The sequence below is a fragment of the Tyto alba genome, unplaced genomic scaffold (assembly GCF_018691265.1).
Source record: "Tyto alba isolate M040663 unplaced genomic scaffold, T.alba_DEE_v4.0 Super-Scaffold_2, whole genome shotgun sequence".
NCBI lineage: Eukaryota > Metazoa > Chordata > Aves > Strigiformes > Tytonidae > Tyto > Tyto alba.
The window spans coordinates 24,544,231-24,688,409 of record NW_024881282.1 but is presented as its reverse complement, the minus strand read 5'-3'; the positions used below and the strand labels follow the sequence as shown (position 1 = coordinate 24,688,409).

The following is a 144,179-nucleotide window of genomic DNA, read 5'->3' as shown; positions in this document are numbered from 1 at the left end:
TGTGGAGAACCACGATTTCATGGATGAAATCAAACAAGCGTCTTCCAGACTGCACACTGTCTTTCAGTTACATCACCAAAATTGAAAAATACCTCATAATAAGGTAGCTTTTATTTGTACATCTTTCATCATTCCAAAGAGCTGTATTAGTTTTGCTCTGTAGGTCCTGTACCATAAGGTTTCTTTCCTTGATGTTGGATTGTTTTTATGGCATTTCCCCAATATTTCAATAATTTATGTCACTAAACATGAACATCAACACTGAGTAACATTGTTCTCACCAGTGTCTATACAATGGGAAGGTCACTTCCCTACTAAAATGAAGTTGCGTATTTCTGTGACATAAAACTGAAACTGATGTTTCAGTCACTGTGGGTAGAACAATCTGAAGAATAACATCATCTTTCCAAGATCTGGTTGGGCTGTTAATTTTCTGAAACCTAGTTGCTCGTGAGATTTTCTTGGGAAATACTGTGCTTAATAGGTTTTCTTTCTAGTATGAAAAGTGGCCCTCCAAAAATCATGTAATCTTTTCACTTTTTTCCCCTATGGTATTACAGTAAATAAAAGAAGGAGAAATAGAAAAGTCAGTAAACGGGAGGAAAAATTATGAAAAATTATTCTAATCTGAAGAGCAACTAGAAGCAATTTACAGTGACAGCCTTTGGGTTTTGACTTTTTTTTTTTTTTTTTAAATGTTAATTATGTGCTTGCATGTTATAATGCCAAATAGTGATGTGATATGTTGGGTAGCTGTACTTGATAACACACATATCTTTGCAATACACGATAAACTAATTTACCTGCAAATTCCCCTTCATGTGCGTGTGTGTGTATATACCTTCTGCTTCAAGGTTATATTTTTCAATCAGTTTTGACTGTTGTCCACTTTTTGATGAAAAAAAAAATGGAAACAAACATCACTTCACTCTTCCCCCCCTTGACATTTTTAAGGAAAGCAGAATAGCTCTCCAAACCAGAGCCATTAACTTTAATGTAATACACTAAATACTAGATGGTTCAGCAGCTTCAGATAACAAAAATAATATTAAAAAAAAAAAAAAAAGCATTGTGCAAAAATAACACATATTTGCATAAAAATATCCCGGTCTGAAAGCTGTGCAGCTCCTACTTCCAACCTTTTTCACCCAAGCCTGTACTGGGGAGTACGCAGACCTCAGCACACGTGAGGCGGTAACAGGCTCCGAGCGGGGAGAAGTCAGTGGAGGTTGTCGCCTCACCTATCTTCCAGCCACCGTGTCTCTCGGTTTGCAGGCTGATGTCCCTTTTGCCACGTGTTAACAGTACTGAAAATGCGATATTCCCGTGTTTAACCCGGCGGCGGGACGGTGCAGTAGGTCGAGCCCTGCGCTGCAGCTGCCTCCTCCCCACCGCAAAAGAACGGGGAGAAGCTCTGGGAGACGTTCTCCCCCTCGGGCCCCCACGCTGTAGCACCAGCAGACATCAAGATGCGTGCGATGCATCTGAGGGAGGGAAAGAAAAGTATGAGGAAAACATGAGAGTTTCCCCAAGTTTGGAGAAGTTTTGACCCCGGCACAGCGCGGTTGACGCCCTCCCGGCCCGCCCCGCCGGAAGCCGGTTCGCCGGCTGCAGAGTCTGGGCGACCGTTATTACCTCAGGGGCCGGGGCGCCCCGCGCCCCCTCCCCCCGCCCCGCTGCCGCCCGCTCCCGCCGCGGGCACGGCGGCGCCACCTGCCGCCCGCCGCCCGCCGCCGCAGCCCCGCCGCCCCCCGCCGCCCTGCGGGGCCGCCCGAGGGGCGCGGGACGGGGTCGTCGCCCCCCGCCCGTTCCCCCCCTTTACCCGCCCGCCCCCCGCCTTTTCCCGGCCCGTCCCCTCCGTCCCCCGCCCGCCCGCCGCTCCTCACGGCTGCCCCCGGCGCTGTGCCGCGGCGGCCGGGCAGTGCGCGGGAGGGCGGCCTCAGGCCGGCCCCCCGGACACGCGTGGCAAGGAACGACAGAAGCACACAGGCCTTCCGCCGTCCCCAGGCAACGTCGGCGTAGGCTTCTCAGAATCAGTGATGCTCCCTGCAGTCAGCAACCCGCTAAAACAACAGCCGACGGTACGGTGTTAGCCACAGAACGGTGAAATAAACCTTCATCCAGGGATTTGTACATTTACAGGCAGGTCGGTGATAAAGGGAGGACCGGGGGAAATGTGGGCCCTCCCTGGAAGGAAAAGAGAGACTTGGTCACCTGGGATTTGGAGAAGACTGAGGTACTCAATGACTTTTTTGCCTCAGTCTTCACCACAAAGTCCTCCAGCCACACTCCCCAAAACACAGAAGTCAAAGACAGGGACTGGGAGAATAAAGAACTGCCCATTGCAGGAGAAGATCAGGTTTGAGAACCTGAAGGTGCACAAGTCGATGAGACCTGGTGAGATGCATCCATTGGTCCTGAGGGAACTGGAAGATGAAGTGGCAAAGCCACTAACCGTCATATTTAAGAAGTTGTGACAGTTCAGTGAAGTTTCCACTGACTGGAAAAGGGCAAATTTAACCCTAATTTTTTAAAAGGGAAAAAAGGAAGACCCAGGGAACTGCAGGCTAGTCAATCTCCCCTCTGAGCCTGGCAAGATCATGGAGCACATCCTCCTGGAAAGTGTGCTAAGGCACATGGAACACAAGGAGGTGATTGGTGACAGCCAACATGGCTTCACTGAGGGCGAATCATGCCTGACAAATCTGGTGGCCTTTTACAATGGGGTTACGGCGCTGGTGGATAAAGGAAGAGCAACTGACTTCATCTACCTAGGCTTGTGCAAAGCTTTTGATGCTGCCCTGCATGACATCCTTGTCTCTAAATTGGGGAGACGTGGATTTGAGGGATGGACCACTTGGTGGATAAGGAATTGGCTGGATGGTCACACTCAAACAGTTGCGGTCAACGGCTCGATGTCCAAGTGGAGAACTGTGACGAGTGGCGTTCCTCAGGGGTCAGTGTTGGGACCAGCGCTGTTTAACAACTTTGTTGGCAACATGGGCAGTGGGATTGAGTGCATCCTCAGCAAGTTTGCCAATGACACCAAGCTGTGTGGTGTGTTCAACACACTGGAGAGAAGAGATGCCATTCAGAGGGACCTTGACAGGCTTGAGAGGTAGGTCCATGCAAACCTCATGAAATTCAACAAGGCCAAGTGCAAGGTCATGCACATGGGTCAGAGCAATCCCAAGCACAGATACAGGCTGGGTGGTGAGTGGGTTGAAAGCAACCCTGTGAAGAAGGACTTGCGGGTATTAGTAGACAGAAAGCTTACTGTGAGCCACCAACGTGCACTCGCATCCCAGAAAGCCAACCGTATCCTGGGCTGCATCAAGAGAAGTGTGGCCAGCAGGTTGAGGGGGGGTGTTTCTCCCCCTCTGATCTCGTGAAACCCTACCTGGAGTACTGTGTTCAGCTATGGGGCCTCTAATATGAGAAAGACATGGACCTACTCGAGCAAGTCCAGAGGAGGGGCATGGAGATGATCAGGAGGCCTCAAGCACCTCTCCTCTGAGGACAGGCTGAGAGAGTTGGGGTTGTTCAGCCTGGAGAGGAGAAGGCTCCAGGAAGACCTTCTAGTGGCCTTCCAGTACTGAAAGGGGGCCTACAGGAAAGATGGGAAGACACCCTTTATGGTGTAAGTGTAGTGATAAGATGAGGGGTAATGGCTTTAAACTGAAAGAGGGTAGATTTAGGTCAGCTATAATGAAGGAGTTCTTTAGTGTGAGGGTGTTGAGGCTCTGGAACAGGTTGCCCATATGTCATGGTTTGAGCCCAGAGGGCAACTGAGCACCATGCAGCCTCTTACTCCCTCCTTCTCCCTCAGGACTGGGAAGGAGGAAATAAACCAAAAGGCTCAAGAATCAAAATAAAGACGGGGACAGATGACTCACCCATTACAGTCATTGGCAAAAGACAGACTCATTAGGGGAAGAAAAAGAACATCAATTTAATTCAGACACTAAGAACAACACTTAACAGAGTAGGACAGTGGGAAGTATTACAACACCTTAAAAACACCTTCCCCCCACTCCTTTCTTCCCTGGCTCAGCTTTGCTCCTGATTTCTCTACCTCCTCCTCAGGGAGGGTAAGGGAGAATGTGGAACTCCTGACATTCTTCCCCTGTTCCACTGTGGTATTCCTCTCACGGGAGACAATCCTCCACAAACTTTCTCCGAGGTGAGTCCTTCCCATGAGCTGCAGCTGTTCCTGTGGGTGTGGGTCACTCCCAGTGCTGATCTACAACAGCAGGAGCTTCTTCCCTCAGAGTCCCAGCCTTCTTCAGGTGCAATCACCTGCTCTGGCGTGGGCTTCTCCGCAGGCTGCAGGTTGGCGTCTGCTCCAGCATTGACCTCCATGCGTGGCAGGGGGGCGGCCTACCATCTCACCGTGGGCTGCAAGGGGGCGTTTGCACCGGCAGACCTTCCCCCCATTTCCTCCTTCTTTCTTCCACTGGCCTGGGTGTTCACATAGGTGTCCTCCTTGCAATTCTTCCTCACAACTCCAACTCCTCCTCCCAGGTTCCCTTTCTTAAATATGTTATTGCAGAGGCTCAGGCTTGGCCAGAGCTGTGTCTGACTTGGAGCCAGGGGACCTTTGAGAAGCTTCTCACAGGGGGCCACTGCTGTAGCCCCCTCCCTCACTGCCAAAAACCCTGCCACAGGCACAAACCCAGCATACCAGAGAAGCTGTGGGTGCCCCCCCCCCGGAAGGGTTCAAGGCCAGGCTGGACGGGGCTTTGAGCAACTTGGTCTAGTGGCCCATGGCAGAGGGGTGGGAGCTAAATGATCTTGAAGGTCCCTTCCAACCCAAACCATTCTGTCAGTCTATGATTCACAGTTTTACTTCAACAAATGCACCTTTAACACGGTAAGTTGCTTGTCCATACCTTCAAGCTATGGCTCACTCTTCTCTCTGTGTTTTTTTTTTTCTGCTCAGGTCCCAACGGTGGTGTGACACCTTTTGTCCACTTTCACCTCATCCAGTCTCCCCTCACTTTGCCAAAAAAAATAGCTGCTGCTCTTCACGTATCCTCAGTAGCACTAAACCTGCTCTAGACTAGCATTACACTACAAGCTCATAAACATTTACCTTAAAAAAAAAAAAAGAAAATGTACGTTTCTAAGAGGTTTATTAGTGTTTCATTGAAATCTTTGTTAATTTGCATCCCTGTGTAGGTCCTTGAACACATTAAGCAGGCAGCTCATTAAAATCCCTTGATCATTTATAAACATCTAGGAAACCCAGATCCGAGAAACATTTCTCTAACTAGTGGTCTAGCTATTAGCTTTCCCCACATCCCTTTGCTCTCCTGTCACGTTAGATTACACCAGAAACTCTTGCAACAGCATTTGTCTGTTACTGTACATTTGCCAGTGCCCATCTTGGAGCACGGAAGTGTAAATAATAAATCCCCAGTGAAGGTCTTGCCCAAGAGAGTAATGGAGCCCAAATGACAAGTTACTTGTTAAAGAACAAAAATAGGGTGTTTTTTTTTTTAACAAAAAAAGAAAGCACACACATCGGTTCCGATACCTGGTGAGTTATAACCCAGGAGATCTGTATGAAGGGTGCGATCTCTTCAGGGCTAACCTTTCTCAGACAGCTCTGGCAGGCCATACCCCTCAGGAGAGGCTTTGGCCAGGCTGTGGTTTGGGATCTTCTCCCTTCTCTTATTCCACGAGTCCTGTGAGATCTCTGCTTATTGCTGACAGGAAAGGGCTGCCTGAAGCACCAAAATATATTTGCATATATTTGTTTTCATTCCCTGTCTGGAGCAGATGATAATTTCACTGGATATTTTTCTTCTATATATGTGAGGACTAGAACTGTTTTTGGGAACTGAAAACATTTTTTGACATTTGGAAAACCAGCCCAGTATAACAGGGAAATCACCAAAACAAGTAGCATATGTTTTGTGTTGTCTATGCCACCTGCAAGATTGGCTATGCTATTCATTCAAGGAGACATAAAAATACATCAGAAGATAAACCTAAAGAATACAGTTACAGCCCAATATTTCATTTTCCTCCCAGCACTCACAACCCTTATATACAACTGGAGGTCCTGCTGTCTCCATGAAGAGACAATAACACCTCCAAACCTGCAGTGAACGGGGACAGCTCGTTCCTTCTGCTTGCAGAGCCCAAATTCATAGATGTGCAAACATGGTTACACAAGTTGTAAAACATACACCACCCTTCTAAACAAAGGTGCTTACAAAGAACATACCTTGACTCGCTGCAGGTGTCCTGGGTTTGAGTGGTGGGGTTTTTTGGTGGCAGGGGAGGGGGCTATAGGGGCAGCCCCCTGTGAGAAGTTTCTCGAAGTTCCCCCTGGCTCCACGTCAGCTCCACCTCTGCACAAAAACTGAGCCCATCAGCTGCGCCTCTGCGATAACGTATTTAAGAAGGGACGTGGTGAGGAGCAGTGGGACTGGTGAGGAGGAGTTGCTGCAGCTGCTTGAACACCAAGGTCAGTGGAGGAACAGAGGAAGAAAGGAGGGGGGAGGTGTGCCAGAGCAGAGACCCCCCTGTATCCTGTGGGGAGACAGCAGGGCGGCCCCCCCTGCCACCCATGGAGATCTACGGTGGAGCAGACACTGATTTATGGCCTGAGTTTTTTGCCTGGTTGATCAAGGTGCTGTGCCCGTAGAAGGCCAGGGTCTTCTGAGAAAAGGCAGCCCCACTGCTGTAATTCAGCGCTGGGAGGATTGCAGCATGCGGGGGAGTCCCACGCCGGAGCAGCTCGGGAAGGGCTGCAGCCGTGGGAGGGAATCCAGTCGGAGGAAGTTAGTGACCCATGACGGAGCAGTGTAAGGAAATGTTGCGGCCTGTGGGAGGGACTCACATTGGAGAAAGTTTGTGGAGGACTGTCTCCTGTGAGAGGGGAACCACAATGGAGCAGGGAGAACAAGTTCCAGAGGCTCCCTCCACTGAAGATGGAAGAAACAGCAACACTGACTGCACCCCCCATTCCCTGCCCCTGCGCCACTGGGGGAGGAGGTAGAGATATCGGGAGCAGAGCTGAGCCCGGGAAGAAGGGAGGGGTGGGGGGAAGGTGTTCTCAAGATGTGGCAATGCTTCTCACTGGCCTACTCTGTTAAGTGCTGTTATAGTGTCTGTAATAAATGTATGTTCTTTTTTCCTTCCCCTAACATGTCTGACTTTTGCTCATGATCATAAAGAGGGATTTTTCCCCATCCCAGTCCTATCTTGAACCCCAAGCCTGGCTCTCTGTCCCTTCTTATTACCAGAAGAGAAGGGAGAGAGAGTAGCTGCGTGGTGGTTGGCTGCCAACCAGGCTCTAACCACAACAGCAAGCACTATCCTAAAAATGAAAACAATTTTACTTTGCCTACTAACTTTTCCAAGCCACTGTGGTATCAGCTATGCCCACTGCCATGGGTTTTACACAGAGGTCATAGCAAATTGTAATTTAGCATGGGATAAATTATGTCTACACTAGACTTATCCCAGTTATGAGCTGTTACCCTGGTCTCATTGGAACTGACAACTCAAACTACCTTGGCTCAGGAGGATTTGATTGCTGAGGCCTTTTCTAAAGCAGGAGAGGGACAAACACATGGTCCACTGTTTTGACTGTTCTCCTGCTGCTAAAAGAAGCAAATAAGTTTCTATCACAAGAGTATTTAATTCTACTTGTCACTAGTATCCCCAAAGACCGTCAGAAATACGTATCAGAAAAGAGAGAGATTCTGATTGAGTCAAAAAAGAACATAAAGTGTGGAGAGAGAAAAATAAAAAAAAAAATGAGGCAGGTCTTTATGCCAGTCTGTTTTCCCTTTTCTTGGAAAGAAGAAATAAAAGACATGGAGAGGAAAGAAAAGGGAACTTCCAGGTTTTATGTAGTTACACTCCTTTCTGACACTGCATTTCTATGCCAGGCAAAGAAGATGAAGAGCCACTAGGTTAATACTCTTGGCTAGTCTTTATGTTGGTTTGAAGGACTATTTGGTTGCACTAACAGTGATTTAGAGACAACTATGAAGAGAAGTTCAAAGGTATCCAGTTACAGTTGAATTTTGCTCTGCCTAAATTAAATATGGAAAAGAATTAGCCCAGCACCCCGCCAAACTCTGTGAAGGATGAGAATATACCCCTGGATCTACCTCAGCACAATGACAACAGACATTTATCATTAAAATACCTCCAGCAACGTGCACAGCAAATCGAGGTTGAATTTGCAGCCCTGTCCCAAAATGAAAAAAACAAACAAACAAACAAAACCCCAAAGGAAATAAAAAATAATTTTTTGTTTTTTCAATGCTTTGTCATGCACAAATAAGTTTTCTGGAGCTGCTTAGTTAATCAAGACTTCCACGAGCACATGAAAAGATCATTGTTAACTGCATTCACTGCATAAGAGGGAGACTGGGGGCTATGGCAGCACTGACTGCTACAGAGGACTGAAAACAGCTGGTTTGAACAGACTTGAGCTAGTTCAGAAACCAGCATCAGCCTGTAACACATGGGACAAACAGTGACACATTCAGCCCTTCAGAAGACGACCCACATGGCTATCATTTGTGGGCTGCAGCGGGTGCTTTGCCAGCAAGGAAAAAGAGACTTTGAACAGTTGGAGGGATGCTAAAAGGAAATGTCTGCACTTCTGAATAGCTGCACACTGGGAATATCACTTCTGTCACACTGGGAATATCACCTCTTTCATGCTGCCCTGCTTTTTCCCTGCTCCCTCTTGCTGTGGAAGACAGGATCCATGCTGTCAGGGTGACTAACAGGAAGAGAAAAGGCCATGGACAATGTCCACGGATAATGGACAGTTGTCATGGTTTAGCTGATGAAGGACCGCTTTTAAAAGCTACAGGAGGAGGCAGTGAGGCTGTGGGCTCATTTTGGAGTGTGGAGAGAAAAGCAAAAGCCCGGGAAAGGCAGGGAACCACAGTCATTGCTGTTTACTGAAGATGTGGATTATCTCTTTGGAGAGAGAAGACAGGCATGTCCTCAAGCAGCTATCTCGTCTGGGAAATGACACAGTTCTAGACAGATAATTTTCAAGTTTATTTAACTTATAAAGAGACTGTGAAAAAACACAGAGCATCAGAACAAATCTAAACCATCTGTTTGATCATCTTGCAAACTGTAAACATTGTCTTTGAGAAAATAATCTTTCTTCAGAATAACAATGTGCACAGATTTGACTAAAATCTGGGTAGAAAGGAACTTCCACTAAGTCAGATGAAAATTACCCAGAGCACACGTCAATATTTAAATTATTTTAAGTAGTATTTCTTCTTATATCAGCCTCTTCCAGGAGTACCCAGGAATGTATGCTCCCTCCAGCTCCTTGCCACACCTCCCTGAGCACTTCTCCTACCCAGCACCATTCAAATTAATCAACACACCGTTTACCTATTTAAAGCCCTTGTGCACATGCCCTATCTTGCCCTGTACTTCCCTCTTTCATACAGATTCTGTACTGTCCACATTTATTCTTTCCAGAAAGTACCAAAGTTTTAAATGACTGCACTGCAATCAAAATTATTATCAGATGATTGAATATTTTTGCCTTGTCTGCATATTGTGCTTTTAAACTATCTCTTAGGATCCATAATGCATAGCTAAGAGAGGGTGCCTGCCTATAAAGCGGAGGTACCAAACTTGCTCGCTCTTCTCCTAGCTCAAAGCCCCTTATCAGCAATTTTACTGGTTTAAAATAACAGAGAAGAAAGCAGTTCGTGTTAACGCCCACTAGCCACACTGATAATTCAGCCTTACGCCTTTTCAAACAGCTCATTTGTTGCTCACAGTGATAACATTAATTTCCTAGATTAAAAAAAAAAAAAAAAAGATTCAATACATATACAACATTGATCATTAATCTAAAGCAACACTTCAGAAACAGTGCCAAACCTAATACATGCTAACAATCTTGGATTTATAGATACGGACGTTCCAAACAGCAGCAGAAACTACTTCCAGAACGTGATCGGTTATACCTACACACCCCACATCAAACCCTGCTAATTAAAATTTCTATAAATCTTGCACAAGCAGATCAGTTTCAGCGCAGTTACAGCATGGATGGACTAGCTCGGCAGAGCCTAACAGGGGTCTGCAGGCCAGACTCAGCCTGCAGGAGGTCTCTGCCTGGCCCAGTGCCTCTTTCCCCCAGCAGAGATGGGGAACAGCTGCTCAGGCAACGTGTGCGGAGCTAACAGCCCAGCCTCACCGTCCGTGCCCGTCCAAACCCCGACCCAAAGGGCCGTGAGCTGCTGTTCAAGTGAGGAAGGGGCAAGGCACAAACGCATGTCCTCCTGCTCCTCTCTCTCGGTTTGGAGCGACCTCCTGCCACCATTTCAGGACAGCAGCCATGAGTGGGACACCCCAGACTGGGGCGCAGCTGCTCGGCTCCCCAGATCAGGCCACCATGAGTTGTTTCCCAAGATCTCTCTTGCCATAAGCCACATGATATCCCAAAGTGACGATACTGAAGGTATTATTCAACCTTAGAGAAACTACCAAAACTCTTTGAGCCATTACGACTCGGTCGTCCTCTCTGTCACTGGTTACAGCACGAAGCTCTCAAGTCTCTCCAAGTCTGGTGTGCACATCTGTACTAAAGTAACCAAGAAAAAAAGCAGCATGATGTCACCTTACCCAAAAGAATCACGGACACATTGAGGCATTGCTCACAGCAACATGAAATGCAGGAAAGGAGGTTTGGCCCCTTTTTCATTGCTGGTCACATTCAGCCATCTATGAAGCCATTCACACAATCAGGCCTCTTTCTGAAGAATGTTTAGAAATGTATATTTACTTAGGAAAAACTAAAATCAAGACTAAGATGCCCATCTTATTCATATTAAATGCTGACACAATGTGGAACAAACAGACACAGAAGTGTAAACAGACAACAGCACCACAGGCTAAGTGAAACCCAAGTTAAAGAATCAGATGCTGCAGGGTTGACCATAAATTTTAAAGTCAGATAGGAAGAAACCTGCTTGTTTTTAACTGAAGTACTGGGAGCTCTGCTAACAGAGTGGCACTACCAGTGAGGTCTTTCCTCTTCAGGTGTTACAAGCCTACACAGTTTTGCTTTTTATTATTTAGTAGCAGATTATAACAGTATTACAGTAATTCTATATGTGCTGCTATTAATTACCAGCTAATAAGTTCATTAAATACTATATTGTTCACACAAGTGAGCAATACACACCCTTTCCATAGGTACAAAACCCAGACCACTGTTTCAGTGAACTACAGATCGCTCTTGCTTCTGTTCCCAGTGAAAAGAAAAAACAGCACACTGATTTTGGTGTGTGCAGAGGTTGGTTTGCAAAGCTGGTCAATTAATCTTTTAATAGACGAGAGAACGGAAAGGAGTTACCTACAAAAATTCCATGTTGATGGTCAAATGTCAAATGCAGCTGTTGTGGCAGACACTTTTCAAGGCCTAAGTAAACTTTGACATGCAACATTTTATAAAAATTTGCATGTAAGCAAAGTAAAAGAGCTACTGAGGAATTTGGGGGTATTTAATGGGTTGAATGTATTTAACAAGAACACAGGGTGAAAGGGAAACAACCATTTGGGATGAAGCAATTCTTTCCTGGGTTTGGATGATGAAGTGGCAGCTCAGCTACTACTTCTGTTCCACTGTGGCCAGCGCAGACACCTCAGTCTCAGGTAGCAACTCGTGGTCCTAAGCAAGAGAACTCAGCTGTCCGAGGCAAAGAGCACTGAAAGGAAACAAAGGTGTGAGGAAGTACTGTATCTCCTCCTCACATTTTCTGCCATTTTAAGCTTTCCTAGGGTAAGGCAGAGGATTGCAGTCCCTGCTGGAGGAATTAAACTTCTCCCATAGCTAGGGAATTTTTCTTGATACACTCCAAATTGACTGTTGCCATTCACAAGCAAGACTTTGGCATTTTGGTAGATGCTTTCATTAAAACAGCAGCTCTGTGCTCAAAGAAGAAAACACAGTGGTAGGACTTACTAGAAGGAATAAAGAACCATCACTATGCCAAAACTGGGGACAGCTCCAGTCTCCTCATGTCAAAATGAAATAGCTGAACTAGAAAGGTTTGATTACCCTTGCTGTCTTCTTTGAAAGACACAGGATGGCTTCTTTATAGCCTTCAAAATAAAACCCAAAATATATATAACTGAAACAGTGCTGTAAAGGTCTGTGGCACAAGGAGGGTGGTCAAGGGCTGACCACTCAGCATGTCCTCTGCCACAAGAACTAGGGATAGTCAAATGAAGGTAGTAGGAACTGGATTCAGGAACACAGAATCAGAGGCAGTGCACACAGCAGCTGCTTGCCCAGGAGCACCCTGCATGTGTAGTTTTTGTGGGTTGAAAGGGAAACTGGACTTGGAAGAGAGATCCATTGCAAGTTACTAAACAGTTAAACCGCAACAAGCTCAGGAAATCCTCTGGACCGAAAATAGCTCACAGCAACAGGGATGTCTGGGGGAGTTACTATTTACTCTTATGCTGTTCTTATTCTCCCCTAGGCACCCGTTGTTGGCCACTGCTGGAGGCAGTCTGTCTCTCTTGTACAGTACAGTTTCCCAGTACAACCACTTTTCCATTCTTTGATCTCCGCCTCTCTCCTCAGCAAATGCCAGTCTGGTCATGAACTCCAGTGCTTGACCTGGTTTCTAGTATTCACATCACACAGACTGGCACCTCCCACATCCTAAAAGAAACCCTAAGCCATCCCTGTGGGAAGGAAAGTTAAAATCCTTGCTAATAACTATTACATACGTAATGCAGGAAAAGGCCTGTTGGGTTTGTTTTGGCTTGGGTTGGATTTTTTTCTTCAGCAGATAAGACCTACGATGGAGACAGGACACACAGACTTATCCCTAGGGAATCCTGTATTAGTGGAAACAGTCCTGCTTATAGTACTGTGTCTGCTTAATAAAACACCCCATTTACCCATGAACATAACTCTTGAGAGTCTCAAGTGCTATAGGAGAGGACAAACCATGAGTTCAAATAAAACCTTTCTGCAATGAGGTAGAGGCTGCTCCATCAGCCTTTTATCTCCAGTTCTTGCCAGCAGAGCAGCTCTGCTGTCAATCTCTTGATTTGACCAATTTGGAGGGATAAAAAGACCACTGGAGCAACGGCAATAGTGTTTCTGTTCAAGATGCAGGGGCTGCAATTTTGTCTTCCTGTGACAGAAAAGGAAAGGTCTAACCTGCTCTCTCTGCTATAAGCAGGCCCACACATTGCAGAGGCCAAAACAGTACCGTCCTCATTAAAGGGGAAGAATATGGCCAAGCTCCAGGTAGCCATCCTTCTTGGTTCTTGCACCATGAGATAAATCATCTAAGTGTCTTCAACTGCTGCAAACACTCACCTCCTTATGTAATTCTCTAGTGCCTCGCTCCCGTGACTGGGATCTTCGTTGTAGGTTTCCTAGAAGGCAATGTAATGCAGAATCACAGAATACTCGAGGCTGGAAGGAACCTCTGTTGGCTAAACTCCCCACAAGGACCAGGGCCTGGAAACATGAGGCTTCTTCCAGTTGTCTGAAGGAGGCCTCAGCTACTACTTCTTCCTAATCAGGCAGTCTGTAGCAGACAGCGTCACCCCTGTTGGCCTGCCTGCTAATTGTGACCCATACATCTGGCTCCTCATCCGTCCCACCCAGAGCTCCGTGCACCCCCACGGCACTTGCACACAGGGCAACTCCCCCTCCTCACTTTCCTGTCCTAACCTTCCTTAAGAGCGTGTATCCATCCATGGTGGCACTCCAGTCATGTGAGCCATCTCACCAGATTTCTGTGATCTGATTTGGCTCACAGCCCTGCAACTGCACGCAGACCTTTAATTTCTCCTGTTTGCCCATCATACCACGTGCATTAGTGTACCGACACTTCAGAAGGGCACGCAGTTGTTCCAATTTCCCAGAAGAGGCATGAGACCTTCCCCCATAAAGCTCTGCTGTGCGTACTTCCTTTTCTCATAACTGGCCCCTTTTATTTGTTGACTCCCTTTGCTTGCCAACCTGATCCATCACTTGACGGCGGGTCGCCATTTCCCTGCCCTGTCATTACTAGTCTCCCCAGGCACGTCGTTGGTGCCCACATGGAAAAGCAGGATCCAAGCCCCCAGCAAGCCTCCCTAGATATCAGGTTGGGTCAGCAGATAGAGCCTCCCACTGCTGCCATTCACTGCTTTCCCCCAGTGCTACCAGCTGAGGTACTGAGCTGCACTGGAGGGAGCTTCCAGGCCCTGGTCTGCTGCCAGACACCGAATCTCTTCCCTAGCAGCAGATCTGCAGGGGGAGCAGGAGCCACGCTGCTGGGGTTAGAAGCCACCAGCTCCCAGCTTTTGTTGTAGTGGGCGTCCTGCTTTCCCACCCAGCAGACTCAGCCTTTAGCTCCTTGAGTGCAGCTTCTGGGGGTTTCAGGCTCGTGCACCTGCAGGGTCCTGGAGAAGGCCTGGTTGATCTTTCTTGTTATCCCTGATGCTGTGCAGCCACTGCCCTTCCTCCCGCGGCTCTGCTACTTGGCGATGCAGACCCTCGCAGGCACCCACCTGCTGTGGGCAAGAGCCCATCTCCCCAGCGCTGCTGCGAGGTCCCCGGCGTCCCTCAGCCCCAGCCCTGCGGAGCCGCGCTTGGGCCGAGGCTGCTGACATCGCAGGGGGGGATGACCCAACACTGCTGGGGGCTGTGCGCTGTGGCACATCCTCACCGTGGCAGGGCACGTCTCTGCTGCTCACGGCGAGGACCCTGGCTCTGTCCTGCGCTAACCGCTGCTATGGGGAGCCGTGTTCTCCACCAGCCGGCGCTTGTACAGGGCTGCCCTGAACCTGCTGGAAAGGTGTGTGTCCTCTTTGGCCAGGAACCAGCTGAGCAGGAGCTCAGAGCCCCCTTTCTTCAGGAGCAGGCTGGACCTGTTCAAGGTTGCAGTATCCTCCCCTGCAGCAGCACACTGATGCTCCTCAGAAGGCTGAAGAAGCCCTCCACCAACCCCAGCATCTCGCAACAGCCAGATTTCAAAGCAGAGCCCAGAAACTTCTACACAAACTGCTGTGTCTGTTGGCTGCCTCTGACAGATGTGCAGTTCCTCACACGCGTATCTCCAGCAACTCGAGTCTGCCTTCAGTGTTGGCAATCATCCGCTGAGGAATATTCATCTTGCCCTATCAAATAATATCAACATTCTTTAAACAAACCTGACTATGCTAAAGTAGTTATTCGCTTATTCAGATCCAGAATCCACCATGGTATCTTGAGATTTGAATTTAGTACTCAGTAGATTAGAAGGACCATGAATTAAGCCAATGGCCATACAGGGCCCTGAATATACATGACCTGTAATAATATTACATACTGCACTAACACAACAGTGCGTACACTCCTGGGACTAACAGCTAGAAATCAGCTAGAAGTCTGATTTTAAACGGCCTGCATGTGTGCAGGGATGCAAATATATATAGGCATATATACATGCACAAACAGGATAACCTATTTTGAACCCACACTTAAATACAAGTCAGAAAAATTAAGATGAACCAATCAGTTTTGTATTTGTTATCTTCTAAACTATGTTAATGCTCATCTATGGTGATGCTAAATGGCAGGTGAACTAAAAATTAATAGTGACCTAAATTTGCTAAGCCAGGGAAATTTTCCTCATTTCAGGAATCCCACTTCATAGGCTATGCTGTTACAGGAATGGGATCATAGGATAATTCAGGCTGGAAGAGACCTCAGGAGGTCTCTAGTCCCAAAGCCACTTGAAAGTAGGGTCAACCATAAGGTCAGGCCGGGCTGTTCAGGGCTTTATGCAGCTGGTTCTTCAAGACCTCTGAGGGAGACTCTGTAATCTCCCAGGGCAACCCATTCCGCTGCTTGACTGATTCTATTCTGGTCAGTTTGTCCTTGCACCCAGCCTTACACCCAGGTTCAGCTTCTGACTTTGTCTCCCTCTCTCCCCTCGTACGCTGCTGTGAAAAGCCCGAGTCCACCTCGGTAACCCCCCCACAGGGATCTGCAGGCTGCTCCTAGGTCCCCCAAAGCCAGGCTGAAGGCCCAGCTCCCTCAGCCTGCCCTGACCATCCTGGCGGCCCCTCCACTGAACTCACAGGAATTTATTACTTTCATATTTTTGGGGGTACTCAAAACTGGGCACAAACTGGTCTAATAAGCACCGAGTAGAGTAGCACTGAATAGAGGGGATAATCACCACCTCCTAATCATCTGCTGGCTTTGTTCCTGTTAATACACCCCCCAATGCTGTCTACCAACTCCCCCAGGTGATTTTTACATCTGCTGCCCAAACTAGTCGGTCCCTGACCCAGTGTCAGGTCCAAGGGTTCTTCTGGTGCAGGGGCTGGACTTTACGCTTGTCCTTACTGAATTTCACAAGGCGGTCCCACTCCTCCGAGGATTCTAGGTGCCTCAGTAGGGCAGCATATTGGCAGCCCCCTCCCATTTTGTGTCATCTGGGAACTTCATGAGCAAGCACTCTGCCATCTCCTCCTTTAACTGATGAAGATGTTAAACATAACACATCCCAGGACAGATCCCCGTGGCACCCCAGGTGTCACCAGCCTTGAGGCAGAGGAGCCCTTCACCCAGCCCCTGTTTCTACCCCTCCGGGTGACTGACACCTCCTCAGCCTTGACCCTGACTATTTACAGTCCCAAGAGCAAATCTTCACGTTTCAGTATGAACAGCCAGAATACCCGTTCTCCATCTCACCTCATTCAAACGTGGCCTGGATTGAAACGCTCTACGGATTACTGCCTGGCCCATGCCCAGGAGGGAGTTTAGCTTGCAGCTTCTTCCCATCCCAGGCACCACATCTTTATCTCCCAGCCCCATCCACTATGGCGCATTGAAACCTCTGCCTGGCAAGCTAACCTTGATCCCTGCCTTTTCTGTTAACTCTGTAACCCCCTGCTTTGACCTTGCACCTAACCTTTCCTCCCAAGTGGCTGGAGCGTTCCCTTGGACACAAGCTGGACAAACCGAGGGGAATCTCAACCTGTTCCCACTCTCCTTTCAGCAATGTAAGTTTATACTGCTCCCCTTCAGGAGAGAAAGTGTGCAATTTGGTCAGCACCTGACTGTTCGTGCAGCGTTCAGCAAAGTTACTCCTCTTTGCAGTGAGCTGAAATACTTTGCATTTTTTATTCAGAGAGACATTTTCTCAGTAAATCACCTGACCACCACCATCATCTCCGATCAGTGCATTACTTAAAATGGCCATCTAGAAGAACCTGCAAGTTTGCAGTTTTTTTATGCTTTTCTTTTGGATCCCTTTTTTTCCTAGGATATACTCAGGGTTTGAAAAGTGTATTTATTCTCTTAATCCATTCCACCATTTTTCATTTGTTATCAGTTTTCCTCTTGCATAGCTCTGGCTCTCAGCCACAGCAGATCTGTATAAACAGCTCCATGTTCCAGGGATGGTGGGAGACGAACCTTCCTCCTCGAGGGCTGTTTTTAATCGCTGCTGCTCATCAGAGACTTGCAGGCTAGTGACTGTACAACAAAGAGGAGAATGCAGCTGTTGTTGACAAAATAGGCAGAGCTTTAAGAGTTTTAGACAGGCTTTTTCTTGAGATAAACGTGGTTTTCATCATTTGTATTTGTGCTATTAGACACAACTAACAAGAAGGAACAGTACAGAGCGGATGGAAACAGCAAAAAAACCTGAGACAATACAGAAGATACATTCTATCTATTTGGGTTTTTTGTACATGTTGATGTTAATTTTAGCACATCACACTTACATTCTGAGGAGTTTTCTATGGCTGCTACCAATCTTTTATTGAACTCTGATGCTGCCTGCTATGTAGAGCAACAACACACCCTATTCTCCCCTCCCATGAGAACCTGAACTTTCTCCCTAGTTCGGTAACTCTCCCCTTCATAGCCACTAAGTCATAGACTGCTGTGGACATGAAGTAAGAATGATGGTTCAAATAAGGAAAATAATACCCTATACTTAAGTCTTTCAACCTTGTTTTCAGGACCATTTCACCAGTGTCTGCTTCAGCACATTAAAAATGTAAATGTGTAAGAAGGAAAATAAGAGGCCCAACCTAACAGGCCCCGGAGTTCCTACCAGTGGAGATTTTCACATGTGTGGACAGAACCCAAGACCACAGGATACCTGGGTTTTTCAGCATAGACTCATGACCTGCCCTCTCTCATGAATGTACATGTGACAAAACTGTTCCATTGAAGTTCCTACTCTGTAGGAAATTAAACCATCGGGTGTTTCAGAAGACTAACAACAAAAATGACAGAAAGTAAGAAAACGCACACATCTGTTACTTTAATAGCCATGGTTCTCTTACACGGTTCTATTTCTCTCTGCTATGTGAGACAGGAGTTTCCCCTTGTCATAGGCACAGCTGTCATGTTCTAGATTCTCCCGCCTCATACTCAGCATTTCAGTTCCTCTCAGCTGCAGGAACGTATCCATAGTAGGTACCAAAGAACAGGAAAAACAACTAGGATGCTCATGTCTCTCAAAGATCACCCACTATGCGCACACACTAACTTTTTCTTCGAGTGAGTTGGCATGTGCTCCATAAAAATGTTGCACTGTTTTTAGTGCAGTTAGTAGCTGGCTACTATCAAGCACTGGAGAAGGTTCTGAAAAAAAAAAAAAAAAAAAAAAAAAAAACGAGCAACCCAACATCATGATGTGCGTAGCATCAGTGTGCCAGATGATCCCCATCAGCTCTGGTGGTGAAATTTGTGTGGTGAAATCTGATTTTGGATTTGTGAAAGCATGGATGAGGCTGCATGCAGATGCACAGGGGATAACCAGAATACACCAGATCTTCAAGAACTGCTTCAGGAGTCATCTGAGTCCTGGCAGAACCCACTCTGACCACTGACCTCCTAAAAGTATTTCACAGAAGGCTTGGACACAGACTACTATCCTGTTTTATAGTTACTGGTTAGAAAGGGCAGGACACCTGCAGGGGAAATGAACAGCTTAAAAGATGTCTGAAGGTCTGAACCTATGCAGTTAAAAAAAAAAAAAAAAAAATCAAAATGCCTTCTGATACCAAGACTGCAACAGACAAATTAGACACCTAAAAGCAAAAGACTCACAAGAAAAAGACTTGAAGCAATTTCCTGGCCAAGATGAAACTCCCACTGCTTTTGAAATGAACATGATAAGAGGACTGGAGAAATGTGGCTGAAAGACAACAGAAAGGGATGTGAGGGTATCTCCCTGTGTCTAGTAGAGGTAACGGCTATCGGGAATATCACATTTCATTACCAATAATACGGAATTCAGAGGTTCAAATAAGGGATTCACTTTGAGAAGCCCCCCGGCTGTCTTAGTCATTCAGCCCAGGAATTTAAACACCAGAACACTTTGAGTGGTTTTCGTCCCTTTAAAACAAACTGGGGTGACCCAGCTACTTAACTACTTAGAAGTCCTCATCAGTCTTGAATTTAAACAGGGTGGTGGGTCCTAAGCATGGATGGCTTCAGTACTAAGGACTGCTTTTTCTTGCCGAGAACAGGAACTGTAGTAATGGGACTGTTTCCTCAGGTACAGAAGCAAAGTCACCAGTGACCTCCAGACCACCCAGGTGGACCTTGTTTGGGAAGGCCAAAGCCACAGCAGGTCCAAAAAGATGGGGGGTTGTCATCTGCTGTGTCTCTACAGCCCCTTCTTGAGCTGAGCTATCTCAGGGCATATTGACATAGCACTGAAATGTGTGCAGATACAGTGAGGTATCTTCAGAAGAACGTTCCCTGGTTTTAGTACTAACAATAAAGTTGCTTCTTCTGAGGACTGTAATGCACCCAGGCCCACCTAGATATGCAAAGGGAGATGAAAAAGTGGTTCTTTTCTAGAGTGATTTTTGAAACGTGTCCTTTTATCTTTTAGTATGGAGGTAAAAAGACTGAACTGCATGCAAAAACTATTCCCCACTCAAACAAGAGCCCCTGTAGGGTCAGGACGACAGAAGACCTTCCTCAGTAAAGCCCACCAAGTCAGTCTTAAGAGTGAATTATTTGCTGACAAGACAACAGACCACACAGTAGAAAAATGGCACACAAAAAGCTATTTCATCAGGAAATTTAAAGAAACAAACTTGGCATTAGGCACACTGTCCATACAAACTTACACAGCGCGTGAGGGAGGAGGGAGTAATAGAGCTCCCTGGAGACTGCAAACACATTCCCCGACCTGAAGCAGTAAGTTCTTCCTGTAAATGTGCATATACGTAGTCAGTGGCAAAAGGTTTGCAATTCTATGTGTACTATATAGACAGTATTTCAAAGCTCCACCTTCATTTTGTGGCTTTATGCCAAATATTTGTGTATAGAAACAACATATGGATGGTGTAAGTGTCTGTGTGTCAAACAGAAGGAAGGCCCCGACTGTGGAAAGCCGTTTTACAACTCCACGGGCTCCAAGAGGAACTGGTTTACAGTGAAAACAAGTATTTGAGGCTAAACACCATGTAAGATCTGTCTGTGGTGAAGGCTCTGGTATGTAGCAGCAACACACTACATATTCCATACTATTAATACTTTCTTTTTTTAGGTAGATCATAATTGTCTCTTTTAGCCCAATTTGCACAAACAGAAAACAATACAAAAGAAAACAATGTTCCAAATTCAACATCAAATAGTAGCACAGAAACCAAGACGGTAGAGTCACAAGTTTTGAACAAATTAATGCATTAAGTACGGATTTAAAGTGTTCTCCTGATACATTATTTTATCTAAACTAAATATGACAGCACTAAGTGACACTATTTCTGTGTCACGGCCATCTCTCACTTCCCTGCTTTGGATAAATACAAAAAAACAGAAAGCAGGCAATGGATGCTGATCCAATATTAAATACCAAAATTATAAAAATAAATAAACAATACAAGCAGCAAAGCATCTTAGGAAGAAGAAAACAAAATTCATTTTTAGATCTCTGCAGAGATTAAAATACTATCTCATGCAGAATTAGTGCAATATCCCAAACCTTGCTGTCACACATCTGTCAGGATAGTACCCAAGTACATAATCATTAGCAGTTGCTGAAGCCATACATATTTTGAGTAACTTTTCCTGTTCCTTCTATGAATACAAGAAAATGGTTTGGCAAAACTTGATCCTCCCCACTGCAATAATCTTAATTTTCTTTCACGTTCCTAGCAAAGACTTCCTTCTTCCCCGATACAAGCAGCGAGAAGGGAACTGAATTTCTGCCCAAATCCCTACAAATTATTCCTCCCTTTGGTTTACACTTTGTTTTGTATTTGGGAGCACAGAGTTGGCTGCTTATGCTTCAGGGGGGTCCTTACTTGCCATTTCATTATGCAGTGTGTGCCAGTGTTGGAAAACAGCTCCACAGGTTTGGAGAAGTACTATAACCTTGGAAGGAGCTCGGTTCACTAGACGTTGGGAAACTGAGATATCGAAATGTAGCAGCAGTTCAACTACTAGTTCTGTAGTTCAGCTACAGCACATGCACGCACCTTTTCTGATACGCACTGCAGCGGGGTAGCAGACAGATGACCAACCCGATGGCTGGGAAACGAGCAGCACGATGGCTGCATTTAGAAGCACGGAATATCGCAAGCTGGGAGAGACCCATGAGGATCTCATAGTCCAACTCCCTGTTCCTCACAGAACTACCTAAACCTAAAGCATATGAGTAAGAGCGTCGTCCAGACGCTCCTTGGACACTGACTGGCTTGGTGCCGTGACCGCTGCCCTGGGGAGCCTGTTCAGGGACCGGCCACCCTCCTGGTGAAGAACTGACGTCGCAGATGAGAAAGATTCGGAAACCTGGCTGGTTGGAGCCCACTGAGGGGAATGAAAAGCAGCAGTGACTGGGCAGAAGACACACACTGTCCTGTAGGAGAGGGCATATATATCTGAGGGAAGGGGAGAATCATCCCGGGCTGCTAAGAAGATCTACTGAAAGTAGTAGGAAAGGACCGCGTCATCAGGGTTTCACGAAAAGCTGCTAAGAAAAGAGGTCACGTTGAGAGATTTAATGAGAGGCACCGTAGGAGACTTCATCACTGGTGGCTATATATTGCTGTCTGCAGTGTGCACCTGTGAATACTGTTCCTAATGGCAGCTCTGAGAGCTCTGGTTTCCAGGTGGCCTCTTTTGCCTCATTTTTAGTGTTGCGTTTAAATGGATGTTGCCTTCACCTTCTCTTCCTACCCGTGGAGGTTAAAATCCTCTCTTGCCTCACTATTCCAAATTCCTTACTCATGACGTTTGTACTGAGCAGCAGCCATCACCCTCTTTCCACAAACACACTCCGGGCACCAGTCTCAATTCTAGGTGGGCTTTTACATATATTTCAACCCTCCAACCTCTTCCTCCAAATCAAAGCAAGCAACGTATCCTCAGTTCTCCTCTCAAATATGTCAATGATATCATCATCATCATCATCACTAACTTCGCTTCCCTCATCTAGGCGTTCATCTTGAAGACTCCTATCACTGGTCACCTGGTATCAAGTAACTGCTTTCCCATCTCTTATCTGTTGGCTGCCTACTGTTTACTCATCTCTCCAGCACCTTTCAAATTAGTAACTCATTTCTAATATCCCACTTTTCACCCAACACACCTCCACACACCATCACCTAAACCACACAGAATATAACAGAAGGTAAATAAACCCATCATTTTTCTCTCCCTTCCTCCTCCAGCTCTTCTCTTCTGAAACACTTATGGAAGGACAACAGTAAATGCCTTATGGGGAAAACACAAAGGCAGTTTCTGCTGCCTTTCGGTGTGCTGCAGGTCAAAGGCTACAGAGAAACGGTGGTGAACATCAGGTTCACATAACAGGTTACTGCGTTTATAAATATGGCTACAAAAAAAAAAAAAAAAACATCACTGCTTAAAATGAACACCTTATTGTTTTATTAAATAGGGATTAAAAACTCTTATGTTCTTCAAAATATTTTTAGTTTACAAGAATTTAATTTTGCTGAATAGAAACATACTACAAGGAACACAGAAACCTGTAAGCTTAAAATATATCTACCAAAAATCCAGCTGTTCCAAACCAGACTACTTCAAGGTGCCGTGACTTTAGAAGAAAGCTCTTTTACATTATCAGCATGTCTTCTCAACATACTAAAAAAAAGCTTTTTAGGGCAAGAATGTTTCATTCTAACACATTCTTTCATATTATAATACCAGTAGAAGTTACTACTACTTAGATTTCTACTACGTTCACGTGTTCTCTTACACTGCACGTCAGAATTTGAGTAACTGTCTTCTATCTCTAGAAAATTAATAAAATGCAATACTGGCAGAGACTTACAGAACCTAATTACCTAAAACCTGCAGCTCTCCGGATCCGTTCAGAACCACGTAACGAGTTTGTGAACTGCATTTTTTTTTTTTTAGTAATAAAATTACTCCCAAGCAAGCAGGCAGTGTATTCAATACTACTGCTTTGGTTTTCAAACGACTGCATTCCTTTGTATCTCCACAGATGAGGTAGAATATAAACCCCAGAAGCCCAGCTAGCCAGATAAAACACCTTATAAGATGTTATTCATCCTCCAAAGAAACTATGCGTTAAAACTAACTCAAGTTTACCGCATGATTACTGGAATGCTCATTTGCAGGGGTGGAAATCCGTATTTGAGATACTTTTCTCCTTCTCACATTGAGATGATATGAGGCTATCGCAAAGAATATACACCTTCATTATAGAAATTAAAGTACTACCCAAACCACATCATGTCTGTAGTGAGGCACTGAAAAAGTGCAAGTGTAAAACCTTTTCATTACCGCATATGCACACCGTGTGATAATATGTTTATTCTGCCCATACAAATATAATGGCACTTGGTGAACTCTGTGCAGAGGTCAGATCTTTTAGACAGCAGAATCTGAAGAACTTTAAAGCAAACTGGGTGGGTTTTCTTTTTCTGTATTTCTATCCCAGTTGCCAACATTCAGCTTCTTTCTTTTCCACTAGCAACAAAACACCAGAGGCTGTGATGGAGCAGGTGTCCCAAGAACACTGGGCGAACCCACTGGCACAGCAGGAAGTCTGCTTGTGTCTGTGGAGTGGCAGTCACTTCTGTCAGCGCTAGGAAACTGCACCTAAATCAGGAAATACCTTTTGTAAACGACGAAGGTGCAACGAATGGAATGGCAATCTGTGAGCACAACCAGAAACAAGGTGGTTCTACTCCTTCTGATGGATGACTCGACAGAGGGTCTTGGTCAGGTGAATTTTTATCATTTTGGTCATCACAGAGCTCTCAGACTAGAGGGATGACCACCCAGGACCCATCTTAATCCTGTGTTTGCAGGCACACCGCCTCGGGCAAACATGGTGGTACACCTGAATGTGTTCCTTTAAAAAGGTCTTTGTAAAATATGTACCGCACCTACCTTGATGAGGTAGAGATGTAGCAACCTCTACAATGCATTTCAATTTAAACACAGACAAGCTTTTAAAATATTTCCATCCACAAACTCAGAATTTTCTACGTCTGGGGCATACAGTTTTAAGACACGTATATGCTCCTTTCATCACATGCCCTGCGTGCACAAGTGTTAGAATATTCAAACCTATCAAAGTACTTGGGTTTGTACTTGTATTTGAGCAGGACGAATGCATTTAATAACTAACCCCACAGAACCACAGGGATGCAGACTTGCAGGGTTCAAAACCTATTGTGTGCGTTCACAATAGCAGACTTTGACAATCTGTCAAAACCTGCACGTGCAAAAAAAATAGCAAGAAAACTGCACACGCACCTCTATGTGAAGCTTGGTGGTGTTAGAGTATCACATAACAGATGCTATGCCAGAATGAAGTATTTAATCTTCAAGCCCAAGTTTTTTTACAAGTTATTCACAAATCGAGCCTATTCATTTTCAGTGGAAATGTCTTTAATATGAATGTTTTCCTGTAAAGTCTAATGGTTTTGTTCACACAGATTGAAATGTCAAAACAGGAAATGTCATAATGTTTGAAGAAGGGTTCAGTTTTGCCAGAAAATAAAGTCAACTGGCAGAGTCAAGTAGAGTTAATACAGGATTCTAGATTATCCCAGGTGGAACAGATGTACTCACACTACAACTTCCAAGCAATTTCATGTTTCCTTCCTATTAGTGGATTAGCTAGCCCTAAATATTGATTATCTCGGTTGATGACAAGTAAAAAATCCCATGCTTCTGGAATCAGAGCGTATTATTCTTAAACATTAGTATCAAGATCACAGTCACTCTTTGCATTTTGCATATGAACTACGGATCACTGGAAGTTTCCTGTTGCACTGCAGCAAGAGAAGGAAATGTAACAGAAATAAGCTTAACCTGCTGCAAAGTACAGCAAGATACTTCGGTAATCTCACAAAAATTTCATACTGGAACTTGTTACAGTGAGTTCAATTTGATCTTTTAATGTAATACAGTACATTTTTATAAACTTAACATCATCGAAGAAGAGCATGCTAACTGAATGTTAGCAATTTATCTTTTATACATAATTATACTCTACTGTAGCTACTGTATGCAGATCTCAAAATGTTAGTACATAAAATATTCATTTTCTTTATATGAGATGAGAATGAAATTAGAAGAGGTTTGAATATAAGAATGAAATATTTGCTGTGCCTATTTCTCAAGAAATAATGAGTTACACATTATAACCCAAGAAATCAACATTTAAATTGCAAAACTATAGTTTAAATTTACATTAAACATTATGATCAGTAATGTGCATCAATATTTGATGAAGTTTAACCTAACCATGTTTATGCACATAAAGCCTCAAGAGTCTGCAGCACTTTCAGCATCAATTTTTCATACTTTTGTATAAAATGGACTTAATGGTACATCTGCCATAAATGTTTTCAGTGCAATTCTGCCAGAGAGGAAAATATAAAGCTAGCTTTCAATCATTATCTACCATAAAAAACCCCCAACAACTTGCATTTGCACTGCTGAAGCATAAGTAAGCCGGTTCTGTTGTGCCAACTGTTTCAAAGTCAATTCAAATCAATGATAATTGGCTTTTTAGGCAGCATTTCCCCCACACGATAGGTATAAACGTTGAAAAGTTGAATACTGTGAATGGGGGGGGAGAGGGGGGGAGCGCGGGGGAGAAATAAAGCTGAGGCAGGATATTCTAATTGTTTATAATACCTTTTTCCATCGGTAACAAAAAAATAAAAAGCATAATGAAAAAATTCTGAAGGTTTCTTTACTAGTGATCTTATAGTTTGGAAATCAGTAAATCAGTATTTTAGTATTATCCTTTCCTCTAATCTGTACAGGCCACCTTGCAACTATAACTTATTTATTGATGAATTAGATGAAAATGCTCCATTATTCAATGAATACAATTTTCTTAAGTTAGAAACTGATTTTTTCACCTCTTGTCAACTGTAGGGAACCAGAAAGAGTACAGCACCTGAAATTATAGCATGTGCTTGGCTAAGCATAGTGTAGTAACCTATACATTTTGGTTCAAAGACACAGTCTGTAAACTGTAAAACTGCATACAGGATACCACTTTAAGTATTTTGTTTCTATTTTTTTGCAGATTATACCTAAAAAACCCCCCCGCCCAAAACAACCTCTCTATGGTAGCACAAAATAAAAATGGAGCTTCATTCAAATTTTGAATACCTTGACTGCAGTAATCAACAGCTGGTTATTCAACAAAAACTTAACTCGACATACCAAAAAAATTTGGCTCAAAAACAAAAACGAAACAAAAAGGTACAATAAACTCTCAATAAAAGGTTCTCTCATGAGGCAACCTACCATATACTACTGCTAGATACGAGTTTCCAAAAAAACATTACATCCCATTTTCAGCACATTTTTCATAAACATGCAACTTCACTATAAAATACAAAACACTTGGCTCTCAAGAACAGCTTTATAAAGACACACTGCATCAATAAAATTTTTCTTTGTGATTAACTTTACATTGTAATAAGAACTGTATTTTCACTAATGTTTATATATCAGATTTCATATTATAATGTAGTAATAATTTGCTCTTTGTGAACTTCACGTTCAGAAGGAAATATCTATACACATTAACATACTAGACTATTAAAAACTCAGTTACAGAATTTTATTGATACAGTAGATTAATAAAAACTGAGAGGGGAAGATAAAATGGGTAGGGTATTCAGTACATTATTTAATAACACACTTTTAAAATTAAAATATTTTAAATCCTTTTTGAATTTTCAATGCCACTAGAAGTCCAGAAGAGTCTGGCATCAATACTGAGGTGTAAAGCAAGTCAAACAACTTCTTTCACAATTTGCATCTCTTGTATTATTCTATCCAACATTGTTCAACTGTAAAAGAAAGTAATTTAGCACCTCTGATGATAGGTAGGTGCCTAAAGGTAAACACTAGGTTAGATTCATGGAGGAAACAAAGACCATTTTTTTTTGTATTTCTTTGTCTTCTCAACAAATAGTGGCAAAAGAAAGTGGCACTATTTGTTCAACTGATTTTTTTTTTTTTTTTCACAGTTAAATGTCAACAAGAGTACAAATACGAACACTGACAGATATTGCTTGAGATCAATTTTCAACAGCCTCTGTTCTTTTTTAAATCAACAGATCCAATAAACTGTGGGGTACTGTCAGTTTAAAGCCGCAGATAAAAGCTATACAAGCACTTTAGAAGTCAGAAACATTAAAAAAAGAACTATTTACAGTTTTCTTCTTTAGTTCATATGTCTACAAAGCCAGCGCACATTACACTTCACAAAAACCACAGTTAATGATATCAACATGTGTGTGGCTAAAGCTTGTGACCTAGGGACTGCAAATGCAGGGGCAGTAAAAGTAAAATAGGTTTTGTCTTTCTTTTCAGCAACCCCATTTGTGCACTAACAGCTTCATTCAGTCTCAAGCTTTATACTAAAAGCGTTCTTCAAAGCTTTCACCTGGAAGGCTGGTAACTACATGCTCACTCATCGCCTTTCCCTTTTGGAAGTTCTGCGACGGACCTGTTTGGAGAAAAAGTATTTTAAATGTTTTCACAGAAAAATTCAAGAATAAATGTATTTTACAATGGAAAAAAAAAAAGAAAAATCTTAGTCTCACGATAATGTTTGAGGAACCGTGTACAGTGTCATTCACTAGTCATTTTATCCCAGGTACAGATGTCAGGCAGTGACCAGGACATAACTGTGTTTCGTGTTACTGAGCCTGTGTCCTTCAAGTACTCAAAAATAATCTACCTTCCTTCTTCAGAGTGTTCACACACTCAGATGCTCCAATCAGACGTGTCCAAAAGTGTGAAGGCATTCACACTTACATTTGTAGTATTACTACTAACGTTACTAACATACTTGTATGACATACATGTAAACATAAACTTCTTTTAATGTCACTGCATATACTGGTAAGGGGAAGAAATTGGTTTAGGATTCTGCTCCAAGATTGCATACTTATTTTCCAGTACAATTCATTTTGTGTTCCTGTTTTGTATAAAGCAGCATTATTCACTATTATAGCCTAGCTGCAAAGAATGGGCATGAGTTACCTGAAAAATAACTCCCATGAGGTACTACACAAGCCAGGCAGACAAGATAGCAAAAGCTATACAGAACAGAAAATTTAAGATGCTTGACAAAACCTGACATCTTCTAAGAAATGCAGCTTCTCTGGGCAACTACAGCGCAGTGCCACTACACGCCAGTGGCAGCTGACAACCACCTCATTCATTTTAAAGGAGAAAGATTAAAGGTCTAAGAACAGGCAAAGTCATTCTCCAACCATCAATACACAGAGGACACCACAAAGACTCACAATCTCAGACATTTCCCTTACATTGATTGTGGAAACTTCCTCCTCTTCCATTACTTCTTCCTGGGGAACATCATCACTGACAGGTGAGCTACTCTGAAATACATCCATCTCTTCACTAGATTCATTCTCTTTACTGGCTGCTTGTTTGGAACGTCCTGCACGGCTACAATCAGAAGAAAAGTAAAGATCAGTTTCACAGTATAAAGGTCTGCACGTGCACGAGCTGTATGAGAGCAAACATTCTACTTCACAAGAACAGCAGCCTTAAACTTCCATGGTGTATGCAACACCTCTGCCTTACATACCCATCTAGTTCATCCACACACGAACAGAAGAAGTGGAACTGGGAGGCTGGACAACAGCATTTGAAAACAAAATTCTTCCAGAATAGAGGGCTAATCATACAAAGTTGAGCAATTTTTTCCTCTATAGAGAAAACACATTTTTCTCTCCAGTGCCAGAATATAGGCCAAAGAAGGTTGACAGAACAGCAACCACTGAACGGGAAGAGACAAGCAGCCAGAGACTGACTACTTGGGATTTTTTTTTCCCTTCCTATTCAGTTCCGTGAATAGATGTACTCTACTTCTGTAGGAGTTTATACACAACAAAGTTTGAATAACTGCATCTATGTTTTTACAGACCTAGAAGAACCCATGTTGCTATTTATGAAATTAATACTATAATGAACCTAAATGCAAATCTTCCAAGCTAGCTCTTGCTAAGAGCCAGGGATAATCAGGATAACAATACCTTAATCGGGATAATCAAGAACAATCAGTCAACAATATCTGAAATTGTCTGTGTTAATCATGGGAACTGAACCACAAGCAAAAATCACCCATTTGCTTAAAATGAGAGCTAGTCTAACCCATGCCTTAAAACAAAAGTCAACTAGATATGCATCTAAAATTACACAACTGCACCCACATGACCGTTTTGGTTTGGGTCATTAGCACAGTTCAGAATCAAGTCACTGAATCATCCCACTGAGTGCGGATGCAGTCTTGGTGTACTCAAACCAGGTGACTTTTTGGATTAAATTAAACCAGAAACTCTGTTCTAGGCAGACACCAAACGCCCCAGTAGGGGCATACAGATCCAAAACAACTGTCCTCTGACGGCAAACCACACACGTGGTGGGAGTTTTCAGTCCTGAGAACCACACCAAAACCCATACAAAATAAAATCTCTGAATTGCATACAGTAATTATAGTGTAGTGGGGGTTTCAGCACCAGCCAACCAACATGACATCCTTTGAGAAACAGTACAAATTAGTCCAATTTGTACTCAAGCCTTTCAAGATTGATACAAGCAAGAGAATTGAAAAGAAAGCAGAATAATTATTCACAGAGTAGGCTTATCTTTTCACATACTACAAAAATAAGCCAGTTCACATGTGTTAATTGGTAGCCCAATTAGCTACCACCAATAGGTTATACACTATCATCTCATGGGTAAAATCCCAAATTCTTACGCCAAATCCACCATCAAGAAGCCCAGAAAGGTTTAAGCATTTGGATTAAATACAGTCTATCTTGTAAACACTGCACTGCTCAGACTATCAGCCCCCTCCAGTTCCAACTGCTGTAGGTACGTATGGAGAACAGGGAGAAAGGTCTGACTACAACGCACTTTGAAGACTGTGGATTTACTGTGGTCTCATCTTTTTCTTGCAGATTTGGAAAAAGGACAGCAAAAATTTGGGTGATCTGATCACAAAAAAAGAAAAACCACAAAACAACTTTTTTTTTTTAATGAATTCTAGAATATATCCAACAACTCTGAAACCTGAAACAACCTACTTGGGCTCCTCATGCCAGGAATGATGTATATACACATGTTACTGATCACGTGTACTCCTACAGCTTGCTTTCTGTTTAAAATGGGGTAAGGAAACACACTAAGTTCACTGATTTCACTGAGAAGTGAATCAGAAGCTATTTACTAACGGACATCTTTGCCAAATGCCACGTAGCACATCACCCAACAATAACTTGTTGGCACGTCTTCTCTGCGTGGCAGTAGCAGTTTCCAAATCTTGTTCCACTGCACGTGTAGCAGTGACTTCTGTGGTAACCAAGACTGTGCCGGGACCTGTGTTTCTGATTCCCGAGTGAAAGAGCAGGAGAGGTCTGACCTGAGGCAGGGAGACAGAACACTGGACAGGCCGGGATATGGTACCTGTGAACCACCAGAACATGCGATCTGGTGCAAAAGTAGAGTTTGAATTGAGGGTACGAGCCTGTTCAGGCAAAGATCTCCAGTATGGAAGATCTCCAGAGACAAGCAAATTGGCGCATTAAACTGCCAGAGGAAGATCAACATGCTGCTAACTAAGCTCAGAAGCTAGAAAACCAACCAACAGAATGCTACAAAATGCCAGACTGAAGATTTCCCTAAATAGTGCCTTAAGGAATTTATCACCAGGTTCTGGAAAAGTATCCAACAAATCTGAGCTGCAGTTTGGTATCAGCGGGCAACTAATTCCTGTCCACTTGTACACTTCTGCTTTACACACATTGCATATACAAGTACAGAAAAGGTAGATACACCTGTAGCTTCCTAGAGTAGGCAGAAGAAACTTAAGCTAGCCACAGAGTTTACCTTTATTTTGGAGCCTGATACGCCTCAGAATTTTCAAGAGCTACTATCCTTCATAGATTGTAGCACATTCGATTCATTTGGAAATGATTCAAGTGGATAATAAGAAGGCCACAAAATAGAAAGTAAGCGAACATTAATTTAAGGAGAATCAGAATAAACTTAGTTCTCCACAATACTGTTTCACCACAGTAGCAATTTGATTCTTCCTCCCTATCCAAACCAAATGGGAGCACTTTTCGCTCCTTGAAGTCCTAATAAGGCCCTATCTTCAAGGCCCTCATGCGCTTTATTGACTTTTCTCCTAGAAGAGCAAAGCTATGTATATGCTACCTGAGCACATTAAACTTAATCATAGCCTCTTGCTCTGGTTTGAGATGTTCTAGGAGAAGCAGTTAGGGAAAATATTTTAGAAATAACAATGGCAATTTATTTTCTTAACTGTCAATTAAAGCATTGTGAAATGTTTTCAGTAAATGATTGTTTGGGGGCAGAGAGGCATATTTTTAATTTTCACTAAACACAAATTTAGAAAATATTCACCACTTACACTTTTTTTTGCTGTGATGGTGGTGTTTTTGATGGCCTTCCTCGTCTTTTCTGTGGCGTAGATTGTGCTGATTCAACTGTACTAGTTTCAGATGGTTCTGCTCTGTTTTGAGGAAGACCCAAATTGCAAAGTATCAAATTATAACTAATGTCCAAGGACAAAAAAGATGCAGCTTACAAGAGGATGAACTTACCTCTGCTGTGTTCTTTTCGGTGTCCTATTTTGCCTGCCTTTTGGTTTTTGTTCAATGTTTTCAGTTTGCCTTTCTTCCTCCTCCTCCTCCTCTTCTGCTGCAGCTGCTGGTGGCTGTTTTTTTTTGCTCCTTTTTGATGACTTTGCTACTGGTTCTTCCTTTGGTGTTCCCCCATTATTTGCTTTGGGAGGGCGTCCTCTTCTCCCTTTCTTTGGTGGACTATTCTGTTCATCTTCACTTTCTATTACATCTTCTTTTAGCCTTTTTTCCTCTTGCCATTGTGTTTCATCAGATTCTGAAACAACTGCAGGTCTCTTCCTTCCCCGTTGGCTACCTCTAAGTTTCTGCTCCTGACCCAGTTTATTCAGATCATCAATGCTTAGTTTCTCTTCTGAATCTGTGATTGCTGTTTTCTTCCTTCCTCTAGGCTTCTCCATCTCTGACTGAAAAGGTAACATTATATCTTTAAATTAAAAAATTAAATTGCCATATTAAATTGTCACATACGCAAAAGCTACAGAAATTTCTCCCAACAAGACAAAGAGTCCTCAGGTTACACAAATTGTCTACTAAGACTGCCTACCATACCCATTTCAAAAACCTTTGCAAAAGTATAAACACATACATACATTTTAAATGCCAGATAAAGAGAGAAAGACTATTTCAAAGGTGAGCAGTTAAAACACCCAAGTGCGTAAGCTCTTCCTCATCAGCGATGTAGAACACAATTAGCTAGAATGGCCATAACTGTGTTTTTATCAATGGAAAATATGAAGACAGAAAGGATGGAATTGTCAACCTATGGCTTCGGGTCTGTTGTGAGCTTCAGGGTACTTATGCCTGGTTCCCATGCTGGCAGTGACAAAGCACTAATAAAGATGATGGTGGACAACCTGAATTTATAATTGCAGAAGGAAGCACGGGAATTAGCGGTAGCTGCCAAAGCACTGCTGTCAGAGCTGCACTAAGAGTCAACATTTGCTCTACACAGAAAAACAAAGCAAACCAAACATCCAAACCTTAAAAGAATCATAGAATAGTTTGGGTCAGAAGGGACCTTTAATGATCATTTCATTCCGAACCCCTGCTGTAGCCAGGGACATCATCTATTACATCAGGTTGCTCAAAGCCCCAGCCAACCTGACCTTGAACACCCTCGATGGAGCATCTACAATGTCTCTAGGCGACTCATTCCCGTATCCTACCACACATTGAAAAAAATGTCTTCCTTATGTCCAGTCTAAACCCCACCTCTTCCTTTTTAAAACCAGTGCCCCTTGTCCTGTCACTACAGGCACTGCTAAAAAGTCTTTCTCCATCTTTCTTATAAGCCCCCTTTATATACTGAAAGGCCTCAATAAGGTCTCCCTGAAGCCTTCTCTTTTCCAGGCTGAACCCACCCAACTCTCTCAGCCTTTCTTCATAGCAGAGCTGTTCTAACCCTCTGACCACTTTTTGTGGCCCTCCTCTGGACCCGCTCCAACAGGTCCATATATTTCTTGTACTGGGGGCCCCACAGCTGGACACAGCACTCCAGGTGGGGTTTCAAAAGAGCAGAGCAGAGGGGCAGAATCACCTCCCTTGACCTGCTCTCCACGCTTCTTTTGATGCGGCCCAGGATACGGCTGGTTTTCCGGGCAGCAAGTGCACACTGTTGGCTCCTGTCCCATTTTTCATCCACCAGTGTCCCATAGTCATTCTCTGCAGAGCTGTTCTCAATCCATTCATCCCCCAGCCTGTATTGATGCCGAGGATTGCCCCGGGGCCAGATGCAGGACCTTGCACTTGGTCTTGCTGAACCTCATAAGGTTCACATGGGCCCACTCCTCAAGCCTGTCAAGATCCCTCTGGATAGCTCTTCCCTCTAGCATATCAAAAAAGGCATAAGCCTTTCTGAATAATAAGCTTTCAGAACAGAAACTATTCCTCCACCTCTTCATGCTCTAGTTCTCTAAAGTGCACAGTAAAGAACCATCAACAGTGCAAAAATTGCAATAAGCAGCTATTGGCGTCAGAAGGATCGCTCCACCCAACACCAACCCGGGGGGCGGAATTCAAAAAAAATATACCCACCTACCATTTCATGGGGACCATGACTATTTCACTTTGGACCATGAAATGGCCTGAAAGTCCAAATATTTGCAGTATTTCACAGTTTCATACCAATGCTTATTTCAAACTAACATTGCTGTATTTCAACACATAGAAACACTCATTTATAAGTATTTGCCACACTGCAATTGAACCTACATAATGTTTGTTATGCCACTTAAAACCAGATTGAATTTTCTTTTTCCTTCACATCTCCCTTGTGACATCAGATAGATGTCAGCTTACAAATATATGCCTCCACTTTATCCATCAGCCCTGGTCAAGAAAAGCATGAAGAGACTCTTGAAAGCATGTGAAAAAAAAGTAAAAGGAAATGAAGTACAAAATACTATACTAGAAGAAAATAAGAAAAATGTTTGAGCAATGATGGCATCTGCTGCCAGTTCACAACTTCAGTGACAAAACTGTTCATCTAGATCAGTGACATCCTCATTATTGCCTGTTCAATTTGCCTTTACAGTGATTGTGCACATCTGTCATTGCAGCTGCTTTGACCAGGTAAGTCGTCGTAGCCAAGTTTCAAAGTGAAGTTTCTGCCTCGAGTTAAGCAGTGTCCCACAACCTTAGAATTAACGTGTTACTCTATGATGTAATCCTGACAAATATCCGGAATATCGACATCTTTAAAACAGGGACTTTCTGCTCCCTGATTAAGTCTGATTCTCAGTTAATGATTACTATAATCTGCTTTCCAGCTCCAAAAAAAAAACCAAAAATGAATTCTGAATCACTGACCTTAAGCAGCTTGCTTACATATTCAAAGTGAAATACAAATGCCCTTACCAGTACTCAAAATACTGAACTGCTTTACCACTTAGCTTTGTCAGTTACCAATTCAACCTAATGCTTCTAACCATGAATTGCATGCCAGCAACAGTTTGGACTCAGACTTTTCAAGGTTAACAGCTGAAGCGACATATCACTTCATATTTACACTTCAAGACAAGCAAAAATTCAGAACATTTTTTCTAGTCACTAGCTTATCTCCGAATCAACCTAGAAAAATGCAACAGACTGAGATAATGGGGGAATAGAGAAATATCAGAGTCAAAAAAATAAAGCAGCAGTGACATCTGACATAGGACATCCTTAATGCATTCTAGAAAATCCAATTGTAATATCTGATCTTGATTGTATTATTACTTTTTTCATGCATATCCCAAATACTGCAAAGTTTACAGACTGCCAACTGTTATTAAGGCACAAAGAACTGAAATTTGCTAGTGGTATGTGAAATTCTTATTTGAACTGCTCTTAGAATTACAATGCAATTAGAATTTTCTTTGGTAGTTTATTTTTCTGCATTCTGATACAGATGTAAATACTGCTTCAGACAATATTTAGCTCGTTTATAATCTCATTAACATATTAAAGCACTACATCTGAGTGAAAGTCCAAATCGTTTTTTGTATCCTCGTTAGGAAGCCTTAGCACTACTGGTCTACAGAAATACATAAATCCATCAGTAAGAATTAGCAATGACAAGGCTACCACTTTCAAAGGCCTGCCACTCCCGAGGGCCTTGGTTAGTGGTCAGTCGCTAAATCCTCTCTCTAAGACAGCCACACACCTAATTTCTCCGGAACGATCCTGAGGCTGTAAGAGAGCATAGCAGTGACACCGTTCTGCTACCCCTTGGGGCTCGCTGTTCTCCCAGAACAGTTTATCTAACAGCCCAGGCAATGTGCTGCTTCCTCATTAAGACTGTTCTGCACCACACTGGACTGCGTTTGTCTAAGCATCCGTTAGCTAGCTCACTAACAGCCTGCTGAAGAGTGTATTACTCACAGACAGCTACAACTTCTACTTGTGATACCTGCCATTCAGAACCAAGCGTTTGCCTGCCTTCACTGCAGTACAAGCTGCATACAAGAAAAAAGAATCCATACGGCTATTCAGATAACTCTTCCTTGAACTTCTTAATCCAATGTTAAATCATGATGCCCTCTTGGTAGTCTAGATAACCAGAGAACAAACAGTTCTTTCTGACAGCTGTGAGGAATAGCAACACACATCTGGCTGGAAAGGAAAACATGCCTTAGCACCAGTGATGGGACAGTACAAAAAAGGGTGAGAACTGTAATGCCTCGACACTGTAATTTCTAGCTACAAGCAAAAAACCATGTATGATACCAACTTTTACAAGCTCAGAAGGCAATCTGAAATTTCACAGATTAAACCACTCCCCTAGAACTCTATTATAGTTGATCATTCTCAAACGAATCCAACTAATTCTTCCAAAGCTGTATTTCAAGTAAACATTAAGAACACACACACACACAAAAAAAATCTCTATTGTATATTGGGGAACAGAAGTCCAAGGAAGCTATCAACTTAAACGATGTCCCAAATGCTTCATCAACAAATCCTGAGAATGAGACAAACTGTGGAGTAGTTCTCAGCCACCTAGCTCTAGCAGAATCTACCCCTGTCAATATTATCAATATCCTGCAAATCATAACTGGTAACCTTAAAAGCTTACAGGAATTGTCACTACAATGCAAAGGTAATGTAATGTACACATGAAAACCAGACAAATTGAACCTTTTTTTCATGTCCAACTCTAAACACATTTTCCAGTAGTTTATAACATCAACTCAGTTTTATGTTTCATCATATTTTCTTGAATGATATCAAGTACCACTGCATTAGTTTTTGTTTTAAAGTTCTGGTGATTTAAAATGAAACATCTGCAATGCAACCAAACAGCTCACCCTTACAATATCAGAGTCGTCCCTTTTGTCGGTTTTCTTCCCTGGTAAGGGCGAAGTCAACGCAAATTCTTCATTTTCACTGTGGTCCATTTCAGTACTGTCCAGCCTAGAATGAATAAATATTTATTCTCCTCATTATTATAATACAGAAGTCAATCATTAAAAAAAAAATACTAAGAACAACAATCTTCAGAAGAAATCTATTTCTAAACCATGAACAACCTAGCAGAAACAACCTTTTACCCACCACACACATCACAAACCAGAACATCTAAGTCTCAGGACAAAGGTGTCTATCATAAGCCAAACTGAATTTTCTTTTTTCACTGGGAAAGATAAGCAGCTTATTGAAACAGAATAGCCTTATTGAGTTTCAAGAGATCTGTGTGTTTGCATACATTTACATACACTTTCACATACCAATCAAAGAGTTCCACAGACAGACTAGCCAAAGCACACACATTTTCCTACGGTGAGGTTTAGAGATCAGTTCATCCCTCACCTTTTTGCTGTTATTTAGGGCAGCCATTCCATTTTTATTTCAGTTTCTACATATGTAAATGTGGACAATACCACCTGCATATGTAAAACACTGAAACACACAGACAAAAATTTACAAAAGCCAGTACACAAAGTCATTTTGTTTCATCTGCCCTGGGGTAGGTAAAAGCAATGTTTTAAAATAACAATATATGTTTTTTTAATGAAAAGAAATATGCTATGTGCTGAAATGAAAAGTGGTACTCAAATGCACAAACTCTTAACACCCTGGCCTGGGCACTGCCTAGACTGAGAAGGACATTCTCACTCCGACAAGTATAAAATCTGTAATAACTGTGACATAAGCAGAAGCTCAGCTTTTATACATTGTCTTAACAGATGCAAGCTTGCATGTATATATTCAGTCATACTGATTTAGAAATACCATGCATACTGAATCATTACCATCACTTCTAGAGGACTTTTCTTCTTTGGTATCTCTACTCAAAACACTAATCAGTTTAATTTAGGCAAACCGGGGAGATCATAAAGACGACAGAACACCTTAGGCTGTGAGCACAGCATATTTTAAAATGAACTGGATGTAGAACAGTACTGGTCTCAGATTCATTTCACTGGATACAGAGAAGAATCTGGATTCCAACCTGTCTTTAGCCAAAAAATGTATTTTGGCATGTGAACCAGCATCATTTGTACGAAATAAGCCTTTCTGTGGACTTTCCATCAAGCTGAGACGTACTTCTTGTAAAACACTACACTACATTTATAATTATTATTATATATTAAATAGTCACAGAAGTACCAAATGAGAAGTCTTATTTCTAACCATAACACTTCCTCAGAATCTTGAAGTAATGTGAGAAAATATTAATAGTGTGGGCTATTCAATCTCTAAATGTCTCTGAAAAAAAAATTATAATGAGACTTTCAGTTAAAAAAAAAATAAGACAATACAGTAACTGATGAATAACCTAAAAAATTGACATAAAGTAAGCTATAATTTTTAAAGACACATAACTAGAAGATGACTTAAGTTGCATTACAGTACCTTCCCCTCTCTACCACAGAAGGAATCTAAAAACCCAAAAATGTTTATCTGTAAAGTCCAGCAAAGTGCAGGACAAATTTAGAGGAAGAAGTCATGTGAGATCACAACAATGGCCTACGAGTCCTCACTGCCTATGATGTCCTGTTAACACTACAGCAGGCCACAAGGTTCCTAGGAACTGCAGATGTATACATGCATGCATATATATACACACACGTGTGTATATACATACATACATCTGGGGGGGGTTATATGTATTAAAAAATGAAACAAACATACGAGGTTCTCCTTCCCTCCTACAGCCAACTCTGGATGGGATGTGATTCTGGTTTTTATTTTTTTTTAAAAGCAAATTTATTTCTGGGGTTAGAAAGCCAAATTCATGGTTTCAGTTATACCGATGTGGTACTATAACTTTACTTCAAAATAAAATAATAAAATTCTGATTCTCACTTAGAAAACATTACAGAAATATTCAAAGTTTCCATTACAAATACTTGAAATATCAAAGCTCCTTTGTTGTCTACCAACCTCCCTTTGATCCTTCCTGGAGAGCTTGGATTTGAACTGCTGCTGGCATTGCTTACAGTTTCCATTCGTGAAGATTTGGATTGAGACTGCTTGCCTGCTGACGAAAGAGGCTTATTAACTGCTCCAAGAACATTGGCTGCTTTGGGCTGAAACCAAAAATATATTTCCTTTATTTTAAGCTACAGGTTTAGATATTGTTAACATGTACTATGCTTAAAATATTAACAGATTTCACTTTCTGCTATCAATATCTTAATTTTAACACAAAGCAATAAACATTTTCATACCAAAGTTACACTAGACACCAGAAGGAAGCTGACAAAGCTGTAATCAAATAGCTAGCTGCCACCAAAAACTGTATTCTCCTCTGTACCCTTATGTTCTGTCCTCTTCTCACTGGTAGTACTGGGTGTTCACCTGACCTTGCAGTAAACCACTTCAGCAGTTTTTGTGCAGTTTCCTTCTGCTGACCTATCTGCCTGAAGCAGCTCACCGTTTGGATCAGATAAGCATTTGCACCGGCAAATCAGAAAGAGCAGCAGGACAGCCCTTGCAGCAGAGAAGCCATTAAACTGGCCTGGCTGTAATGGCAAACCACGCTAGTTTCAACTGGGAATGAATGAGAACCTCAAAAATCAAATACTGTGGAGGAGATACAGACTTTGTGCACAGATTTTAAAATGTTAGGCTTTTAATAGGTGTCAAAATTTCCAGACACGGGTGGGCTTCAGGTTATTCATTTAAGTGGATTATCTTTCAGACATGCCAAATACCTCCAGCTCATACTAACTTTTGAGAGAGTTGAAATTCAGTTATTCCTAAAGAGAATATACCTTTATGCCAGACGCCCACATACAAAAAAGTTCAATCAAAGACCATTCTCTATATTTCTCATTATCTAGGATGATCTATCTTATATTTCAATACTTGATTCTAGCTATGTCTAAAGTTAGTGGCAGCTAAAAAAAGAATTCAACATGCATATCATAGCAGCTTTGATTGTTCCTTTTTCAGAGATATGCACCATGGATGTGCTGGTTATACATTTATAGCCAGAGGTAATTTTACACTTACACCAAATATTCACTCTGCATATCCTTTCCAAAAATAGACCTTGGAGAACAAAATCCAGTTTCAGAATTTACATCTATTAGTTCAGAACTTAACATGAATCGATAAACGAACACAGAAAGAGCTCAGAGGCAAAGAGATGTGCCAATCCACACTGAACTGGACTTCCTGCTAAGGGGGGACCAACACTAACAGGGCCTGCACTAACAGCTCCTCCCTTACCACAGAACCTACACTCACAGCCTCGCTGCCCTCAGATACTGTTCTCTGCTTACATCCACTCCACTAACATCTGCTAAAGCTAGTCATCCATTCCCCAAAATAACACTCCCTAGAGACCAATTCTCATTTCATGTTGCTCTTGTGATGGTGAAGCAACCGAAAATATATGGTGGCCAAATACACCTCTGCTGTTTGTTAAAGAACTTCAGAACAACCGTAAAGGAGCTAGAGTATCTGGTGCCACAAATTTAAAATAATATAAAAGCCACCTTAGGATTCAAAAGAATTTAAATTAGGATATATGAAACACACGGGGCTACTGGAGAGAGACCAGCATAGGGCCTCTAAGATGAAGGAGGGACTGGAGCATTTCCCATACGAGGAAAGCCTGAGAGAGCAGGGCCTTTAGGCTGGATGACCTCCAGAGGTCCCTTCCAACCTCAAACATTCTGTGATATTGTGATTTTTTTGTGATAGCATAAGCTATATTTCTTGTTTAATACTGTCACAGTGCACTTAATATACTAAAAGTTTGGGACAAACCAGCAAGAGTATTTTCTGAATCGGAAATTGGAAGACACACAACTTCCTTTTAAAAAAAATGTTCTGTCTTCAGTAAGAAGTGAATCTCTCGTCCATAGAGTTCAAATACTCAGTTGTGCAATACAGTGATGATATATTCCAATCAGTAAATGTTGGCTTTCAACTTCTTAATCAAAAAGATGCTCCTGTACATTTGCTTTTTTTCCTAACTAGCATTCTTCCTCTGTTAGTAAGTTACTAGCTTGCAGCTAATGCTTCATTAGCAACATTAAGGGTAACGATGATGCTGTGCTTTTATTTCTTTTGCAAGGTAGCAAATCAGTGTTCTCCTGTAATCTAGGATAGGACGCATTAATCCAGATGAAACCCACAATTTGTCTTTTCCTTTACTAGGTTTTAATTCTATTCTAAAGAGTACCTGGGTTTAGTTTTAGTGAAGAAAAAACATTGCCATTCCATGCAATGCATATTTCATAGAATCACAGAATGGTACAGGTTGGAAGGGACCTTAAAGACCATCTCATGCCCCGGGCAGGGCCCCCTTCCCCCAGCCCAGGGTGCTCCCAGCCCCGTCCAACCTGGCCTTGAACCCTTCCAGGGAGGGGGCACCCACAGCTGCTCTGGGCACCCTGGGCCAGTGACTCAACACCCTCATAGTAAAGAATTTATTCCTAACATGTAAACTAAATCTGTCCTCTTCCAGTTTAAAGCCATCACCCTTTGTCCTATCACTCACTACACGCCCTTGTAAAAAGTCCCTCCCCATCTTTCCTGTAGCCCCTTTAGGTCCTGAAGGCCGCTATAAAGTCTCCCCCGAGCCTTCTCATCCCCACGCAGAACAACCTCAACTCTCTCAGCCTGTCCTCATAAGGAAGGTGTTCCATCCCTTGCTCTTGGTCTTGTTGAACTTCATGAGGTTTGCACGGGCCCACCTCAAGCCCGTCAAGGTCCCTCTGGATGGCATCTTTTCTCTCCAGCATAACCCTGCACCACACAGCTTGGTGTCATCGTCAAACTTGCTGAGGGTGCGCTCAATCCCACTGTCTGTGTCACCAACAAAGATGTTAAATAGCGCCGGTCCCAGCACCGACCCCAGAGGAACGCCACTCGTCACTGCTCTCCACTTGGACATTGAGCCGTTGACCACAACTCTTTGAGTGTGACCATCCAGCCAAATCCACGTCTCCCCAATTTAGAGACAAGGATGTCATGCAGGGCAGCATCAAAAGCTTTGCACAAGCCCAGGTAGATGAAGTCAGTTGCTCTTCCTTTATCCACCAGCGCCGTAACCCCATTGTAAAAGGCCACCAGATTTGTCAGGCATGATTCGCCCTCAGTGAAGCCATGTTGGCTGTCACCAATCACCTCCTTGTGTTCCATGTGCCTTAGCACACTTTCCAGGAGGATGTGCTCCATGATCTTGCCAGGCACAGAGGGGAGACTGACTGGCCTGCAGTTCCCTGGGTCTTCCTTTGTTCCTTTTTTAAAAATGGGGGTTGTATTTGCTCTTTTCCAGTCAGTGGGAACTTCACCAAACTGTCATGACTTCTTAAATATGATGGATAGTGGCCACTTCATCTGCCAGTTCCCTCAGGACTCATGGATGCATCTTATCAGGTCCCATGGACTTGTGCACCTTCAGGTTCTTTAGATGGTCTCAAACTTATCTCCTGCAATGGGCAGTTCTTCATTCTCCCAGTCCCTGTCTTTGACTTCTGTGTTTTGGGGAGTGTGGCTGGAGCACTTTGTGGTGAAGACTGAGGCAAAAAAGTCATTGAGTACCTCAGTCTTCTCCAAATCCCAGGTGACCAGGGCTCTCGTCTCCTTCCAGAGAGGGCCCACATTTTCCATAATCTTCCTTTTATCACCGATGTACCTGTAGAAACTTTTCTTATTGCCCTTGATGTCCCTGGTCAGATTTAATTCTTTAAGGGCTTTAGCTTTTCTGACCTGACCCCTGGCTGCTCAGACAGTACCTCTGTATTCCTCCCAGGCTACCTGTCCTTGCTTCCCCCCTCTGTAGGCTTCCTTTTTGTGTGTGAGTTTGTCCAGGAACAGGTTGTATATCCATGCAGGCCTCCTGGTGTTTCTGCCTGACTTCCCCTTTGTTGAGATGCATCACTCCAGAGCTTGGCAGAGGTGATCCTTGAATATTAACCAGCTTTCTTGGGCCTCTCTTCCCTCCAGGGCTTTATCCCATGCTATTCTGCCAAGCACATCTCCGAAGAGGCCAAAATCTGCTCTCTTGAAGTCCAGGGTAGTGAGCTTGCTGTGTGCTCTCTTTGTTGCCCTAAGGATCTTGAACGCCATTATTTCATGGTCACTGGAGCCAAGGCTGCCCTTGCACTTCACACTCCCACCAGCCCCTCCTTGTCGGTGAGAAGAAAGTCCAGCATAGCACCTCTCCTCGTTGGCTCTTCTATCATTTGGAGAAGGAAGTTATCATCAACGCATTCCTGGAACCTCCTGGATTGCTTATGCCCTGACACGTTGTCATTCCAGCAGATATCGGGGTGGTTGAAGTCCTCCATGAGGACAAGGGCTCGTGAACGTGAGGCTGCTCCTACCTGCTCGGTCTTCCTGGTCAGGTGGCCTGTAGAAGACCCCCACTACGATGTCACCTGTCCCTGCCTTCCCTTTATTTCTGATCCATAAGCTCTCAGTCAGCTCCTCACCCATCCCCAGACAGGGCTCTGTGCACTCCAGCCGGTCACTGACATAGAGGGTGACACCCCCACCTCAGCTCCCCTGCCTGTCCTTCCTAAAGAGCCTGTACCCTTCCATTTCAACACTCCAGTCATGGGAGTCATCCCACCACATCTGTGATGTCAACAAGATCACAGCCCTGCAGGCATGTGCACGTCTCCAGCTCCTCTTGTTTATTCCCCATGCTATGTACATTTGCATGGAGGCATCTAAGTTGGGACCCCGATGAAGCAGACTTACTGACTGGAATTCCTCTGTGCTGCTCTTCATGTGCTCTCCTGCTGACCCGTGACCCCTCTCCAGGCTCTGGGCATCTATTGCTGGCACTGGCATTGAGCTGGTAGGAGTGGGATGGATTGAAGTTCCCCCCCCCCGGCAACTTTAGTTTAAAGCTCTCTTCACCAGCTTGGTGAGCCTGTGATCAAAGACTCTCTTCTCCTTCTCTGACAGATGGACCCCATCAGTTCCCAGTAGACCAGGTTTCTCAAACCAAGTCACAGCCTAAGTAGCAAAATCCTTGGCTGTGGCACCAGTCCCGTAACCAACTGCTGATTTACCAGATTCTACCGGCTCTTTCAAACCCCCTCCCTTTGACTGGGAGGATTGATGAAAAAACTACCTGCACTCCAGAGTCCCTTCCCACCACTCCCAGGGCTCTATAATCCTACTTGATACTCCTCCGACTGCTGCCGGCTGTATCCCTGGTGCCCACATGAAACAACAGCAGTGGAATATCATCAGTGGATTGTATGAGGCTTGGCAGTCTCTCAGTGACATCCCTGGTACAAGCCCCCTGTAAGCAGCACACCTCCCTAGAGAATGTGCCAGGTCAGCAGATGAGTGCCTCCCTACCTCTCAGGAGAGACTTGCCTACTATTACCCATTGACTTTTCTTTGTTGCTCGTTATACAGGGAGCAGACTGGGCTGCCTCACTCGGCCCCAGCGACCCTCCTGATGTGCCAGGTCTTTCTTCTTCAGTCTGCAGAGCAGGGAAACGGTTCTGCAGGGGCACCTCAGGCTTCAGGGGAAGTCTCCTCCTCCTGTAGGTCCTTGTCATTGCAGGCTTCCATTCTTCTCCATTATTGTCCCCCCTCCCTTACGTGTGTGCCGGTGGGAGAGTTTTTTTACAGTCTGGCCACGGGCTGTGGGTCCACTGCAGAGTGTGCTCGGAAGCAGTTCTCCAACGTAGCCCACTCACCGCCTCCTGCAGCTCAGCCACCTGCTGCAGCAGGTCCTCCCCGGGGGGCACACCTTCTGCAGGCAGGTCTTTCCCAGGAGAAAGGGCTGGGCACTCCCTGCAGTCTGAGATCTGCACCGTGGCCTCTCCCTTCAGCAGCTCCGCCTGGGTGGAGGCAGCGGCCAGCGCTGGGGTGGGTGGCGCAGACCCCCCCCCAGCCAAACCTGCAGCCTTTGCTCTCAGAGGAGAGCCCCTCCATCCTGCCCCGAGAGGCGGGTTGGTCACAGATGGTCACAGAATGGGGCCTGGTTGCTGGGTTATGACGACTTCAAGTTTCTCCACTCAGCCAGCGGAACGTCCCTCCTTCGCCGGGGTGCCCCCCCACGCCCGGTCTGCCCAGCGCTCCCCAGGGCTGCCGGCTGTGGGAGCAGGGGAGCTGCCACTGCTCCCAGCCCTGCCCACACCTCGTCAGCCCCTCTGCCAGAGCTGCTGGCTCCTGACATGTCTCCACGCTCCCCTGGGGTTCCCCCCAGCTCAGGAAAGCCCCATGTAAGCCACCATCCCTCGCTCTGCGGTTGGAACACACCTGCACCACAGCCGATCGCCTCGGCAAGTGATTTAGAAAGAAAAATTAATATAACTATAGAACAGTCATTTATCTTGTAAGATACTATAAAACACTATTCAGCTTTGCCAAAGAGTTATTTGTTGTGATTTTAAAACTCAGTTATATTAGCGTTTTCTATGGCTGGCACTTCATATGCAATATTGTAGTCTTCTGCAGAAAAAAGGGTTAACTATTTTGCAAACTTGTCAGATATTACAGGGTGGGTTTTTCTGGACAATCTCTCTTTTTAAAGACAGCAGGCTTCGCCTACTACTACCACAGCCCAGCACAGGCAGCAGGTTTCCCTTCTACAAATCTCTTTCTCTCCACCTGTTTACTAACCATTGGTATGGAAACCCTGTGGGCAGAAACAATCTATTTTCTTAAGCTTTAAGTGTTTTATTAACTATGTTTGTTTGGGTTTTATTGTTTGTTTGTTTGTTTTGGGTTTTTTTTTGCCTTTTTTTTGTTTTGTTTTTTGTTTGTTTCTTTCTTTGTTTTGTTTTTTTACAAATACTACCAACCATAGAGAAAAAAAAAAAACAAAAACAAAAAAAAACAAAAACAACAAAACCACAAGCACAGCACCAAAACAAAACCCCCAGACCATACATACCTTTCCAGGAGTAAAGAAAGACTTCATTTCTGGAGGAAGATAATTTTTGGTGTTACTGAAATTCTGTAAAGAAAGTGGTGGGGGGGGAATAAAATCACTGCAATAATCAATGAACAATATATACACATTTTAGAGGTAGTACTGAAAGATTTTCTTTACATCATCTATGTTTTTGAAATTTTAAACCTAAACAACAATATCTTGGGGGCTGAGCGGGGGTGGGGGCCTGGAACAGGAGAGAAATTGGTGTGTACACACATATATAAATACTTATGGAAACATATACATACATATATATATACACATTTACAAATACATTATAACAGAGGGAAGTCTGAAGTTACAAGAAGTATTGAAAAAAAAAACAACCCCTGAATTACAACTAATAAATTAAACAGACTTATCTCAAGAAAAATGAAATGCCAAGGTATACCTTGTCAGGTTGAGTAAAATATCTGGCTGGAAGTACAGGGTCTTTAGGGGATTCCAAACTGTATGTTGTACTTTTTGACATAATGATATTCATTGCTACATCACAGACTGTGTATAGTTTCTGTAAATAACAACATTTACAAAAAAAAAAAGTAATACTTTAGAGGTTTGTCTGAAATCTTGACAAAAGACAGTGTATTTTGAGCAGAGAACTACAAGAACTCAGTTTAAAAGCAATAATCTTAAACATTTATCACTAGCCTGCATCTTAAACAGTGTATCGCAGGGTAGCAAAATATAGGAGCAAAAGACAAAAGCACTGTAGACCTAGCAGCTGAAGAGAGATAACTTTCATGATCCTTCTACCTTTAAGGATGGTGTATATCATGGTTTCAAAGACAAAGCTAAAAAAAAAAATTCTCATCTCTTTGGGAAAAGCATAAAAGTGACAAATCTGTACATTGCGTGGTGCAAAAACCCCCAAAACAAGATCAGCATTTCATACATTCACTACACAATACACACTAGAGACATCTAATGCATGTATTTTTCTTCCTATACTAAGCTTACTCTTGCACTTTTAAAATGAAATATTACAAAGCACATTAGTGGATGATTTAAACAGTAAAAATTACAGTTTACATACACTTAGTGTTCAGTAATCTTACTGAGACAGAAAGACTGCAAACTATTACAACTCCCTTGCAAATGCGCAAGATCTACTGAAGTAAAGGAGAATAACTGTCATCTAAACTACAATAAATATAATCATTACAGTACGTAAAGTATCTTCTCCCACATGCAATTCTACTGAAAGACATTTTAAAGTTGGTGTGTAAACTGAAGGCAACTCAATTCCAGAAGGAGGCCAGAATTAAATGCAATTTCCAAAGAAAAAGTATCACCTACTTCATTCATTTTTGGATCTTCTGGTCCTTGAGCATCCTTAGTCTGTTTGATATTTTCTACCATTTTTCTGATAAAAGCATGACTGTTGTTTTCATTTTTAGCCATCAATATTTCCAGTATGAACCACAGGCACCTAAAGAAGAAATGCAGTACTCCTCATGAATAAAAATGCAAAATAAATTATTTTCAAAAGCACATTTGAGAAAATTATTTACTCTAGGTTTTCTTAATATTATGAATTTGAATCCACATAACTCTGGAACACCACGTCTTCAGAAAAAAAGAAATTAAGGTAGGATGAGTAGAAGGTAAAGGCTCCTCTGTAAGATACCAGGGAGCACTAAAATAGCATATTTACTATTTTACATTTTACAGAAATAACTACAGAAATTATGTGCAGTGGACAGTGTATCAGGGTACCATAATTAACTAAAATTTCACTTACAGTAATGTTTTAATTGTTTTAACTCTAGAAATAACAGTATAAAAAGCAGTCTTACTCTTTAATGTCCTTGAGTTGTTCAATGTCCTGGACTTTGACATAATCTGGGTCATGAGCTAGAAGATGGATAGTATAAGGAACAACATACTCTGGTAGAAGCGACAACAGTTTCTCTGAAAAGCAGAAGAAATATGCATCAGAAAACTGCATACCAAGAAACATGCTTTTCTACTACAGAGGAAAGAGCAAAATTCAAGGTCAGCATACATTAAGATAAAGCATAGGCATATGTGGGCCTATTATCTCTTTATGATGTTGCATCTCACAGTTGATGTACCGATGTTTCATTAATGCAAAAATTAAGATTTTAAGTTTCTCTTACTCAGGGATGCGTATTTTCTATCTACCCTGAGAATACAGCTACAGTCATCCCCTACTCTCAGTCATTCCCTTGGTTCAAAGCCTGTATTCTGAACGACTTTGAAAAACACAAATGAACATGGATTTTGTGATCCATCCTAACTGCAAGATGTGAGACCAGCACAACTGCAGGATAAGCTGCTACTCTTTCTTTGGACACGGAAGCGTACAGCCTTGCTGTCAACAGAACAGAAAGAAATGCCCTTTGCAGGGGCTTTGCAGTCAAATTGCCACAGTGTTCTCCAAACCCAGAGCCTCCCTTATCTGTTTAAGGAAGGGGCAGGAGGCAACATGAAAGCTGAAAGAAAGTAGCAGTGGACTGAGTTCGAAAGGCTCAATCCAACTCGATCAGAGCAGCACAAGTCAACTATGACAAAACAGTCAAAACTTGTTCTAGCATCATCTGAAACTTGTAAGTAATCCTAAGCAAGGACTGCAGGAGAAAGCCCTTCCTACATCACAACAGTCAGATAGCCTATTTTTCACGGGGATTCTAAAAGTAAGGATTGTTGCCAAAGGCCCTCTCCGAGTTATGATTGCAACACACACGTTCAATAAGGTCACAAACAAATTCACCAGTTAATCAACACTATGCAGAGCGAACTTCAGCACCTCGAAGTCTGATGCTGAAAATCAGAATAAAGAAGTTCACATCCCGCAGAGCAAGGACAACAAAGAGACAAGCTGTACACCGAAAGTCAAAAAGCATTTTCCAAAAAATGTCCACAGTGCTTTCTCTAGCCTGATGACTGAGAGGAACTGGAGGATGTACAGCACACCTAAGTTATTAAACGTGTACCCTGTGCAACAGGCAGGACGAAAGGAAGGCAGGCAAGCTAGTATTCTATGTATATTACTATATACTATGATACAAGTCATGATCTCTTGAGTGCTTGTGGCAAATGTAAAATCATATGCAGTATTAACATGTCTATGGATAAACACTTGAATGTACATGTGAAGGAAGGAGGGAAATTCTTGGCACAGCTTTTGGAAAAAAAAAAAAAAAAAAATCACATTTTTGAGCTAGTGAGTGGTCATGACTACGTCTGGAAAACCTTCTTTTGGTAAATTTTTAACTATCCCATATCAGGTTATGAATAAAAAGTCCCAACACCTGTAAATCATTATATCTAGTAATACTTGAAAACTATTTTAAAATACATTACAACACTGACAATTTTATCTCTAATATATGTTTTCACATGAGATGTGTCTGGCAAATCTTGTACACATCAAACAAAATACATTAGTGTAGACTTCACAAGACTAACTAATTGCCATGCCTAAGTCTTGCTCAATCTATCCCATTCTTAAAGGTCTGCATAAACAGGGATAATGCACGCCCTACATAAAATATGGACTCATTCATAATAGCAAGGAGAGTGTTCAAAATTAATAAAGGCCCACAGAAAATAGTGTTGTCAAGTTCCAATAATACACTTCTAGACAGACATTGCAGTTGATGAAGTTAATTATCAAGAGTAATCTCTACTACATAGACTACAAGCCATCATAAGGTCTGAAAGGAACAATAAAATCATCCAATTTCTTTCTATTTCAGGCTATATTTATGTAATTGAAATCCAGTGTACTTTGCAAAGCAGCTTTTAATGTGTTTCAATTGACATTCCACTATTAACTTTAAAAACATCTTTCACTGGAAGCACTGTCCTGAATTGTAGCCAGCAGCTGTCTGTGTAACTAAATAAAAAAAAAAAAATAAAAGATGTAGCACGGAAGAAAAAGAACGTAATTATGATTTCAGAACACTAGCAAAATTGGTTTGTCTTAGACACGTCCCAGGCAAACCAACCTGCTGTTATTTTTATTAATTAGCAACCTCAACAGAAGGTTAATGAAGAGCTCATGAACTCAGTGTTTCATTAACTTCTTGCCTGTACAATTCCTAATGTAACTATAGTAATAATTCCAACTGGGTCTGGAAAACAAAATGAACCAGATTCAGACAAAACAGGAGAAGGACAAATATTGACACACATTTAACCCCTGCCATGACAAAAAAAAAATATAATATTTATACATTCTTTCCTCATCTCTTATGAGGACACACACAGTGCAAAAGGTGGGGTGGCTTTATGGACATGAACTACCAGCACCTGAAACTAGAACATGCCAAAACCCCTCATGACAGGCCTTTGATAAGCATTTAGAAAAGAGACTTGTTAAAAAAAAAAAAAAAAAAATCATCTTTACTCCTGCAATTTTTCCACTTACTGACTTGTAAGCAAAATCCCAGCCTTAGAAAACAAAGATTCCTATGCAAGACACAAGTCTCTACCTAGATGAAACTAGTAACTGATACACAATCAAAATAAGGCTCTTCTTGAGTGGCTTCCACGCTGAATAGCATTTAAAGAATTTAAGAGGCGTGAGAGTAATTCCTGCCAGCCTGTAAAAGGTCAGTGTGGAAGAAAGGAGCCTTTTACTGTCTGATACCAGTCCTTAGGAAGCTTTCCTTAGGCAAGGTATACAGAAGTTTACCATCTTTTCAACAATTTCTGAAATCCCTCCAAATGTCTGAAAGACATCGTCCTCACCTGTACCAAGTTTTCAAGAAAAATCATATCACAAAGTTACACATTTAGAGATTCAGAGAAATACCTGCTTTAATCCATGATGCAGATTCTTTAGCTCTAGTTTTTTGTGGATGTTTTTCAAAGGAGGTACTATCGCCATTACTACCCCAAGTTACTGCATGGCCAGTAGGGAGAATGACAGGAGACACATACACATTGAAATAGCATGATCTTACCAGAACTGAGCTTCAGCCGTACTACTGCAATAATGATTTTTTAAGATGCAAACAGTTTAAGACATTTTATTTGTTAAAAGCTCATACTGATAAATCTGAATGTCACAAAGTTAACGCTGCAATCCTCAAAAAATACTGCAACCTGTATTTATTCCAGACTCCTCCTGGATTATAGTACATATCAAAAATCAATGGCATCACTCAAGGTAAGTCTTTCAGCAAGAAAAAAATATAGTCAGGCACACTTTGAGGCCCTACTAGATAAAAGGAATCACACACACCTAGGCTCCTCTTCATTTCTTCCACAGATTTTTGATAGTAACTTTGCAGCATCTATCTTAATACAGTTAGGAAATCAGCAATTAATTTTAATCATATGAGAATTCTTATACTTTCCTACTACATAACTATTCCTCTTGGAAGTTGAAAACTCTTTTTAGTCTTAGGATGATTTAAAGGTGTTTGCTCAATGGATTTTTCTTTTTTACATGTTATTGAGGAGGGAGAAAAGCACTGCTCTTTTTTCTTTTTCAAGTCTAATACACAAAAGGATTTCTCTGCAGACTTATTCTCTCAAAGTCTAAGGGGACTAAGGCACACACAGGCTGACATGGCTAATATAAAGTCTGTGATTCATAATTGCAGAAGGAAATCAGTTATGTGACAGTATCTCTGAGATCAGATTCTCAAAACAGGTCTGGTCTATCCTAAAACTAGATGAAAAAAAATACGCTTCATTTCACAAAGGCCAAACCATCAGTAATCTTTCAAAGAGAAAAACACTTTCAAAACCTCTTATTCAAAATGCCCATAGCTCTTCATAAAGTTCTACTTTTTCCTATACCGATGTACCAGTGTTGTCATACTGTATATGTAGTTTTGAGTAAGTCAAAAGGGAAAAGAACTGATTTTATAAAAGAAAAATAGCTAGCATTAGTCCATAATAACTTATAAAGCATTCCCACTATCAGACTCTGGAACTGGGAGGAAAGAATTATATAAACTCAACCTGAAGTGCCTTCAAATATAGTCCTTTCTCAGCATAAGATAAGGTAAGCTACTCAATACAGCAGCACAAAGACAGTCAAGTTAGTGCAGCATTTATGTCATTAAACTTGCATATTAATAGTTGCTGAAGTAAAATTAAGCATTGTCACTTCACTTACAACAAAATCAACCATTAGGTTCAAACAGTACACACAGCTTCCTTTGAAAACTACTTTGCTTCCAATATACTTAGGCATAAGCATTTGCACAGCTTTTAACAAAATTGGCAGATTTCAGAAAAACCTGTTAAAAAACTCAAAAGAAAAGCCGAACTCTATTTTCAGTTTTCATTAGATACTTCTAAGTGAAACTTACAGCCACTGTATGTACAAAACCAGAAAATCATCAATATTTTCACATCTACTCACATTTACATTTGAACTACAACCCCTGTACCAAAAAGCGACTTCTATTCTCTTACCACTAACTGCTGCATGTTGCTTCAGATATTCCCTTCTGACATTTATGTTCTTCACAAGGCACTGCCTAGCATGAGCTCTTCTCTCTTTCACAGGATCTTTTGCACACAGTGCACAAATAGCCATATATTCTAGTGGCAGCCGTAGTCTAGAAAGGCCTTTGTGAAGTTTCTGAGCAAATATTTGTCTCACTTGGTAACATTCATCCTATTAAAAGAACAAAAACAAAAAAGGTAACAAGAATCTTTTTTACAAGTAACATAGACTGTGAAATAAAACATGGAAGCCTGGGTAAATATGCCAAAATCAATTTCACACCTTGTAGCCACAGAAACACTGGAACTGTAAGAATATTTTTAAATGCCAATTCAGAGCAATTAAATTTAATTAATCAGTTGAAGCTTCACTTAAAATCAGAAGAAGAGTTACGGTTCAGAACCTGTACAGGAAGATACCACACTCAGGACCTCAGACCTAATTTAGCAGAGTATTGACACATGGAGTTAATGAAATTGTTTACAATAGGACCACTTGCTTTGTGCAGCCAGAGTCAAAGATGCGCACCAAAACAGTGTTCAGCCACCAGTAACCACTGTGTTGATTTTACTGCTGCAATTTCATAAATTTTCATCAAGCCATTAATATTAGAAACCAAAACAAATTCAACCTATTTACCAGATAATGTCAAACACTGAAGAGAGTACCAAGCACTTCCATTATACTGTAAAAACCTATGAACTCTGACAGACCACAGAAGAGAATAACCCACATTTGATAATTGCCAAGTAACCAAGTAAAATAATATGAAGGTGACAAATGTGCTTCTACAATTTATCAAGCAACATATTTCCCAAAAATATATGAACTTTAGAATTCTCTATATGAAAATAACCTACATACTTTAAGACACCATTCAATATACCACAAACCATTTAGTAACACAGGCCAAGGAAGGTTATCAGAAGCAGATGTGGAAAACAGAAGAAAATGCACAGAAAAGCGTAAGGTAAACAAGGCCACCAAAAGAGCTTGGCATGTTTAACCTGCCAAAAAAACATCAAGAGGAAGGATTTGTTACTTCTAAATATGAAGAAAAAATATTAACAGAAATAAACAGCTATTGTAATCAAATGATAGTTCTGAAACCAGAAATAATTGAAGAGGGTTTCCAGCTATTAGCCAACTGGAAGTGCAGAGACAAAACCTAGCCACTGGTAATGCTGACTCTACTAAATCCACAAATGACATCTAAAGAGATCATGCGTTAGATAAAACATGCTTCCTTCTCCCCTCACCCCAAAATTACATCCAGAGGATGCATGAAGCCCCTTTTCTGTGCTTCAAGACATAGTCTTCCCTCTGTGGACCGAAACCCTGAAATGCCTGCTGGAGCCAGAGCTGAAGCAACCCAAGACCACAAACCCAAACTATGAGACTTACTCAAGACCTCTTGCCTCTTTATAGCAAATCCACTCCCCAGAAGGCGGCCAAGATACAGCCTTCTTTTCCTGCTCAGTAACATCACCTAAGTCTAAAGCCTTTGAAAAGCTTTGAAAAGACCTGTGTCTAGCTGGTGTATCGACAAGGAAGCATGTCCTCCTTGACTCAGAGGACAAAGGAAGGTATAGTTAATTGTAACTGATGCTGCTGTGTGGCACACATTGGAACTATTAACTTTTAATATTGAGAATAACCTTAAATTCAACTTGGTTACACTAGTTCGCTGAGAAGAAAGGGGCCCAAACTCAACCAAGTTCTACATTTTTTATTAGTGTACAAATAAAACCCATACATTAACTCAATTTTACATATCAACTTCTCTGAATGTAATGCTAATTCATCAGAAGTTCACTGTTTAAAAGTATTTTAAAAAAATAAAATATCTGCAAAGCTGCAAGTACCCCTCAGACGCAACTCTGATTCTTGAAAATGGAAAAACACACTTCAACAGTTAAAACACTCTCAGAGTTGACAAATGAACCTGAAAAAAATCTTTAGTATGTTTTTTACAAATGAAATTTATGCAATCTAGAAGATTCATTCTAAGTACAATTAAAATTGTATTTTCAACAGCAAAACTTATTAGATCTTAAATCTGGTCTTAAAGCCTGTTAAACATTTAAGTACTTAACACTATGATCAATTATTTTCTACTCTATTTCAATAGAAAGCTCAGCTGACATCAAAATTTATTCTGCAGATCGAAGAACTTAACTGCTGGTGAGCTTACAGGTTTTGCCAAACACATACATAATTTAGTTTAAAATGACTAAAATTACATGCATTTAATCATCATAATGTCTTTGTTTGCCAGTGCAACCTTAATACAGCAATTAGTAACAACACTTAATTATGTATTCTGTGCTCTAATCATTCCACATTACCAAATGACAGTCTTGGGAAAAAAAAAAAAAAAAAAAAAAGAGCCAGCAGAGAACCATAGCAGAACCTGTACAAACATTAGAGACCTTAAAAATTAAGCTTTTCCTTTTCTTTAATCTGCTTCCTGATCTGCCCCCTTAAACTGCTCTAAATTAGATTACGTAATGCTAGAATTGGACTTGATATCACTTGAATGTCATAGTTTGTGGCTAGACTTGATAGTGTTAAGAATAAAAAAAAACTTTTAGAGCAATCAGTGTTTATCATCAAGAAATGGATTCTAATACTAAATATTCTAAGCATACATAAATATGTACGCATATGTGCACAGGCAAATATTTCAAAAACAAATATACAGATGGCTTCAATAGAAGATTAATACAGTACCACTTGTAAGTGCAAAAGTCCCTGAAACCATTACAGTTACTCTGCATCTGAGGATGTGATCAACAGCCTAGCAGAGAGAAAGGAAACTGTGGAAGACTTCAAGAAGATCTAGAAAAAATATTCATAAATATTAAAAAAAAAAAAAATTAGGACCTTCAGAGAAAAGTAAAGGCAGAATTCCTGCCCTGATGGAGCCTTACAATCTAAATTCTAGGAAACAAGTATGAAAGTCACAAAAGGCAAAGAAGTATCAATAAATGAGGAGGAAAAAGTGACAAGTGATGCTACAGTGGAACACTCTCCTGGAAGCTACATCAAGGCATATGGATATCCACAGGGAGGCAATTACAGACAGCTAGCATGGCTTCACAAAGGACAAATCATGCCTGACTCATCTAGTAGACCTTTACAATGAAGTGACTGCACAGGTGGGTAAGGGAAGAGCAACTGATGCCATCAGTTCTGTAAGGTCTTTGACACGGTCTTCACAGAATATTCTTGCCTCTGAATTGGAGAGCTAGGGGTTTCATAGATGGACTACTTGACAGATAAGCAATTGGCTGGATGACCATGCCCAAAGAGTTGTGGTCAAAAACTCAATGTGCAAATGGAGATCAGTAACAAGTGGTGTCACTCAGGGGTCAATACTGGGACCTGTACTGTTCAATACCTTTATGAATGACACAGATAGCAGGATTGAGTACAGCCCTTGGCAAGTCTGTGGATGACACCAAGCTGAAGTGGTAAAGTTGATACACCAGAGGGAAGGGATGCCATCCAGAGGGACCTGGACAGGCTCGAGGAGTGGTCTTGTGTGAACCTCACAAAGTACGACGAGGCTAAAAGCAAGGTCCTGCACATGGGTGGGGGCGATCCTCAGCATCAATACAGGCTGGGGGATGAATGGATTGAGAACAGCTCTGCAGAGGAGGACTGAGGGACACTGATGGATGAAAAAATGGACATAAGCTGACAACGTGCACTTGGAGTCCAGAAAGCACAACTATATCCTGGGCCACATAAAAATAAACCTTAGATCTAAAGGTAACAAAAAAGGTGACAATACACCTGTTATCAATATCCACAAACAGTGAAGACTGATACAGCTGGAAAATAAGCAGCTAAAGATAAAGTGAAAGACAGGGATGAAATGGAGGGGAAGAAGCTTGAACGTAACATACTGGAAAGAGTCAAAACAATGAAGACAAATTCTGAGAACTGCAAGGTTAACATTTGCAATAAACAAAAGTTTGCCACAGGAGGGAAATGACTGAAGAAATGAACAGATTTTGAACACTGGGATCAGAAGAAAACAGAACACTCAAATACTGTATTAGCAAAGCTAGTCTGGCATGATATTATCTGACTGGATTACCCTTTCCGGAACAGACAGATCTTCTTTGTCATTACAGTAAGTGGCTATTTTCCTCTCTACTAATTTCGTTCCAAACTGTAAAAATCTTTAAAACTCATTTTGACACAAGACTAACATTTCTATTAGGTTTTGGAATAGGAAGACGGAAAAGTATCAGTCCTTGCTTTGGGTGTAAAGACATTCAGTTACTACCACTGAATTTCTGCTACATTTTTGTTAGATTTCATCTGCTTAAGTAATTTTAAGTTTTGTTCCTTTTTTTTTTTTTTTTTTAATAGCATTTGAGAACTGAGTAAGGGGTGCTTTCCACATGAATACAGAAGCTTAAAATCTGCATAATCATTATTAAAATAATATACAACCTAATACAGACTGTCTTCTTCTGGTGTACAAGTTATTTTTCTAGCCTAACTGTACCCAACTCCAAACAACTTAAGAACTTAAAAAGCTACTCTATATAAAAATAAACTATTTCCACACAAGTTATACTTTGTATTTTCTAATATTAAATGCCAATTTCAAATCTTCTGAAGTTTAAAATGAGTTACAGCTTTTAAAGCTTTAGCCAGTCAAAGGAATTAAGGTTCAGAACGGAAAATCATTATTACTGAAGGTATCTTCTGGAAGGAATTCTTTCAGAGGTGTCTGCCAGGAGTTACGCCAGTAACATCAACATAAGTTCCTCCATGATCACTTTATTTTTGGGATGTGAATCTATTTCTGTAGAATTTGTGAAGTCTACAAGACAGGAACACAGAGAATCTCTGTATCTTTATGTACAGTTTGAAAGTTATTTCCATTCTGCTACTTGGGGCTCACAGGTAGAAATTAAGGATGAAAATTCCAACATCTACTGGGAAATCTCTCCCTATCTCTTCTAGTATTTAAAAGATGCCAACTATCCTGGCAGACCTCTGCATTCCAAATATATTCTACCCAGGTACAAAGAAACCAAGGTCACTGTTGTCATCACAGTCCAACATACTTTACATCATCTCATTTCAACTTCTAAAAACGTCGTAACTCATCTGGGGTATTACTTTAAATCAGTACTGAATTCTTTGGTTTATCAATATTCTAACATTTCACTACTTTAAGTTAGCATTCTCCACTGGACAGCCCAGTGCTGCAGATCTAATCTTATCCAAAATCAGTTTTCAGGATTATGTAGTGGGAAAATAAATTCATGCCAAAGCTGAACATTTTGCGTAAAATGAGATAAAAAAAAAAAAATCAGGAGTATACACAACATACAGAACAAACAATATATATACTCATACATTTACTGATAACCCACAAGTCCCACCTAATTTCCTTACATTTATGGCTAGTGCACACAGCTGGTACTGTTCTAAGGTGATGATTTCATGGTAACAAGGTTCTTGTGCCAACTTCACAATAGCATTCCCTGCAGCCAGCCTCAGTCGAGACATATCAGGTTTACTGAAAAATAAGCACATGGATTATGAAGGTTAATTAGTTTAAAAAAAAAAAAAAATTATTTTACTTAATTAAATCCCAGTAAGTTTGCACTGCTGAAAAACAGGTACTTTAAAAAGCAGGAAAAGTTTCCAAAAAGTTCGCCACCCCCACCACGCCAAACCAACAGCAGAAGTAACTCCAAGCAGAAAGTAGTTTCCATGTCACCACAGTTTACAGCCTATTACCACATACCTATTACCCTGCTCCAACTTAACAATGAAAATTTTCCTTGGGACTTCCTGAACGTTCCACATGGGTGTGAAACAGTTTTAACCGTGCACTGGACCAGCACAATCCAAACTGTCCCCCAGAGACCTCATTTAGCCCGTAAGATACTTTAGTTCAGCATGCTGGTTTTTTCTTCAGCAAGGGGCTCCTGCCAAAGTAGCCCGTTTCTAGTCCCCAAAGTTGCCAAACTTTTTCTAGCATGATAATTCAAAATCCATGCTGCAAGTAAATTAGGATTAATTAGATATTATGATAGATGACTAAGTGAATTGTATTTTTAAGACAATAGCAAAAAGGCTTTAGCAAGTGAAAACATTTTCAACACGCTGAAAATATTGTTACTTGACTTGCACACCCAAACTGCACTCCCACATAGCAAAACTCCAACTATTTGCTGATTTTCGTATCAAAAGATGAATGGGTTTTTCTGTAACCTACAATCATATTTACAAAGGTCACCAGAATATTAAAAGCATCTTCACAGGAGCTTTGCAAACTGATATCCACATAAAGGGTGAATTAATAAATCTAGTTGAGCTTTCACTGTTCTTAGGAAATTTATTTCAGTAAAGTATATTACATCTGCTTTTCTTCAGATCAAACACAAAAGAATTAAGAAGTTTTATGCATCTCTCACTTAAAACATTAATGAATTCTATTCATAAGTTGTAAGTACAGCTTTTTCCTTTGGTAACTTGGAGCAAGAATCGAGTCATATCCTTATTTAGAAATAATTACTCATTTAGACAGGACAAATATTGTTTAACTTCTTAATCATTTGCCCTTTATCCTTTGGAGGAGCAAACACTGTATTTTTCAATCCATTATCATGAAAACTGCATAAAGCATTTAAAGAATAAGATAAAAAGTGAGTGTTAAACACAGTGTGTCAAAAATACCTCGTAAAGTGTTTAAACCTTAAAATTTATCTCATCAGGATTTATACACACCTCAGTATTTTATGCAAGCCATAAAATTTCCCCCCAAAAAAAACCCCTACCCAAATAGATCACAGGCAAACAAGTGACAGGACAAAAACTGCACTAACTTTCAAACAAGACATGAAGATTAACATGGTAACGTCTAGTTCTTAAATGCTAAATTTCACTTTAAACTGCATCTACAGTGATAAGTGAACCCAAAAGTTTCAATTTTTGCACTTCAGTGACAACTGAGCAATAATGACTTACAAGTACAGAATGCCTGAGCCAAAGGATAAAATTGAGGACTTTCAATCTTCCTCAGCTTTGGGTGATAACGTTTAATTCTGAAAATTTAATCAAAAATATTTCACATAAAAGTTGGCCAATCTTTACAGAGTGTATGTATCACAGAAATAACCACAAGCATGTGTACATGCTGTGGGAAGGAAGAGGAAGACAGGGTCAGTTCTGAACATCATTCTTACAGCTGAAGATGAAAATCAGATCTGTCTTATTCCCCAAAAGGATTATCTTAGAAGAAACTCTTAATTGAGGATTTATTTTTGATCAAACTGTTACAGCCAAAAGCTTTCTGATCTGCATAATCCCAAACCACACAATTATTAGGGCTGAAATAAAAGCTTCTGTAGGATGTAACTGCAGTTTTTGATTACTTCTAATAATTTTAAAAATTAGTACCAGAGATGCCCTTGTCCTCTCAGAAGCTCTCTAGGCGAATCAAAAGAAACCTGGACATTTGTTTTCTGGAGCACTAATACTATTGCTGAAGACCACATGTTTGAAATGAGAACAAAAGTGCAACCACATGGAAAGATGTTATCAAGTGCAAAACACAGTCCTACTTAGTGGTAGGCTGCACAAAGAGAATCCAAATAAATGCGTCTTGAAAAAATATCTGGTGCATTATCTTCTTCTCTTACTTTACAAACTAGCAGTTAACATATTTTCTTCTGCTCCAGAGGATAAATGCCAGTGTCCAATTTTCTAAGCATTTTCCATGTTCCATGGAATAAAAAGTGTCTTTTGAATACAACCTCTGAAAATGTTGCATATCAGATGGTGTAGCAAATTATCTATAGCACAGAACCACAACATTCTAAACTCCAAAGTTTTAAAAACTTAAAGATTTTAAGTAACTTTTCTTTTGGTAAGCTTCAGTTTAAGGAAAATGCAGATGGCATTTCAGAAAAATCTCAATTCAGATTCTTATCTAGTATCAATACTTCCAGCAACAGCTGGTACCCTCTGATACTGAAATACTCTTACTTTATGCTTAGCATAGATTAAATCCTTCTACAAAGACATGCAAGATTCAACTCAGCTATTTTACCTAACCACAAATAGAAAATTAGTATAATCTTGAATTTTAAATTTGTAGGACTGTTTATTACTTATAAAATGAAAAATAAAAAACCTGGAAAGGACAGCTGAGATATTGCTTATTGACAAAATTCAATACTAAAAAAATCCAACACGGGTGATTTTAACCTACATATGCTAACATCTCAAACCAATCAGTCGTCTTAAAAGCAATTCAACAAAGTCATCAATCCTACTACTTCAAAGTGAGAAGGATGAACAAGAGTAGGGATTTGTTCATTTGCCTTCCAAGTGGGACCTTGCCTTCACCTGAATCTAGGCTGAACCACACTTTGAAATTTAAAAAAATCCCATTCCCTTACACTGTCACTGAAAAGTACAGTCATGTAGCCTTAAAGAGGCATGGGGACAGAGTTATTTTTATCATTGATGAAGACAATAACAGCAGGATGATTACAATATGACTAACGGCCTACATGAGGTCAAATGTCTCCTGAACCTTGACACTTTCAGTTAATTACCTTTAGCAAATTATACATTGTTTAAAAAACAAATAAAAACCATGAACACAGAAATTGACTCTACATAGAATGACATCAGATCAAGTATAGTTTAAAAGATTATGCTCTCTGTTGAACAGACAATTTTACTTTTTCCAAAGCCTACCCTAATTTGGAAGGCGCAGTGTTAGATTTGCACAGTAGGAACACAGTGAGCACTGCCAGAAGGAAGATATGCTCATTGCTTTCTCAGAGGGTGAAGAAAAAAGGTCAGGAAGTGTCAGCGAGACACCAGCAAGCTCTGTGCAGAACTAATGTGCCCAAAACATCATCTCCTCTGCTTCAAGTTTTGAGAGTACTTGTTAGCGTGGTGGTATAGCTCACACAGAGACAATGGAGACCTGCCCTCCTTAAAGCTTAGACCCTTCCCAAAAAGCAACACTGAGAATCACAGAATATCTACAGTTGAAAGGGACCTCCTGGAGGTCATCTAGCCCAACACCTCTGCTCAAGCAGAGTCACCTAGAGCAGGCTGCCCAGGACAGCGTCCAGATGACTTTTCAGTATCTCCAATGACGGAAACTACACCCCCCGCTCTCAACAACCTGTGCCAGTGCCAAGTCACCCTCACAAAGTGTTTCCTTGTGTTCAGACAGAACCTCCTGCATTTCAGTTTGTACCTACCACCTCTAGTCCTGTCACTGCGCATCACTAAGAGCAGCGTGACACCCTCCGTTCAGTTGTTTATACACATTAATGAGATCCTCACTGAACCTTTTCTTCTCCATGCTGAACAGTCCCAACTCTCTCAGCCTTTCCTCATCCATCAGATGCTTCAATCCCTTAAGCATCTTCATGGCCCTACGGTGGGCTCACTCCGGTAGCTCCACATCCCTCGTGCTGGGGAGCCCAGGTGTTCCATCACCTTCTCAGGGATTGTGGTGAGACCAACTAGCCTGTAGTTAGTTCTCTGGGTCCTGCTTCCTGTCCTTTTTGAAGCTAGAAGACATATTTGCTTTCCTCCAGTCTTCAGGCACCTCTACAAATCACCATGATCATTCAGAGAGGCTCAAGAAAGGCCTCCTCACACCTTCCAACTCCCTCAACAATCATGGATGCATCCCACTGTTGACTTATACATGTCCAGTTTGCTTGAGTATTCTCTAACTTGATCTTCTTCCCACAGGGGTATGCCTTCCTGCTCCAGACATTTCCCTGGTCTCTAGGGCCTGGGATTCCTGAAGGCCAGTTTTGCTAGTAAAGACTGAGGGGAAGGAGGTGTTCAGTACCTCAGCCTTTTTCATGTTTTGTGTTACAAGGGCTCCTGCCTCATTCAGCAGTGGGTGCACATTTTCCCTAGTCTTCCTTTTGTCACCTATTTACTTAAAGAAGTTCTTCCGGTTGCTTTGGTCACCCCTTACTACATTCAATTCCAGTTGGGCTTTGGCTTTCCTAACTGTGTCTCAGGCTGCGTTCTCTGTATTCTTGCCAGATTAGCTGTCCCTACTTCCACTTTCTGTATACCTCATAGAATCATTGAACAGTTTGGGTCAGAAGGTATCTTTAAAGGTCATCTAGTCCAACTGCCCTGCAGTGAGCAGGGACATCTTCAACTAGATCAGGTTGCTCAGAGCCCTGTTCAACCTGACATTGAATGTTACCCGGGATAGGGCACCCACCACCTCTCTGGGCAACCTGTTGCAGTGTTTCACCACCCTCACAGAAAAGAATTTCTTCTTTCCACCTAGTCTCAATCTACCCTATTCTGGTTTAAAACTTAACCCTTGTCCTATTGCAACAGACCCTAATAAAATGTCTGCCCCATCTTTCTTACAGGCCCCCTGTAAGTATTGAAGGGCTACAATAAGGTGTCCCCGGAGCCTTCTCTTCTCCAGGCTGAAGATCCTGACATGTTGGTTCGTGTCCAGCTTTTCATCTATCAGTACCCCAAAGTCCTTTTCCTCAGGGCTGCTCTCAATGCCTCCTTTTGTGTTTTGCCAGGAGCTCCTTGCTCATCCACACAGGTCTGCTAAAATAGTTTGCCTGACCTTCTGCTTTGACCACTCTTGAGCTGAGAGGAAATGATGCTAGAGCACTAACTAGCTTTCTTGGCCCTCTCTTCCCTCCAGCGCCTTATCCAATGGGACTCTACTAAGCAGATCCTTGAAGAGGCCCTGGCCTGTTTTCCTGAAGTCCAGCACTGTGACCTTGCTTTTTGCCCTCCTTGTTGCTCTCAGGATTCTGAACTCCACCATCATACGGTCATTACAGCCAAGACTGCCTCCAACCTTCACACACCCAACAAGCCGCTTCTTGTTGGTATGAGGTCTATCAGAGCACCCATCCTCATTAACTCCTCTATCACTTGTGTCAGGAAGTTGTCACTGATGCTCTCTAAGAAGCACCTGGATTGTTTATGAGCTGCTGTGTTGCTCCTCCAGCAGATATCAGTGGTTGAAGTCCCTCATGAGGGCCCAAGGCATGCAAACATTAAGTTGTTTCTAGCTGTTTATAGAAGACCTCCTTCACTTCCACTTCCTGGACAGGAGGCGTACAGCAAACACCCACTACAGTGTCACACATACTAGTCTGCCCTTTAATCCTAACCCATAAACTCTCAGTTGGCTCATCATCCATCCCCAGGCAAAGCTCCAAGCTCTGGGGTTGAAGGGTTGCCTTTAACACAGAGCAACCTCACACGTTATTGCAGGTTTCTCCCTGCCCTAAAAGTACCCCCAGCCCTCCATTAACTTTAATAATGGAGAATTGGCCACATCGTTATATACAGTATCTATTATTATTTATAGTTTTGAATACAGAAAGAGTGGGAAAATGAAATTTCTAAAACATGGACAGTAAGAAATCACCACTCCAAGCATGAAAACACACGTCTACAGAACTGATCTATTCAAAAGCTACTGGATAAGCCAACAATATGCTCCAAGCAGTTATGCTGAAAAGCTAAATTACTGCCACTCAACTCCCTAGTAACTACCATGAATAGTCATATTATAGAACTTAAAACTACGAAACAATTATTTACAAGGAATTTTAAGAAAGACTATACAGTTGCTGCAAAGGTAACATACTAGACAATTCCCAGATTTGCAATTTTGCACACACAACATAGGTTCTATCTGCATCATCACCGTATAACATTAAACTCTACTCAAAAATTAAAACCTTTTTACTTGTACTTATCCTTAATGGCCCAGACTGGCTCACGTAGAAATAAATATTCAATGTTTGGCAAGCAATAGTGGCTGACAACTTGCCACTTCTCCTACCACAGAAGATTAAGAAGATACTCAGAAAAACAAATTTTGTCTGTCATCTAAAAGGTAACTTATTGAGACATAATCCTTTTTACACCTTCCCCTCTTCCTTTCACTTTTAGGGGCCTCAAGGGATCACAGTCTGCCTCCAAGCAGAAGTGTCTCATGTACTATCTACTTCCACCTGGTTTACTGCAACATGCTATAATTTTATATTAGAAAGCCTGCCTATCTGCCTCTGACATACACAACAATTGGTACATCAGGAAGACCAAGTTGCATAAAAAATAAAAGCCAATTTTCAGTGGGAAGGAGGAAGTTACACAGTTTAGTCCTGCAATTTGAGTAATGACTGAAGAAAGCAATAAAGATAAAACCATTAAAATGCAGCTATACCCACAGTGTTAAAAAACCTGAGACTCAGGAAACTTATGAAGGAATCTAGACAAGCTTACCATTACTTCTTACAAAATACAATGTATAAACTATTCTGTTAGACTGCTTAACAATTTAAGTACTACCTTGACAGGAACTCTCCCCACTGCATCCATTATCACAGACATCAAAATGTTACCATCTGTTACATACCTAATTTTCCCCTGCTCTGTTAAATCTCCATCACTGTGTAATATTGTTGTTAGCAACCTCAGAGTAGAAGTTCCTGACTTGCTGTGGTTGTTCTTCATTCCTAGCAACCATCGAACCATCATCTTGATGGCCTGAATCTGAAAAAAAAAAAAAAATGATATGCAGAAGTCAAGTCACACCATGAAGCTAATTTTAAAAATAATCCTCATCTTCATTTAATTACAGAGTATTTTCCCAAGTGCTTTTTGCTACTACAAACACAAGCCTGTCAAGGCTGAAAAACATTAAATGCTGAAAGATAACTGGACATGTTCTCACTAGACAGCAACTTTTCACTGAAAGTCTCAAGCATTTATTACAGCAAATAAAAACCATACAACTTCTAGTTAAAGTTTGAACTGTTTCTTCTACTAAGCGATCACCTATTTCATCCTGCCAAAACATTATCTTAATTGAGCTTACATCCATTAAACACCGTGGAATAGACAAAACAACTTATATTTATTAAGAAAATGTCACTGGATCAAAAAAGCAGAACACATTTTCATCTTCCTATATTCCTGTAATTCCTGTGCTTAAACAATCCCTAGATATTCTTTATTTATATATGTAATATTGGAGTTTAAATTTAAGATGTGTAAATTAAAAAACACTTCGTAGACATTCTGACTGTTAGTGTATCAACCTGTATTAAGATAACTCATCCTGGAAAAGAGTATTTCTTTCATGGCTATTTAAAGAAAAGCCTCAAAGCCTGTCACTTAGGATAGCTTGTCTATTACCAATGGAAACATTGAGTGTTTTGAGACAAGCTTCTAAAAGTATGCAGAATCTAGCAGCTATCATGGAACACCGCATAATTTCACATTTCTTTAGTGAAAATAGAGCATGGATTTGGAGATTCAGTTTGTTTTGGTATTTTAACTCCTTTGTCTTTTCATTTTCCTTCTATATGAGAGCAGAGACAACAAAGCAAACAAAAAGAAGAGCATCCTCTTACAGCAAAATGAAGATGCTTATCTGAATCACACAGACATCCTTAGGAAAAAAGAAAACCAACAAAACCAAACCAACCAAAACACCAAACCCTGAAGTTTAAAACACAAAACCCAGAAGATTTAGAAAAACTAAGACACTTTCTGTACACAATAACTTGAAATTTTCTCCTCAATGGGAAATGCAGTTCTAGTAACTTTTATATAAACATTCTCAATATCACCAAATGAAGCAAATTGATCACAATGGTCCCTTCAGATGTAAATTCTAGAATTGTTATCCATACATTAATTTATTTTTTAGCACTGTAGCCCATTTATTCCACCTACAGAATTCTAATTCGATTTGGTAACAGCAGCAAGAGGTAGGATGTCTGACACTCAAGAACTCAAAAGGCAAATGGAGTTTGTGGATCAGAAATTAAGATGTCTTGCCCTAGCTTCCAAAGGGTCTTCCACTGAAACAGCATTAAGTATCCACCAGAAGGTTTTAATAGCAATAGAAACAATATTATAATAATAGTAATAATAGCAGCAGATGATCTTTTGACAGATTACCAGTACCATTTCTTCCTGTCATAACCAGTATCTGCAACCATTAGTGCCTACCATTTGTTGGGAGGACAGAAACATGCTAGTTCTATTTGGTCTTCAAGTAAATGATGTATTCAGCCAGGGAACAGCCACATGCTGTCTTGTGCTCTGACATCTCTGGTCTGCTCCTGAGCAATTTCAATTTTAACCTTTGCTTCTCTCTTCCCCCTCCACAATCCCCTTCCCTCAATTTTACTGTCTGAATGTACTCATCTTCCTTCCATGTAGCAAGTCCTAATCACAACTCCTTTAGAATTTTCCTCTGGCCCCACTACATTCCCTGCTTCTTTGCTGGCGTTGATGATGTTGCGATGACATTCCAGCAACTCTACAGAATTGAGCATTCCCATTAATTAGTACAGAGCATGAAAATTCCCCCAGTCATTGCTTCTGGCTACCTGAAGACTTAAACAAACATGACATGAATTTGCACTGCCCTTGTGTTTTAATCTTTTTCTTTGCAGCCAAGTAAGATAACTATCAAAGGACAAGTCCAGTTGGAAGGAGTGTCAGGAGGTCTCCAGTTCAACCTCCTGCTTAAAGGCAGGTCAGCTATGAAGTCAGATCATCTTGGTTTCAGTTTTATCCACTGTGGTGTTGAAAGCCTCCAAGAATGGAGATGGCACAGGCTCTCTTGGCAACCTGCAACCTCTTGAAACTTGCTCCATTGCCTGACTGTTCTCAGCTCTATTCCTTATATCCAGTCTGATTCTTCTGTTTCAATTTGTGTCCCATGAGCCCAGAATTCTCCTGAGATTAAAAATTATTATACACAACATGAAATTATCATGGAAGTCAAAATACAGCATGGGTCAGAACCATACCAAAGGCCACAGATGACTGCTTTGTACTCGACTTAGTAGCACAACATTAACTATGTGTATTTAAAGTGTAAGCAAAACTGTTAGGACATTATATTCACTATCTCAGAAAGAAAGTATAACGTGATAGATGTCTGATTTGTCATATGACAAAACTGCAATCAACTACGAGTTTTACATAAACTATCAGTAGTGAGTATTAATTTTTAAGATTAAAATTAACAATTTGAAATAATCAACAGAAGTTATAACTCTTTGATCTAGAGATTATCATCAAGCCTCTGTTGTAAAAGTATAATGAGCCCTCCTCCCATGTAGTTATCCTAGAAACAGTGTTTTCCTACTATATCAATGTTATGACATCAGCTAGCTCAAGTTTCTACTGCTTGAGTTCTCAGAGCCACAAATGCTGCAGGTTTGTGCAGCAGTGAAAAATTAAACAATGTCCCCTCAAAGCACAGTTAGAGAAACAGGATGAGAAACCTTATACTGCAGTAAACATGGAAGGAAACAAGAAATATCACTGCTGCTGTGTAAATCTCAATCCACTGCATGGTACACAGAAGTATTCAGTATTGGTTACTGTCAAGAGAGATTACTGCTTTAGAGCAGACACTTAAGTGCCAAGCATATGAATTCAAGCCTAACTCAGAGTAATTAATCCAATTTATAGTTAATACTATACTGAAGCATTTTTCTATAGACATCATTTCAGTTAAGGTTTAGCATCCAAAACTAAGGCCAGCCCTTATCAGTCTACATCTGTTAGGCTGGATGATAGTAAAATTGTTTTTATCAGTTCTTCTCCCTTTCATCCTTAAACTTGCTAGTTTAAGATCCCCATTAGATTATTATAGTTATGTTACAAAGGGAGAAAGAGGCTTTTAAAACCAGAGTGAAGAAAAATACACTGCCAGAGAGAAATCATTTCTACACTAATGGTGTTGGCCTGCAAGATTCAATAAATATAGGCTTCTCAATGGTAATAAATGAAAATTAAATTTGCAAATAAATTCTCACAATAACCTGTTTACAACTGCCAATAAATGCTTCTTACAGTTTTCAGGCGATTGGCTTCAACTTCAAATTGCCTTAAGATTTTCTATAAGACGATTCCCTTCCAAATAGCCAACTGTATGTAAGGTTTCACCAATATAAAAGCACATTTTAGAGAGATGTTACAGCTTCACAAATCATTTAAAAAATTAAGCAAAATAATTAATGTTTACTACTTCAAGTTACATGTATAACCACTCAAGTGAAATCATGTCTATTTTAAACCAGCAATTCATGAAATCAAAACAAACATGCATTCTTTTAACAATTTTTTGAGTGTCTTGTGTAACCATGGAATTGCACAAATAGGAAAATATCCTTGCTGTAGTCAAATGAATAAAAAGCTAATAAATCAACTCCAAACACAACTGAGCCTTTCATGTAATGACTTCTGTACCAAGCTGGAAACCAAAGTACTTACTATATCAGCAGAGAAGGAGGTATGCTACAAAGAGTTTAACAACTTCAAGAGAGGGGGCAAAGAACTTTAAACCATCAGAGCAACTTTATTCAAAAGTCATTGGAAATTAAATGACTGCTATAATTAACGTAGAAACAGCATGCTACAAAGTATATGCGTGTCTCTAATTCTGAAAGCAAATGTGAAAGTGTAATCTATCCTGTTCTGAAGAAAAGGCATTTAAAAGCAAACATAGGATGTACTTTCCACAGTATGTCTACTTCTGATTGAGTGAAAATATCTATTGCCAAGTCCACAAAATGTAATAAAAAACTTAGTCCAAAAAAAGAACAAGCTTGAGATGACATTAAGTAAAAAACCCAACAAAGCCCCCACCATTTTAAACTGACTTTTTTTCTTCTTAAATCTAGGGTTTTCTCCACTGCACATTGTAGACAGAGAAAAGGAATGTAACACATTTATTCATTTGAGGAAACTGACAAATCCAAAACCATTTTTTTCTTTATTTCAAAACACCACTGAAAGTTTCTTGGAATGTCCTAAAACTTCAAAAGAAAAAGTGAAGATTTTTAACGAAGTCTCTATGGTGTTTAACTCCTATTTTAATGAGGAGGGAGAAATTATTACTTTTACTTTAACTGTGATAATATCTGGTTTACTTATATGTTGCACACCAAATCTAAACCTATAAAAAGCTGTAAAAAAAATTCAGTGAAGTGTATATGTAAATTTATGGACAAAAATAAAAAGAAGTAGATGTTCCCAAAAGCATATTCTTTTCATCTGGTAATCTGAAAATGTGTATACTGATACAATCCTCCATTTAAAAGTAGCTACTTCTTTTTTACTTTTAGAAAGGTGACAAGGAAACAGAGATATGCAGTTGACAGCTTTAAGAATCCAGACATTTCACTTCCTTTATAAGTATTATACACACAATCATAAGAAAATATACTAAGTGGTACTTACTTTAACAAGCGTTTCAGGAGACACTTCTTCATCTGGCACCCAAAGTTTCGTGGTCTTTTTTCCTGGAAGCTAAACCAAATGTTACATTTTGTTACACTAGTGCTACTCCTCACTGGAGCCTGCTACAATCTCCTCTTTCCTGTTTGCTTCTGGAAACAGTATAGCAGCGCTCACTGGTTAGCTTTATGCCTTAGGTGCTTTATAGAAGTAACCATTACAGAAGTGAGATACTGTTCTTAACTCACTAGTCAAGCATCAGCAAATTTAACAGCAGTAAAGGTGGGTCTTTTGTTGTTACCTGGAAACTACTGCTTTAGAGTATAGTAGCCATGGCCCTTAAAGTAATTTCCAGTTTCCATATCCAGTAGATTGGAAACTCAAAGAACATAGTTTTAGACAGTAAATCTTTCCCTAAACAACGGCTCATAATGCACAAGATCATTTTTTGCACTTTACAATCACTATCAATACCTAAGGACTAGAAAAACTAAAATTCCTAGTCTTCATTTAAACATTGTATTTTAGTTTCAAATGCATTATACTTCCTAAAAATATCACAACTTGCTTGTTCAAGACAAGAGAGTGAGTGAAGTCAATAGCAATTTTCACATTTTTAACAAAAGGCAAGTCATGAGTGATCAAATGCTGCGCTATTTGTTTCTGTAAGGACAACCAAATTAGTACTGTCTCCTTTTCTGTACTGTGGATTGTCAACTGAGTCAAACAGTACACATGAAAACTGAAAGACAACAAGATGTACAAAAAGTAGACCCAACCAGCCAAAACCGTTCAAAATTTTTTGTACTTTTCAAAAAGTACTTGCTGAGTATCATACTACAGGAGAAGCTGAATCTTAATATGAGGTTTTAAAAGTACTTACCCTATCATTCATTAGCAAATCCTTAACAATAAAAGTCGCAACCAGAGATTTCAAAGGGGCAGCAAACTGATCAGGTGCTAGCATGGCTATATGGCCAATAGTAACCAACGGCGTAATGAGATGCTCAAAATTGCTTGGATCCAGACTTTTATGCAGTGGCTAGAATAAAGGCAACAAATTCATGTATTACTGATATAATCTAAGTCTTAGCGAGGGGAGGGGGGTATGAGTTCTGTAAGAAGATGTCTGTGTCTATTTCAGAAAAACAACTTTAAAAGAACTATTAACTATTTACATTTTAAAGACACATTCACCAACCCTACAAGTCTCATACAAATCAAAATAAAAATCAAGACAGACAAAATATTTATCATATTTGAGTAGTTCAAAAAGTGGCAGCTCAAGCAGGACTGCTTAGGAAACAATGGATTAAAAAGCATATTTTCTTGCTGAATAAGTGGGCAAACTACATCTCAAGATGGCAATTTCAGTAATGGACTATGATTCAGTCTTCAAGATAAAAGGCTGATGGGCTCTAATTAATAAGTACATTTGCAATTATAACTATAAAATCTATTTAAATAGTCTCTACTATAATTCAGTTTTCCATAATTTCTGTAATCGTTTAAATAATTTGGTCCGGTCTCAACAGGGATGAGGAGCAGTGTACGGTTCGTCTTTCCATAAATAGCTCACAGTTCTAGCAGACAGTCCAACATTTTTTTTACTCTGTCGTCTGTTAAAATACATAACCCTAAACATGATGGATCATGGGATACAAAAACACCTTCTGCTACCATTTTTCAAGCCAAACTGCATGAGAAAAAAGGCAAAGGGGAAAAAATATCTTCTCTAAATTTTACACAAGTTGCCATATAAATTGCCACTACATCCCTTAGTTTAAACATGCAATAGAAGATTAATAAAAATTAACTTAAATATTTTAATCTTACCTCAAATATCTGTGCAAACTGTGTTTCTTTGCTGGAAAATATTGCATGGATGCAGTGAATTGCATACTTGGCTTGACGAGGGGGTCCCTTTTTAGCTTTATGATGCAGTACTGGAAGCAAAGCACTTACAAAAAAAAAAAAAAAAAAAAGAACCAACAAGAGATAAATACCTTTTCACAAATTGAAAAGTCTTCCAAAATACCAAGCTAGCAAAAAAGTAGAGATACACATATATAGAACACAACACCTCTGCAGAAGTCCTAATCATCCTGGTTTTGACAATTTCTTCAAATAAAGAAAAAAAGGGTTATCTAGCTTGCAAATGAAAAAAACCCCTGGGTTTTGTTGATAAAATATCATACAGTAAAAAAAAACATTTTATCTGTGTAAACTACTAAGTGCTCTTTTGGAAACATCCTTGTCTATACATCTCCATTAAACTGGAATGAATGTTTTTCATTGCCATATATTTCATTTAGGAAAAAACATCAGTAATTCTGAAGGGCAATGTTAAAAATTATAGTAGTATCAGTGACATATCAGCTGTCACTAGTGTGGATATATTCATTTCACTTCCATTCTTCAAAAAAGCACTGCATTTTGAAGTAATTCAAAATCTCTTTCCTGTTTTACCTGAAATAATACTTTATTCCAAAAGAATTCAGGATAATGCTATAGCATGCAAAAGGAAGAATGAGACCTTCCAAAATCCCATATAGTAAAGGAACGCTACTCAAACAGAGTAAGATACACAACTTACGATCGTATATGAGGAAAGTCTTCTTCAATTTTACTTCCTGTATTTTTGAAAATTTGTAATGCAGCTTCTGCCACTTTTTCATCATCCATTTTCAAGCAAGCCAGGAGAGATTCAAAAGTTTCAGCTGAATGAAATGAGATCGGGTGTGTAAATGAAAGTACCTGCCAAAATAAGATGAAAGCCACGTTAATATTTTTTAAAGGTCCGCTTATATAAAACATTCCATCAGGAGTCATTTTCCACTGCCATACTGGAATACTTATAACACTGTCTGGTTTTTTCACGTGATCTATACTTCTCTGACTTTTTTTTTTCAGTAACTCATAAAATTCTCTGTCTTTACACATAATCTCATCAGTTTTAACTTACTTCTCTAGTCTCAATTTCTTTCCCTGTTATTGTGAACATGGAATTCTCAGTGGCTACATCTACATTAGCAAGAACTGGGTTACAGCAGATGCAGGTCTTAACAGAAACACATTTGATGCTAAGGAAGCAATATTCACATTGCAGGGATTTTACTTCGGAGTATTTCTAGGCTAATTGAACTCACTTTGGCCACTGCAACATGACATGAGCTTCTGAAGCCCATCTCAATTTTGTTTCTCTACAAGGAATCCAGCTTGTGTGCCCCCAGAATTCATGCTTGTTTGCAAAGTGGAACAACTGGTTGTGCTTTCCTATCTCTAAAATAATAATACAGACATACCCAATAGGGTCTTTAGTCCCTCAAGCTTTCCACAGCAGCTTACCAAATCCTGTACCTCTTCAGATTCTTGAACTCTGTTTTGAAGTATGACAGTCCTCTCATATTAAAATAAAAAAAAAAATTAAAAATCCTCATTTGATCCTCACTGAAAGTTTGCCTTCTCTTCAAGTGACTGTTGATTATTAGCTTCTTTCAATATAATAGTGTGACCCGTAGCAAAGAAACAATCCTCAAAATCTAGGGACTTCTTCACATGCAGTTTTCTGTTTTCACCAAGTTACCTTCCTTCCCACTTCACTGTGTGGCATCCCCTTTAATGGACTCCTACACTTGTCCTTTCTGGGTTCTTCTCATGATGTACAGACCACTTTCTTCAGGGCAATCTTACTCCTCTTCCTTAAATGTGTCATGTTAGTTCATATCCATATTTAAGTACTGACCTGGAAGCCTTCTTTCAAATATATAGACCTTCATGACATGATATATTCTTACTCAGATTCATTTTTGTTCTACTGGCTTTGTGCATTTTTATCTAAATGTGTGTTCTGGGTTTGAGTGAGTGGTGGGGGTTTTGGTAGGAGGGGAGGGGACTACAGCGGTGGCCCCCTCTGAGAAGCTTCTCAATGCTCCCCTGGCTCCAAGTTGGCCCCACCTCTGCACCAGGTCTGAGCCAATTAGATGCGCCTATGTGATTATGTATTTAAGAAGGGGACCTGGGAGGAGAAGTCGGAGCTGTAAGGAGGAGCTGCAACACCTATGTGAACACCAAGGTCAGTGGAAGAACGAAGGAGGAAAGTGGGGGGGAGGTGTGCCGGAGCAGAGATCCACCCCCTGTATCCTGTGGTGAGACAACAGGGCCACTCCCCCCCACCACCCATGGAGGTCTGCAGTGGAACAGATGCTGACAGGAGGTGTGGGGAGGGGCCCATACTTCCTCTGGTGACTCCATCCAAATGAGGCAGGGATCCTGTGGGAAGAAGCAGCCCCCACTGTTGTAGCTGGGCGCTGGGAGGATTGCAGCATGCGGGGGTGTCCCACACCAGAGCAGCTCAAAGGGCTGCAGCCCATGGGAGGGACTCAAGTCAGAGAAAGTTGGTGTCCCATGCCAGAGCACCTAGGGAAACGCTGTGGCCTGTGGGAGGGACTCAGGAGAAAACTTGTGGAGGACTGTCTCCTGTGAGAGGGGGACCATGCTGGAGTAGGGGAAAGAAGTTCCAGGAGCTCCCCTGCTCCGAGATGGGAGAAGCAACAGCACCAACTGCTCCCCCCTTCCCTGTGTCCCTGCGACGCTGGGAGGAGGAGGTAGAAATACTGGGAATAAAGCTAAGCCTGAGAAGAAGAGGGGGGTGGGGAAGGGGTTTTCAAGGTGTAGTAATGCTTCTCACTGTCCTACTCTGTCTGTTAAGTAGTGTTGTTGTTAGTGTCTGTATTAAATTTATATTCTTTTTTTCTTCCCCTAATGAGTCTCTCTCTTCCCATGACTAAATGGGTGATTCATCCCTCCCTGTCCTTATCTTGAATACCAAACCTTTGCTTATTTTCTCCTTCCCAGCACTGGAGGAGAAGGGAAGAGTGAGCAGCTGCATGGTGCTCAGTTGCCCTCTGAGCTGGAACCACAACAACGTGCATATCTGGTTACGGTCAGATGCTCTCAGGTGAATCTATCAGGCCCTTAGTTGATCATAGTTATTCTGAAAACTTCAGTACAGGAGTCCTTGACATTCTGAGGCCTCTGAAGTAAACCCACAGCTGGAGTACTCCCAATACCATCACACAACTGAGGTGGAACTACGGCACAAGTACCTTTCTGTGCCAAAACAGGAAAAGCTGACACTACTTTTAGCCTAAAGTCTTTGAGAGAGACTAAGTGAAACAAAAAGCCCTATGTAGTTGAATTTAAAAAGTTTCATGCTTTTAGCTGTATTTGTAAATAACACGATGACCAGCCTTTTTCCTCTTATGAAAAAGGGAGAACAGAGTAAGAAATTTTGTTCAATGTCCCCTGAAATGCATCTTGAGGGGTTTTGCTATGTTAAATGAGTCCAAAGATTACACATAGTTGAGGACCTCAGGGGAACCACAGTATTGTTCTGACATGCAAGTACAGTTCCAAGAGTCCTATAACTATATTCACAAACTGCTGAATTCACACTCTAATAATTAAAACTGAGCTGCTGATATCGCACATGCAACTACTCTTCCAGAAAAAAACCTATATTATGTATAAAATAACCTTACTTATGTGCCACGCAAGATGAGCATAGAGAACAAAAACCAAACCAGTATTCTTCTAGATAGCCACCACATGCTTACAACTAAATATACTCTGTGCTAATTAAAATTTTATTTTAACAAAGCTGCTTCGGAAACTTTCAGATGCTCACTGATCACCAGGAGTATACTTGCCTTAAGCAATTCAAGACCTGCTCTGATTGCCTGGTCAGTAGGTACACCCTCATCTTCATCATCAGCTGTTCCATCTATGGACTTGTTTACTTGCTTGATTAGGGCACTGAAGAGGAAAACAAAATATGGCCTTGTATTTACTACAATTCCACTGTGTATGATGGTTTTCATAAGTTTAAGATATAATCTTATTAAAGGAATTTATTTAAAACATAAAAGATAAGCTTGTAGTAAAAAAAATAATTCAACTACATACATGATGATTGGCCTCATATGCTATCTAAATCAAAACTTATGAGGCATTAAGTTAAAAAATGTTTATCCATCATGAATTAAAAACTGTATACTAATTACTCTGGAAGGATGACCAAACTAAGAAAACAATTTGAGCATTACAAGCAACAGATTCAGGTAAGAATTATGGTGAGGTTACTCGCTGCTATGGACTCTTAATAATTGATGGAAAATAACTGTTCACAATGTTTAGTCTATAACCAAGAGTGAAAAAAACCCAAAGAAACAAAGAAAGAAACAAACATTAAACAGCTGTGCTAAGGGCTGATGAAAAGTCTAAAAGACCTAGCTCCTGCGTATTTCACTTTCACAGTAATGCTTGGTTTTTTCTTACACTGTACCCTAGGAAATGGTAATTACCCAAATGATCCTATTAGTGAGTGATGTAGGCAGCTTCCCTATTAATAACTGAACAATATTCAGAATATTCCGTCAGTGTAGCCTGTAAATTATATTTATTAAAAAAAAAAAAAAAATCCCAAACCAAAACCACCCACCAAAAATAAATTTTAAAAACCCCAACTGGTAGCAAACCAAGTGGGAGACCTCCCAGTCAGATTTCCTAGACTCACAGGTTTTTTTTTTTCCCTCCTCCCTGCCCCTAATTGGACAAAAATGACCATCGATTAAAAAAAACCAAAAAGTCTGAGTCTCAAAAATGAAGCTGAAGGTGAGTGAAATTTTACAAACATGGGAGAATACCAATTCTGTGGCAAAACTGGAAATAAGTGCTTTTTACTACTTTTTTGCTTGTATACCGTATGGCATTCAGACAGTAGGTAGATTGCAAAATAAATATTACAATTTAGCTCATGAGCAACTATTACTTTAAATATACTTTATATTGCTTCAGTGAATGTGAAAAACTTATCTTCAAATTTCAAGTAAATTTCAAGTAAAAATCTGGCTACATGCTGTACATAAGCCAAGATCAGAAACAGATCTTTAAATGAAATCTTAATGGCTCCATTACACTGCATATGTGACAGGCAACAACAGAGAAGCTAAAGTACTCAAAAGTCAATTGGTATTGTTGGAATTAACAGATAAAAATTTAGCAGTATTTAAAACTAGTTGTCTCTAATAAGGTACCACGTATTCACAAATACAGCTGTTAGATAACCATTTCAGCAATTACTTTTTTCCCCTCCCATAACTTCACTGGCTTCTTCTTCCTTAAAGTCTCCATGCTTCATCACCATAATCTTTATTTCCTCGGTTAAATTACTGTTTATGTCACTATGAGATAATTTTCTGGGTGGAAAGTTTCAGTGAACAGCCATGGACAGAAATTTCTTTTATAGTAAGTCAGTCACGAACCAACCTTTGCCCATCAGCAACAGATCCATTTTTACTGACAGGTTGTCCCAGCTGTGCTGAATGACAACTCAATTGTTTCTGTGGCTACATTCTGAATGAGGACACAAAAACCCCTAAGCAAGGGGAAACAGAAGAAAATCTTGTAGGTCACCAGGCCTTAAAACACACCCACCCTACCCATTACTGCTTGTGCTTAAAGGTGAAGTGAGAAATGCTGATTTCAAGCCCTGTGATCTACGGCCAACAACATACACACAAAAATACCTGATGGATTCAGTATCGATGTGCACAGGAGCAATTCTCTCGAGAAGAAACTTTATCATTTCCAGGAAAGGATTTGTTGGTTGTTTTGGATTGCCCAACTTCTTTGTTATTTCCCTCTGCAAGATAAGTTTCAATTAAATTTATAATCAATTCAGTTCCAAAAATATTCACTTATTTTAAGAGCAATTCTTACCACACATCCTTCAGCCTGTTTGCAAGAACATGTTGGGCTAACAAGCATTTCTAACTGACTTCTTATTTTTTCATCGTCTTCCAGAACTTGTGTGAACTTTTTCATGAAATCTTGAGCTTTCCCTGGATCAGGAAGGTTTCCTTTAAATAAGCAAAAGAAATCACTATTTATTTTAATAAGTATCAGTATTGTAAATTACAAAAATGTGAAATGTCACACCAAGAAATTTCTACATGTCTAAGTTAACCAAGGGGGGGTGGGGGGTGGTGAACCAAAAAACAGACCTCAAATCACAAAACACCTTAACATGTACAGACGTATCCATGAGGACACCAATTTCTAAAAATTTGTGTAGCAACAGACCTCCCCTGGCTATTTGTTTTCCTTGCCCTTCACATGCATTTTTAAGCAAGTCTAGTTGTTCTTGTTGATAGTAACAACTGAAGTTGATCTCAGAAGACAAAGCCTGTACTCTGCAGAAAAATATGCTCTGCATATAGACCACCCAAAATAAATGTGAAAAATATCTAAAAGGTGTTGTTGCTAAATTACCCCTTCCCTAAGCATAAGCCTCCAACATTTAAAAAACAGCTTTTAAAATGCATTTCTTAAATTACACATTAATTTTATATTTACATATTATAGAAAGTCAATTTATTGGCAAATTATTAGTATATTATTTAAGATATTTTGTGCTGTAATACAGGAGGTGTTAAGCAAAGTTGACACAGAAAATGGTATAGGACTACAGGATAGTTAGTTCAAAACAAGTTCTACTAGGTGTATCTTTTGTTGTATTGATTCTTTCTTTTCTTTTTTTTAAAAATGCAGCCCAGAACTAGAAAAATAAGAAGAATTACAAACTGCTCAAATTCTCCAATATAAACTTAAGGAAATTTCAAAAATGTACATACACTTAAGTATTTTTTTTTTTCCAGAACAGTCGGCATTTTTTTAAAAAGGTTGATTTAAAAACAAAATTTCAGAATTTTAAAGCAATTTTTTCTTCTTTGTAATGGTTTGCTATTGGCATGGTGGGCTGGGGGGAACAAGAAAAGTTGCTCTGGGGTTGGTGTTTGTTTCTTTGCCAAGAGCCCAGGTTACATAGAGGTTCTTCAGCTTTCAAAGTGTTTTCGCTGCTCCTGAAACCCAAACTCTTTTGTGTTCTCCCGACAGCACCTCCAATACTAACACCTCAAAACCAAGTTAGTAGACAGCTTAGTAGGTTAGTTAACATCAGTTAATATATATTCTATAATAAATGCTAACATTAACACCCTAGATGATCTAGATTTTGAATTAGTCCACAACAGATGCAACCAAAGCGTCATGTGATAACCTTCATGACTGAAGCCATTTACAGCAAGGAAGTAATTCTGCTTACAGATGTCTTAATTCTTTAAAGTATATTGTAATAACATGTTTACCATGATTTGCTGTATGTTTTCTCTGTTACAAAACTACTTTTTATAACTTATCTCAAATGATCTTTAGGGCAAGAAAGCAATATAGTTCAATTGTAGTTTTTAAAGTGTAAATTCTTCAGCTGACTTACTTGTTATAACCATCACTTTTGAGAATATAGCTTTACTGCTGGCATCTGTCTGCAAGTCACAAAAGAAAAAAAGATTAAAAATTTTACATTATATTTCCACTAGAATACTGAGTGAGCAAAATTCCATAACATATTAATAAGCCAGCAACCATTTTGCTAGCACATCAGTGTGTTAGAAATCAAAACCACCACTGCAAAGTTAATGCTAGACACTTACAGGAAGTAAAAGGTAGATCATGCCTACAGTATCACTCTGTCTCACATATATTTATGTAAAATATTTTTATTATTTTTCAATCTGCTATATAACTTATGAGCGGGACAAATGGGTTATTTCTGTAACTGTTTTCCATCTAAAGCCTCTTTGGTTTTGAATATAAAAAGAACAGCAAGCATTAAATTCACTTTATCTTCTTATTCAGATATTGATTCTAAGTAGTCTCAATAGTAGTTCCCACCTTATTGTAAAGAATGGAGCAAGTCAGTAAGACAACAATCGCTACCCCTGTTCAGCTGAACAGGTAAGGCAGACAATAGCAGTGTAATTGTGAAAGTAATACATAGGGACAATGAGAATGAAAAAAAAAAAAAAAAAAGAAAACATAATTGCATTTCAGAATATCTGTGAAGCTTTGATTCAGTGAAACTGTTGCTGATATAAAGCCATCTAACAGCACCTTACAAGCAAAAGGTTACACAAAACAGACCTTTTTGTCTGATTTATTTATTTTCCTTTTATCAGTAATTCTTCTGGTACAGGATTTCAAATTCCACAAGCAAATACTACCTTAAGAGTTAGTTCTGACATCAGTAAAGGGAAGAGGAAAGGAAAAATACAACAAATTTCACAGCTGGGTAAAACTACACAGCAAGCAGATGTTCTTTAGGAGACTATATTTCTAACAAGTGAGTGATGTTTCTACAACATATCACCTACTACTGAAGGCAAACAAATTCCCAGTACACTTTTTCCTCACCTTTAGCTGTAATCATGTTCTACTGACCAGGAAATTTTATGGAATTATACTGATTTCTGAAATACTAAGAGATTATCTGTAAAAATTACAAAGGGAATGCTTAACAGTACAGTGCAGATAACTTCCCAGCCATCTTCAGAACAGTGTTCTAAGACGTAAGAAAGATCTTTCATTGCTGTGTAATAAGTGTTTCTACACAACTCTGAAATCATCATAAGTAAAATGAAGATGGAAACCTGAAAGAAAATTCAAGCTTACAGCTATGTTGTCAAAAGCATACAGACCCATCAGCTTCCAAACCATCAAGGAAGCTGCTCTTTTGCCAACTGACTTCTGACAGACCAACTTCAGTGACATAACTTACCAAGTGTGCAAAAGTTCATAAATGCATTTAAATAGTACCAATTACAGGCTACAACTATCAAATTATATTCCTCTGAGAAAAGATTTAAATAGGGACACAACCACACCTTACGAGCTTTCACTGAAAAGTATTTAAATTTAAAAGGAACAGTGTTTAATCACCATCACTGCTAGAATTGTCTTTTATAGCACTCCCTTTACAAAAGACGAAAGTGATCACTGACAAGCCTAAAAATTACCAACAAGAAGATGTCAAACCAACTCAAGGAGCCTCATATTAGAAGAAAAAGAACTCTTCTTACCAAAGTACTTAACATGAAGCAAATGAAGGCCTACAGTGGGCCTTTTCATTGGGTTTGTATCAGGAAAGAGCTGCTAAGAGGTAGTGCTGCAAGACACTAACATGTTCTTGTAAAAACTTTAAGACAGAGGTCAAATTCTTGTTCAGGCACATCTAATTTCTTTGCGTTCTATTAATGAAATCTGCATTTAGATCTCAAATAACATTCAAACAAGCCGTATCAGCTTTGGAGATAACAAAAATTACAATTTATTACAATAACCTTGACTAGCACATGGAAGCATCCATTTCCAGGAGGAGTATCCTTCAACTTTTCAGAGTAAATTTCTGTTCTGCGGTTGACTAGGTACTACGAACAAAAATCGGATTTTGAGTTCTAATATACTTGCATCAACAAAATCTGGTAATGTTTGAGAATAGTGGCAACCTTGGAAAGATCGAAGTATAACAAAAAGATAGCATTAGAGTAAGACAAGCAATGTTTTTATTGAATGTCCTATCTTGTAACATGGACACTCGGCACATAATTCTAGCCATTAAGTATTTCTGCAGAACTTTCCATTACTTTTTAGTGTTGTAAGAATGCTGTCATTTTCAGGGCTTTTGGCTGTCACAGACCAACAAGTATGTTCAGAAAAGAAAGGTTAAAAAAAAAAAAAAAAGAAATCAAAAAACCACAGAAATCAAATCTAGTTTGCAGGATTCAAAATAATGGTAGTCAACAGAAACAGAATCTTCATATTCATACCTCTTGCAACTCAGAAGAAAAATACTTGAAACTGTACTGTGGATTTTCTTTGGTTCTGATTGGTTTGGTCTTCCAATCCTGGCTAAGTCTTCAAGTACTGACTAAAGAGCCTATTATAACAGACCTCAAGTTGAGCAAACTACTAATCATTCAGCCAAACATGAAATAACCCAAGTCAGAACTATTCTTTTAACTTCTAGTAGTATAACTTCACTGAATAATGACAGATTGAAGAAGATCAAGAAACATTTTAGAAGATTGACTGTGTCCCTTTACCTACATTATCTTGAATTGATGATATGGAAGCATCTGCAGCAAATGAAGCTGATACTCTAAAACAGACAACCAAGCATTCACCCACTCTTCCACATCTGAACAAGCGAGTTTATGTATTTAACTGTATACCACTGCGGTAGGTAAAAACAAGAACAAAAGCATAAATCACAGTTTCTCTTCAGGAAAGTAACTAATTTTAAAGGCAACTCAGATGTCCATTCCCTCTCAGATTAGGGGAGATTATGATCAGCAGAAATAGGAAGTTTCTTAACATTTTCTTTCTCAATAGCATTTACACTGTGGAAAGTCTGAAGAGGAAAAAAAGAGAATGCCTGAAGAGTATCACTAAATGACAGAAAGGTTTTCTAAGATTAAAAAAAACAATGGACTGAAAAGGTCAAAGATTTACAATCGCAGAATAATGTTGGTTGGAAGCAACAAATGTAAATCACCTGGTTGAACTGCCTACTCAAAGAAGGGCCAACTTACATCGGGTTTTGCTCCAGGCCTCTTCTAGTTGCATTTTATATATTTACAAGGATGACGATTTCACAACTTGTCTGGGATACCTGTTCCCAAATGTCACCATCCTTACTGCAGTTTTTTTCCCCTATTACCTAACTAAAGTTTCCTTATAGTAACTTCTATACACTGCTTCTTATCCTATCCCTCTTCATCTCTGAGAGCTCTCACAATGCCTACACTTGCCACGGGGACAACATCTACAGAAAAACAAATCAACAATAAAGCTATAATGATTAAGTGGAGAAGTTAGACCAGAGTGAAAAAACACATATGTTAACACCAATTCTAAAAGGTTACTAGTTAATTTCAGTTTTGTTTCCTGAAAGAAAACAGTTTCTACAGCTCCGAATAGGTAAGGGGTATCTTTAGTAATGGATTATTACTGCCTTGGTCTGTATGCCCCTTCAGTAAATGCACTCTTATCTTAAACAAATTATTTAATTATATTAAATAATTATCAATTTGGAGACAAACAAACACAAAACAAAACAAAACCCCCCCCAACCACACAAGGACCATCACAGAAATAAGCATTTTGTTAAAAATAGCTAAGCATCTGCATTGGGCATAATGGGCAGGATTTGGGGTAGCAAAGGGCTGCTGGGGTGACTTGTGCAGGAGGAGGTCAGGGACTGCCCTGTGCCAGCCCCCAAGAAATAAACCAACCCAACAAAACTTCAGCCAGAGGAACCTATAGTGCCTCTGGGAAAACACACTTGAAAGAAGAGACACTGGAAAAAGAATGACACTAAAGGGACTGTGGCCGGTGGAGGAACCCACGCTGGAGCAGCAAGTAAGAAACCAGGAGCAACACGAGGGAAGGAACCACCATACCCTGACCACCACCTCCTGTGCTGCCATCACCTCGCTGAAGAGACGGAGCAGGGCCCGCAGTGAGGGGTCTGGAGACCAGGGGGCTGGGAAGAGAGGTGTCCAAAGGGGAGCCGAAGGATGTTTCTCCAAATGTTTGTGTCTTTTATTTCTCAATACCAGAATAAATACTTAGAACTTTATGTCAATTGACAATAAGCTAAATTAAGTAAAATTCCCTGACCTGAAACCATTTTGTTGCCTGCAACAGCATCTCAGACTAGCAGAAGCCCTCTGAATTCTCCCACATAGTCCTGTTACTCAAAAGGATATTCAAGTGTAGAGAATTAGCACTTAATAGAGAAAGACAAGATGAAAGCCACATGGACAAATGCAAACATGTCAACAGCATACACTGTTTTGAATGCGACCCTTATGCTGGCATTTATCAAAACCTACACATCTAATTCTATATCATACTCGATACTTTACATTTGCGAAAGAACTTTCATTACATCTCCCTGGAAACAAAAGGAAAAGTTGAAATTTCACTTTCAACTGAAAAGCAGAAAATATCAAGAAACTAATTCAGGTTAAACTACACCAAAAGAATATAAAACAGTACATCACAAATATTTCAATACAGTCACTGAAAGCCAATGAAGTATTGTACTAGCAATTGCTGCACTTCGAATTTAATACAACATTACAGAACATTTTAAATGCACTAAGTCAAAATTAGAAATTTCACTGCAATCAGGACTAGGGATAATAATAAGGGATGATGCATTTTAATTTGGTAAGTCTTTCTCTGACTGCAAGACAGTAGCATTTCTAAGCAGATACACTAGATAATCCAACCACACAGTTACCCATTCTTCAGGTAATTTCAGCAAACGGATATTCCAGTGTTTTAACATTTTAACTTCATTAAATTTACTGTGGTGTATGAGTATATACACATATAGAAAATAAAGATAACACACGCACATATATATGAATGTGAGTACAGCAACACTTTCTATTATATATTATTTATGTTAAAAAAGCACCAGATTAAACTTTGGGCATTCAAGTCAAGTCCTAATGACATTCCAAATTATATCCAGCATTTCATCTTATAATTTTTTTCCCCCCAAGCATGAGCATGCATATATATGTAACAAAAACAAATCTAAATTTTACTTTATGAGAATATCCTAAATGCTCAATAAATGCTTTTTGCTTTCCTTCTGAGCAAATTTGTAAACGAAGATCTCAACTGTAGTCTGGTATCTCCAATACAATATTTAAGAAGTTTTCAAGAGGGAAAGAAACAAGATTTCTTGAACATCACTAATCATACACAAAGTTAGGGTGTACAGGTACTTTTTATTAATTACTTGATTTGGCAGTCAAAAATAATAAGCTGGTTTTTCCCTCTTTCAAGAGCCAGAACAATCCTGGCAAGATGTAACCCAAACACTGGGAGGAAATATTTTAGTATCAAAGGGCTGGCAAAATCTTTTAAAAATTTCTGTAACACCCCTTTCTCTTCAACTTTACTAGCAAAATGTATACACATTTCCTACTGTAAGTGTAGTCTAATGGAACATCAGTTAATTTTCACAATGTTTTCTGTCATTAAAAATAAGCTTGAGATAGTCAAACAAATGGAATTTTAAAATAGCATAAAGTTAAACTGGACATTCATTGTGGGATAAATTGAACTCACTTTGGGTTGTTTTATTAGGTCAACTAAATCCTTTACTTGATGTCGTAGCAGATTTTGACATTTCCACATTTCATTCAATGCTCTAAAAAAGTAAAAAAAAAAAAAACAGTTGTCAAAATCATCTATTCAGATAAATATCACAAATGTTCGTTAAGAACCTTTAAATTCTTCCCTGCTTCAGACTCAGAAACGCGCTTATCAACCCTGAACTTTCAATGCTGTGTGAGCAAAGACTGAATGTCTCCTAATGGCATGATATGGAAAATTTAATTGGTAATATTAGACTGGAACAAAGTGAGATTTTGAAATAACTTTCAGTTCAGATGCTTAACTACACTGCCTTTAAAAGAAGCAGGAAATAAATTATGTCTGTTTCATAAAGAAGCCATTTGTACAAGCCTGAAATCACTCTTCTAAAAACATTCCAAGAAGCAGACTAAAGCAGATATTTAAGATTTTTATCATAAAAATGTTTTTCTTGCACACAGAAAGCAGCTACTGGAAAAATAACTTGTGAAAACTGGACACGATTAGACTTGCAAGAGATGCATTAGAAATATTAAACGAAATTGAAAATTACCATGCTTTCCAAGAAGAATAAGCCATATAAATTCTAAAAGTCACAAGTTCATTTAAAAAACTTCCACAATCCACAAGTAAAAGTAATTTCTATATAACTAACTGAAGACACCATGTCTTTAAAATTAGTACTGTTGCATATGAAAACTGCAGAATTCAGAAGTTATTTGTTGCCTGAAATTACAAGAACTGAGAAGAATCCTTTCTGCATTTTAGTTTAACTTATACTAAAAATTACTAGAACACTAACTTTTTGATAAACGATTCTTAATCTTGGTTTGTTATAGTTGTAATAACTTTAGGCAGGTAACACAAGGAATACAGGGGATTCAAACATCAGTTTCTGTAGTATTTGAAGGCTTTGGGGTTTTTTTAAGCCACTCTTTCATATACAAAGCTTTTTCTAGTCTCACTCATAACAAAAAAAAAAAAAAACTATTTGATTTTCAAGTGACTGAGTACTATTAAATGAAAAAAGAAGTAAAACTAGCTAAATTCAATCAAACTGTGAACATTACGACAGCAAGTATTGTTACTAGCCAGATCTATGCACATGTACCCATTTTAAGCTGGAGAAGGCATGTAACAAGAAGTAAAACGCATACTGAAGGAGGGAAGACAAACAAGTAATCCCTTCTCACTCCTCAGTCATCTCGGCTGCTAAAACAAGTAGTATATTAACTGAGTTGTCAGATAAGATGTAGGGCTAAGTCAACGCTACTATCTATGCTATCTCTTTTCAGACATAAAAGGACTGACGTACACTCAAGTTTCTTTCCAGGTCTCTGACACTACTTTTTTTAGCTCTTTATGGTTAAAAGGTACCACACCTTGTTAGAAAACACCCTATAAGGTTTTTTTTACCCAAAATCCCACTTGAAAAATAGATACTGTTGCTACGTTCTGTTTTCTGATAGTTCATAAACTACTTCTGTCCACTGGCCTAGGCTACCCATAACAATTTCAAACTAATTAACAATAATATTTGTATTAAAACTTATTTTTCAGTAACTCAAAAATGGCACATACTTCACAGCATTTGAATCCAGTGTTGCATAAAGGTAATACAAACATTTCATTCGTTCATTTGTTTCCAAGTTGTGAGGGACCATGTACTGAGCAAAGATGCGTTCAACAAGTAATCTGAAAGACAGGATTAAGAAACTTAAACTGTAAAGGAAGAACATGGCCTTGAATTGCTAAAGTATCAACTCAAAAATTCTTAGAACTATCTAAAGACCAGTTGTTGCATATAAAGGTTATTCAAAACCATAAAAGGTGAAGTTAGGTATCTTCCAATATAACTCAGCATAAACTAAACAAAAATATGTCGTTACAGAAGACATAATGTTAATGTTAGCAGTAGGGCACGTAAGACATGACATTAAAATCGTTTGGTTCCTGTCTAGGTTAATATATCTGATATTGATAGAGAAGGATGTCTCCTAATTATCAGCGAATTTCATTATGGGTCAGTATTGGAGTAAATTCATGAATTGACCCAAACTGATGGGTCTAAAATAAAAAAAGAAATATGCTGATGATACCACACATTGTCATAAAATGCAGAAGAAGAATTCAGATGCTAGTCAGAAGGAGCTGACTTCCCTCCACTCCTCCCTGGCTCCTTCCCCAAGAGCTTAGTTCATACCATTTTTCTTTTGCTTCCGCAATAAAAATGCGGGTACATTCACAGGGAATTATTAAAAGCTTCTGCATGGAAGCTCCTTATTTGGAAACAGGAGGAGAGAAAGGTTTGTGTCTGCCAGTTACCTAGGAAAGACTGAAGAAAAATAAACAAAAGGAAAACTAAGCCCATGGTACAATCTTAAATACCAAGAAGGCCCAGGACTTCTGCAATTTGAGGTCATTAACAGAATGGAATAAATAGGTAAAAAAACCTGATTATGTATGTTTAGGCTAGAAAAGAGAAGAAAATATTTATGCATACTTGGAGCAGGTGGTCAAAACCCAAACCCAGCTAATTTAAAAAGAACCTGATAATTAAGAAAAATGTGAGTGGGCAAGACTGGATCTGGAGATCCAGACAGTTCTGTCCACTTCCATGGTACCATGAAATAATTGCTTATTTTGAAGATGACTTTTTGAGGTCGTGAGTTTTTGAAAAGACTTGTATGGGTTTGCAATGCCTTTTGTACCTGATCATGCTGTGAAGGCCAAAGGTCCATTTCCAAAGCCACCAGGACAGACTTGATTAGTCAAGGTGGACTGGTTCCCAAACTTCTTCCCCATGTGCAACCATCTATTTTTCAATATGAACAGCCACATACAAGGCTATAGCTGGTATGACAGATGCACTGCTTTCACCACAAAACCAAGACAAGGCTCTAATTCATGCCTGTTATAATATAGAAAAACTGACCTTCTGCAGAGTGAGATGCCTTAACCATCTACATGTACTAGCCTTATCTTTAAGGCATACAGGAACAATGTGCAAATCTAAAGCAAGATCATTAAAGCAATTTTACTTACTGAATTTTAACATAAAAATTAGAAAGCTACTGAAATATAAACAAAAATCTCCTTTACTGAAGTAGTGCTGAACCACACCTAAATTTCTGAAATATTCCAACCTTTCTCATCCATTAAAATCACTTCTGGCCTTAAAGAACAACAACAACAACAAAAAAAAAAAAAAAAAAAAAAAAAAAAAAAAGAGAGAGACAACAAAAAACATTTGGCAGCTGTATAAGATTATATACCAGATCAAAACATACAGCGTTATCAAGACTCCTCCTTCTTGTCAGTACATAAGTACAAACAAAAAACAAAACTGCATAATAAGTTACCACACTTATCCACAGGGTCACCTCTCTTTCACGACTGACTTACCGGTCATCAATACTGTTTTGATAATATATATGCAGAAGTTTATCTTTTATCCATGATATCTGTTTTGCAGCTTCTTTTCCTGCTTCTGATTGTAACGAATATTTCTTGTATATCTGTGCAAGACCCATCATAGCTTCCTTCCTCACTCTCCACTTGAAAAAAAGAAATAGTACCCAGTTTAGCAGTTCAAAACTCTAAACTAAAAATACTGCAAAATTTCCTGGTAGATATTTCCTCCTCTACACCAAAATAAAATAATTTACAAAAAAAAAGGTTAAAAATTGAGTTCTAAGTACAACACTTTCTCATTAGGATATATATTGCATCACCCCTGTTATGCTAAACCTTTCAACATCAGTAACTACTATGCAAGTATATCTCTTGAATTTAGAGTTGTTACAAATTAAGCCAACATTCCTTCTGATATTTGATACTGAGTATTTGTGATTGTATTATGGGTGCAACAGGAGAAAGCATGTCACCAAACGGGGAAAAAAAAAAAAAAAAAAAAAAATCAGGTGATAATTTTAAGTTTGCCATCTACAGTTCTGTTTATCATGCTTTAACATAAGCAGCAAACCTCAAATTTTATCAAATAACGAAGCATAACTAAACTAAATTTCAAATTTGAAAGCTACTACACTAATTTGCAGTCTTCCAATAATCTAACTAAAAGCAGGTAAACTAGCCACCTCTGATGGTGGAACATATTTTAGTCATCTACGATACATTTTGAAATCTGCTTGCAAAATTTCATATGAAAAATGTTAGAATGTTTTACAAGAGTTTCATTTTACTTACAAATTTTACTAAAACTAGACAACTGGAACAACACTGCTGTGCTTGCATATTTTTTAAATTAAACTATCTTAAATAAAATTACAACAATGAAAAATGTGGCATTCCAGTCAGGGGCAAAAGATGCCTCATTAAACTGACTGCTTCAAAATATTTTGCATTATATTGGTTTTCATTCGTCATTTTAAAATTAGTTCAGCATTTTTTAGAAGCACTGTTTTTTAAAAAGCTAAATTATAGGCTAGAAATATAACGCACAGCCATTATTAGTACTAATTATGTCTTACCCGCTTGTCCAGTGTTCGTTCTCTGACAAAATTAAGCAGGTGATCATTGACAAGCAAAAGATCTTTTTTAGCAGCAGTAACTATGGATACTATAACATCATGCCTTATGGCCTCTTCAGGATCATGTGACCTTACTTTAAGATATTCTGAAAAAAAATTGAATAAGTATTTCATTATAAGTATACAACTTCAGCTACTTTTCTTTCTCTAGACAATAGTCAATTGACAGAAGCAAAACCCATTATTTTCTACTGTTTTGAGCATCAACAGCAAGAAACCAACCAAGATTAACTGGAATGTCAGTAAGACTTTATATTTGCTTAGAATATCAAATATCTATACTCCTGGCATTATGAAAATAAGAGTTCTGGGGTTACATTTTTATTTTTATTAGTTCTTATAATAGTTTAGCTATAATAGGTGCTAATGTAGACATAGCCTAAAAGAATTGGAGCTGCAGAGTAGAGCAGAACAGTGCTGAGAACTCGATGACCACAGTGTACATACTTCAAGTCTTACTTCAGGCTAGAGGCTACTCTCTTCCTACAGACTCGATCCCCTTTGGCTGCTGGAACACATTAATTGCACTCCTGATCACAACTTCTGTATTATCCAAAAAGAAACTAGTTCACATGCTCCAGGAACACTCCACAGCGTGAGCCATGTAAGCATTGTAAGCAGGCACAAATCAAGAGACATACTTCAAAAGCATGCTCTTAGACCAAGCTATAATGCTTATTTAGACACATCCTAGTTTATCCAGTTTAACTCAGGTTTTTCTAGACTATTTTGGCCCATTGCTACTTATTTGGAGGCATCAATAATCTGATACCACCAACACTAGCATTTCTGTTTATAAGTGTCAAACAGGTTAGCTACCTATTGCTGTTTTAGAAAGCTGACAAATAAAATGGCCAAGTTCATTTATCTTTTTAGGTTAATTTCAAAGCACAAACAGGTAGGAAAACGCACACAAAAGTTATTAAAATCACTGTACACAGCATACACCAGTGAAACACTGAGAACACGAAGTAACACTGAAAATTCAAAGTTTACGCTGAATGAAATAACCAAAGGTTGCTGTTCTCTTATTACTGTTCAGTGACCACTGAAAATTTTCAAGTCTCATCTGAAATATCAGCCATTAACATTTCTGGTAATCAGAACAAGCACTGAAAGACAACATCAAGAAATGAAGCTTTGCACTAATGGAGGTTATGAAATTTGAAATCCAAATAAGACTTTTTTTTAAAAACAGTTTTGTTCCACAGGAACACATAATAAAAACAAAGAACAATGTCATTGCACAAAACAATTCTTGTCTCAAGCATCAGTGAGTCAGAGAAATTTTTCAACAATTTGACATTGGTAAGTGCTGTGGGGAAAAAGAGGAGGGGCAAGCAAAATTACATTTCCCAGAGGATACCATTAGAGGGGGCACAAAGTCTTTCTGCAATGTTAAAAAGAAAAAAAAAAAAATCCTTGAAAGTACAATTCTGATAATCAAAAAGGAAATATCTTCACCATTCCATTAAAGAAAGGTCCAGAATTTTTTTTTTTAATAGCTGATTTAATAATACCAAGAACTATGGGGATGACTCTAGCCTGCCTATATTTATGTCTAACTTGACAAACGCTCAGAAAGCAGGACAGCAATCCCACACACTTAACAGCCCTTTAAATTCCTTTAAATTCCCTCCTTAAAGCAAATGGACAAAGGTATTATCTCCAGAAAATTACAGGAAGTAAGAGTTTATTGATCAGGGGGAGACAGTGTCTCTACGTACACTTTAAGGGGAAAAAGCCCAAACCAACCAATCCTCTTGAATTACACTTTTTTCATTAAGACATCAGGAGCAACAAATACTAAATGCTTCTGTGCTAGTTGCCTTCTTCCTACAGGAGTCTTGAAATACAGGCTGTGTTTGATCTGAAGGGGCGGGAACCAATGGTTGTGGTCACAGTTATGAGGACCGTTTTCATATTTTAGACAGCTGCTGCATAGTATTTTCACATTTCATCTTTGGGGAATTGAAGTCTCCACTCTGCACCCTAATTAATAAATGCCACGACCATGCAGTTAGGCAGGTTGTGTATGCCTGCTCCCATGATGCTTAATTTCAACAGCAGTTGGGAATGCAACTACTGTAAGAGAGGGAGAATGATCTCTTTGCTTAAGGCGTTTTTTATGTACAATCCCCTCAGCCCCAGAAGCAACACTGCAGGCAGGGACTCTGAGACTTAGAACTCCAACCTTAATTACATCCTGCACAACATTTAACAATGTTACTCAGGATTACAACTAACTTGCCTGACTCTTCCAGCATACTTAAAAATGCATTTAAATGCTATAATAAATCTGGTACCTGTTAAGTCTTTTGCTAGGTCGGGATGGTTCATAAGGCAGTGACTTGCAAATTTCACACATTCAAGACGAATAGGTACATGGATATCATTAAACCTATATAGAAACAAGACAGTGCATTACAACAGCAATATCACTTCTACCAAAAGCAATTAGTTTATTTCTACACAAGCTCAAATACCTCTGAAAACATTTTTAAGCTTCCTGTGCACAAAACATCTCTGATTTCACAGTATTAAGTAGAATGACTTGAGCTTAAGGAAAAAATCCTATATTTATTTATTAACTTATGTTCTGAACATGAAGAGAAATATCCTCCAGGTACACATGAAAAATCCCAGACAGACAACAACGATTTATTAGAAAGATGTCTGACATATTTTAACTACCTTTTCTGAGCTTCACATAATTAACCATGAGCCATGTGTTAGCAGCTACAAGTTTTATAAGATTGCAACATTAGTCCCATTTTTAAACTGTATGATAGACAGCAAACAAATGGGCATCCAGCCTAGTACAAATTGATTCTGAGATGGATCACTTCCTGTAAGATTTCCTTTTGAAAGACTGAATTAGGTTTGATACTTGAAAATAGTGTTTTCTTATGTTTACTTTTGATATAAGTAATTTTATAATAAAACTACTGATGTAAGGAGACTTGCAAACAACTCTTGAAAAATTAAATGCATTTTCAAGCTATCCTCAAAATGCTTGGTTTTAAACAAATTACAAATAAAATTTTAGAACATTACTGCTGTTGAAATGCTTATGTATCAAATAAAGATGTTTCAAGGAATAACTGTTTTAGTAAAAACCAGGTACGTTTTCAAAAATCAAGACTTAAGAATGGCTCCTTTAATAACAGAGCTATTATAATTTACTTAAAGTCTTTTAAAAAAGTAAATACATGTATGTGATTCATAACTAGTTGAAAACAGTAATTACGAACAACAGATTGCACAGTCACATTGCTTTACATTTTAACACAGTGAAGCATTTTACTTTGGCCTCAATTATATCTGGAATTTTCTGACAACATGCAATGTTTCAAATAGCTATATACTTTCAAGCAAAAGGCCTTCTCTCAATCAAGTTTCCTGTATTTTTAAAAGTAGCATTTCTTTGAGGACTCTGGTTTTGATGATTGAATGTGAAATTATAAACTAATACCTTCCTAATAATTTATAGAATTTATCCTCAAATCAAAAATATTTTCATCATAGTAGTCATACTGAAGTTTCTCCTGACTACAAGCTCCAGCTATATTTTCTATCTCAAAACTGGCAGAATATTTCAAAACTGAAAGACTAAGTGTGCTTGCAGCACTGTAAGAACTGCATGCCTCTTTTAAGGCACTCCTACCATTAAAAAAAAATTGAAACCAGTATACAAATACTGTACATAAAAGCCTCAAAACCAGTCCTAGTATCACCTGATACTGCCAATGTCATTTGATGCTGTTTTAGAGTTAGACCATCATTGAACAGTTTCACTTGTGAAGAAATTAAAATAAACTATTCCTTTTTCTTGACAACATCAATCGATAGCTGCAAAAAAATGAACTAAAAAGGGGCGATTTGTAATTGTTCACTCTGCAGAATCACAGATGTAGATGTATGTAAAATCTCTTTAGCATTATCTGTCAGATTTCAGATAAAGCAGCAGGAGGGAACCCACAATTAGCTGTGTCACTTTAAAAAAGCTGAATTATATTCCATTGAATGTTTTTCCCCTCCTAGGAAGGAAACTAAACCAGCACATACCTCCCCAGGTAGCACTGCCAAAGTGGCTTGTTTTGAGATGCCAACTCCGAATCCTTCGCCCCAAACATTTTTGCTAGAAGTTTTACAACCTGCAGGCGTTCTTCATTGTCATTGCTCTGGGAAATGAACAGGTTTTTAATTGAAAAAACCCAACCAAACAAACAAAAAAAAACCCAAACAAAACAAAAAATAAATCCCAAGTAACATAGCTCTGTTTTGTAGAGCTTTTACACTAATACACTTATACACCTCTAGAAACACCACAACACAGATTAATAAATAAACTTTTATTGTATACATATGTGTATCTCAAGACAAAAACCTTCACTACTATTATTTTGTCCTCTCCCAATAAAAGCAGTGAAAGCGAAAAACAATGTAGAGACAAAACCCAATCTGAAAAAAAAAGCCTGGTGAAAAATACAGTCACATACATCCTCTTAACCTTCATTTACAGGTTACTGATCCTGTTAGGAAACTTGGTATGTGCCTGTACAAGCTTGCACAAACTCAAGTACAACACAAAACCCACAAAACTCATTCTACGTTTGTCTGCACATAAAGGTTTACTGTTCTCTAAAATAGTGTTTAACTACACACATTTAGGTAAAAAGAAAAAAGTTTTCAGAAGATAAGTTTTTAGAGAACATCATCAGATTAAGCACCCAACATCCAGGATGCACAGGATCTGGTCCTGCATTTAAAAATGCCAAGTTACAACACATACTTTTATTTCATATTTAAAATTAGCACTAACAGACATAAAACAAGGCCTTCTCCAGTATATTTTAATTATCATTGGTTTGCATTACATTTGTTTAATACAAACACACAGTATTTGAAGCTCAATACATACTTTGGAAATGTGTGCTAACATTTGTGCAATTATCATGTACTTACTGTTCACCAAATGTTTTCTTTTGCTTATAAAAAAAAGGGGAAAAAAAAAAGAACAACTGGCTGCAACACTTCTTTCAAAAGGCAGTAGCTAAACTTATTTGATATTATTTAGATATTATTTATCCCTTATTATTTCAGTCTTGTTTTTCTGGTAATAAAGACAAGGACTGTTTAAAATACTGTTCTTTTCTACCACCTTTGAAATCCTTATTAATTCAGCATCATCTTTTGAACGTGAACAAGAAATAAGAACACAGTGTAGCTGTCGGGGTTCTCTAATACAACACCACAGTCTTAAAGACTAATTATTTCTCCTGACTCAATACCATAAATGGCCTGAAAAGTTTGCCTGTATGTCCTTTTAATTCAGCTCACTAAGAACAGTAAAAGCATTTGTAAAATCCTTAAAGTAACAGAGCAAGAGAAGTTAAGGTTAATGAAATCTCTAACACTGATATAATACTATATCACAAGACTAAAATTCTTCTGAATATACTTCTAATATTAACTATTAGCAGTATTAATAGTAAATCCATTAATGTGTTTATCTGCATTTGATTAATTTTTCCAATTAAACTTTAGATTGACGTTACTGAAAACCATCTATAAACTCCTCCTCTTAATCTGCAATAAATGATACTAGTTTTATTCTTGGAGTTTCAGCTTGTAAGTGTCCATTACACCATAAATTTTTATTCTGTGCCCTCATGGTTATGAATTTTTTTTTTTGTAGCCTATATTAGTCCAATCTCCATTACTCATATGCCATCGACTCCTGCTTAAACCAACAAAATACTAAAAATATTAAGTACCTACGAATTTCTCTGGGTAATCAACATAGATCCAGAGCAATATACCCCAGAGGGTGGGGGATGGAGGGATCAGGAATAGATTAAATATTCAACTATTTAACTGTACAGCCAGAAATATAGAAAAAGAGAGGCATTAAAAAAAAACCAAAACCCTAAAATATCCTTAATGAATTAGCCACAGAAGAAGCTTTGACTGTATTAGTCACTAATCCAATTATAAGATAACCCACTCATGTTTCTAGTCCTGTTTGCAGAAACAATGAATATTTGTGATTATGGACCAAGAGTATTTGGTACTTTCTGAATTTGTGCCCAGATGTTGGTCTTCTTGAAACATTCTTATATAAGCTCCTACAGGTAATAAAAAAAAAATCAACCTATACTTCTTGTTAAATGAATGCATCACTGCTACTGTCTCTCTCCTTTATTCTCCATTAATCTCTACTCCTTCTTCTGATAGAAAAAATCGAGTACCATAAACTCCAAAAAAATCTTAATCATTCTCCATTCTATGAGACATTGTGTACTTGGAAGAGTCACGTCCTTCATCATAGTTTTTAGGTATGATCCAGTACTCTATATGCTTAATCACGTTCCATAATGATTTGTCAATAAAAATTGACATTGAACACTGATATTTTAAGTTCCCCATACATGCTTGCAACACACAGGCAGCTACTCTTCTGCCTAGATATTAGGGTCTGTGACTAACAACAGCTGAAGTTGGTCAGATTGTTATCAAGTGCAAAAGAGTAGACAGCACTGAGGATCTGGGGGGATTTGGTAGTAGAAATGGACCTGAAACTTGCCAAAAATTTTAACCACCATATGCATGAAGAAAGGCAGCTCTACAGTAACAGGAGTCAACATTTTACTGATTTTATTCATCACATCATATTGCCTTAGTGAGATGGTAAAATAAAGCCCTAAAACCCATTACAGTTATTTCCTAAATATTCAAGAGCTTTTAGGTTTCCTGAACATTAAAATGGTATTTACTTCCAGTAATACAAATTTCTAAAATTCAAGTATCAAACCTGAATGAAGAAATATCAGGTTCCTTTACAAGCTGACCTGCAAAACAATATTCTAATCTCGGTTCTCTCTTGCACCAGTAATGTTTCTGTGTCAACGATAGATCTCTAAACATACCACCTTAAAATGACAAGATCAGGCACAAATGACTGACCCTCATGGAAGAGGTTAAAGTTAAATGAATCTCAGTGCATTCTCCTGCTAATCCCCCAAACTCCTTTCCAAAATTAGGTAAAAGAAATAATTACTAGTAAGCAGCAACCATGGTTTGACACAGCTCTATGAGTGCTAGAGTTTAACAACACTTCCCTTCTGCCAAATGAGAACACAGCAGCTTTTTCTTTACAAAATCTATAAAGATGTGGTGGGTTGAGCCCAGCCAAAAGCCAAACACCCACCCAGACTCTCTCTCGCTTTCCTCTCCTGTGCAGAGAGAGGAAAAGGAGAAAACAGAAGGAAGGTTAGAAGGCTCGTGGATCAAGATGATGACAGTTGAATAGGTAAAGAAAAACCTGCAGGCACAAGTAAAGCAAAAAGAGGAATTAGTTCACTATTTCCCATTGGCAGGCAGCTGTTCCACCAGTTGAGTTCCTGGAAAGCAGGGTCTCAGTGTGCATAGTGCTTGCTTGGGAAGATAACCAACATGAGCATAGGCATGCCCCCACCTTCCTCCCTTTCCTGAGCTTTCACTGCTGAGCACGCGTCCCCGCTCAACCTCCTGCCCTATCTCAGGCCACTCATGGTGAGGGGAGAAAGCCTTTACCTGCACAAGCACTGTTCAGCAACAGCCAAAACATTAGTGTGCCATCAACACTGTTTCAGTCACAAATATAAAATACAGTGCCAAACAGGTTGCTACAAAGAAAATTAACTCCCTCTCAGCCAGACCCCAAAGAGCAACTGGTTTGTCCACCTCTGTTTGGTACTTGACACAGCACAGCACACACCTGACTGCATTTCAATTCTCAAACATACTTAAAGGACTCTTGGCATAAATAGGACAGAGCAAACGAGGGAGTAAAGTAGACAAAAGCTGCACATTTCAGAGAATATTAGTTATTGTCAGCAACCTTTCATTCTTCATCCAAGTCAACAGGTACAACTCTTACAACAGTTACAGTTACCTGGCATTGTGACCAAACCATATGCTCGCTGGTTGTACCAAAATGGGAAGGTGCTTGAACACTAGGCGGCCGCACTGTTTAGATCCAAAATAGTAAATATGCACAACCATGTTACTGAAGCACCTAAGCTCTCTCACAAGTTCCCTACTAACAGTTTCTTAACCCCTCCACACATGGTCAAAAATTTATTTGGTCACTGAAAAGAAAGCTCTTGGATTTTTCCCACGCTCAAAGAGACAGTCTAGAACTTCCATAGGGCCCTGATCCCATGAAGATAAACCAAGAGGCTTCCTGCCATAGAGTGCAAAAGAAGTTTGGAGATATAGAGAGCAAGAGGTTTGGATCCTGTCAGGTAATGAGTCACAGACACACACAGAGATTTGGTCACATCCTCAAAATCCTACCAGCCACAGAGACTGAGAACAAGGCAGCCCAATGAACTGGAAGGCAGTGGAGATTGCTCAGTGAAGCTCACCTGGTGGCTAGGAGAAAACCACCACCACTTGATTTTCAAATTGTGCCAAAAATTGTTTAGAAGCCAAGACATAAGAAAGTACACAGGAATTATGGTTCATGTACAGAATATACAATTACTGGGAAAGTTGCTGATACCAGCAGAAATCAGTTTAGAGGAACAGGACCACTATCAGAGAAACACCCAGAACCCACGCAGTAAGACTGAGTACCCTGAGGTCAGGATGAAACATGAACAATCCCTGAACAAACAAGTTGAGAATCCTGAGAGCTTTCAGCATTCCCCCAAAATAGGAGAAGGTCTTCAAAACTGGAACAATCTAGCTCAAGAGCACCTTCCCCCTCCAACCCCTTCACTAACTAGAATTTACAAAAGGAAGCTTGGCAGCCCTTGCAATCGTGAAAGAGAAATACATCCAACAGACTTCACAGATTTCAGTCTGTCCTCAGACGGAACTCAGTAGTTCTCATAAACCCAGGCAGCATACAGATTCACCTTATGCCATGCACATTCATGGGAGAAGACTGGACATGACCTGCCACTAAGCAAAGTCACAGTTCTTTGTAGAGGATTAGTTGGAGCGGTTGGTAGTTGGAGGCACTGGGCATAGGAAATGCCAAAAATGGCATACTGTTGAAACTTCACCAACTTCCAACAAAGCAGGACTGAGATCCAGTTTCAGCAACACTATGTGAATTTTAAATGACTGCTGAGTTGTCCATCATCACAGTCACAATCCTCAAAAGAGAGAGCAAAGAGCCCTTCTTAAGCTAGAAGAGGTATGTATACCCAGTGAATTACCAGACCTTGTTTTCCAAGTATTAAGTGGAACTGAAATGTGCCATTTACTCCATAGCAGAGACATACTTTTAAGCTCTCTCCTGATTAAGGGGACAGCACCAAAATGGCATACAGTTACTCTCCACTGGCATCTTATAATGGTGGTTATATCTGACAAGCAAAGACCATCAGCTTATATGAGCTAGACTCAAGAGTCCAGAAGTCTTGACAGTACTGCATGTCTACAGACAGCGCCACACTTCAGCATTCTCCCAAATGTGCACCAGTTCTACGGCATGACCTTAAAATTCCTGAAAAGCCATCTACATGTCTAGACAATTCAGCCCACTTATCTCCGTTGTCCAAAAGGCAACAGGTTATCTAAAGATGATCTGTCACCAGAAGACTTACAGAACAATTCTATCCACTCCATCCAAAGATGTTACGGGTTGCTAATGCTTGGGGGCGGTAGCATCAGACCACTAAGCTCCCAGAAATGAATGATGTTAAGATAAGAGCAAGGCAGCTGGTGTGAAACTTCAGTTTCTGGCACCTACTGTCCTTGAGAAAAAAGTATAGTGAAAGAACTCCCAGCAGAGCCAAACATGAGAAAATGGAGGAATCATAGGAAGAATGTGTGCACAGCACCAAAGAGGCAGGCAGCACAGAAATACTTCTCTGTCACCATCAAAATCTTTTTATATTCTGCTTATTATTTCAAGTTCCTCCAGAGGACATCATGGTGTCAGTGTACATCTCGATCTCAGCAATGTTACTAGAAACTAATTGACATGAATTAGTATTTTGCTTTCGGTGGAGGAAGCATAGCTGGAAAGAAAGGCTACCCTCAGTGTAAACTGACTCATCCCATTCACCAAACAAGATTCATCAGTAATCATGCAGCTCCAAGACCAGAACATCTGTCTACTTGATGCATCTCAAGTAAAAAGGAAGGAAGAGAGTATGAACGAACTAAACTATATTTCTCTAGGCACTCAGCTACAGGAAGAAACATACATGTGCCATTAGAACATACAGATGGAGTTTCTCACGGACAATCCTTCAAAGTCTTTAACCATATTATCATTCTTCCAGGAATTCCCATCTTCTCTTCTTTGGCAAATAATTTCCCACTTTGTTGCCAAATGACATCCCAAAAAAGTTAAGACATTTTTTTCAGGTTGTCAGTAACCAAGTTGTGTAATATTTGCCTTTGGAAATCCCATATCACATTATTTTTTTCTTATATGGAGGCCTAATTGTTATTTTCCAATTTAAAGTCTACTGAGCTAATCTTCATCTTCCTTCAGCTTTTACATGATAGGGCCAGTAAAAAAATTTTTTTAATTGTTGAACATCTGTATGGAAGTAATCATTTATCCTTCTCTACTGGCAAAAAGCTTTTTAGATAATGGCAAAAGAATTTTAAAAGAACAGGTCCTGGATAAAACTGTCTTAAAACTACAGCAAAATGTAAGAAAATGCTTTAAGAAATTTATTTACTTGTTTTAAATTAAATTTAATTGAAATAATCAAAAATACTGGGTTCTATTCAAATTCATGCAGAACTTGCCAAGTTTGCACCTAAAAATGTTTTCTTAAAGCATAAGCTTTAGAGTGAGCCAGAACACTTGGTGTCTTGCTTAACTACTTCATCTGGCCAAAATTTTTTTTACTTATTGCTTTTGAAACCAATTATAAAGAAAATGAACATTTTCAAAACCACAAAGATCAATTACCCAATTTATCTTTGGAAAGTACAGATCATATGTCCACCTTCATGTGTTCAATGCATGCAAGAAGAGATCATTCTGACACATCTTCAGTCCTCAAAACTTACAACTCAACAGTTTCAGACAGCCACAGCTTTCCCTCAGCATCATCTGCTCGAAGAGTAATAGAAACCTCTTCAGCAGGAAAGTATCAATTTGAGATCTTAGAATACAGTAACTGTCCCACTATCCCATAAGCATTATTTGAGTATTTGACCCTTGTATTTCACTTCTATTATCACACCTGTATATTCAAGAGCTGTATAAGACAAACTCAGAACAAAAACTGGATGTCCCGGTTAAACTATGCATTTGACCTACATACACTCCACAAATTTCTACTTAAATACCTAGTAGAGAGCTAATGGTGTGTGAGGTCAGGAGACAAGGCTCTTAAACTGTGGGCACAGATAAAGACAAAATACTACATACTAAATCCAGAAGAGCCAGAATCATCTAGTCAAGCTCTGAATGATATGCAGAGCTCACTGATGTTGGTGGATATTTTATCATTAACTTTAATTTACCTTTATTCAAAAAGAGATCTCCCCTCTTCCATATTTCAGTATGGACTGCCAAGCATATTTTTCTCCTTCACCAGCCACCTGATCCAAGGCTTTGACAAGCTAACAGGGCTATTGCTGTCCATTTCTTTTTTCTTCTTTCAAAGCAGGAAAATATTAACTGCCTTCTACCATAAGCACTCTGAGTTTCATTGAAATCACACTCTCTTCTCAACACACTAACATGCGATTTACTTAGACATGAATTAAAAATGCTTGACACTAGCTGCTGCAGTTTGGAATAAAGCCACAGCTATTGTTGTAGCGGAAAGTATTTAATCATTGCTGGCAGGTCTGCATAAAGAATGAACTTGTGTTGATCTTAGGAAAAAACATAGCCTGACCATATTTCATTAATATTTGAGAACATTCATCTTCAAAATACCCTTTTTTAACCACTGAAAGATCTTACAGACCTTTCAACTCATTTAGAACCATAAAATGGTTTGGGTTGGAAGGGACATTTAAAGATCATCTAGTCCAACTCCCTTGCCCTGAGTAGGGACATCTTTCACTACATCAGGTTGCTCAAAGCCCCATCCAACCCGGCCTGGAACGCTTCTAGGGAGGAGGGGACATTCACAACTTCTCTAGGCAGCCTGTTCCAGGGCCTCAGGACTTAAACCAGTCCAAAGAGAGGTTTGGGGGTTTTTTCTGTTAAAGATGGGTAACGCTACATTTGACAGCCAATAGGACAAAATAGGCATGTATTATTTGTCCTCGTAACTTCAGGCATCAAACACACACAGCCGAAGCAACAAGAGGGCTCAAAAAGAAGCCATACCATGCTCTCAGAATAGCTACAAAATGTACAGAGTTCAACAAGACATCAGGGAGTAAGAGCAGTTAAAATTTAACTATCAAAATGTAGCGATCTACTGGAAACACTGTTAAACTGGATCTTACAAATGTCAAACATGAACCCCCTTACCCTGGTGCCACCCCTACCAGACCACAAAGAAAATAATACACTAAGCATCAAGGAGATTAAAAGTAACAAAATACATTTTTATCATCTCAGAAGAATATACTAGACAAAGAAAAGAAATGCAAACACATGAAAAAGTGGTGTAAATTAAGAACTACAAAGAAACCATGGAAATACTTAGGGCTGAAATCACCCAGTTGAAGGAAGACTAGTTCCTGCCAGGGGTGGGGGGCACAGCATAAAAATAGGTTGACAGCGTTAAGGCACTAACCTTTGTTGATTTCAATGGTAAAATAGGATACAAAAATTAAGTGTGTATTGAAATAGGGGAATATGATAGTCAGTGAAAGAGGATGAAGATAATTCAAGAATCTGGAATTTTAAATGGACCTAAAGATGCAAAGGTTACTGCAGTCATGGCTAGGAAAAAAAAGGACATAGCAGCAGTTAAGACTAAATCTCTAACAACAGTTTCAGCTGCACAACTACTGTTTTTATTGGAGTGAGACTGATAATTGTTCACCATCTGTAAAAGCAGGAATTAAAGGCTGAAAAAGTTCTACTTTTAAAGACACAGACCGCAAGCAGTAAATTGAACCCAGTTTCTTTTGGAAATGGGAATGGAAAGATAAAACCATTAAAAAGTAACTCATCCAAGAAGTGTAGTATGCCTTACTAGCAACATTAGTGAAAAAATAATAGGCATGAACAAGCCACTATGATAATAATTATTGCAAAGAAAACAGGGCAAAGGTTCCACAAACTTTAAATCTGTCCTCAATAATAAAATTACATATAAATTTAAAAGTGGCCCACTCCACATTAGCCCTCAAGTTTAGTAACAGAGCACTTTCAATCTTAGTAATTCAAAACTAATCAAAATTTCCCACTTTCATAGGAAACCCACTGGAATGACAAATAGAATAAGTCGTGCAGAATAAAGGGAGCACCACCTGTCCTACTGAATTTCTCTAAGTGATGGAGACACTGTAAAATAGTAGGAAGTCAAAAATAAAAATACTTATTAAATGCATAGCTAGCACCAGCTATCCTTCGGACATAAGAGATAAGCCTGAAAAAAGAGAAAAGTCTTTGCAGCTATGACTACAAGGCATCTTTATGGAGTCCAGGGCTCTGTTTCCACCTGTTACAGACCTTCTATATGGACAAAATTGTCAGTACAACAGTTTGCATTAAGATGGAGCCCAACTTTTCCCTGTCAAAATTCCCTGCTCTGAACAGATGCAGTTTCTCTGCACAGCTAGCAGTACAAGGTACTGTCAATGTATTAAAGCCATTCACAATACATACTACAGGAAACCAGGGAACAAAACCAGTCAGATTCTCAAGGCCTCAAAAAAATCAGGTTATTGCTTGAAAGATAGAAGCCAAAAAAAAAGAAAAACCAGCCACCAAACAAAACCTAAATGTATGCACACATGCACTGTAGGTTAATATGTTTGAAGTTAAACTCCTCTTTTTGAAGGCTTATGAGTTTTCCTATAAACAATGCAGAGAAGGTATGTTTTCCATATTCATTTTATATGCCAAATAATTTGATGAACTTGTCAGTAAAAAAAAAAAATCTTTAATAGTCAAAGCACACACACTTCAAATATACAGAAAGGATAAGAAGTGTTTACCTTAAGTTTGAATTCAAGCTGTGGTAGAACAGAAAGCAAGAGGTGACTGTCAATATTGTATAGCTCCAGAATCAAGTCAAACACATGCTCTGACAGGTCACTAATTGATGTTTTACCAAGCATGAGGACCTGATTGAAGAACTGGAAAATAAAACAGAGTATATATCAATAACAAGAACTTTCAAAACAAAGAAATCATACAGTATAATATTTCTCACTTGTGGGAAACCAAGAACTGAAGATTGCATGTATATATTTTCCATAAGAGGAAGATTCTTATTGGACAGACTTCCTTAAACCTCACAAAATGGCACCCAGTTTGTAATCTAACCTTACAAATGAACAACATTAAAAACACATTCCCGTGTAGCAATATATTCCCAAACAGCAGGCTTGACTAACAGGTCTGAAGTAAGAGTTTCCGCTGAAGATTTTTTTTAAAGTCTTAGAGGAGGTGCCCACTTTCAAGTACCACGAGTGTTACAAGTCTGAAAGCAACAAAAAGCATTGAAAATTTTTCTACTGTTTTAAAACTCCTCAGGTTTTGGATAGCTGCCATGACACCTGCTAAATCCTTAAATACTTTTTTTGTTTAAGGTGTCATATTTTTTTTTCTGTTGTGCACCTTCAGTTAGAGCATACTCCTGTCTGATCTCTACTTCCTCTCATCGCTTTTCTCTCTTTCAGTCTATGATGGCTAAACTGAACATGGCTACAATCCTCAATCCACTCATTGGTGTTCTTCCTTACTGTCTATTCTTAGATCTGCTTCTTTTCCTGTGACAATGGCATTAAAATTCTGCTGTATTCACCTCTCTTAGCTTCTAAATAGTCTCATCTCCTCACCAGAAAAATAGTTTTGCCACAGGCAAATGTGTATATATATTTTTATCAGAACAATACATATAAATACATTTGGTCTTCCAGTCACATTAAGGATTAAACTGCAAGGTCTCCCAAGACAGAAGAAAGTAAACTATCCATTTCATTTCAGAAATCAAAATTGTTCTGGTAAAGAATTAGACTCGAAGGGACAGGTTACACAATGCTTCATTAATATAACAATTCTCTCAAAGAACAATTGAGAGTTTGTAAAAAGTGATTTTACAGTCCTAATTGACTATATACAACTCATTCCTTTTTAATACATCTCAGTTCATGATATTGATTTCCATATTTGTCTTCACTTACGTTAGTAATGTACGGTTCAATTGCTTGCGCTGTCCTCTTTAGTAAAGCCTTTGCCAAATCATAGGCTTGCTTGTTTAAATTCTGGGGGTGGAAAAAAAAAAAAAAACAGGAAAGTTTTTAGCATTAAGGACATGCATTAATGCTAAAAAAAAGTACAAGAGTTTAAAGCTATCATGTAATGGTAAAAGCATTTTAAAAATAGCCTGTTGATCTTGTAATTTCAGTAGTAAAGCTAATATAGTGAAAACAAACCTTGTCCAAAGTTTTGTAGTCTCCACTGGTGTGGAGAAAACTGAGAAAACTCTTCCTTTTTTTCACTTAGAAAACTCTTCCCCAGCAAATTGGGGTTTACTTTTCATTTGCCCATCTAAACCTGACAGTGAAGTCAGTTCCTCCTCCTTATCAAGTTACCCAAAATCAGGAAAACAATATAAAGCAACATTGAGGCATTTACAGTCACCACAGTAACAAGACTGAACAGGATCGTGGCAAAGTACAATTCTGTCCTTGCATCAAGCAGCCACCTGTGATGCAGTATCACAGCCTCTCCACATTACCTTGCAAATATGCTCAGTTTGTTTGACTGAGATAGCAAAGAAAAACCAAAAAAGCCGGAATTTTAGTTCATGAGCAAAAAAGGGTGAAGATTACAAACTAATGAAACCCTAATATAAAAAATACACTCCCAACATTCCTATCCCTCCATCTCTCTACTTGGGTTACTGTTCTATCATTGTTTCCTTCCTTTCCCAGAACGCATTCTCCACCCTCTAGGTGCTACACCCTTTCCCCAATTTCTGTATTGCAATTATTTTTCAAAAATTTTCAGAAGAAAATGCAACTCAGCCCTTGTGACACCCACTGCAGACTTCATTAATATATAGAAAAATGAAGGAAAAGTCTCCAGTAGAAAAAAAATATATGATTTCTAAATAGCCGAGTCTCTGTAAAAACACAGTTCCCCAATTCTTAGTAGTCTTCAATTTAAAATAACCCAGCATATTTAATTTACAAGCCAACAGTAAAAAGGGGCAGTTTGTGATTTTTTTTTTTAATACATCTCATCCACTGAAGAAAGAAAAGTTCCTTTTAGCATAATGAAAAGCAAACACAAGATGCATTGCCACACCCAAGGTATTTCTTTGTCTGCATATGCTTGGTTCTTTGTAGCTATCTGAATGAAACAGTAATGCTTTTCACATAGATGGAGAGTATTGTCTGTAATTTCAAAAACTGTAGAGAACTACAGACTTCTAGACAGCAGTGGGAATAGATTAACATTTTCTGATAGTATAAAATAAAGTGAGTCCTGGACTTGCCTACCGATAGAATTTTGAGGTGGATGAAGTCAAAAGACTACAAGATCTGTGCCTAGCGTACCCGTTTTACTCAGAGCCACTACAGAAAGTGAAAAAAAAAAAGCCCAGTTCTGGAAAGATACTCGAATGCTTACACAAGATGCTAACATCCTTCTAATTTCCTCTTCCCTTATCTAATCAAGACACAACGGTCAACATCAGCAGTCTTTTTACAAAAAAAAAAAAACTGTATAGCTGTTCCATGTCCCAGAAAAGAGAAGGTTCTGCATATTTTCACCCGTACACCTGTAGCATTTATTTTATGCTATTTAGCTAGAGTTCTGACTGTTCAGGAAAGAAAAGGGACAAGTAACCGTAACGAGGAATGTATGCCACTTCCAGTTCTTGCTCCGACCCTTCTTGACTTCCACAGTTCACTTCCACCAACACAAAGAGAAGTACTTTCACCCATGTAAGTGTGAACTCTAGATCACGAGCAAGATTTGATTTACCTATAGAGCAAGTCCGAACAGCAGACCAGCCCAGCAGAGTTCCAACGGGCAGATCTGTTTCGATTCACATTGGTTACAGTTGCAGCTTGTATCTTTTACACAGTTAATTTTAAAACCTTAATGTTTGCTGAGATAAATGCCAGAAGTATCTATTTGCAACCCTGAGTAACATATTCACATTACACTTTCTAGCTAAAAAAGTTGCAAACAGGTGAAAACAGTCTGCATCACAACTGGCTAAGAAAAAGTTAGCTATTTTTTTCATGCCTGAAGTACTTGATTTAATCGTGCCAATAGCCAGGACCCTCAAATGTCCAGAGGCCAAACTTCCTGAAAATAACCATGCCAAAGAAGTCTTAAAAGTACATGAGAATGTTTTCTTCTCCCTTTTCGAGCTTCAAGATAAAAGCAGAAACAAGAAAAAGTGGCACTGCCTTAGCCAAAATTAAAACAGAAGCAACGCAGACCATTACCAAGTAGGTTCAAAGATCTCTTACAAAACGTCAAACCTATCTTTCTGACTAATTTAATAGCCACAAAGATAGTTTAAATGTTTCCTGAAAGATAAATTCTATAATAGTAAGACCTAATTTAACAAATTTCTTCTCTGTGTTTATCTGAACGCTTCTGTCATTAGCCTCTCTTCAATCTTTCTATACATTTAGGAAAAAAAAAAATGCATATATCTCAAGATCTTTTAATGATTTAAGAAAGCCCTCATGATGGAGACAATAATGTTAATCAGAATGCCTCCAAGAGCATGTAATCACCCAGTGGGGATAAGCTTTTCAGAGTCCTGAACTGGGGAGAAACTAAGCCAGCAGCTGGCAACACTGTTTAAAGTAATCATTAGCAATTACTACATTTTGAGGGAAAAACCAGAAATAAGTATTGATTGATAAGAACAAACCAAACGACCACTCAGGAAAAGGCAGAACACAGATCTTCCACTAGAAAATTTGGAAGTTACATTTAACATCTAAAACAGACTTACAGGATGATGCAGACAGACCTTTCCCCCCTCTAAACCCTCCAGTTTTCTGTCAGAAAATAATGTTAATAAGCAGTGGAAATTTTTTTTTTTTTTTTAATGCTTAGAAGGCCTTCAGCAACATTATTTGAAGACAGACCATCTCCATCAACCACAAGTTCTCTCCTTTGTCTTAATTCTTACCATTATTTTGGTGTATGTATTCCTAGCTTCTCAAGCTTTTTACACTTCTGGAAGACATTAAGAGTTTTGCCAACTCATTTTTCATACCTGATCTTCTCTAGAACATTTGACAAACTTCTACTGCAGACACAAGGAGCAGTGATAACCTCTCTGACAGCACAACACAGACATTTTTTTGTATATACAGACCATGCTGTCCAGGTCAGTTTGCCACAGAGTGAAAAATCATTTGGACTGGTACAACGGGGTTGGTTGGCAGTAATGGAAGTGCATACCCACTAATTTTTTTCAGTTACTTCTTCCACTTGCCTCTCAATCTCCAATTTAACACATCTCAAATAAATTTAATAGTGAAATATTTTGTACTCATCCTTAGTATAAAGAAAAGAAAACAAATGGATGCCCCTTATTTTTTATTCAAAAAGGATGACTAGGTAGCAAACCAGTCCTTAATCTTACAACAGTTGATTTTACTCCCAAAGTTAATTCTGTCTAGAGCAAATAGTCTTAAAAACCATACATTTTAACATATTATTTTCTTGGAATTTGAAAAGGGTCTTCCATTTTATTCTGAATGACACAGCAGTAGAATTTGTATCCAAGAGCACTTGACAAAACAGTTCTAACAGATTTTCTAGTTCTGCTGGGGGAGACAAACAGGTTTTTAAGGATAGCTGACAAAAAAAAAAAAAAAAGCTCAGCTGAAGTGTTGCCAAGATAGATAACACTAATTATTAAGCAAGTTCCTAGTAGAGACAGTTAGGAATTTAATTGTCAATATCATTTCTTCTGAAAAGATAAGCATGTAAAGCATTAGGGATGTGCAACGTGAGATTCCCTGTAGTATTCCTGAGGCTGAAAATGGAACACTGGCAAACACTCAAGGAAATAAGGTACAATTTGCCTTCTAACACACAACACAAACACAGAATTGTTTACAGGTGCTGCCATAAAGGCTTTAGAATCTAAAAGGTCAATTGAGAGTAAAAGGAAAGCTATTTTTCTTGCCTTTTCATATTGACTACCTCTTCCTTGCTTCTGGCCTTTTCTGGATTTTAGTTCACTATTTATTTATTTCATTCCCTCTTAATATAATCCTATCAAAAGAATTTCAGTAGAGTTCATAGAAAAGACAAGAGAAATCACAAAAGGAAAAGAAATAAACATCATAGAAATTGAGAGCTGAGCACACGGTTAGACAAGTTAACTGTTTTACTGCCATACCTGATACCTGCTGTACTACTCAAGCAAGCCTGTGCATACTCTAATGTACCCATTTTGTGATATTAGCATCAGCCACTTTCATTCAGGTTTACATCAATATGGCTTTTATTCTGGCCAGGTGAGATGGATGACAAACTCAAGTGAGCTAGAGCAGCTTAGACTACTTCTGTGACTACTAGTTATGGTACACAGACATTTGACAGTATGTCGTGTCCCCAAGATATGCTCCTTATGCCTTAGAGTTTGTGGCCTCTCTGCCAGCACCATTGCTTATTAGACTTACTACTCAGAAATATGAACCATATCTGGCATTCATCTTTGGAAAAATATTGACCTTGGTTTTAAGAGGTAACAGCATTGAATTAACCTTTGGTAAATTGTTCAACTAGTTACTACAACCCTTAAAAACGTTAATATAATTTTGCATCAATCTGCTTAATGTTGAATTTCAGCCACTGGACCTTAGCATCCGCGATCCAAAACTAACGGAGCTGTTTGAACCTTCTGTTCCCAAAACACACTTCAGTCTGTTCTTTTGATAAATTATATAGATTAAGTTCCTCAAGTCTTCAACCTAGTGTTACCCAATACAACTGTTTATACATCAGAAGTCATACTAGCTCTACCACTATCTTCTAGAATACAATCATTCCATTCACAAGGGCACTCCACATTTGCGTGCACAACCTTCCTTCTGGCTGTATTAAAAACACACCGCTTGCCTGTGACACTTCCTACAAAAGATTGCTGTTGTATCTACAACAGTCTCTCAATCTGATCATCTTCAAACCTGAGCTAGTAACAAATCTATGCTCCTTCCACTCCATTAAAAACGTTCTTTTGGTCTCCAGGAAATCTGGCGAGATAAGGGTTCCCCTACTCACCATTACACCGACATTTGCCATGATGCCATTTTTGGTGCCCAGTCTGATTTTTCAGTTTCCCTTTCCCACAGCTTGTACAGCTTATGGGCTAGGGTCAGCCAGGACATAGTTCTTCTTTATCGTGGACCTTATCCTTAACTGCCTTCTAGTTTTGTGTTCAATTGACATAAGTGGAAAAAAATCTCACTCTGAATTCATCACACTTTTCCAGTATGACATTAGTAGCCACAGAAAGTGGTCAGATGACTACATAAGCTCCAAAATTTTAAATAAACACTATATGAAGATATTGAGATTAAACAGAAAAATATTAGAGGCTTCTTTCCATTAGCATGAAAAAGGCTTTAAAAAGTAAAACAAACATAAAAGTACTCAAAATGTGGTCTAAAGTTCTGTAACTATTTCAGTTAGAAAGCAAGGTATAAACTCGCATCCTATCCATAGAGCCAGTTTGATTAAAATAAGCAGAAGAAAATGCAAAATGCCAAATACCTTACCCTATTAAAATGTTCAGTCAATAACTTTAAATCCACTATAAACCAGAATTGTTTAATGCTATAGCCAATCTAACAGGTTGTAAATTCTTCAACTCATAATCAGTTTACTAAACATGAATCAAAGACATTACAGTCAAATCAAGTTGAACACAGGTGACAGAAAAAAATAGATGCTTAACAACTGAGAAAATAAAAACTAAAGCATTTTGCACAGTCTTGCTTTTGTTCCTTGTAATCTAAGACTTCACTTTGTAAATCTGAATGTTAGCTACACAAACTGCTGTCTGGTCCTGGAACAAGAGTACTAGATTCCTTGGAGAGCCTAGCTACAGCGCAAAAAAAAAAAAAAAAAAAAAAGTACTGATCTATACTAAGCATTTAGTCTTAATTTAGTTTTAGTAATTTGCTAAACATGTGCTGTTTATTTACTGAAATTGATGGCTTGTGGTAAGGCACGCGATGTTGTGCTATTTGTTATATTCTCCAGAGTGTGCCTCATGGAAAGTCTAATTAGTTTCTTCAGGTACATCACTATTAAAAAAAAATAATAAAATAAAAAAATAAATTAAAAAATAATTTTAAAAAGCATTCTGAATCCGCAAAAATCTCTCGGTAAGTACTCACTTAACCTTACTATAGCTTCTAAACAGTACAAATACAGTTAGCTCTTTCCTGAACACTCTTCAGAAAAAAACAAAACAAAGCAAAACACAGAATTGTCAGACAACAGCCAGAGCTGTCCAAAATGCAGCTAAGTACACATTTCCTAGACAGTTTCACAGAATTCTTTTTTTGTCATACACAACTTATAAGTTGTCTTTTACACTGTAGCTCAAGAGATTCTAGCAGAACCCAGATAGTTTTCTGAACAAAGAAAACTATCTCGCTTTTAAATACCCAAGTGTCACAACACAGACACAGTTTTAAAGTTTTCCTCAGTTCACCTGTAGGACGCTTCTCTTTTTTGACAAAACATTAGTCATTAAGGAAAGACAACCATCACTCAGGCTCTTCAGGCACCACCATTTCTGAATATAGCTCTTTAGTTGCACCAAAACCTACCAATTGTGCTTTCAGTAACACCAAGTCAACATTTCTGAAATACAACAGAGCCAGGTACAAACCAGCAGTCATAACTTCTTCCCTCCTACTTAGGGCAGCATGTGAGTTTGAACTACTGATACAGCACTTTCCATAGGATATATGTATCTTATATATTAAGTTTTGCTGGTATTGACCATACATAAAAAAACCATGTATAAATTCATATGACATTAAAGCTTTTAGCTGATACTTTGGCTTATGGCAAGTGAATCAAAGCAAGAAAACTCTAGTGAATGTTCTGCTACTAGAAACTATTTTTTTACTAAAAATGATCTGAGTAATAGGAACACATTTGCTACAGCGATTCTCTCAATGAAATCTATAAATATCTGAATACATACATCCAATAAATCAGCATTACAAAAAAAAATTAAGCTACTATTAAGTCTTACCTTATGTGCTGGCACTAGATTAACTAACACTGTATCCAAAAGTTCCTGTGACACGGTATCTCCCTCACAAATGATAGAGCTCATTAGATCAACCATGTGCATGTGTACTTTTTGGTTATGACCATTGCTGAAATTGAAAAACAAGAATTCTTAGTGTACTATTGATATAAAGTACAACTTCCATTCAGAGTCCTCCCCATGGTGATGCCAAACAACAAGGAATATAATAATCAAATCACAAGTTCTCTTACAAATCAAAATACTTAATTCTCTTGGCTGCATATATCACTTTCCAAAATCTGCTTGAGTCTCATGCTCTCTCCATTTCCTACTGTAGTAAAAGAGTAAGAGGACTGTATCTGTCCCTACCATTGAAAGATAGTACATTAGAACTCTCCTCTATCTAACACTGGTGAGACTCCATCTGGAGTGCTGTGGACAGTCCTGGGCTTCCCAGCACAAGAGATGCAGACATTCTGGAGTCAGTCCAGCAACGTGACACAAAGGTGATAAAGGGACTGGAGCAGGTCTCATACAAGGACAGGCTGAGAGAGCTGACATCTTTTTTTAACACTGAGAAGGAGGTTACTTCTAGTAGGGAGGAACTTAGTGTGTTTAAATTCCTGACATTGGGAGTAAAGAAGACAGGGCAAGACTCTTCTCGGTGGTGTCCAGTAACAGAACAGAGGCAATGTGCACAAGGTGAAATACAGGACGTACCATTTAAACAGAAGAAAGAGAAACTTTTTAAATGTAAGGGTGATTGAGCACTAGAAGGTGGCCTAGAGAGGCCATGGAGTCTCCATCCTTGGAGAAGCTCAAAACCCAACTGGCTACAGTCCTGGGCAATCTGCTCTAGCTGATGTAGTTTGAGCAAGGGGGGCCAGACTAGACAATTTCTAGTGGTACCTTCAGGTGTCCAATCTATTCTGATTCACCTTTTTGTAGAAATAATCCTTCAAATTCCTTAGAATTGCATTGTGCATCATTCAATTTCAAGAACAGAATAAAATCAACACAAAGACAATCAAAGTAAGTTTCTTAGGAAAAAAAAAAGATGATTTGCAGTGTCTTGTTTAATTAAAGCAGGCAAAACTGATACCTTGTTCTATTTATACTGCTACCTTTAGTTAAACTGAATCACAAAACTAAGCTCATTAACACTAAAAGCCACACAACAGACTGAACACCTAGGTCAGAAACATCTGACCTCAGTCATGCAATAACGCATGCCTCAACCATGCAATATTATAATTGGGGGTGACAATACTTACTTTATTACTGAAAACAACGTTCTGTACAACTGTGTAAAAATCTCATTGCTGTCTTCTAGTTCAAAGCATATATTATAAGACTTGACCCAAGCAATATTCTGTGTTGAACAGGAAAAAATAAAAGGAGTAGTTAATAAAAAATTAAGTTGAAAAATTATATTTAAGAGTTATTCTGAAATAAGTTATGAAGCTTACCTCAAGCAAATAAAAATACCGATTAAACTGAGGGCTTTTTGTATCTTCTAAACCTTTAAGTTGCCTTGTTATGAACATAAATATATCCTGAAAAGAAAGAAGTGACAGTTAATTAGTCAACTGCAATGAAACTCTCAAAATTAAAATAATTACCTTTTTTAATTACTAGTGTTGTACATCACTACAAAATATGCAACAAACACACTATTTCACTGCCCAAAAGAAGATCTACAAAAACATTACTGAGAATGTCAAGGAGTAATTTTAAAATGCTTCATGTTTCTTCAGGGACAGAGTGGAAACACACAGGAAGGTGTCTTTTTAAAATTATTTTTACATTCAGATAGTTAACAGCTGGAAATTCATAACTACTAAGTTAAATCAAGATTCAGAAGTATGTATCACCAGAAACAGCATTCACAACCTCAACTGTATCTACAATATTTCATCTGACAATCTAGGAATAAGTCAAAAATTCCATAAGGTATAAAGTTGCCATAATAAATACAAGATAGCCTTACAGTTAACCCGGAAAATAGTCTAGAAAGCTTTTTTATAACTTCTTCAAAGGACCATTTCCCCTCACTCCATCAAGAAAAATTAGATGGACAAAAGATGGGAATAGGGTTCCTTTATTCCTAATGCTACAACAATCCAGCCTTAATCATTAAGGTGAGCACTTACTGTTGTTCTAGGTAAAAACAAGAATTAAATTACACATGACATCAACATCTCTTGGTAAAAAAGCACAGCAAGCACACAGTTCAGAGACACAGCTACAGTAATGTTTGAATTTGGATCAAGATTGTGTCTTTGAAGTGTTAAATAAGGATGATCAGAAGAATCACTGTTTGGTTCACATTTGAGATCAGATACAGAGCACACAACCTAGACTCTTTGGTTGAAATAAAGCCAAAAGACACAGTTCAAAGGACACACCTCATGGATTCCAACCACTGAAGAACATTCAGTCCACAGGCAAAAGCCAAGCTGAAGAATCCTCCCTTAAAAACTAGTGCCTGAACCACTACCAGGCCACCAGTCCACCTGAAATGAGTTCCATCATCTGAGAACTGGCACGCCAGAAGGTGGTGTGAAGCTTAGAAGACATACAAACTGAATCTCAGTGAAGGATAAAATTCCATTAAAGAAAGGGAGCATCCAAGAGAATGACCAATGCCAAATATAAAACCTACTTAATCTTAGAACTCACACCCTAACTATAATCATTCTGTTAAATGTTACTTGTACAGATGAATCAACCAGTTCATTTAACAAAGTATCTTCACTTTTTATCCTACAACTCAGTGTGCAATGCTTATTTCTGAATGTGATTCAAAGACCTTATTGAGACCAGAAGCTATTTACCTTATTTTTATGAAGTATTCATCACTGTACTGTATATGGATACATACCTTAATGAATAGCACACACGTATAGTATGTCTAGCATCTGAATACTTCACAAATAATAATGGCTTCCTATGAAAAAGTAACTATTTACTCCTAATTTTATTTATTTTTTCCTATTCCTGCTTTAAAGAAAGCAAAAGAGACTAAATTCAAAACTACTTACTCATTTTTAATACCTAGTGTAATACAATCGAAAGATTTTCCCTCTTTTGAGGATACGGAATATATTCTTTCAACATCCATTTATAAACACAAAACAGGATAAAATAAACTTCAGCTGCTGAAATTGTAACACTTTCACAAACTGGACAACATGATTTCACATCAGAGTCCATAAAGCAAGTCTACATTAGAACCCATACTCTAAATCCAAAAGTGCTTATACTTTAACTTTAGGAAGAACATTGAATGTTTCGTGGATTGTTGTCTTGATACCAGTTAACCACATAATGGCTTCAGTAATCAGAGTCATGGCTTTCACCACAGAACACATTCAGATAGTTGAAGTTCTGCTACCATATACACCCTTAAATATCTCCATTCCAGCCAGGTCAGGCAGACAGTCCGTTTGCCAAAGTGTGGAGGGGTTTTGACACATATCAATGATTGGAACATCTTCCCCACAGAAACTAAGGCTTTGGTCTAGGCTTTCCCCAGACTGAGGGGGACAAAGTTAGAAGTTTCCAGATCCCAGAAGAGCAATCCTGCTCCAGTTATGCTTTCAGACTACTCTCATGGCATTTTGCATCCCCATTGCCAAAGCTCTTTCAACAGTCAGTGAGGAATGTAAGATTTATCCTAAGGATACACATAAAAGAGGGAAACCTGAAATTCTGATTCTTTCTCCCAGTATCTCAGTTGCACAATGCAAACATTACAAAGAGAACTAAAAAGTCTGAATCAAGGGCAAAACCATAAGACTGAAGTCTTCCCTTCTCAAGAAATGATCCTTTTCAGCACTTCCCTTTTATCATCTTCAAATTCGTTGCTAAACATACTAGAAGAGACTCAGACTCAAAGCTGCAATATGGATATGGTATTAAATACTGGGTAAATATAGTGCCAAGGTATGACCCAAGAGGAAGCATTCTTCCTCTTACCTCTTCGTCATAAAGTGGAGGGAACTCTTCGACATTTGTATCAGAGCTTGCCCTGCAACCACAAAAGCTGTGTTCAGCAGACACGGAAACTCAGTAACCCTAGGCAAAGGTCCCTATTGTTTGTCCTTTATTTCTCAAAACATGTTTAGAAATCTGCATCAAGAAACTGAATACTGAAATCTACACAGATTACAGAACTGAATGCTGACAGCCAAAGTCCCTGGTCTGCTCAGAGCTCTATCCAAGTAGTAGAAGTATGTTTACAGTGCAAGTACGAGATCAGCAATGTAAAACTTCCAATATTACAAACTGTAACATTTGAATCTTAGTAGCATTTAATAGATCAAATTCTGTAAGGAAGAATATTCTAATTTGTTAGCCCAACTCAGAACAAGAGAAAAAAACCCTCTAAACCTAACAAAGGAAAACATATACTCAAAACTGAAGTAGAAATCTGGATGCCTGAAAACCAGACTTAAATACAGCACGGTAGAGAAAGCTAATGTTTGTCTCCAGTTGAAGATGGTATAAATCAATAAGTAAGGTAACTAGATAGTGTGTAATCAGAGGTGCAACAATTCAGAATTAAGAAAATAGAGCTAACAGAAATCCCTAGGTATCTCTCCAGTATGTCTGGTAACAAAGGATCTACTACAGTTGAAACTGGAGTTTGCTCTACTTACAAAGCACTTCTGGTGCAACCACTATATCAGAAATTGAATGATTTGAGTGATAATAGATACACTTTCCACCACAACCACCTTTTTATCTTACTGTGGAAAAAAACACAAACAAAAAGCCCACACACTCAGGGACTAAAACAGGGAGACAAAAAAAGTACATTTTTCAGTGTTATTTTCCCCTGTGAGATTTTGAATAAGACTTGGTTCATCACTCTAGATTCGGGCTGTGTAAGGGAAGTAGTTTGATTTTGTGACTTGGAAAGAAAGTTAGATTTCTATTAATAAAAAAGTAGAGAAGAAAGTCACAAAGCAATCTACAATTATTTTTTCTGAAACAAATGGGGCAGATTTGTACCGCCTTTTCAAACCTGGCATTTTCTCTATCAACCATCTCCATCTAGTGGGATCAGTGATGTTTGTAATTGCAGAATTTTCCAATTCACATCAGAAATTATCATCCTCGGTACAAAAAAAATATTTTCTTTGTTTCAATAGAGCCTTTATCTATAAAATTACAGTAATAATCTCTTAGTAGTTTAATTGGAAACAGCAGGGGTATTTTTCCAACTGAAGGAATTGGCTATCTTGCAAAAGATTTTGGTAAAAGCTATAGACATATCAGTATTTCTGAAGTAATGGACCACTATCTGTAAATGTTAATGACAGCTCAATAAAATATTTATTTTCATTATAATCCAAAACTCTACAAATTATTGAAAGATATACATCACTTCATCTGATGAACATTCACCTGATCAAACACCACTAATCCCAGAATCAGGTGAAAACTTTGGATTATTTAGGCTAAACCAGAAATAAAGGGAGAGGGGAAAAAAGTTATAATCAATTATATCAATCACTGTTTAAAAACCTGGTGTGGAAAAGACAGATTAAGTCAACTTACCTTTAGTTTATCCGGTGAAGTATATGGAGCTTCAGGGGCATAAATTCTGAAAATATCAGCAAGACAACATGCTACCAACAAACGTACATCCTTATCAGGATGTTTGAGAAAAAAATCTGAAGCAAGATGTAAAGCAAGATTTAGGTAGAGCTCCTTTTCTTCTTCTGAGTCCTGGTCCATATCCATGAAAGTTTTCACAACCATCTAAATGGAGAGACAGACATCAGTCCATAATTTTATGCACTCTGTGTAACAGGGTCCTTACTGACAGTTCCTGTTCCAGTTTTGTGCAACTTCCATCAGAAGCATTATGAGCAATGCAGCAGGACTTATTTGAGTAACCAGTGCCTTATTTTTCAGGGTACAGGAATGACCTAGTCAAGTCCTCTATCAGTTGTCCAAATACACAGTCTCAGCAGAGTTACTGAAAGTCTAGCTGGAGTACTTATCTTTTTCAGAGACCATATCATCAAGTTGGCCCATTCAAAAGATACACCACCACTCATCGTTACAGCCATTCACTGAAAAATTTAGAAAACAGCAAAACTTTATTCAAAATATGTATTTCTTCCTAAAGTATTTAGGGTTACAATTGATTTTCCCTCCATTCTCTTCCAATTTCAGGTTTTTCTCTACTACTGCTCTGAGGACAAGTTCATCCTCTGTGCCACCCAGAAGCAGAGTGCACATTTTCAGCAGAACCATATATAAGCTCAGTGCAGCCCATCAGCATGCATGTTGTCCAACAGGACTAAAATGCCAATCAGTATTATTAGGTTCCAGTATACTAAAGTTATGTAAGAAAAAGGAAAAAATACACCAAATATTTAACAACCTAAGCAAGAAAAGCCATAATTAGTAACTGCTAGTTGGTGAGAATTCTTATATTTAAAAAACTGTTTGGAGGAGAAAAACCTATTGACAAAACAAAGTAATTATGCTTTTCTCCAATTTCATATTTGAATCACAGAGGCAGTGTTATTTTAAGGAGTTCAACTCTTGTTAAAATTAACAAAATGGTAATAAAGAGACTTAATTACACAATCTTGAGAATTAAAGTCAAAGCTTCCATCTGTTTCACCAGTAGAAGAGATATTTTCCAAGAATAATGATGTCAGTGAAGTTGCTCAAAAAAAAAAAAAACAAACAAACAAAAACACACACAAAAAAAAAAAAAAAAAAAAAAAAAAAAAAAAACAACAAACCCAACCCACAACCTAAAACACTACAAATTATTTACTTTGCTATAGTTTATTTAACTTTTTTTTTTCCCAAAAATTCACTATAATTGGCCAGGTAGCAACAAATCCTACTTAAAAAAAAAAAAAAAAAATGAAAGACTTCTGCATAATTAGGATCATAGCAGCTGTACAGTTTTCAAGCATTTAAGAATCCTTTCCTAAAAGCCACAGAGGATCGGTAGCTTATGCACACACATAAGTTCTACTGAGAGAAAAATAAAGTCCTCCCCAGTCAGACACAAGATGAACCATCTGAAGTGCACTAGTGCCCTTACATTCTATTAAAGTGATTTAAAACAGAATTATTTTCACTTCTATGGAAAGTGGTTAGATTTATACAAATAAAGTAATGAGTAAATATTCAGCTCTGTCACAAGAGTTCTTAAAACAAGTATTGCTTTTGTCTACTCTAGAAATGGACCTTCAACAACATGAACTTCAATATTGGTCAGAACAACAAAAATCAGTCATCTTGTCTCCAGCACAATCTGCCACAATGTTTAAGGAAAAACAAAGAAAAACAAGCTAGTTCACCTCACATACCTTTCTAGCTTCCTATAAAGCAATAGGTTAAGGGATTCTGAAACCTGAAATCGCACCCACGCTGCCATGATTAATACTCCTGAAGCTTCATCTTCAAAATATGGCCCAGATTTCTTAACCCATTCAGTTCTTCCTACATCCTTCTACAGTATTAAGCTTTGGAATTTGGTTATATAACTTGTGGAGAAGTACATTATTAGACTGCAGGTCTAAAATTACTATACTTCATTAGTTAATATGCAAGAACCAAGGCATCAAGAGAAACTGTGGAGAAAATGCTCTTTTCACACTATCCACAGTTTCCAAGTGCTTATCACCTTCAAATGTTCATCTTCTTTCCATCTTCAGTGTTAGTTCATGACTCTGACCATTTAGTTTCTATCTCCTTTCCAAATCTACTACAATTTGAAGATGGCATGTATCAGAAATGCTAAAATTTCTGGGACAAGTTATGCTAATATGCATATTTTCCATTTTATTCTCAGACGTCCTAATAATTTGTATTTATATAAATATATTGTCATTAACAAACAGCAGACTACCTGCTTCTGTAAATTAAAATAAAAGCCACAGAAAAGTGCTTCTTTCCTAATATTTATATAAATTTGGCAGCCAATGAAATGAAGGGGCTAATAGTTCACTTATTTATCAACTACTGTTCTTCAGCCCCTGAAACTGTTCATACTGTAGGTCTATACACTTGTAGTGTAGCCTAGCTCATGCAACCCTTCATAAAATAAATACCATGTAGTTTTAGTCCCTGCCTGTAAATAGATGAATCCACAGCCAGAATAAACAGCTAACAAGAAATAGGGGACATGTGCAAAGTACACTTCTTCTGCAAGATGGATCAAGATGACAGAACAGAAGGGACTGGATGTTCAAGGCCAAAAATTAAATTAAACTACAGGGGGTAAAAAGTATCAGTAAGAACTGTGTGCATTTTCACAAGCTGAAAAAAATATGCAAGTGCGAACAAATAATTTCTTCCATTAGGAGTCACTCATACACGAGGTTATAAATGTCTTGTTCTATTCAGCATTGTAGAATGCAGTACACTGACTGAAGCCTGTCAGCCCAATTCCCAAAGCACAGACAGGTTACTGGAGGAAAGGGAGAAGGAATCCTTGTGTTTTGGGGGTTTATTGGTTTTTGTTCATTTACCAGTAGTTCCAACTGACTTCGAGCTACTTCTTAAGAAAACAAACTCCAAATTAAGTCCTTCCAGCTGTTAGAATACTTAAGGTTCCTCTCCCACATCTGTTCCCTCCTGTTTCACAGGGCAAGCCCAATTTGCAGGCATTCCTTCTACACAATACTAACAGGACTGCCTTTTTTGTGAGAGTACATGGGTAGATAAAGAACTGTAGTAACATAATTCTCCCTCAAATCTCTCCAGCCTTCCTGTAGAGTTGGGCCAAATAAAGTGGTTATGAAATTCAGGAGACAAATATGTAGTATAATCAAAGACTACCTTCATTACTATAGAGGCTAAAACAATGAGAAAAAGGGGTTTTATATAATCAACCCAAAGAGCATAAATGCATAAGAGGAACGTATTTTGAGGCACTCATATTGTTTCCATAATTATGACTCTCTTTTCATGTTTTTCAGTATTTTCTTCTCAAAAAGTACTGATTTACTGCAGGAACAGAAATAAAATTTTAGTAATATTTGAAATTAATATAGTTTATTTCCATTTGTGATATTTTAAGTCATTAAAACGTTTTTTAACAAGTCACTTCAAGAAAGTGGTAGAACAGAAGGCACGATAGCAAGTAAGTTCTTCCTTCTGAGCACAGAAAAGGTAAAGTCCAAAGGAAAAAAAAAAAAATCCTTCTAGACAGTAAATACAGTAATAGGATCATTGAATGCTGGATACAAGAAACTTCAATCTACACAGTTACTTGTTTACTAACCTTTAGCCTTCTCACCATCTCTTCTTTAGATATTTTATCAGAGATTTCTTTGACTCCTGGAGGATATGTGATTTTCCCATCGTTGGCTCTTGTCTTTGAATGAGCCATGATTTCACGATTTTAAAACTGTGGAAATAAATTAAGAAAACAATGCTGTTGAGCTAGTTTATGCTTACCTTATCTGTCCCACTTTTACAAACAAAATCCAACTAGAAACATAACGACAAACCCCATAGAAAGAAAGAAGAAACTGGACAAGAGATTTTGATTGTTTTCAGTAAGTATATTGCAACAGACACCAATAGTTTTGATATTCAGGTAGATTGTCCTATACTACAACAAAACTTTCAGGAAGTACACAGTAGAAAAAAGCTAAAATTCCTCATTCCTGAAAGTATTTGATCTTCACACTTAGAGATGCAACCAAGAATCTTATCTTATTGTATGAACCGTTTCTACCACTTGATAATAATAAATCCTAGCCAGCTTGGATTTTTGGACTCTGAAAACAGACATCTGAAGTGGACTTTGCGTTTTCCAAATGATTAAATAGATCACAATTTCCCCAAAGGTCTAAACAGCAGTGCCATTGAAGTGTTATACATTTCTAATTTTCATTTGCCAATACTGCCAGACAAACAGTAGATGGAGAAAGAAATAGGGACAGGAACAGAGCAGACGAAATGCAAGTCTTTCCTCTATGCCATAGAGTCAAGTTTTTAAGCAAAAGACCGCAGATAAGCAATGATTTCCTCTTCCTAAATTCCAACTATGAAAACAACCAGTCACTTGGTTTCTCAGTCCCTTTAAACTGATGCAAATTCAAACTGCCACCTAATCCATCATAAACGATGCAAAGTTCCACTGCTGTAGAAGAAGAAACTTAATTGGAAGCTTTACTTACATAGAAGCAATTAATACAAACGACAGTGCAAAAAACTAGACAGCATGTGTTGGGGTTATTAGGATTTTAGAAAAAGACTGTACCAAGGCTGTTACACATCAAGAAAGCAATGAAGGAAATAAAATTTCTTTGCCATTGCCTTGATATTTTTATTTCTTTACATAAAAGTTATAAACCCTTCCTCAGTCATCACTTTCCTGAACTGTGAACTCCAAGCTGGGCATTTTCTTCCTACTGACCTCCTATACAAGGAGGATCTATGTATACTTCAAACTTCTCAGAACTATAACATCAGAAATACAAATCAACCAGAAACTACAAGGAGATGGGCTAGAAGCATGTTCCATAACAGGATGGTGTAACCTGTCAGAATTGAGACTTAACTGGCCCAAGTCATGGTTATTCTACATGGCAGGAGAACTGGAACAATAAATATACTCATCCACCCACCCCCAAAACCAATCCCAATGTGTTTTGTATTCTCCAGTTCACATTTCACAGCAACAACCTAAGTTACAGATTTTGCTAAATCTTTACTAATCTTTTAGAAGAGAAAAAGTTTATGTCAACATTTAAATAATTTCTGTAAAGAATACATAGAGCAGAACACATATTTCTTTTTGGAAATGAGGGAAATAGGCATAGAATGAACATTATCAGACATCATTCAACAAGCATGATATGCAGTGCACTTCAACAGCTACATAAAAGCTAACTCTATTTCTGTCATCTTCTCTGTAGGTATACACGGCAGTTGAACCAAGTGCTATATACTTGCAGTTGTGGTAAAAACAAATAATGAGAAACCTAGGATGGAACAAAAAAAAATCACTGAAATAACTTTTTCTAATACTTCCAGGAAAATATGATGCCACCTTTGTCCCTGTTATATTTTTTAATGCAGTCATGACAGTTAAGTCTAGGACCCATCAAAAATGCACATAACGTAACCAAGTCAAGTCTTCTTGATGTTTGACACAGATATACCATTCTAGCTTTCAGACAGGATTATGTCATATGTCATAGCTAAATTCATTTTAACAGCTCATCACAGCAGAAGGGAGTCTTGCTCCCCTCAACCTGAGAATGTATAAAAGCATCAGATGTTTTGCTGGACCAACCAAACTCACCAACTCAGAAAAATAAGACTAACTGCCTTTGAAAAGCATGTGGCAAGCATCAAAGCTAACTCAAGGGAAGGAACCCGGAGCTAAGGGAACTAGGGAACAAAACTCCCCTTTCCAGAGGTGGATAGCTGCCAGATCACATCAACTGCAGTGGAAACTTGATTAGAACATGGTAATATAGTTCCATTTAAGGCATATTTTGAAATAATTCAAAGACTTAAACTCATATATTATGGTCAACTTGAACTGTCCAGCTGGTATGTCCAACTGACAAGCAACCAAGCTTTTAAGCTCGAGTGGTATTAAAGGTCTAAGTTTGAAATTGAACTGTATTGTGTTTACATGGCTAGGTTTTGGTAACAGAGCAAACGAAGCCAGTTCCACCCAGCTCCAAAATGGACTCAACCCTGGCCAAAGTTGAGCCCATCAGTGACACTCGTAGCACCTCTGTGATAACATATTTAAAAAATGGTAAAAAATGCTGCACAGTAGCTATGAGAGAGAGAGGTGACAAAATGTGAGCAAAACAGCACTGCAGACACCAAGGTCAGTGAAAAGGGAGAGGGAGGAGGTACTCCAGGCACTGCAGCAGATTCCCCTGCAGCCCACAGAGAAAATCATGGTGATGCAGGTCATCCTCCTGCAGCCCATGGAGGACCATGTCAGAGCAGATATCCACACTGCAGCCTGTGGAGAGAAGCCCACACTGGAGAAGGCTCCTGGCAAAAACTGTGAACCTGCAGGGGACCCACGCTGGAGCAAGGTCTTCCTGAAGGACTGTACTTCAGGAGAAGGGCCCAGGCTGGAGTAGTTCTTGAAGAACTGCAGTTCATGGGAAGGACCCACACTGGAGATGTTTGTGAAGGACTGCATCTCATTTTAGGATCCACATTGCAGCAGGGGAAAAAGTAGGAGGAAGGAGTGAGAAAGATGAAGGGTTATGAACTGCCCACAACCCCTCCTCCTTATCTCCCCTGCACTGCTTGACAGGGAAGGTGGAAGATAGAAGAGTCAGAAATGAAGGAGTGAAGTTGAGCCTGGAAACAAGGAGGGGTTGGGGAGAAGGTATCTTTAGTTTTGTCTTCGTTTCTCAATATCCTGCTCTATGTTTAATTGGCAGTACATGAAATTAATCTTCCTCACATCAAGTCTGCTTTGTCTGTGATGGTTATTTGTAAGCAGTTTCCCTGTATTTATCTTGACTCATGAGCTTTTTCATCTTATTTTCTCCCCTGTTCTGTTGAGCAAGGGAGCAGCTGGGTGGGTGTCTAGCAGCCAGCCGAGGTTACATAGTAGAGTACCTAACTTATCGCTCTCAGCAGTATAGAAAACAGTAAAGAGAAATTAATACATCTAATCTTACAGGACCAAAAATTAATTTCAAAAAGGTTCAATGAAATAGATTATTACTTGAACCATAAGGGACAAAGAACAATAAATCTTTTAAACTTCCTATGTAACACAAATTTGCAGATCACTTCTGAATGTATTTTAGGATTAATGTCAAGCTTCACGGGGTGGGGGCAGGGCAATAATGTAAAAACAACAGTGAAAAACAAAACTTACCATTCAACAACAGAAAAGTTATGCTAAAAAAATGCTAAAATACCCCCTTGTACAACAGTTATCACTTCAACCATTACTTCAATAAAACTGAATTAGCTTGTTACATGCCACTGCTAGAAGTTTCTGCTCTTCTGGACTTCTAATATAGCTGTGCATACCTAACTCCATCAAAATAATCTGTGTTGAACACTTAATAGGATCTAGGAATGGTGGGGGGAGGGGATGTTTTTAACCTGATTCTAGCTGAATTAAAGTCTCCGTGATTTCACATAACAGTTACACCAGCTGTTTCAGTTAACTTCTGTCAGGGAAGACAGTGACAGCTAAGAACAGCAGCCTCAAGGCAAGCTGTATCTAGAACATGTTTCAGCATGAAAATCCATAAGCCAGAGAGGTGATATCAAATGACTGAATTTCAAAAAGCTTTCTTCTTGCCTGTGTAAGCCTCATGAAGCTCAACAAGGCCAAGTGCAAGGTCCTGCACATGAGTCAGGGCAATCCCAAGCAAAAATGCAGGCTGGGTGATGAGTGGATTGAGCGCAGCTCTGCGGAGATGGAGGTATTAATGGATGGAAAACTGACTATGAGCCAGCAATCTGTGCTCACAACCCAGAAAGCCAAGTGTATCCTGGGCTGCATGAAGAAAATTGTGGCTGGAAGGCTGACAGAGGTGATTAGCTTGCTCCACTCGGCTCTCGTGAGACCCCACCTGGAGTACTGCGTCCAGCTCTGGGGCCCCCAACATAAGAAGGAGATGGATCTGCTCTAGTGGGTCCAGACAAAGGCCACAAAGATGACCCAGGGGCTGGAGCATGTCTCCTGTGAAGACAAGATGAGAGTTGGGGTTGTTTAACCTAGAGAAGGCAAGGCTCTGAGGAAACCTTATAGCAGCCTCCAAGTACTTAAAGGGGACCTACAGGGAGGGACTCTTTCTTAGGGAGTGTAGTGATAGGAAAAGGGGTAACGGTTTTAAAGAGGGTAGATTTAGATTAGATATAGGGAAGAAATTCTTTACTGTGAGGCTAGTGAGGCGCTGGCCCAGGGTGCCCAGAGCAGCTGTGGCTGCCCCCTCCCTGGAAGGGTTCAAGGCCAGGTTGGACGGGGCTGGGAGCCCCCTGGGCTGGGGGAAGGGGGCCCTGCCCGGGGCAGGGGGGGTGGAACTAGATGATCTTTAAGGTGCCTTCCAACCCAAACCATTCTATGATTCCATGTGTCAACAGTACTTTTTCAGAGGTCCATACATGTGTTTAAGTCTTAGTCCTTCAGATATTTTTATAGAAAACTTTTCCAAGAGACGAAGCAAGCTTTAGCAAATCGATTCTTATATTCCTTGCAAGTCTGACTCCTGCCTTACTATTGCCTATTCTTTAAAATTCAGAATCCAAACATGAGGACATAGATCATCAGAAAGTGATCAAGTTTACAAACTTCATCATACTTATTTTTCAGAACTTTCACTGATCTATACATAATTAATGTAGTTACATCTTGAGATCAGTATTTTTAAATTAAGAATACAAAATTTTGAAAGATTACATAACTTTGACCTATACAAGTACTAATACTTTTAAATCTATTTTTGCAAGACATTTTACATTGAAGGAATAACACTTTCTTCACATTCACAAAGCTATTAGAAGCCTAAGTGAATTTAATAAATTGCTGGCACATAAGAAAGTTGCGATCTGTAGGGATTTTAATACATGTGTTTACACAGCTCATATCACTCCAACAACAAGAAAGTGTAGCCAAGAAAAAGGATTTGCAAATATTCATCAACTTGTTCTCCACAATCAAGCAGTGTGACCAGTGGCCTCTCACTGTCATAGGCCATTCCATCAAGAGTACAAAGACAGTTTAGAAAACCCAAGAACATTTACCTATACTGTCTCAGGGAATATTTCAAGAAGTCAAATCTTTTTCTTCTTGTAAACCACAACAGAGTTCACTCCAAAGCTCTGTTCCTCTATCAACATGCTGTTTGTAATTTCTTTTTAGGATTTATATCCACTTTTTTATTTTTGCACCCTCAGTTGGTAAGATCCTTGTATGAATAAATATAAACCATGACAAATACTTGGAGAGCACTAACTTTGCTTCAACAATATATCGTGTACAAAGAAATTGGACAAACTGTAATTTCCACAAAAGGTGCAACAAAGTATTCTGAAGGGATTACTCAGCAACTTACAGAAGTGGAAGAGGTAGGCATCATTCTACTTCAGCAGGATTATTCATAAAACAAAATTTAATTATTTAAGCCACTTATAGAAAATTTTTACATCCTGGTAAATTCCTGCTGTGTATAGCTGATTGACAACAACTGATCAAGGTAAGAAGTGACTTATGTGTTAAAGACTTTCATTATGTAAGTGCCACTAAATTAAATATATTTTCATAATAAACCTACTGCTAAGGAGTTGTAACTCTGCTATAAAAAGCCACTCCAAGCTGAAACTTGGCAGTTAATTTTCTGCTGTTGAGAAAAATAGAAAACTTCAGTGTTGGACCAAGTGCGTTCATGTAAATCCAAGTCATTTTTCATACTGATTCAGATATAATGTCTAGATGAATACTTTCTATTCCCTTTTCGAATGCTATATTGTTTACTTAACTATCATTAAATTTAGATACTAATATTATCCATAGTATCAAAAATATTTTAGCTTCCTATTTCTTCAAAGTATCATTATCCATAGTAAGGACTGGTATAGAAAGAATTTACAGAAACTACCAATTAAAGTCTTCTGGAATGAAGAACCACATTATAAAGCAAAAGTAACACTCTCAGCCCAGCAAATGACATGAAAAGTACTGGGTTTCACTACAGAAGTCTCATTACTGGCAAGCCTTTGACAGTCAGTACTTAAGGAAACACCTGTTTAAATTAGGAAATGCTATTTCTCGACCTTCCATTAGAAAATATGGCAAAGCACATAAAGTTTCTTTAATAATATATTAAGTAAACGCTTTGTGAAAAATGAAAAGATATGCAGGTAGTTACTGTGCAAGGAGATACTTTTATAACATACAGAGGATTTGGAGGATTCAGGGAGAGAACTAAGACATAAGAATGCAGAACAAAACATTAAGACAAGCCATGATACCAAAGTTAGCATATGCCTGCTAAAAAATCTCAAGCAACTTGCACAGAATATAGTAGTCACCCTTGCAACCAATTAGGAAGTGATCCCAGGCAAGCCCCCATTTCTGCTGATGAGATTTTTTCAAACTTCATTAGAGAAAGCCTCCCAAAGATTAAGGAAGTAGACAGTATTCAGCATCAACATATCTTAGCACATGGTGTTGCAGTCACTTGCAGCTTCCACAAGATGAAAGCGACCTAACTTTTAAATTTCAGCACTTTTTCAGATGTGATTGAAAGTAAACATTACAAGAATAAAATTGACTTTTTTTTTTTAATTGGCCATTAATAAACAGTGCTTGAACTGAAATAAACACAGTTTTTTAAAAAAGGGATGAGAAAGTAGGTAACACAATTCACCACTAAGCCAATCAACAACCTAAGGAAAAACAAAATTGCCCTATTATTGCGGGATCTCAGCTTTCATACTTCTACCCAAAACTAAGTAAAATAGACTGTAGGAATTACAAATGTAATTTCTCATTTCTGTGCATGGCTGCAGGAAAAGAAGTGTCAAGGATGTAAAAATTGGAAGACTATAGAAAAAGATTCTGACAGAGAAAGAAAAAGGCAAAAACATAACTGACCACAGAAATACTGATTAAGGTTAAAAAAAAGTCTAATTATTTGTTTCATGAAGTGGAAAAGAGTGTAAGCTGATAAAATATGATGCTAGTAAAACAGACAACTGCAATATATTTGTCAGCCAAATATCCAGGAAAACATTCTACCTCATTGTTTGTTAGGTGGCAATATTATGCAAGCATACTATATAAAAGCTTCGGAAGGCAAGTGCGTACCAAGCCGGCTATGACCAGTCCTCAGAGTGTTTAACACTGAATGCAAAGTACGTAAAATAACAACAGTAATATTGTACCTTTTTTGCAATAAGTCATTCAAGTTCATGGCTTGAACTTAAATCTGGTTGCACAGGAGCATGGCAGTTTTCACCTAATACACTTACTAAACATTTCCAGTCCTGTATTAAGTAATTTATTTTACTCTACAAAAGTACAATTCCCTAAAGGAATTGAAAAAGAATGCATAGAAGAAGGTACAAATAGGCAGGATGTCATTATACCCACAAAATCAGAAACACAGGGTTGTATGTAGATTATTTTGTGAGAAGATAACACTTTTCCAGTGGAGAAGAGAAACAGGGAGTAAGGCAGGTGCAGAGAACAGAGGTAAGTTTCATGAAGTCTGAGAAAAAGCCATTAAGTTTTTGACAATGACCTTTTCACCTTAACCTTCAAAGGATGAAACCTTCTCACATACTAAAGGTTACTATTAAACAGTATGAAGTTTAGTGACATTAGAGAGGCTGCTAACACTTCTTGTTAAGTTTTCTTGATAGTCTCCATTACGATAAAAAGAAAAAATCAGTCACTTAAGTATTTCAAGTTTTTCAAAGCTGACATGATATAGTCTACGTAAAGGATCTGCAGTTGAGCGTTAATGGCTCCATCAGGTCTAAGAATAAATCCAAGATGAAGTAAACTAAACTCAGTGTACCACAAATCTGTCAAAGCTGTCTAAAAAGATGCTAGTTTCCCTGTCCTCTAGAATACAAGTGTCAATTTAGGAAAAGAGTACTCTTTAGCAGAAAACTATTATAGCATACTTTTTGCGCCCCAAATAACTTGCCCAAAGCTTCTGAAAAGCTACGTGGTATACATATTCTCTACAGACTCTTGATTTTAATAATAAAACCTACAAAAAATGTCTTTATTGATTATGTCCATGCCTTCATAGCCTATACTTCAGGATGATTTGAATAGAGTTTCGGAAAGAATGCAGTCAAAAAAAATACCTGGAGTCTACAATCCATGTAGACTTGCTTAAGCCATGCAAGACCAAAGACTGAAATTAAAGTGCATATATTGACCTAACTCAAGGAATCAGACTTATGCCATCCTTCTTTTCTAATGTTATGACTGCAATAAAACAAAAAAAGTTAACTCAGTTGCTCATACAGAAGACTCAAACTAAGTAGTACTAAACTGAAATGCAAGTAAACTTGTGTGAAGGTACACTTCTCTGAAATAATACTGATGAGATTTGAGAATAAAACATGGCAATTTAATTATTACAAATGACACTCAGGGAGAATTATGAGAGATTGTAAAGCTCACAAAAGCCCCTTAAGCCCATCACTGGTGAATGAAGATGAATTTCATATGTTAACTCACCTTGTCTTATTCACCTGGCTTTTTTAGGGGATGCCTTTGAGACACCCTGCCTTTTTGGTGCTGGTGAGAAATCCGACATACTGGTGCTCAAAATACATTTGTTAAGGGCCACATTTGCAACCCTGTTTATACCTCCAGAAAAACAGAGTGTAATTCAGTGAGCTATCATTTTCAGTTGAGACTATAAACATAAACATTTTGGATACTTTTCGGCATTTCACAGATCGTGAACCAATATGCACACGGATCAGTCACGGGATAATTCTGCTTCCATTCCACCACATGAAACTATCCCATACCCTGCAACACTACCCATACAGGTGGTTTTCAGAAAGGTAAGAAACATTCACAACATTCCATCTGTATACTTGCGCTATACAATACTGAGGAGAAGCAGTCAAATTTGTCCATATGAGCTTCCTCATTAATTATTCTGCATCTGGGAGTATTGCTCTCAATGGGAAACTTGGAATAAAAAAACCCTCTTCTGCCAAGAAAGACACATGCACATACTTAGATGATGAAAATTACCCTCTGTGTCATCCTTAGTCAGGATATAGGTTATTCTCCAGCCCATATACATACAACAAAACTTAAGTTTCACAAACAACATCACATAAGCATGTAATCCCACAGGATACAATTTCGCCAACATTCAAAGACAATGAATGTTTACATTAAATTGACACAAGCACAGCATAAATAAAGTCTCTGTTTTGAAAGGCACAAATAAAAAGCAGAAGTGATTTGGAGATGTATACAATTCCAACATGGTGGTCACAGGAAATGTCTATGCCAAAGGAATAAAACTGAGTTTTAAACTGTTTGTCCACTTGATTGGGGTGTAAGGAAAACTTACATACTAAGTGAATTCAAACAACCACTTAGAAATAGTTATAAGTAATAGACGGAGCTCTCAAGACAGGAGTGTTGCACCACAAAGACTGAGAAATACAGAAATAAAGAAAGAACTGGAGACAAACTGAGATGGCCATTGTAAACCAAAAAAAAAAAAAAAAAGTGCATTTCAATAGTTAAAACCAGGGAAAAAAGTACTACTGCATAGTAATGATTGGGTATCGAGAAGATACTGAAATGCTTTAAAAAATCAGCTGAATACCCATTTTCAAAGAAATATCAGGTACAAGTACAGTTTCATTCCTGTGGCAATTGGTAACAGGTATATTCAATCAGAAGTTACTGTGTCTACACGTAAGAATTTCACATTTTTAAATCAAAGCAACTGAAAAGACACCATCTGAGAATTCATGAACCAGTGTGGTGTGCAAAAATTTTTAAAGGTATTTAAAAATTAAGATGTAGTACACTTTAATTTCAAAAATTTAAATTAACTTTAGAAATTAAGGTGTAGTACAATAATATAAAAGCAGCACTGTCACTAACACAGAACAAAAAAAAAGTAATGCTGCCACTACAGGTGCACTAGTTTGACAACAAAAGTATTTGAAGAGTTTCCAAAAAAAATCTGCATGCTAAAGTAAAAATTTTAAATATGGGGATAAATATAACTTAAGGTTACCGTATTACCCTGGGACAATTTGTGTTTGATCAGGCCATAATAAAACAATTTGCACCTTCCTTGCATCAAAAATCATTTATTATGGAAGCATTAAATTGAAAACCATTGATGGACAGAGGCAGCAATGGATCATATTGTCATTCAGTAAAACATTGAAAGATATTATTAGAGAAACAGAAATGTTTCTAAGTATAAAGACTGCATTTGAACCCCAAATAAGAATATATGTTACAAGTCTGAAAAAGTCAACTGTAGGGGGAAAAAACAGGGAACTGGAGGGGGGTTCTATGCCTAGGTCCAGGCACGGAAAACCACTGCAGGACTATACACTAGTGCTATGCAACATTAATTCAGACAAAGTACTTCAAAAAACAAACAAACAGAACCAAAACCAAAACCCACAAACCCAAAACCTCAACATCTAACACTGTTTTCTAAGGTAGTGACAAGAACTTGCTTGGAACGCCATATACAACTACCAGCACCTACCATAGAGGTAACTTAAATTGGAAAAAGTGCATATAAAGTCTACCCTATGATGAGAGCATATAGAGGTGATAGGAAGAGATAGTTAGGAGGGTAAGTGGAAGAGAGGCAGAAATCACTCTAAATACCAGAAATACTCAAAGATTTCACTCAAAGAAAACAAACTACCATAGACAAAAGTTCAAAACATAATAGTTCAGACAATGAAGAACAATACTTAGAGGAAGACTTTTAGTTTTTAAAGTTTTGGAATATCCACATAGAATATGGCAGAACTCGATGAGTATACAAAGGAGATTAGTACCTTGCTGTTGTAGGCTACATGAATAATTACCTGACAAGCAGGCCCTTCACTGTGCAAAATACTTTTTACCAGAAACACTGACAAAAAGTTCTTAGACTAGTACTCTAAAACAGAAGAACTGACAACCAGCCCAGGTATCAAAATTTCACAGTATCACTAGTCTAGAGCCATGACTTTGACACAGTCCTCCTTTAGCAGGGAAGCTACTTTAAGATTTAGTAAAGCAAGAATGATTTGTTTCCTTCCTCCAGCAGTTGCAAAGGAATGGCGAGATGGAAGCAGGAATTATTCTCTTACATTCACTCCATTTTCAAAACGCTATAACAAACAAAAGTCATAAAAACGTCAGATATCTTGCATTACATTTTACAAGGCTAACATCTGTAGTATTTATACAGAAGGGGAGAAAAGAAAACGTGCAAGAGTAGCATGGAAAGCATGGGGAAAATAAGGGGAACATGACAAAAAGCAGAAGATAACAGACACACATTAGGTACAGATCAAGTTTAATCACTGTATTGCCCCTTGGGAGAAAACAGAAATCGGTATTATTTTATTATACCATTTATTTGGTTAAAAATGCCTTACTGAGCCTTTCCATTGAAGTTTTAATTCTTACCAAAAGAAACAGACCCAAAAAAACAAAACCAACCACAACACCAACAAACAAACAAAAAAACCCCACAACCAAACATTAATACTAGCGTGCTACCTCAGAAACAAAACATTTTGTAAGATTTCACAAATGTACAACCAATATAAAATTTCTTTAGCAACAAGTCAGAATTTGTATACATAAATGAGTCTCTCTTCCACTCCTAACCTTGTGTATAGTGTTAAAAGAAATACAGAATCAAATGCCTCACATCCTGCAAATGATTCAATACAGAATTACTAAAGATTAAACAAAAATGCCAGTGGGATGGATTGAATTGTAAGACCTAAAAGAAAGCATGAGTATTACACTGCAAAGTCTGATGTGCTTAATAACACTGCAGCCACTCCTAATCAATATGAGGTACAAACAAATATTTATATTAGGGCTGCATACAGAAATCTTAGCACCAAAGTCACATTCAGCTGGGTGTTTTACAAATAGAAGTTGTCTACCCAGATATCTTATACGAGTTTAGCTTTTTTTTTTTTTTTTTCCAGCTAACAAACATTTTTGTTTGCTTTTTGCAAAACTTTGTGATCACAGACTGAAAAAATATTTGTGTCCCTGAAGACAAAGAACCCATAATTGTGATTACAAAGCACAAACTAGATGAAGACTTACTACAACCAGGTGAACTAACTGCATTAGTGGTAGATTTTTAAGACCACAAGACTAAAATAAACTTCAAGTGACAGTCTAGTCACCTACTATCATACATGAACATAAGATCACTTTAAAAAGTTGAAGCTGAAGACTCTTTTGATGTTTCAGTCTTACCTTTGACATCTATCTCTACACTCAACCAACATGTAAGCTCTCTTTGCCAATAACCTATTCACTCCTGTAACTTTTGTTAATACAGTTATTCATTCCTTAGAATTATTTAGCCCTGTGGGGTTGTGTTTTCAAAGAATGGCTGACGCAGGAAGGGACCTCTGGAGGTCACCTGGTCCAACCCACCCTTGCTCAAGATGGGTCACATAAAGCTAACAATCAGTGCCAGTTCACAGTAAAAATTAGTTTCCTGCTGTTCAGAGGGAACCTCCCATGTTTCAGTTTGTGCCCACTGCCTCTGGTCCTGGCACTGGGCACCACTGAAGAGAGCCTGACACTATCTCCTTTTCACCCCCCTTTCAGAAATTTACATACACTGATACATTTTAATCCTGGCTGAGGTACAAACAGGAGCCTGAGTACTAGTAGAGTCACAACAACCTTCTTGATAATAAATTCAAACTCTGTGGTTTGCCTTCCCTTTTGAAATGAATCTTTATTATTTAGTTATCCTTCGGTTACAGCTCATCACTCACAAGGAAATGGAATGAAGCTGCATCAGGGGAAGTTCATATTGGAAATTAGGAAAAGATTCTTCACTGAGAAGGTGGTCAGTCACTGGAACAGGCTCCCCAGGGAAGTGGTCACGGCACCAAGCCTGTCAAAGTTCAAGGAATGTCTGGACAACACTCTTAGTCCTATAGTTTAGTTTTAGGTAGCCCTCCAAGGAGCAGGGAGTTGGACTCAATGATCTTTACTGGTCCCTTGCAACCTTGAGATATTCTATGATTCTACACTGCACAGTGATAGCCAAACTCTTTGTGTGCATTACTGTGTAGGTTATGCTTTCATTCAGCCTCAGATCTGTGCTGATATGTAGTAAGGCCACACACCTCATCTTACTAGACTGGATCACTTCCTTACAATACCCCAATACCACCCCAGCCCTCAAGAAAGACAAAAATCTACCCAGGAGAGCAATCTAAAGCACATCAGCATTAACAAACAAACAAAAAAAATCAAAACAACAAAAAAACCCTACATCCCCCCCATTTCCATACATAGAAACAGGAACACAAGTAACACCTGTTGGAGATAACAGTAAAAAACTCAATAGAAACCAATCTTTACTCATTGTGAAAAGCATGGATCTTGCAACTGAAAGGAGCAAGCTTTGCACCATGACTGTAAGCATACAGTCAAGACAGGACATTTCAGAGACTTTCCACCTATTACTTAAGGTACAAGAACTGTTCATGTGCACATTACAAGTTGTTGTCTCTTGATTCTCCTGAAGTTAGAAGGTTAACACAGCCAAACCTCACAATTAACAAACATCTCTGGTAAATCCTGTTGACAACTGAATCCAACACTAATCCACCTGTCTGCTCAGAGGCAGATGTTGACGTTTCTTCAGCAGAAAGAGCTGGAATTGTCCACACCTCAGCCAGATTGTCAAGAGCTGTCTGTCTTAATTAAGTCTTTAAAACAAAAAGCTCAGCTTAGCATGGAAACAGGTGAGGTATGGACACACATCTACCAACTCCACTGCAGGGACCAACAAGCTGTATCAAGCAAATGGAGTAGAAAGTTTAGGGGTTAAAGGGAAAGGCATGCAACTGAGAAGTAAAGTTAATGGGAGGTGGAGAACAAACCCAGTGAAATAAAACAAACCCACACAAACGCCATACACCACAGTTTAGGAACCTCGAGGCTGGAAGTCTAAGAAGTGTTGAACAAGGTGAGAGAGGAAGTAGGATTTACTTGGACAATGAAGGATTAGAATCAGAAGCCTGAAGAGGTATGAGGACAAAGTAGAAAAGTCACCAAAGAGAGAGACGAGATCAGGAAGATCAGCTGCGGGAGGAGAATACCCATCCAGCAGAACTCAGCCCACCCTTGGGCCTGCAGTACAGCGTGCAATCATCGGATGTTGCACTGCTCTCCTACCAATGATGAGTATTTGCAAAAATTCACTGAAAAGCTATTGTATCTCATACCACTTAACACTGGTTAGAAAAGAAAAACTTACTGCTCCTAATAGCATTTCATTAATTTAATTAGTACACACAGCTAAAGGTTATAACCTAATGACTCACTAGAGCACATCCATACAGTGAATTTTTTTACTGTTTGCCTAAAAAGGGACAGCAAATGTATGAAAATCAGTCATTAAGAGTTAGGAAACAACCGAATTAAGATTTCTTATACAGCATTAAAAAGAAGAGACACAAAGGAGGTGATTTACCTGATTCTTCACTACCTTTTCCCACACCACAAGACTTCTCATTCAAAGCAAAGAAGCTGCTCAGCTTTTCTCCTTGTACTTTAGTGTGTGTCTCTTATTACGCCCTATTTAAACCATGCTCTGAGGAGACTTAATTTCCTACTGGGTTTCTGTACAGGACTCACCACTGTAATATTTTAGCCTGCCATAGAAGTTAACTTGTTTTCACAACAATTCCACAAAATTATTCCTAAAAATAGGTATTCTTCCCATTTTACAGATGAGTAACAGACTGAAATTTAAGAACTATCCACCAATTTTGCCTGCACAGTTAGAGAAATTTAAGGCATAACTTTTAAAGTACACCATACTATCCAGCACTATGTCTGAAACTAAAGCTTCTGTTGAGCCATGCAGAAGTAGTCAGGGTCTAGAGCCTGTCTCCCAGGAAATCAATACACTACTAATAAGCTCTTGTGGAAAGTTTGGTTTAAACAGACTTATCTGGGATCACAAGAAACTGACGGAAAGAAAGAATTCCAGTATTTCAAACTGACATTCAATCACCCAAATCACTAGATATGCTTTCCCATCCCACAGTCCCCTGTCATTTCCCAATTTCCAGCTTTTAGAAAATATGTCAGCTAACTCTGATACGCAGCTCTAACTCCGAAATACAGCAAGTTGGTAAAAAAAAAAAAAATATATATATATAAATCATAACTAAAGACTACCATAACATGTACTTATGAGGACAGAAATGAATTAAAACTGTTTCCCATTTCCAAAAAGAAATTGTAATTTGAATATTAAGGCATTTTTGTATGTAATATAGAAGATTAAGGGGGCAATGATCCATTATGAAATAAAAAGTTACTCTAAATGTGCTCATATATAACACTGTACTAACACCCTGATGGAGGGCTGACTACAGGCAACATTTGTAACCTGGAGAAGACTTTCAAAACGTTTCAAGTCCTCAAAGTGCAGATATACCAGTAAAAATGAGCAAAGAATATTTCTTCTTGAAAATTGTGCGTGCATGAAAATCTCTGTTCTTAATTCTCTCACTTACAGAAATGCTTCCAAGAACTACGGACTGCATAATCTAAGCTGAGCAAACGAAAGGGAAATGCATCTCCTACTTGCTATCTCTGAAAAACTCCCTCACAGGTCTTCTGAAGAGTACCATCAGACTTATTAATTCTTTCTTTCATTTCCAAAAAACAGGAAAACAAAGTGTTATAGCCTCATTCTGATTAGCTCATACTCTCAGAGGAAAAAAACCCAATGTAAACTTAATTATATACCATGAATTAGGTGGCTACAATTTGTCTCCCTTAGACCTCTGAACAGCTCTGCGTGGCACACAGAGTGTCCACAGATATTGTTCCACACAAAAGCTTTCACAAACTGATGGCATAAATAGCTACAGTCTCTTCTATACACTGTGTTTCTATGTAAAGGCATGAACTATACACAGTGCATCATATTGACTTGTCAAACAACAAAATAATTACCAAGAGACAGTATCACAGCTAATAGTGAACCACCTAGCACCTCCATACCTTTTCCCCATGAAAAGTCTTTCAAATTTTAAGTAGGTAGGTGCAGGAGAAAAAAAAAAAAAAAAATCCATAAAGCATCTTCTGCTCACTTTTCATAAGTAACAACTCATCTCAATTCTTCTGTTACAAACAGAAACCTAAAAAATGTAGTGCCAAACACTTCCCAGAAATCTGATTGTCTTCATTGAAACTCTACATCCAAGTATCAAAGCAGTACCAATAGAAGTTGAACAGTCAAACTCAAGGTGGCTCAAAGATTACATACAAAAAGTTGTGATGTAGATTATTTTTTTTAAAAGACTTCCTCATGAGCAATATGTTTGCACTGAGTGTGGTTAACTGTTCATTTACTTTTTTTCCCCCCTCCTTTAAAGAGAAAAAAAGTAGTTGTTGGTTTTGTTTTTTCTTTTTTCCCCTCCTTTCTAAGATTTCCAGAATCCTGAATCTTGATGTTGAATTAAGCTACAATGTGGATACACTAGGGATGTCTCAGAGAGAACCAGAGGCTGCTTTGAAAGAAGTTGTGGGCAACCAATTGGCATTCTTACATAAAAGGTAGAAAGTAACTGTTGAGTGAGGTTTTCTAAGCGGTTAGCAATTATGCTTTAGCTGAATCTAATCCTCCTTAAAAGAGCTACAAAATATAGTTTAGGTGACTATACAATGAAAGCAATTAAGACAATAACACTTTTGACTGCTAACTTTGTATCTTTTTTGTCCATTAAAAAGTGTGCAAGTGAAGCATCTCATTTCAGCAGCAGAAGCATCTACGAGGATTTCTAATCGAGTCAGAGAAAAAGTACACACAGTTAGTATTGTCTGGAATCAATCTTTAAAGAACAGGGTCTGAATTAGAAAACCCCAGATGGGGTCCTGATCCCTGGTTACGGTACTACCATATAAATGGTGACAGACACAAGATGATTAGTACAAACATGCCCATCTGTTCCCAAAGAGGTATGGTGCTTTTTTTTAATTATTTCTTGAAGTATATCAATACCAAAGTTGTCATGAGCTGAAATAACAGAGCGGAAGATCAGGCAGTATAAAACAAGCAGAATTATGCAGAATGTTTTTCCAATGCTTGGGATGGGATGTGAGAGAGTAAATTCCACAGACAGGGACAAAGTAATGCAAGTCTTAATCCTCAGAACCTACTTCAAGGACTTCCTCACACTTTAGAGAAGGTTGAAAGTCACCATATGCAGAGACAGACAGTAATAACCTTTAAAAAGAGTGAAGGAGTTAGTTTTTAAGAATCAAAATGTTAAGTTAAAATATTAACTGTATTTCATGGAATTGTTTCAAGCTAGATGTGTTACAGCAATTATTCACTTTGATAGCATTTTTGTTGTGGCATCCAAAATGTTCCAAAGAATCTTTGAAATAAACCACTAACTTGCTAAAATAACAAAGTTTATTTTCAATCATACACTGTACTTTTGATATACTTAAGTATCATAATTAAGCAGAAAAAAAAAATAAAAATCAAGTTTTCTATGAGACTACATTCAACTGAAAATGTCACCAATGGAAAAGCAATATGTATGTCATTTACATACATGTGCAGTCTAACTTTTAGATATTCAATCTCTGAGGACAAGGAGAGATTGTTTGGAGGGGGTTTTAAGCACACATTTTGCAATTCTTTAAAAGCTTGAACATGATTCCTTCCAGAATCTGTCACTGCTGTTCAGATAGTCCACAGGACTATCTGGTAAATCTGCCCCAACATTTCACCACCATGGATCATCACACTAACACATCCTTTTAAAAAAAGTTTCTTCACCTCTCCATTACCAGTTAGTTTCAAAACTGACTGAAAGCCTCTCATATTGTCTCAATCTTTCCAAAGCTTTTTTCAGGTTGCCGTATTAACATTTTGTGCTAAGAGTAAAAACACCATTACTTTAGAAACTTGTTAAAAAGGGTATGATATGCTATCTACCACTTGTCAGTACCACACACAAGAACTACTTTTTGGTTCTAATAACGGAACTTATCTGAAGGGGGGAAGGGGGGACTATGTCAAGAAAGAGAAAGGTATGTATTTGAGCTAAGCAATATTAAGGGAAAGGGACATTAGAATTAAACTTGTAGGAAAAAATAATCAGTTGTAGTATCATGTTTTCCTCCATTTCCTACTTTGCATGCTTTTACTGTTCAGTTTCACATTTTGTTATTCATTGCTCCCATGAAAATTCTCCTTGTGCAACAAGTAGTATTTATCACCTCTTCCAAACTCAGGCTTAAAGAAAAAATATTTACTCCAAAAATCTTTAAATGAAAATCCCTTACTAAAAGACTCCTACACATACCCATACAACCTCTTACTCTTTGGTATGAATATAAACTGTGTGACTGAAGAAAGAGACTGAGGAAAAAAGCATAACCTGAGAACCTGGTAAAGAGCACCATATCCCAAAAGAAAATGCATCTCTCTTGATTTACAGGAGGTAACAGAGCCTCCTGTTCTAGAACCAAAAATGGATAATGCCCAAGGTCATGCCTGTATTTCATTACTATGCGTTTCCAAATGCTAGTAATGACTGTTGGGTTTTGTATTTTTAATTACAGCTTAATAATGACTTAGCTGACTTGCTCAATTTAAGTCCATAAGTAAGCTTGATAGTTACAATATGTATATGGCACACAAGAAAAAAAAAGTAGCGTACAAGTGTTATATACATATGACATTCCATTTCAATTTTATTTATTTAGCTCTTTCACTAAACAATAATCTACAGTTTATCCAACTTGTATAGTAACTAGTAAAGGGAATGCAAGAGACACATAGGCAAATACTACTGTATAAGAACTACATTGAAAATAAAAGACATCAAAACACCACACACAAAACCACACCCCACACACACCTGACAGTACTAAAGTACAACCTTGCTTCAAATACAGACGCAAGATGTCATGCAAGTACTAAACTACTTTCTCCAGTAGTGCACGCTTTCAAATGCTGGTGATGAACACGATACGTACACCTCTGTTAAACTATCTTACCTGATTGTCTCTCACCCTCCGTTTTCTTTTAGGGTAGTCTGAGCATAGCATACATTCAGTTGTTTCACATCTGTCTGAGGTATTACTTCACACAAATACAGTTAATATCTAGAGCACATCTATATTACATAGACGACAAACCAAGCAAAATTTCCATCAACTGAAAACAGAACATTTCCACTAGTTTGGAAGCAGAAAACCTGAAGGAATGCACGTCATCTTATCTCCTTCCCAAAATGTGATTTGACACCCATTTTCAACTATAAAGGCACTCAAATTTTCAACGCTCCTTCTAGTGCATCCCCAGTAAAGAGAAATCAATTACATCCAAAGCACCTACCCAGCAAGCACAAAACAAAGACCAACGCGAGAATACTTCAGCAGTTGGGTTAAATGGGAAAACAGATCGCCTAACAAAATAATCACAGCTCTCAGTAAGCAACCATGAAGGAAGCAAACATAAAAGTCAGAATAAGGCTTGCACGACAAAATCCAGCTCTGTAGGAGCTGGTCTGCTGCAGTTTAATTTTCCAGGATTGTTCACCGTCATTAATTGTTGATTTCTTTTGAAGAACAGATAGTGATTTATTTGTAGCGGGATGAAGTTACAGACCTAGATTCCTGACCAGAGGCTCTCAATGTAAACAATACATAACCTATAAATTAACCATTCTCCATCTGGCAATTCAGATGTAAAATTCATAGTTTTTCATCCACCAGTCGGCGGCAACCACCCCCCCCCCCTTCCTTACCGAGAGCTTTCTAACAGATCCTGATGCAAAGTGGGGGGGGGGGGAAGAAAAAAAGCACACACACAAAAAAAAAAAAAAAAAAAAAAAAAAACACAGCACAAAAGAAACGGGCTCGAACAAGTAGGGACCCACCGAAGCGAGGTCCTCGGCGGCCGCCAGCTCCTCCCGGGGAGGATCGCTGCTAAGCGCGGAGCGGAGAGACCGAACCGGGCGGGGAGGGGGGGGGGGGGGGGGGGGGGGGAGGGGGGTCCCCTCGCCAAGCCCGGGCAGCCGCGCGAGGCGGCGGGAGCCCCGGCGGGGACTAGGCCGGTTGCGAGGGGCAGGGAGGGGACACCCGGGGGAGCGGCGATCGCTCGCCACAACGGGCGACCTGCGCCCCCCCCCTTCCCCCCCCCCCCGCTCCCGCGCCGCGAGGAGACACCGGTGCTGAGCGCGCGACACCGCCCGCCGGGCCACCTGGGGGGGGGGGGGGGGGGAAGGGGTGACCCCCCCCAGGCCCAGGCCCCGCGCCGAGCGAGGGGCAGCGCGCACCCCAGCCAAGGTCACCCCCTCGTGGGGCCCCGCCGCGCCCGTGGGGGGGGGGGGGGGGGGGGCGGCAAATTTAATTTGTGACGCCGGCCACGGGTAAGGGGGGAGGGGATCAGCCCCGCGAAGGGGCGAGGGGGATGGGAAGGCGGGGGGGGGGGGGGGTCCGCCACGGGCCAAGGGGAGGTGTCCCGTCTTACCGCCCCCCCCCCCCCCCCCCTTCCTTCTCCAGCGCTGGCCGCGGAGCTCGGTCCGAGCGGGCGCCCCCCGCCCCACAGAAGGGAAAATGGAGCGGGGACGAGGTGGGGGTAACCGCAGCCGAGGCGCCGGGCTCCTTACCCCGCCGCAACCGCCGCTCCTCGCTGGTCCCAGGCGGGTCCGCTCCGCGCTGCCGCTGCTCCGGGCTCGGAGAGGAGCTGCCGCCGTAGCCGCAGCCAATCGCCTCTAACCCCCTCCCCTTCCGCAGCTCGCCCCGGTCCCCCTGTCGGCTTCAAAATGGCGCCAACTTGTCTCCGGCTGCTCCAATGGAACCGCCGAGGGAAGCGAGCGGGACCAGAGCGGGGCAGCAGCGCCCCCTGCCGGCCCGCGAGGCTGTTACGGCGCGGGCACCGGCCGGAGACACCGGTCGCCGCGCCCCGGACCCCCGCGCCCCGGACCCCGCCGGGTGTTAAAAAGTCACGACGCACACCCCCCCCCGCCACGCGTGCTCGCGCCCCGGGGCCCGGTCCAGCCCTCGCTTTCCAGCCGGGGGAGCGGGCGGCGAAGCCTCCCCCTCTCCCGGCGGGCCGTCGGTAGCTGCGCCAGCCCCGCGCGAACCGCGGCCGAAAGCGAGGGGACTCGGTTTGGAAACGCGACGGCGCGGTTCCCCCCCCGTCCCGCCCGCAGCTGGCAGAGCACCTCGGCTCGGCAGCGCCGGCCGCGTCAACTGCAGCCCCTACAGAACCGGAGACCGTGAACCGGGGGTAAAGCAACCGGCCCGAATCGGGAGAGGAGCGGGCGCTCAGCTGACAGACGAACTACGGTCGGTTATCTGCTGATGGGCACCGTGTAGAGAGTAGTGAAGTATTTCCCCCCAAACAACACAAATTATTAAAGGTTTGTTGCAGAACAATAAGGAATAAAGTTGCTCAACTCAGAAAAAGTAGCAGAAACAGCTCATCGAGCCCGTTGGTTTTGCTTCAGTGAGTGCAAGAGTTTCAGGGGCGCCCTTACAGGAAAATGCAAACTGAAAAGTGATGTAATTTCTTCTACAGATAAAGTGCTGCATTTGTGAATGACACATCAGGAGAACATGGAAGTGTTTAGAGTATTATGATTTAAAAAACATAAATCATACTCAGCAGATCTGCTGAAATATACTCAGGGCTTTGTCTAGTGTGAGAAACATACTTAAATAGCATGTTAGCCAAGGCATTGTAACTAGCATTTTAAATCTTTAGATGAAGTTCCCTCACACTTTCTGAACTTGCTAACATATTGTAACCAGCATGCCTTATTTTCATTCTAGTTTTAAACTAAGTTAAGTAGCCTCATGTTCTAATAAACGCTACATCAGTTCTACCAGGATAAATTGTTGGAACGATTACATAAAAATCACTTTTCAGGCTCCAAAGCCCCCTTGTTTACATTTTTTGGGTGAACTATGTTTGTCCCACTGTTCCTGAAAACAAAAGTACTACTGCACGGGCAGAAAAGAGGAATGATTTATCTGGCAATTTTATATCGCTTATTATTGGGAAGGATCCCACAGCTGCAGTCGAGGATATAACTTTGTCATGCAGATTGACCAATTTCCCCTCAGTCCCCCCACTGCCATCTAACTGGGCTCACCTGGATATAAAGTCTTAGGTTGAGGATGCATCTTTTCCCTATGGAGCACTCGCATGTGCGTGCAGGGTTACTTACCACCAGCAGATAAGTTAAACATTCGTACAGCTGTTGAAATTGAAAAACGGGGTGCATAACTGTGAAAGTAACTAGCGTGCTGACATACTTCGTACGCAAATATTTTGCTCCGTTTTACTGATGGAGCAGGTTACCGCAGCAGGTAACGCTTCCAGCTCCCCGTCAGGACGCCTGGAGCGGTGAACGCTTCCAGAAGTAGCACAGGGCGCTGTGCAACGCAGGCCTCCCCCCCAGTTACGCTCTGCCCTTCATTTCGTGCCTGCACTGAGACTCTTTAAAATGTCAGAAATCGACATTTTGGAGGAAATTCTTCTACTCCTCCCTCTCCCCCCGCCGCCGCTTCCTCCACCGCCGAAGCGCGGAACCCCCCGGCGCCGCGGTGCGCGACGGGCGCTCGGCTGCCGGCGTCCCGCCGCAGTAGCGCGCGCTGCCCTCAGGAGGGAGCCCGT

The 144,179-nt window shown here is 39.3% G+C and overlaps 1 protein-coding gene and 1 long non-coding RNA gene across 5 annotated transcripts; both read right to left on the bottom strand.

The window, feature by feature from the left end:
• Positions 1-81: 81 nt before the first annotated feature.
• LOC122153450 lies at positions 82-2,160 on the bottom strand. Its single transcript, XR_006165341.1, has 2 exons — positions 1,887-2,160; positions 82-1,484 (listed from the first exon to the last, which is right to left on the bottom strand). It is a non-coding gene; the product is annotated as an uncharacterized LOC122153450 (long non-coding RNA).
• Positions 2,161-23,791: 21,631 nt separating this feature from the next.
• Positions 23,792-142,325, bottom strand: PDS5B (PDS5 cohesin associated factor B). 4 transcript variants are annotated; one of them, XM_032982832.2, is made up of 35 exons: positions 142,165-142,325; positions 121,043-121,168; positions 117,340-117,543; positions 113,241-113,327; positions 113,046-113,143; positions 111,772-111,898; positions 104,687-104,767; positions 103,496-103,636; positions 93,464-93,579; positions 91,702-91,796; positions 89,336-89,481; positions 88,251-88,402; positions 86,427-86,540; positions 84,819-84,900; positions 79,105-79,153; positions 77,550-77,689; positions 77,357-77,472; positions 75,479-75,584; positions 72,364-72,524; positions 71,604-71,727; positions 70,651-70,809; positions 69,771-69,839; positions 64,915-65,051; positions 57,897-58,020; positions 52,436-52,640; positions 47,830-47,944; positions 47,330-47,462; positions 46,422-46,541; positions 45,989-46,051; positions 39,046-39,191; positions 36,972-37,071; positions 32,140-32,582; positions 31,947-32,048; positions 28,813-28,954; positions 23,792-27,986 (listed from the first exon to the last, which is right to left on the bottom strand). In XM_032982832.2, the coding sequence occupies exons 2-35, from the start codon at positions 121,148-121,150 to the stop codon at positions 27,951-27,953; spliced, it is 4,341 nt and encodes a 1,446-aa protein (XP_032838723.1). In that variant the 5' UTR covers positions 121,151-121,168; positions 142,165-142,325; the 3' UTR covers positions 23,792-27,950. The 4 variants fall into 4 exon arrangements, with proteins under 4 accessions (XP_032838723.1, XP_032838722.1, XP_032838724.1 ...); XM_032982831.2 differs by having other exon boundaries at positions 36,966-37,071; positions 142,165-142,307; XM_032982833.2 differs by lacking the exon at positions 31,947-32,048 and having other exon boundaries at positions 36,966-37,071; positions 142,165-142,306.
• Between the last annotated feature and the right edge of the window lie 1,854 nt (positions 142,326-144,179).

Excerpts from the sequence above, each read along its gene's own strand:
- PDS5B (XM_032982831.2), bottom strand. The coding sequence starts at position 121,150 with ATGGCTCATTCAAAGACAAGAGCCAACGATGGGAAAATCACATATCCT. Across the intron at positions 93,580-103,495 it reads AGCTTGAATTCAAACTTAAG|AGCAATGACAATGAAGAACG; the intron begins GTAAACACTTCT and ends TTCATTTCCCAG. Across the intron at positions 28,955-31,946 it reads CCATCACAGCAAAAAAAAGT|CCGTGCAGGACGTTCCAAAC; the intron begins GTAAGTGGTGAA and ends TTCTGATTGTAG.